Source organism: Chiloscyllium plagiosum, unplaced genomic scaffold, assembly GCF_037043375.1.
Source record: "Chiloscyllium plagiosum isolate Xiang-an unplaced genomic scaffold, Cpla_swu_hap1 HiC_scaffold_46, whole genome shotgun sequence".
Taxonomy (NCBI): Eukaryota; Metazoa; Chordata; class Chondrichthyes; order Orectolobiformes; family Hemiscylliidae; genus Chiloscyllium; species Chiloscyllium plagiosum.
Window position 1 is genome coordinate 59972885 of NW_028270184.1, and position 144179 is coordinate 60117063.

A 144179-nucleotide genomic window follows, 5' to 3' on the forward strand; every position below is an offset into this window, starting at 1 on the left:
CGCTCACTCTCCTACACACTCCCACACCGTCTCGCTCACTTTCCTACCCGCTCTCCCACTGTCACCCTCACTCTCCCACACCCTCGCAAACCGTTACGAACGCTCTCCTATACTTCCACACCATCACACTCACTCTGCTACACACGCTCACACTGTCAAACTCTCTACTCAACACACTCCTCCACTGACACAATCACCCTCATACACACACCCAAACCGTCACACTCTCACTCTCCTACACAGTCCCATACAGTCACACTCACTCTCCTAACCAACTCCACACCGTCGCCATCACTCTCCTACAAATCACCCACGATCACACTCACTCTCCTCAACACTCCCAAACCGTTACACTCCTTCTCCAACACACTCTCTTACTTTCACATTTTGTCTCCTACACATTCCCAAACTGTCACGCTCACTCTCCAACAAACTCACAAAACATCACGCTCACTTTCCTACACACTCCCAAACCTTTACACTCCTTCTCCTACATACCCTCTTACCGTCACATTCTCTCTCCTACACATTCACAAACTGCCACGCTCACTCTCCTACATACTCCCGAACCGTCAGCCTCACTCTCCTACACCCTCCCAAACCGTCGCGCTCACTCTGCTACACACTCTCAAACCGACACGCTCACTCTCCTACAGACTCCCTAACCATCACGCTCACTCTCCTACATACACCAACACCGTCACACTCACTCTCATACACAGTCCGACACCATCAAGAATACTCTCCGACGCTCTCGCAACGAGTCACACTCACTCTACTATATACTCCCCCACCATCACACTCACGCTCACACGCACTCCCATACAGTCACACTCATTCTTCTACACAATTCCCCACTGTCACATTCACTCTCGTACACGACTCCACACCATCACACTCACTCTACGAAACACTTCCACAACGTCACACCCACTCTCTCTCCTACACACAACCCCACCGTCACACTCACTCTCCCAAACACTCCCATACAGTCAGGCTCACTCTCCAACTCACTCCCACACCATCATCCTCACTCTACTATACACTCCCACACCGTCACCCATACGCTCCTACACGCTCCCCCACCGTCACACTCACTGTCCTACGCACTCCCACACAGTCACTCGCAGTTGCCTACACACTCAACACCGTCACACTCACTCTGATACGCACTCCCACACCGTCACGCTCATTCTCCTACAGACTCTCCCAGACTCACGCTGTCTACTACACACTCCCCTACCCACATGCGCACTCTCCGACACACTCCCGCTTTTCAATCCCACTCTCCAACACAGTCTCACACCGGCACACTCACTCGTCTACACACTCCCCCACCATCACACTCACGCTCACACACACTCCCCTACCATTACACTCACTCTCCTACATAACCGCACACCTTCACATTCACTCTACGACATACATCGACAAAGTCACACTCACTCTCCATCCTACACACTACCCCACCGTCATGCTCACTCTTCTACACACTCTCCCAAGCTCATGCTCTCTCTCTCCTACACACTCCCACACCGTCACACTCACTCTCCTACACACTCCCAAACCGTCACACTCACTGTCCTACACACACCACCAACGTCAAACTCTCACTCCGACACACTCCCCCACCGTCGCACTCACTCTTCTACTCACTCCCAAACCGTCACGATCACTCTCGTACACACTCGCACAGCGTCACACTCACTCTCCTACACATTCCCTTACCGTAACGCTCACTGTCCTACACGCTCCCACACCGACACACTCACTCTCCTATATATCCCCCATCATCATGCAAATACTCCTATATACACACCACCGTCACTGTCAATCTCCTACACTCTTCCACAATGTCACACTTACTCTCCTACACACTCCCTTACCGTAACACTCACTCTCCTACACATTCCTCCACCGTCAAGCAAACACTCCTACTTACTCCCCCACCGTCACTCTCACTCTCCAATACACTCGCCCACTGTCCTGCTCACTCTCCTATGCACTCACACACCGTCACACTCATCTCCTACACACACCCCCACCATCACTTGCACTGTCCTATACACTCCCACAAAGTCACCCTCACTCTGCTACACACTCACACACCGTCACTTACTCTCCTACACACTCACCCACTGACTCTCACTCGCCTACACACTCCTACACCGTCACATTCACTGTCCTACACACTCCCACTCTGTCCCACTCACTATCCAACACACATACATAGCGTCACGCTCACTCTCCTACACATTCCTAAACAGTCACACTCACTCACCTACACACTTCCTTGACGTCACGCTCACACTCCCACACACTCCCACACCATTACACTCACTCTCCTACACTCCCACACCATCACGCTCACTCTCCTACACACTTCCACACCGACACACTTACTTTCCTACACAGTCCCCGATTATCACTCTGCTACACACCCGGACACCGTCACGCTCACTCCCACACATTCCCTTACTGTAACGCTCACTATCCTACACACTCCCTCACCGTCACACCCACTCTACTACTCACTCACCCAATGTCACACGCACTCTCATGCACACTCACACACCGTCACACTCTCTCTGCGATACACTCGCCCACTGTCAAGCTCACTCTCCTACTCACTACCACAATGTCACACTCACTCTCCTACGCACTCCCTCACCGTCACTCTGCTATAAATGTCACAATGTCACCGCTCACTCTCCTATAAAACCCCTCCCTCACGCTCACTCTGCGTCACACTCACACACGCTCCCGCTCACTCTCCTAATCAGTCTCCCACTGTCACACTCACTCTCCTACACACTCCCCCACCGTCTCGCCCACTCTACTACACGACCCCACACAATCACACTCACTCCACTACCCACTCCCTTACCGTAACGTCCACTCTCCTACACGCTCCCACACCATCACACTCACTGTACTACACACCCCCTCACCATCACGCCCATTCTACTATACACTCCCACACAGTAACACTCACTATCCTACGCACTCCCACACCATCACACTCATTCTGCTACACACGCCCAAACCATCAATCGCACGCCCCTACACACTCCTCCACTGACACATTCACTCTCATACACACACCCAAACCGTCAGACTCTCACTCTCGTACACAACTCCACACCGTTGCACTCAGTCTCTTACAAATTCCTCCAGCATCACACTCACTCTCCTAAACATTCCCAAACAGTTACTCGCCTTCTCCTATACACTCGCTCACCGTCGTATTCTCTCTCCTACACACTTCCACACCGTTACACTCACTCGCCTACACACTCCCACACCGTCACACTCACGCTCCTACACACTCCCACACCGTCACACTCACTCTCTACACATTCCCACATCGTCGCACTCACGCTCCTACACACTCCCACACCGTCACACTCACTCTCATAAACACTCTCACGTCATGCACACTCTCTGACACACTCCCAAACCGTCACAAACTCTCTCCTACACTCTCTCATGACGCACAGCCCCGCCTTTACACTCACTCTCCTACACATACACACCGTCACACTCACTCTGCTACACACACACACACACCATCGCATTTATTTACCTACACTCTCTCACACCATCACACTCACTCTCAGATACACTCCCACACCGTCACCCCCACTCTCCTGCACGCCCTCACCGTCACACTCACTCACCTACACACTCCCACATCGTCACGCACTCTCACTCACACTCCCCATCAACATCCTCACTCTACTACACACTCCTCCACCGTAACGCTCACTCTCATACAGACACCCACACCATCACACTCACTCTTCTTCTCACATCCAAACTGTCACACCCACTTCCTACACACTCCCAAATCTTCACCCTCACACTCCCATACCGTCACACCCACTCTCCTTAACACTCCCACACCGTCACACCCACGCTCCTACACACTCTCACACCGGGACACACACTCTCGTACACACTCCCACACCGTCACACTCACTCTCTACACATTCCCACATCGTCGCACTCACGCTCCTACACACTCCCACACCGTCACACTAACTCTCATAAACACTCTCACGTCATGCGCACTCTCTGACACACTCCCAAACCGTCACAAACTCTCTCCTTCACTCTCTCTTGACGCACAGCCCCGCCTTTACACTCACTCTCCTACACATACACACCGTCACACTCACTCTGCTACACACACACACACCATCGCATTTATTTACCTACACTCTCTCACACCATCACACTCACTCTCAGATACACTCCCACACCGTCACCCCCACTCTCCTGCACACCCTCACCGTCACACTCACTCACCTACACACTCCCACATCGTCACGCACTCTCACTCACACTCCCCATCAACACCCTCACTCTCCTACACACTCCTCCACCGTAACGCTCACTCTCATACAGACACCCACACCATCACACTCACTCTTCTTCTCACATCCAAACTGTCACACCCACTTCCTACACACTCCCAAATCTTCACCCTCACACTCCCATACCGTCACACCCACTCTCCTTAACACTCCCACACCGTCACACTCACGCTTCTACACACTCCCACACCGTCACACTCACGCTCCTACACACTCCTCCACCGTCACACTCACGCTCCTACACACTCTTACACCGGCACACTCACTTCCTACACAATCTCCCACCATCACAATCACTCTCCTACACACTTCCCCACCATCAAACTCTCTCCTAAACACTCACCCGCCGTCACACTCGCTCTCTTACACACTCCCACACTGTCACACTCAATATCCAACACACTATCTCATCATTACGCTCACTCTCCTATACACTCCCACAACGTCCTTCTCACTCTCCGTCACGCTCACGCTCGTACACACGCCCATAGTCTCACACTCTCCTACCCACTCCTTCACCATCATGCTCACTCTCCTACACACTTCCACAATTTCACACTCACTCTACTACACATGCCCACACTATCACACTCACTCTCCTGCACACTCCCACACCATCACACTCCCTTTCCTACACACTGCTTCACCGTCACACTCACTCTCCTACCCACTCCCTCAACGTCACGCTCACTCTCCTGCACACTCCCACACCATCACACTCACTATCCTACACACTCCCCCACCGTCACACTCACTCTCCTACACACTCTCTCTCCAGCACGCTCACTATCCTAAACACTTCCACACTGTCACACTCACTCCCCTACACACTCCACCATTGTCACGCCTACTCTCCTCCACACTCTCCAACCGTCACACCCTCTGTCCTACACACTCCCCCACCGTCACCCTCACTGTCCTACACATTTTAACACCGTCACACTCATTCTCCTACACACACCCCCACCGACACACTCACTGTCTTGCACACTCCCCGATTTTCATGCTCACTCTCCTACACACTTCCACAACGTCACGCTCACTCTCCTACACACTCCCATAACGTCATACTCACTCTCCCGCACACTCCCACACGTCACACTCACTCTCCTACACGCTCCACGATTGCCACGCTTACTCTCCTCCACATTCCCCCTCCGTCACCATCACTCTCCTACACATTTCCACACCGTCACATTCATTCTCCTACACACACTCCCACCATCACATTCAGTCCCCTACACACTCCCACACCGTCACACTCACTCTCTTGCTCAGTTCCTGATTTTCACGCTCACTCTCCTACACACTTGCACACCGTCACTCTCACTCTCCTGCACACTCCCACACCTACACACTCCCTTTCCTCCACACTGCTTCACCGTCACACTCACTCTCCTACCCACTCCCTCAACATCACGCTCACTCTCCTGCACACTCCCACACCATCACACTCACTATCCTACACACTCCCCCACCGTCACACTCACTCTCCTAAACACTCTCTCACCAGCACGCTCACTATCCTAAACACTTCCACACTGTCACACTCACTCCCCTACACACTCCACGATTGTCACGCCTACTCTCCTCCACAGTCTCCAACCGTCACACCCTCTGTCCTACACACTCCCCCACCGTCACCCTCACTGTCCTACACATTTTAACACCGTCACACTCAGTCTCCTACACACACCCCCACTCACACACTCACTGTCTTGCACACTCCCCGATTTTCATGCTCACTCTCCTACACACTTCCACAACGTCACGCCCACTCTCCTACACACTCCCATAACGTCATACTCACTCTCCTGCACACTCCCACACGTCACACTCACTCTCCTACACGCTCCCCCACCGTCACGCTTACCCTGCTCCACACACCCTCACTGTCACACTCACTCTCCTACACACTCCACGATTGCTACGCTCACTCTCCTCCACACTCCCCCTCCGTCACCATCACTCTCCTACACATTTCCACATCGTCACATTCATTCTCCTACACACACTCCCACCATCACATTCAGTCCCCTACACACTCCCACACCGTCACACTCACTCTCTTGCTCACTTCCTGATTTTCATGCTCACTCTCCGACACACTTGCACACCGTCACGCTCACTCTCGTACACATTCCCTCATCGTCTCACTCACTTTTCTACCCACTCCCACACCGTCACGCGCTCCGTCCTGCACAGACCCACACTGTCATGCTCTCCCTCCTACGCACTTTCACACCGTCACTCTCGCTCTCCTTCAAACTCCACGATTGTCACGCTCACTCTCCTACACACTACCCCACCGTCAGGCTCACTCTCCTACATACTCCCACACTGTCAATCTCACTCTCCTGCTCACTCCCACACCGTCACACTGATTCCCCTACATACTCCCACACCGTCACACTCACTCTTCTGCACTCCCACATCATCACACTCACTCACCTACACACTCCCACATCGTCACGCACTCTCGCCCGCACACTCACCGTCAATACCCTCACTCTCCTACACACTCCCACACCGTCATGCTCAGTCTCATACACACTTCTCCACCATATCGCTCACTCTCATACTGACACCCATACCGTCACACTGAATTTCATCTTCATTCCTAAACTGTCACACCCACTTCCTACACACTCCCAAACCTTTACCCTCACCCGCCGTCACACCTAATCTTCTTAACACTCCCCCGCCGTCACACTCAACCTCCTTCACACTCCTCCACCGTCACAGTCACGTTCATACACACTCCCACGCCGCCACACTGACGCTCCTACACACTCCCACACCGTCACGCTCAATATCCAACACACTCAAACACCATTACTCTCACTCTCCTGCACACTCCCTCACCGTCACGCTCACGCTCCTACACACTCCCACAACATCCTGCTCACTCTCCTACACACTCCCACAAAGTCATACTCACTTTCCTACATACTCCCACACTGTCACACTCATTCTCCTACATACTCCCACACCGTCACACTTACCCTCCTCCACACACCCTCACCGTCACACTCACTCTCCGACACCCTCACACACCATCACACTCACTCTACTATGCACTCACCCACCATCACGCTTACTTTCCTACACACTCCCATTTCGTCATACTCACTCTCCTACACACTCCCACACCGTCACACTCACTCTCCTACACATTTCCTCACCGTCACGCTCACTCTCCTACACACTCCCACACCATCACACTCACTCTCATACGCACTCTCCACGTCATACGCACTCTCTGACACACTCCCAAACCGTCACACACTCTCTCCTACATTCTCTCACACCGTCACACCCACTCTCCTGCACTCTCTCCCCACCGTCACGATCACTCTCCTACACATTCGCACACCATCTCAAAATCTCCTACATAGTCCTTCACTGTCACGCTCCCTCTCCTACACACTCCCCTTCTGTCACGCACCATCGCCTACACACTCCCTCAACGTCAAACCCACTCTCCTATACACTTCCACGTCACACTCACTCCCCTACATACTCCCACACCATCATACTCTCTCTCCAACACACTTCCCCATGGTTTCGCTCACTCTACTACACGACCCCACACCATCACACTGACTTTCCTACCCATTCCCTCTCCGTCACGCTCACTTTCCTACACTCTCCCACACCGTCGCACTCACACTCCTACACACTCCCTCACTTTCACACTCTAACTCCCACACTCACCCACACCGTCACCCTCACGTTCCTACACAATCTCCCACCGTTACACTCACTCACCTACACACGTGCACACCGTCATGCTTACTATCCTACACACTCCCTCACCATCTCGTTCACCCTCATACTCACTCCCACAGTCACATTCACTCACCTACCCTCTCCCTCACTGTCACGCTCACTCTCCTACACTCTCCACCACCTTCACACTCTCCCTCCAACACATAACTGCTCCGTTACACGCACTCTCCTACTCACTCCCTCACCATCACACTCACTCTCCTACACACTCCCCCACCATCACGCTCACCCTTGTACACACTCCCACAGTCACACCCACTCTCCTACACACTCCCTCACCTTCACACTCTTCCTCCTACACACAACCCAACGTCATACTCCGTCTCCTGCACTCTCCCCTCACCGTCACGCTCACTCTCCTACGTACTCCCACAACTTCACGCTCACTCTAATACACACGCCCACAGCGTCACACTCCCGCTCCTGCACACTGCTTCACCGTCACACTCCCTCTCCTACACACTCCCACACCGTCACACTCACTCTCCTACACACTCCCACACCGTCGCACTCGCTGTCCACACTCCCAGACAGTTACACTTACTCTCCTACACATTCCCTCACCATTACGTTCACTCACCTACACATTCCCTCACTTTTACACTTTCTCTCCTACACCTTCCCTCACCATCATGCTCACTCTCCTACATACTCCCTCACCTTCACACACACTCTACTACGTATCCTCACACCGTCACCCCCCTTTCCTACGCACTCCCCCATCATCACGCTCATTCTCCTACACACGTATAAATAATCACGCGCACTCTACTACGCACTCATCCACCCTCACTCTCACTCTCCTACACACTCCTAGACCACCATTCCCACAAAGTCATACTCACTCTCTTACACAACCCACACCGTCGCACTCACTCGCGTACACACTCCCCCACCGTCACACTCACTCTCCTACGTATCCTCACACCGTCACCCCCTCTCTCCTACACCCTCCCCCACGGTCACACTCACCTGAATACACACTCCCACATTGACACCACCCTCTCCCAAACACACCCCCACCGTCACACTTACTCTCCTGCACACTCCCTCCCCGTCACGCTCCCTTTCCTAACCACTCCCTCAGCGTCACGCTCACTCTGCTACACACTCCCACACCGTCACCCGCACTCTCCTCTACATTCCTGCACCCGTGACCCTCTCACTCTTGCACACTCCTTCACTGTCATACTCACAGTCCTACACACTCCCACACCTTCACACTCGCTCTCCTACAATCTCTCACACCGTCACGCTCCCTCTCCATTACACTCCCACACCGTCAGTCTCACTGTACTACACATGCCCCCACCATCACCCTCACTCTCTGATACCCTCTCACACCGTCACGCTCACTCTCCCACTCACTCCTCCACCATTACACTCACTATCCTACACACTCACTCACCGACACACTCTCACTCTCCAACAGAATCCCTCACCGTCACGATCACTCTCCTGCAAACTCACACACTGTCACGCTGACTTTGCGGCACCCCCCCACACCGTCACACTCTCTCCTACACACTCACACACCGCCACTCTCACTTTGCTACACACTGCCACGACGTGACACTCACTCTCTTACGCACGCCCACACCGTCACACTCACTTTCCTGCACACTCCCACACCGTCACACTCACTCTCGTACTCGCTCCCTCACCATCACATTCACTCTCCTACACACTCCGACACTGTCACACTCGATCACCCCACTCCCACACAGTCACACTCACTCTCCTACACATTTCCTCACCGTCACGCTCACAATCCTACACACTTCCTCACCTGCACACTCAGTCGCCTACACACGCTCCCACCGTCATACTCACTCTCTTAGACACTCCCTCACCGTCACACTCACATCAATACACTTTCCAACATGTCACATTCCCTCTCCTACACACTCACTCACCTACTCAAGCCCACACCGTCAACCTCACTCTCCTATTCTCCCACACCGTCACACTCAATCGCCTACACACTCCCACACCGTCACCCTCACTCTCCTACACACGCCTACACACTCTAACTCACTGTCCTGCACACTCGCCCACCGTCATACTCACTTTCCTACACACTCCCTAATCGTGATCCTCGCGCTTTTGCACACTCCTACAGTGTCCTAAATCTCTCTCCTACACATTCCCCCACCGTCAGACACACTCTCCTACACACGCTACCCAACTATCGCACTCACCCTCCAACACAATCCCACACCATCACGCTCACTCTCCTACATACTCCCATGCCATCACACTCACTTACCTACACACTCCCACACCGTGACCCCAACGCTCTTGCACACTCCTACACTGTCACACCGACTCTCCTGCACTCTCCCACAACCTCACACTCACTCTTCTACAAACTCACACATCATCATGCTCCCACTCCGTTACACTCCCACACCGTCACTCTCACTGTCATACACCTTCCCCACCATCACCCTCACTCTCAGATACACTCCCACACCGTCAAACTCACTCTCCTACACAATCCCACACCGTCACGCTGATTGTACTACACCCGCCCACACCATCACCCTCACTCTCCGATACACTCACACACCATCTCGCTCACTCTCCTACACACACCTCCACCGTCACACTCACTCTCCTACACATTCCCACACCATCACGATCACTCTCCTACACACTCCCATACCATCACCCTCACTCCCCCGCACCCTCCCCCACCATCACTTTCTGAATAGACTGCGCAAATGGCGGGATCACAGAGAGAGAGAAGCAGAGGGCCGCAGAGATCGTGGGCAGGATGCATGGAGGTGGCGGGACAAAGGCAGTGCGATGAATTCAGCCGAAGTGAACATTAGAATGGCTGATGGTGGTGGTGGCGGGGGGAGGGGGGCGGTGTGGTGGTGTACATAGACATCAAACCAGTAACAGTGTGAATTAAAGCCAGCCCGCTGCCCTTCCCCTCCCTGAGGACCAGGACTTGGTTATGAGTCTGTCTCTCTCCAGCTCAGCTTCTCCAACACAAAGACACACAACAACATCGGTCACTCTGCTGCTCGGCACGCTTTAATCAACATTTTTATTGTTTACAAATGGAAGTGATGGATACAGTCAGTGGGATGGTGCCTTTTCGCACTGGCCCCTGAGTTGTGAGAAACATTGAAATGTGTCCCTGGAACACCCTGAGGGATAAGGATGGACAAACCAGCGCTACCCTCAGTCTGTTACCATAGCGACAGGCTGCTCCATCGCTGAAACATTGAACTTAAATGAGAAAATCCAGGATGGATTGATTAATGAGAGAATTTGATGGATGGATGGATTTGGGTGAAGGGATATTTCAGCACATTCTTCAGCTGCTCCCTGAACTTTGTCTGGGTCACGGCATAAATCGCGGTGTTTGTGCAACAACTGAGGAGCTGCAGCATGAAGCCCAATTCCTGCACAAAGTCATCGAGATACACAGAGTAATACCCAATCCAATACATCCGTCTCCATATAGAATACACCATTATCGTTGACCATAACAAGATGAAATTGGCTGAAATCATAAACAGTAAAATGATGGATTTTTTTCGGTTTCTCATTTCAGTGTCAGACTGAGCATCCCCATTGGTGTGAGCGCGGAGTCTCCTGCGGGCTCTGCTGGTCATTAAAATGTGTCTGACGGTGAGAACATTGAGCAGCAGAATCAGGGGAAATGGGACACACGGGGTTAGGATGTAGTGCAGGGACCCGATTGTGATCCAGACTCTGGAGAATTGAACAGCGCCTGTTACAACACAAAACCAGGGGCGGTTCACCAGCCAATACCGAGCCGTGAACATAAAATACCAGGAAATGTTCTTTAAACAGCTCAGCACAGTCACTGCTCCCAGAAACACAGCCGCCGTTTTCTCACTGCAATATTTACTTTTCAGCTTCTGGCAACAAATGGCCACAAACCGATCAAAGGTGAAAGTGACAGTGAACCAGACAGAGCAGTCAGTGGCTGCATAAAGCAGAACAGCGTGGATATTACACACGCGGACGGAGTGCCTCAGGAAATAAAACTGTTCCTTGTAAACAATGGGAATGTGTCTCAGGATCAGGTCGAGAATAATGACCAGGAGATCCGCCGCTGCCATGGCCCCCAGGTAACGTCTGACACATGGAGACAATCCGCAATCTTTATAAAGCAGGACGTAGATGGTCACTACGTTAACTGTGAGGAAGGAAAACAAAACCATTATCCATCAGCCTGGAGGCAAAGGGATCCGTTTGATCAGGGACCCAGTGAGATTTTCAAATGTGTCCCTGTATTCAGGGATTTATTAAAATAATTGGAGCTGGAATAACAAATGGGAATTTCGGAATTACTGACAAAAATGTGACATAAACCAAAAGAAACTCTCCCTCCTCAAACACACAGAGACACATCCATAAGGACAGATGGTTTCTAGAACATTCCCACACACTTGATCACTCGAGAGCAGACACAGGTCACTCCTTCCCAGTTCCTAATACGGAGGGTGGAAACGTTGCCGTCCTGAAGGATTCTCTCCCAATTTCCTGAAGACAAACGGAGTTTGGGAATTTCTGTATTTTGGTCTAAATTGTGGTCAATCCTGTGTCGGGAAGAAATGTAAACGCAGGGAAAACGTATTCACCCCTTTAACTGCCTGAGGGGCCTTCTGAACAGTGTCTCCTTCTCCCTGAAACGGGATCTCTTCCCTCGGGATCTTATCGTTTGTGCAATTCACTGACGTCCGGCCGTTCACAAACAATGTCAGGGATAGAACGTTCCGGGGAATGTCAGTTGTAGAATATCGGGGACAGAACGTTCTGGGGAATGTCGGTAAAAGAATGTCGGGGACAGAACGTTCCAGGGAATGGCAGTTATAGAATGTCAGGGACAGAACGTTCCGGGGAATGTCAGTTATAGAATGTCGGGGACAGAACATTCCGGGGAACCTCTTGACCTGTCCATCACCTTTCACCCCGACCCACCCCACCAACATGATGTACTGTGCCTGGACACACTGTAACATTAATGGGGTGAGAGACGGAGGGTCCAATCACAGGAATGAGAACTAAAGGCATTGCCAGTTCAGCTGAAATGGTTAGATATACCACATTCTCAATCCATCTCACAGAACCAGTCCAGACACCATCAACCCAGAGGAGATATCTGTTCACCGGGGAACACTGTGCAGACCAGGCCAATGCACTGCTCAGTACAGTCCAGAAATCTGTCCAGATTCATCCAATGCACTGGTCAATACAAACTGGCAATCTGTCCAGAGTGGAGCACTGTGCAGACCACAGCAGTGCCTTGAACTATAAACCCAGACTAGATATCTGTCCAGCACGGGGAGCTGTGCAGACCACAACAGTGCATTGATCTATAACCCCGGATTAGATATCTGTCCAGCATGGGGAGCTGTGCAGACCACAGCAGTGCATTGATCTATAACCCCGGACTAGATATCGGTCCAGCACGGGGAGCTGTGCAGACCACAGCAGGGCAGTAATGTGTGAACCTGAAACAATTATCCATCCAGCACGGGGAGCTGCACAGACCACATCATTGTATTATCTATAAACCTCAACCAGATAGTCTGACCAGCACAGCAGCCTGTGCAGTGATCACCCGTGAATAAATCTGTAACCAAGGAGCAGTCACCTTCCAAGTGAGTAGGACTGTGTACACCATCCCAGTGCATTGATCTGCAACCCAGAAGCACTTACCCTCCCAGCATGTAGGACTGTATACACCACCCCCGTGCATTGATCTGTAAACCGGGAGCAGTTACCCTCCCAGAATGTAGGACTGTGTACCCCACCCCAGAGCATTAGTCTGTAAACCCGGAGCAGTTACCCTCCCAGCATGTAGGACTGTTGACACGACCCCAGTGCATTGATCTGTAACCCAGGAGCAGTTACCTTCCCAGCATGTATTACTGTGTACCACACCCAAGTGCATCGATCTGTAAACCAGTAGCAGTTAACCTCCCAGCGTATAGGACTGCGTACACCACCCCAATGCATTGATCTGAAACCAAGGAGAGATAACCCCCCCCCCCCCCCCAGTGCATTAGTCTGTAAACCAGGAGCAGTTACCCTCCCAGCATGTAGGACTGTATACCCCACCCCAGCGCATTGATCTGTATACCAGGAGCAGTTCCACTCCCAGAATGTAGGACTGTGTACCCCACCCCAGAACATTAGTCTGTAAACCAGGAGATGTTACGCACCCAGTATGTAGGATTGTGTACCACCCCCAGTGCATTAGTCTGTAAACCAAGAGCAGTCACCCTCTCAGCATGTATGACTATGTACTCCACCCCAGTGCCTTGATCTGTAAACCAGGAGCAGTTAACCTCCCAGCGTATAGGACTAGATCAATATATATAGGATCAATGCAATGAACTGTAACCAACGAGCAGATACCCCCCCAACATTTAGGACTGTGTACCCCACCCCAGTACATTAGTCTGTAAACCAGGAGTAGTTACGCACTCAGAATGTAGGACTGTGTACCCCACCCCAGTGCATTAGTCTGTAAACCAAGAGCAGTCACCTTCTCACCATGTAGGACTGTGTACCCCACCCCAGAGTATTGATCTGTAACCTAGGAGCAGTTACCCTCCCAGCATGTAGTTCTGTGTACCCCACCCCAGAGTATTGATCTGTAACCTAGGAGCAGTTACCCTCCCAGCATGTAGGACTGTGTACAACTCCCCATTTCATTGATCTGTAACCTAGGAGCAGTTACCCTCCCAGCATATAGGACTGTGTACCCCACCCCAGTGCAATGCTCAGTAACAGTGTGTTAGATCACTGCCCATAGTGAGGAAACTTGCAGCCCATGCTGGAAGTGACAGGATGTACAGCTCCCATCCATTTACAGCTCCATGCCTCCATTGTTCCCCTGAAAAGGGGGTGCTGTGGGTGTGAACATCACTGCCAGAGAGAGATGGCAGGAGAATCAGTTTAAATATCACCACATGGGAGGGGTTTGAGAAACAGACAGAGAGGGGGGAGACTGAGAGACAGTATCATGGAAGGATGTGTTCCCAGGTTGCAGAATGCTGAAATGAAGACACTTCGATAACATCCTTTAACATGAACCTGTCTTCCCAGGAAAGATGGGAAAAAGGGATATTGGTGTGAGGTCAGATGATGGAGAGTTTTGGATGAGCATTTATTCACAGCTTTGTAAATTGAGTCCTTCATGGCTGGAGGTACACACCATCACCCAGATGCCCCTGGATATTCCGTGATCCCTGACACTGATGTCATCTTTAAAAGCCCAATGGGCACACGATTGAGTTTTCTCAGCTTGGAGCTGCCCTGCATAGTTTACCCCGAGCATGGCAGATAAGGGACAATTACACCCCGGTTTGTCAACAGGGGCACGGAGGTCCTGGTGGATGGGCTAGTACAGAGGGGGACCATTCACTTCCCAGAGAGGGCGACACCACCAGACCCACCGAGCATGGTCTGAGCTCACCACCCAGCTCCGTGCAGTATCTGCAGTCTGAAGAAATGTCCTGCAATACAGGACAAGCATCAATCACCTTCCCCGCTCTGTCAGGATAAGGGTCACCATATTCTCTTTGCTCCCTCACACTCACTGTTTATCTATTATAACAGCGACCCCGAACAGGGCTCATGGTCCACCACTCTCACTGCCGCATGCTGCACCTTCTCTCTCTGACTCTATCTCTCTGTCTCTGTCTCTCTCTTTCTCCCTCTCTCGCCCCTCTTCCCTCCATTACACACCCACACTAATAACACTGTATGGATACAACACTGTGGACTGACTCCCTCCGGACACCTCACCATGACCCCCTCCCCACCTACACTAACACTAACAGCAGGACAACCCCTCCCACTCTCCCCCTCTCCCTTCCTTTCTCCCATTCCAGGAGAAACAGCCTGGAATAGGACAAGAAGGGCCTAACCGGGTGGTAGAGTTCCCGATATCCGTTCACTCACTCCCCTCCCTCTGCCATGTGGGGAGGACCCTGGTACGAGCCGGAGAGGACCGGGACGCCTCGTGTGGAGATTCTGAAACATCCAGGTCCCAACGACCGAGTAAGGTGCAATGTTCAGTGAAGGGCAATTCTCACTTTAAACCCATTGGCAGTTCCGTTTCCTCTCGGCACAACTTAGAAGCCGTGGCCCCGTGGACATCTCCCTTTTACGTTGAGCTGGTACAAATGGAATCCCCACGGTCTCAGTGGGCAGGAGGGTGGGCTCACAACACATCGTCTCCCCCACCTCCCAGGAAGGTTTACAGGGGGGAGACGATGTAACCAGCTCAGGTACTGAAACTAATCTGTGATAGTTACTGCTCTCCCCACCTATCCTGATATCTTCAACAATCTGTGCGCATATACAAGCAGCGCTCTCTGTTCCTGCACCCGCTTTATAATGGCACAGTATGTTTTAAACTGTCTTTCATTGTCTTTCCTACCAAAGTGTATCACCTCACACTGCTCTGCATTGATTCCCATCTGCATTACACCTGAACACTATAACAACGTGTGATTGTCCTGTTAGAGTTCCACACTGACCTCCATAGACTTTACAATTCTTCCAGGTTTGGTCTTATCTACAAACAATGAGATTGTCATAGCATCACAGGCCCCATGAAACAACTGAAATCCTGCCCCACTCACGAGTGTGAGCCAGTGAAGTACTGCTATATTCCCAATACGGCAATGTTTAATTTAAATTACCAGATGAGCTTCACGCCGCGCCCTGACATTTCCCGTGTGTGTATCTGTGTATCACTGTGTGGGGATGGTCTGGCAGTCTCTGTGGTGCTTAAAGTGATGCAATGGCACCCTCTGCTGGCCGCTACACGCCACTGCACAGGCATTTTCAGAGGGTGAAAACCAACAGGGATTCATTCAGAGAGGGGGAGGGAGAGGGCAGCTGCTCACAGCACGATCCAAACTGATGTCTTATCCATGTACTGATCTGAATGTCCTTTAAACGTTGTAGCTGTCCCTGCTTTCACCACTTCCTCTGGAAGTTCATTCCACACCCAAGCCAGCTTCTGTCTAAAATAATTACCTCTCGTGACTTTTGTAAATCTTTTTCCTCGCAACTTAAAATATCCCTCAGTTTTGAATCCCCAACTCTAGGGAAAAGACATCAGCCCTTCAGCTTATCTGTACCCCTCATTATTTTGTAAACTTCCTTGAAGTTTCCCCTTAATCCCATCCTCTCCAGTGAAAAAAGTCCCAGCCTAACCAGTCTCTCCTTAACGATCACTCTCTCTCTTCCCAGCAACATCCAGATTAATCTCTTCTGAACCCTCTCCAGCTGAATAATATCAAGGTCAATAACATTAAAGAGAAAAGTGAATGTTTTTTATAAGTGTAGGGGAGACCAAAATTAGAGGGCATAGTTTTAAGATGAGAGGGAAACATTTAAAAGTGACCTAAGGGGCAGCTTTTTCACCCAGAGGGTGGTATGCCTATGGAATGAGCGGGCAGGGAGACCAGACTGGACACAGTATTGCAGAAGAAGTCTCGCCAATATCCTGTACAACCACAACATGACGTCCCAATTCCGATACTCAGAGGTCTGACCAATGAAGAGAAGTGTGCTAAACACCTTCTTAGCCAGACTATCTGTATGAGTTGCAAATTTTAAAGGACTATACCTGACGGCCGAGGTCTCTGTTCTACAACACTACCAAAGGCCCTACTTTTAATTGTATAGGTCCTGCTCTTGTTTGATTTACCAATTCAATACTTCGCAATATCCAGACTAAACTCCACTTGCCACTCTTCAACCCAGTGAGTGATATTACCACCTACTCACCTTCCCCGTTTAATTTTAAAATTCCTTCCCCTCTGCAGGATGCCTTGATTCCGGCCTTGATTTTCACAAAGACACTGAGCTAGGGTTGCCTTGTGTTGTGAGGGGGATGAGGGACTGATTGCAGACATAGTCAGTGGGGAGGTGAGGCTGGACGGTAATCAGCTGCCTTCTATCATTTCATGGTTTGAGGAAGAGGGCAGTCACACATGAGAGGTGGATAATACTGATCCGTATTTTGGGGGCAGAAATTATGGTCTTTCTCTTTCTCTGTCTATTCAAGACCCTTCATTGTGCAGAGTGTGTATGAAGGATTTCATTCCCTAATATTGCAGACTATAGATAATAGCGATTAACGATGGTCATAGTTAATTTCGATGGCACAACAAAAAGCCGGGGAACAATAGACCCGTGAGCCTGATGTCAGTGGTGGGTAAGTTGTTAAAGGTGATTCTGAGGGATAGGATTTACATGCATTTGGGAAGGCAAGGGCTGATAGGGGTAGGCAACGTGTCTTTCTGCATGGGAAATCATGTCTAATTAATTTGATTGAGTTTTATGAAGAGATGACAAAGAAGATTGATGAAGGCAGTTTGGTAGATATTGTCCACATGGACCTCAACAAGATGTTCATAACATTCCGATTGGTAGGCAGATGAGTAAGGTTCGGTCACATGGGATACAGAGGAAGCTCGTCATAATTGGCTTGAAGGTAGAGGCGTATTTTTCAGACTGGAGGCTTGTGAGCAGCACTGTGCTGTAAGGATCAGTACTTAGTTCACTACATTTCATAAATTATGTCAGGGATCTGGATGTGAATATCGGGGCCATAGTTCGTAAGGTTACAGATGACATCAGAAAGGTGGTGAAGTAGATTATTTCAGAGTACAACGAGACCACAATTAGATGGGACAATGGTGCAAGGAATGACAGATGGCGTTTAATTTAGATAAACACGAGGTTTTGCATTTTGGGAAGACAAATCAGAGCAGAAATTATGCACTTAATGGTAAGGTCCTGGGGAGTGTTGTCGATCAAAGGGTCTGAGTGCTGCAGGTACATTATTCCTTGAAGGTGGAGTTGCAGGTAGACAGTATGGCGCAGAACACGTTTGGCATTTTTGCCTCCATCAGTCAGAGCATTGAATATAGGAGATGCATCTGTACAGGATGTTGGTGCGGCCACTTTAAGAATACTGCATACAACTTGTTAGTCTGCAGAAAAGATTGACACGTGTGTTCCAGGACTGGAGGGTTTGAGCTTTAGGGAGAAGTTGATTAGGATGAGGTGTTTCTCCCTGGAGTGTCAGAGGCAGAAGGGTGACATTATAGTGGTATATAAAACAATCAAAGGCATGTACATTCCGAACAGGCACTTTCGGTTTCCCAGGGTCGGAGAGCCCAGAACAAGAGGGCATAGGTTGAAGGCGAGAGGGCGAATGATTTAGAGTGGAGTTAGAGTAAATGTTTCACACAGAGAGTGGTGTGTGTACAGAAAGTGCTGACAGAGGAAGTGGTGAAGTTGGTTACAATCGCACATTTAAAGATTATCTGAGAGGAGGGATATTGGCCAAATGCTGGCAAATGGGACTTGATCAGATTTGATATAACGGGTCTAACGGTTGGACTAACGGGTCTGCTTCCGTTCTGCATGACTCTCTGATTCTATAAGAGGGATGACGAATAATTCTGAAAGAACCTTTCAAGTCAGAATTCTCTTCACTGCAAGTTTATCGTGCCTCTATGTTCACATTGATTGAAAGCTGCGTTAGTTAAATATTTGACAGGGAAGTGAATCACGGATAATGGGATACAGACAGGAAAGTGGGGCTGAGTCCACAACCTGATCAGCCACAATCTTAGTGCCTGGTGGAGAAGGCTCAAAGTATCTAATGACCCACTCCTGCTCCTCAGTCCCATGTTCCTGTGTTCCATTCTGCACACCAAACCTGTTAGACAGGAACAGTGGGAGGCTACTTACTGCTATAAACTGGTGCACAGAAACAGAGGAGACCATTCGGCCCTTCAAGACTATCACACACGCTTTGAGGCGATTTGGGAAATGTAATTGGAAAGCCCAGGCTGGGTATGAAATAGGCCCCTCATCTCTCTTTACAGAGCTTCTCCTGTCTGCAACTTGTGCTTTATTTGTTGGTCATGTTGTCGACCCAAATTCACTGTAAATACAGCTCACATACCTCACCCAGAGATGGCTCACAAAATCCTCTGGTCTCCCTGACTGCAACATTCAATAACAGAACATTCTTGAAAATAACACCCACTAACTTTTCAATAACTGAAAGTGTGAATATTAGAAACAGGGGCAGGTCATTCACTCCCCAAGCCTGCTTTGCCCTTCACTAAGATCATGACTGATCTGTTCTTTGTCTCAAATCCTCTTTTATACCCAATTCTTCAAAGCCCTCAACTCTGTGACAGGTTAATATCCATCGACCTCCTCTTCAAATACTTTCAGTCATCTAACTCCCCGAACATTCTTGAGAAGAGAAATCCTGACATTCAATACCACCTGTTTGAAGAAAGCACTCGCTGCTCCAATATCATGGCTTATTGGTGTGAACAAAAGAAGTTGACACAAGGGTTCAGGTAAAAATGACTGGGCCTGATATGAAGGCAGTGGTTGACTTCTTCTGGCATCAAGGAGCTTAACAAAACTGGACTTAATGGGAATCAGAGAAAACTCTCCAGTATTTGGAGTCAAACATGGTACAACAGAAGATGTTCATCATCTCTTTCCTGGGTCATCTCTCTGGGAGATCCTCAGGGTAGCTTCCACTTCACAAACATCTTCAGCTGCTTTATCAATGTCTCCCCGCCCCACCTTCCCCACCATGAGATCAGAAGTGGGGATGGTCACTGACGATTCCACAATGTTCAGAATGTTTTGTCCCCCATCAGCTCCTGAACTGGTCTGTGTCCATGTGCAGCAAGACCCAGACTCCATTGGGGCTTGTGCTGTTAAAGTGTCCGTAAGATTCATGTAACAGCACTGCCTGACACTGCACATTGCCACAGTAAAATAAGAGTTCATTCAGCACCTCACGCTAGTTTCACAGGAATATGAGGAAGTCATTCAGCCCATTGACATTATTGGAGATGAACAGGGACAGCCCATTCAGTGTCTCTAGCCTATTACTCAGGAAAAGAAGGAGTCTAGTGTGATGGACCACATCGGAGCCCTCGAAAATATTTGAAGGCGGTAACCTAGACTCTAATGCTTTCATATTTTAAAAGAAATGTCAAACGTCTGTTCCAGATGCAATGTGACTGGTCAAACCACTCGGTTTGAAGAAAACAACATTTATTTAAACATGAAAGATACGATGAAACCAAAGAAAGAGGAATCTAGAATAACTTAAATCTATTGGACAAGTTAACAGAATAATGGATCTTTGAACTATTACTAATGAACTTTTCTTATATACGAAAAACCCATAAACACAGCCCCTGGCGAAAAGAAATATTCAGACACAGATTGTCACAAACACTTCTCCAATCCAGGACTTAAAAACAGCATCAAGAGAAAATTCAGAAAGAGTAGCAGCCAGGAAACATTCACTGAAGCTTCCAACTCTGTGGAGACCCCAATAGTTTCTGAAATTACTGAGAAACCAAAACCCAGAGATCCTAATCTGTGAGAGCTGGCCACACCCATTCAGGCTGCATTAAAATAAACACAAGGCCTCCCTAGCTGTTATTCAAGTGGTCTTAACTCGCCCAGCTTGGTAACGATCGTTCAATTTCTCTCTTAAAAGAAACCAGGACAAAATAACCTCTTAAAGCTGCAGCATTGTCACACTAGTCAGTACACTGAGCTGTCAAACAGGAACCAGGGGTAACCAGTCAGGCCCTTGGCCCCGTCAAATCAGACGAGTTTGAAGCCAATCACTCTCTTGAGTCACTTACACATGAACAGAAGGAGACCATTCCCACCTCAATGCACTTACACGGGGGCAGAATGAGGTAATTTTTCCTGATTCCTGATGAATGTCTTATGCCCAAAACATCGATGCTCCTGGTCCTCGGATGCTGCCTGACCCACCGTGCTTTTCCAGCAAATGATGCTCTACTATGATCTCCAGCATTGGCAATCTTAAGTGTCTCCTAATTGATGCTCTAACATGATGAACAAGTGGAGCAGAGGCTGCACAGACAGACTGTTCCACGTTGTTCCTCCTGGCTCCGTTTCTTATGATACACATGTGGGACTTTAACGTGGATTTCTAGTGGTGAGCAGGGAAGCCATATGTCTTGGGTGAAGTCTCAAGAAGGCATGTTCCATCTCCGAGAAGACAGCCTGGTGATCTCTATGTAGGGTGGAAGCTTTTGGGAAAAGCTACCTGTTTCAGATGGAAGGTATTGTGGCTGCTGTTGGGGATTGTGAGCAACCTGACGTTCAGTACAGGATCCACTCGCCTGGGGATAACATGGGGATAGCTAATTTAGGCATATGAACTATTAGGAAAGTCACGTTAGAGTGATGAATGGACTCTCTAAGTACAAATAATGGTGATCTTGTTCATGTTGACCTTGTCTAGTGCATGTCCTGTGCAGTGTAACCTGTATGCCTTACTCTGTCCAAGTCTATTTCCACCCTATGATCTGTCTGGCCATGCTTACTATGATCTGCATCCACTGCTCATAAACAAAGTGTTTCCCTGTACTGAGATACACGTGACAATAAATCAAACCAATCAATCCTGGGTAAATTATGGAATTTCTCTCCCTGTCAATGTCTGTTTTGGAAATAAGAGATCGCTGCCACTCATCGTGTTTCAGCATCACAATTTCGTCATCTCTCACAGCTCTACAGATTAAACACTCAGCTTATTCACTCTATCCTCATGTTACCATCACCGGTGCCTGTGGTAAGGGAATCATTCCTTACAAAGGACATCGAATCTGTACAGGGTGCCCCAAATACTCTCTCAGAAAGGCTCTGCAACAGCAGGAAGATGGCTTTACTTATGTACTCGAATCATCTTACAATGAAGCACAGCATACCATTGACTGCACCCATTACTTACACATGGATTGATTCGGAGCAGTCAGCATAGACTTGTGAGTGGGAAATCATGCTTCCCAAATTTCTTAGAGTCCTTTGATGAAGTTACCAGGACGTTTGATGAGGGCAGAGTGATAGACGTAGTCTCTATGGATTTCAGTAAGGCCTTTGATAAATTTCCAAATGGCAGGCTGCTCAGGGAGGTTACATCTCGTAGAATGCGGGGGGGGGGACCTGGCCAATTGGATACACAGTTGGCTTGATGGTAGGAATCAGAGGGTTGAGTGGAAGGATGTTTGTCAGACTGGAGGCTTGGTCCATTGCTGTTTGTTATCGATGATTTGGTTGAGAATGTACAAGGTATGATTAGTAAGTTTGCACATGACACGAAAGTAATTGGGAGCATGATCAGTGAAGAAGTTTATCAGAAATTCCAGCAGACCTTAATCAGGTGGGAAATGGGCCGAGAAATGGCAAATGGAATTTAATATAGAAGCGTGCTGTCTTGCATTTTGGAAACTCAAATCAATGTAGGAGTTTCATGGTGAATGGGAGGTTCTTAAGGGGTGCAGTGGGCAGAGGGACCTTGGCGTTCAGGTGCACGGTTCTCTAAGAGTGGAGTCACAGGTAGACAGGGCAGTGAAGAAGTCTTTTGGCACATTGGCCTTCATCAAGCAGAATATTGAGTATAGAATTTGGGACCTTATGTTGCAGTTACACAGGACTTTGGTAAGGCCGCACTTGGAGTATTGTGTTCAGTTTTGTCACCTTGTTATGGGGAGGATGTTATTAAATTAGAAAGAGTGCAGAAGAAATTTACAAAGACATTGCCAGGACTCAATGGTCTGAGTTATAGGGAGAGGTTGCGTAAGCTAGGATCTTTTCTTTAGCGTGTAAGAGACTAAGGGAGTCCTTATAGAGCTGTATAAAATCACAAGGGGTATGATAGGGTTAATGCTCTCAGTCTTTTTCCAAGGTGTAGAGAATCGAGGATTAGAGGGGATCAGTTTAAGGTTAAAGGGGGAGGAATTAAAGGGAACCTGAGGGGCCACTTTTTTATACAGAGGGCTGGTACGTGGATGAGTTGCCAGCAGATATGGTTGAGGGGGGTATATTAACAACATTTCAAAAACATTTGGTTAAATATGTGGATAGGAAAGGACTGGAAGCATATGGACCAACTGCAGGGAAATGGGGTTAGCATGAATGGACATTTACAAGGTGGACTCGAACCCCTCTGTTAATTAAACCCAAACACCCAGAAAAGCTCGCCTCACTTTGTCATCTGTTAAAATATGAGCGACACCGATCTCCTTCGTTCCAGTATTCAAGCAAAAATTATCAAGTTAGTTTCTTAACTTTAATAGTGAACACGAAACAACAACTATTCACAAATACAAGCCCCTCTTTTCTTAGCTACTTACTATCTGACTCCAACTCTGTAAAAATATGCTGTTCCAACAACCCACATATGAAAATTAAAACCTCAAGACCATTCAGTCTCTATCTTCCCCGCTGTGTTCACTCGTTCAGCTGATGATCTCCCTGGGTCATTTTTTTATTGCAAGTAGGTTTACATGAACATGTGTCTTTGATAGAGAGTCTTTGAGATAGCCGTTAGAACTCCGGCTCTACAACAGTTGCTGTACTGTTGGATGGCAGCAGCTCTCCCTCCAGTGTTCAAAATGCTGCGTTTATATAGTCCACGTGATATAATAATTCTCATAATTTGATTACTGTCCAGGTGTCCAAACAATAATATTCAAATTCTGTTGGTTTCTGATATTCTGAGCATTATTTAAACTCTTTGATTGCATTTGAATGGCTGTCAAAACAGCAAGCAAAACTCAGGTATCCATTTCTCAGCTAATGGTGACATGTGGAACAGCGTGACCTTTAGCTGGCAACTGTGGCTTTAATTTCTATTCAACAAAACCCGATCTTTCTTAAAGTGCCCATATATGTTTTTGGCTTCATAACATCTTCCCGCTTCAGAAAATAAAATGAACCAGCAGAATGAAAAGATGGCTACATTTCTTTTCCTTTAATTCTTAATCCCAATTATATGAAATACAAAAGTATTAATCTCAGTTAAATCATTCATATTAATTCTGCACACCAATATAACACTGGAATAAGTCAAACCTTATCTACACTGCTTTCCTTTAAATCCGCGAAAACACATCTGCTATCACATTGTAGGAGCCACAGCATGTACATTTTGTGAGTTTAAAGTCAGTAAGGTAAGACTCCAATTAAATAGTCTCATATTCTGGTCTTTAAATATTCCAAAATCTCCGACAATTTGTTTGTCATATACACATTAAAATATTGTCAGGCCAGTGTGAAACTTAATCATTCTTGTTCAATAATGGAGATTTTGTATTTTTTTTTTCTGGTGGATATTGAGTTTTTTCGACAAGTTGCCAATTATCCATTCAATTCCATCATCCTCTTTCTGTATCAATACATCTCTGACCCCGATATCCCGAGCATCAAACACAATTTTCAAAGGGTTTCAGAATATTTGGTGTAGCTAAAGCTGGTGTGATGATTAATCCTGCTTTAAAATTCTCAAATGCGTCCTGGCATTGTTCTGTCCACCACAATTCTGTTTTCTTCTTTAATAAATCCATCAGTGGTGCCAATACGCTGTTGAAGTTTGGAACAAACTTCCGATAGAATCCACTCAGTTCCAAAAATCGAAGCACCTCTTTCTTCGAGCATGGTCGTGGAAATTCCTCAAAGCCCTTCATCTTTGTGTTCCATGGGGTCAACCTCCCATGTCCAATGTAATGTCCCAAGAACGTCACCTCTGCCTTCGCGAATTCTGTTTTCTTTAAGTTTATGACCAAGTTTGCTTCTTGTAATCGTTCAACATGCTCTGCCAACTGTAACATAGGAGCTTTGAATCACTTGCTAAAGATCACTACATCATACAGATAAAATGCACCATTTGTTCATATGGCCACAACTCTGTTTCTGAGTCTTAAATGTGGCTGGTACATTATTCATCCATATGGATAATGGATGAACAACTCGATAAAGTTTTTTTGTCATCTTAGGTATCTTTACGAGATAGTTTAACTGACTCCAAAGTTTTTTTTTAATTTGAAAGGGGCCACTAAACCTGGCTTTGAAGAGATTTCTTACCACTGGTGGCAATATTAATACGTCATCCCCAAGGGAAATCTTTAAAGTTTCAGTGTTTTTATCTGCCACCTGCTCCACTCTAACTTTCCAAGGCTCCCTGGGATTCAGGATGGGACGCCCTTGATTTGAAGTGCTATATGCCTAAACTACCCATGACTTCCTTAAACAGCTGAGTGGTAAAATGAGACCCTTGGTCTGACTGAATCTCTCTGGGTAGTCCACAGCGAGTCAAGAAAGTTACCAACTCCTCCACCTCCCTTTTTGCCTTGACAGTCCAATAATGGAATTGACTCTGGAAATCTGGGAGACACATCCATTATGGTCAGCAAGTATTGGTTTCCACTTTTACTTTAGAAAGGGGAGTGACACAATTAATCATAACCCACGGGCAAGGTTGTTCCAATGCAGGAATTGGCAAGAAAGGTGCTGGTTTTATTACTGCCTGTTACTTACCGACCATTTGGTATGTATGTCACGTACAACAAAAAATAACAGTGTCCTTGTGCATTCCAGGCCACTAGAAATGCTTCTGTACATTAGCCTGAGTATTCTTTTCACCTACGTGACCGCCTGCAGTTAGTTTATGAGCTACCCGTAACTCTGTAGTTGCTGCTAACACAATCTGGTGCACTTCGGCACATTTCCCTTCTGCAGTAACCTATCCGGGTCTCAATTTTAATTTTATCATTCCATCTTTAAGTTAATAACGTTCAACAATATATATTATGATTCCTTTTCTCTGTGTGTGCATGTGTATGTGTGTGTGAATGTGTGTGTATATATCTGTTGTAAGTTCATTCGCCTTTCTGGACTAAACACCTCTGCCTGATCCTCTGCCTCTTCAGGTTTTGTCCTACACCATTACATCAAACAGGGTGTCAGTTCATTGAGCATCAACCCATTTGTCTTTTTCGTTCGTTTTTCCTTCCTGAGGTAACTTATGACAGTGGGATCTTGTTACTGCACAGTCTGGAAAAATTCCTGTGTAAATTTCTTTTAACTCACCAATTCCCTAGTCTTCCTTTGGCTTCTCCACCACAAGGTGTGCCTATCCCACCTCGCCTCCTGCTAAATCGTTCCCAAGAACAAACTGTATTCCTGGAACTGACACTCTGTTACTCACTGTCACTGTTACTTCCCTAATCTTGATTTGGCATTCCATCCTTATGTTACACAAGGGAATGCTTAATTTCTGTCCCCATTCCACAAATTAACACGCTCTTGATTAACATTCCAGAAAGAGTGAAGTAATATTTTCATCTCCTACTATTAGAGGGTGAGAGAAAGTGAGGGCTGCAGATGCTGAAGATGAGAGTTGAAAAGTGTGGGGCTGGAAAAGCACAACACGTCGGCAGCATCCGAGAGGCAGGAACGTTGACGTTTCAGGCATAAATCCTTCATCAGGAAAGTGGGAGGTAAGGGAGTGGCAAGGAGGTTGAGAAATTAATGGGAGGGTGGGGGTGGAGCTGAGTGGAAGGGAGCTTGGAAGGCGATTGGTAGATGCAGGTGGGGTGTGATCGTGGTAGGTCGGAGAGGAGGGTGATAGGACTCCAATTGGTGATAGGACAGCTGGAACCCTCAAACTGTACAGCATCAACATTGACTTCACCAAATTCCAAATCTCCCCTCCACCAACCTCTCCCAGATCCAACAGTTCAACCTAGCACTGCCCTCTTAAACTGCCCTAACTAGCCATTTTCCTTTCCATCTATCGACTCCACCCTACCCTCCGACATATCACTATCACTCCCACCTACATCTTCTTATTGCCTTCCCAGTGACCCTCCCACCAGCTCAGCTACTACCCTCGTATTTATCTTTGAGCTCCCTTGTCCCCCACCATGTTCCTGACGATGGGTTTCTGCCTGATATTCGATTGTCCTGCTGTTCGGATGCTGCCTGATCTGTTGTGCTTTTCCGGCACCTCACTTCACAACTATTAGAGACTGAGCAGATCCCGTATCTCACAAAATGATAACTTCATGTCCTTCTCCCCCTGTTCTTTCTGAGTAAACTTTATCTACAGAGGTGTATTCTTTAGAGAGATCAGGCACTGCCTCCATACCCAGCTTTTGCCTAGGCTGTGCAATTTCCTGCAGCTCCTCAGCTCCACTTGGGGTCTCCTTTACCAGTTTCACTAATGCCACTGGGCTTAGCCTCTTCTACCACATCTTTCCCCAAAGTGTCTTCCTTTAACGCCCAGCACGGTGTGTTCCAGCTTACTGCAGTGAAAACAACTTTATCCCTGTCCCCTTCTTAAACCACCAGCACTGTAAGTTTATGTGTTCCACTCCCCTATTGTGAGAGCACCGGAAGCCTTTCACCACCTTTCAACCCCCTTGGGCGTCTTTCGTCACCTGTGGTAAACTATTGTGAGCTACTGTTCGCTTTGCAATGTGTGATCGTCTCTTCTCCCAATTTCTATCCCTCACAGGGTAAAATTCCTGCCAGAAGCTAAATTTCATCACATGCCACAATGCATATGTACCTGCCATTTCTGCCGTGCTTCTCACTTCTTGAACTTTCTATTCATTCACATGAATTCTTACTATCTCTAGAAGTAATTCTTTTAACTTCTCCAGCAGATTAATCTCCCTTCAAGCCTCGCAGCCATTTTTAAGGCCAGCACCCACCTGTCAAAATGACTGTGGTTAATTCTTTCAAACTCAATGTAAGCCTGACCTGATTCCGTCTCTACTTTTCTGAACTTCTGTCTATATGCTTCTAGTACGAATTCATAACAAATCAAAATAGCCAATTTGACATATTGATAATCTCTTGGTCCCACATCTGACAGCGCTGCACATACCTCACCAGCTGTGCCCACCAGCTTAGACTAAACTAGCATTACCCACAAGTTCACTGGACATGTCATCTGCCGAGCCATTTTTTCAAATGGAATAAAAAAGGTTTTGACATTTTTCTCACCGAAATATGGAAAGTTACTGACCTAGTTGTATACACCCCTACATTCTCCCTTCATCTCCATCCTGTTAATTTAACTTTCTTGTCTAATTCCCAAGTTCTGAATTTCAAATCCCCTCTCTCTTTCTTTTTCCTCTCTTTCTCTTTCGTCTCTCTCTGTTTCTGAGCCTTTATTTATCTTCTAACTCCAGTTGCCACATTTGCAATTTAAGCTTTTATAACTCTACTGCAGTTGCTTATTTTTCTGATACATCAAAGTGCTTAACCAACTCCATTACAATTTCAACTTCTCTTTTCTCCCTGGTTAAATGCAATTCCAACCTATTTCCTAATTCTAAAAAAATGTCCTCCTTCTGTCTTTCTAAACTTCCTTGGAAAATTTGGGAACCTCTTTAGTAATGTTAAAAGCCATTTCCCTCACTTTTCATTTAACCAACCACAAGTAACAAAATTAAACGAATTTTCCCACTGGTTTTATTTGAAGATCAAAGTCACTAATTGCAATGAGTTGGAATTTGCTGGGACCTGTTGTATCTCAAATCTGTTCAAGTCAGTCCAAGTGCCACACGGCAAGGCCCCAAACTGTTATGACATCAATGTCGAACACCTCTGTTAATTAAAACCACACACCTCGAAAAGCTCACCTCACGTCATAATCTGTAAAAACTTGAGCGACAGAGATCTCCTAAATTCCACTAATAAACAAAAAATAACAATTTATATGTGTGTAGGTTAGCTCGCTGAGCTTGAAGGTATGTTTTCAGAAATTTCGTCACCATGACTAGGTGACATCATCAGTGAGAGTCTCTGCTGAAGTGCTGGTGGTATGTCCCGCCTCTCTATTTATAGGTCTTGGTTTCTTAAAGTGGGTGATGTCATTTCCGGTTATTTTAACAAGGGAATGTAGACAGGATCTAAATTGATGCATTTATTGATGGACTTCTGGTTAGAATACCATTCCTCTAAGAAGGTCCTTGCGTGTCTCAGTTTGCGTGTGAGCTTTGCCCCAGTCAAAGTGGTGCCCTTCTTTGTCTGTATGTATGGAACATAGTGATAGTGCTTCATGTCTTTTGGTGGCTAGTTGGTGTTCATGTATCCTCGTAACACGACAACAGGACACTTTCAATGGTGGAAAAATGATTTTATACACACTGTTTAATCAATGTGTGTGTGCAGATAAGTCGCATTTTTCATATGTGCACAACACATTGTAAATAAACAACAGAGACACAGTTAACGAAAAATGATGCATATGATGTATAAAATTGATAAAACATTAAAGCATGATTTGATCCTCTCAATGTTCTCTCCTTTTCTGGGATTCCCAACTCTAATATCTCATTCTTACCAGGATATGTGCTCCAAATTCTTGATTCTGGTGTTCCAACTTATTTCAGTTAATCCCCTTTCTACCGGGACTTCAATATGTTGGCCTGCTGGGTTCTTTCCAAAGCTAGTGTCTGTCATATTATTGGAGATAAATATTCTGGCATCAGACTCAGCATTTGAACATATTACTCTGTTGTACATGCACTGTACAAAGGACCACAGCACACAGACATTGCCAAAACATTGGGGGATGTTCATCTCCTTCTTTCGATAATGTAGTTTTCTCATTTTCCACATCTCCATATCTATATCCTCTCTCTCGTTCTCCCTTTGTATCGAGTTAAAAAATCCACCAATTTTTCTTCGTGTACATTTCCCAAAATTCATTCTTTCAGTTTATATCTAATGCTCTCTTCAAGATGTAATGTGGTTATAATTAAGCAAGTAACTACAAAGACATGCGGGCATAGCTGGCCAGAGTTAATTGGTAGGGGATCTGAGCAGGAAAGACCATGGAGCAGCAATGGGAGGAGGTTTGGGGGATAATTCAGTAGATAATACCAGAAATGAAACCCCAAGAACTTGAAACATATTCATGGGAGAACAAGGCAGCCATGAGTGATAAGGCATCAAACCAAAAGAGAAAATATACAATGTGGTGAAGATGTTTGGGAATCCAGAGAATTCATTGGCTCTGCAATTACATAACGCTGGCATCACTGATACTACAGAGCTCTAAATCATGGTCAAGGAAAGAAGCACAGGAAAATCATTCACTTTAAACACAGAAGATGGTATTTCTCAAGAAAAATGATTCAGGTGAATTAAACATTTGAATTAAGATCTGTGAAATGCTTTTGCGGAATGTGTCCGATTGGAAGCAAACCAGGGGAGAGAGACCCCCAGCAGAATGAGAGTACGAAAATGGAAGTATTTCCACATTAGAAACCAGGTTAGGTCACTGAGTGCAGGGCTGATGGGTGAATGGGTCTCAGTGAGAATTGGGGAACAGACAACAGAATTGCATTGCAGGTATTGCAGCTCGAAACTGCGTATTCATGTAGTGCTGTAGACCACAGCAGCAGGAGAAGCAGAACAGCAATCAACCACAACCTGTAACAGTTTGCCAGGATAACACCTCAGTCTGTCATTACCATCGACACCATCTATGGCTCAGTGACGAGTGTGGGTGAACATGTCAGAGTCAGAATCACATGAACTTTAACCTGATGCTAACTCATTAAAGCTACCGACTTGACCAACAGATCTGATCGAAGCCCTGCAGTCCTGTCACATTCAGTCATAAATGATGATGGACGATTAAACAAATGACTGGAGGAGAGGGCTCCACAAACATTCCCATCCTAAATAATGGAACAGACCAGCACATCAGTGTAAAAGAGAAGGATGTTTATCTGCACTATCTTCTGCCAGAAGTGTGGAGACGATGATACACGTCACCGTCATCATGATGCCCACAAAATCACAGATGCCAGTTTCAACTAATTTGATTCGCTGCACGTGACATGAAGGAACAGGTGAACAATAGATATGACACAGACAATGGGTCCTGACTCCATTCCTGCAAAAGGACTGAAGACTTGTGCTGCACAACAAGCTGTGTCCCTGGGGAAGCTGTTTCATTCCAGCTCCAAACCTGACATCTCCCTGGCAATGTGGAAAATTATTCAGCTGTGTCCCGTCCACTAAGGAGGGAAATATTACAAACTGACCAATTACTATCACCTCAGTCCCATCATGACAGCCAAATTGGTGGGAGTTCTTTTTGACAGAGATGTCAAGCAGCACAGAAATAACCTGTTCAATGTGGTTTCCGATAGATCCCCATGTGGAGATGGTGCTGTGGAAATGTCACTGAATTACTAATCTAGACCAGGCTAATACTCTGGCAGCGGGTGGAAGTTAAAAGCAATTAATAAAATATCGAGATCTAAAATCTGGGGTCAGTAACAGTGACCTTGAAGCCAATATGGATTGTAAACAGAATTTCCTTTGCCAATGTACTTTTAGGAAGTGAACCTCCCATGATTTCCTGGGCTGGCCTAAAACTGACTCCAAAGACCCTGACATGTGATAAACATTTCAATGGTCTCTGAAACGGTCAATCAAGGCACTCATTTGTATCTAACTACTCGGAGGTCTGAAAGGATGAAACCGGACAGAACATCTGGCCTCAGCATCAATGTCGGAAAAGGGTATGTGAACACAGTCCTGTCGACACTGCAGAGACCTCCTTCCTGACATCTGAGAGCTTGTGACAGCATTTACCGAGCTTTCCCAGAGACTGCACAGAAACAGTGGGAAAGGAGTAGGTCATACAACACATTGAGCCTCCCCTATTCTAGTTCATGGAAAAAAATCTCCTCAATGCACTTAACTCACACGATATACATATCCGTTAATATGAGTAACCTTGGGAAGCTATAAAATAGGCGGTGCAGTAGTACGTTTTGTCTATCGAGTTTGCTACCCAACTCAATGTAATGATGGTTGGCCCTTCATTTCCACACCGTGCTCCTGCTCTCCCATCATCCCGTTACTGTCTCTCAATCTTTATTTATAATCAGTGTCTTGGTTTCCAGGTGCGAAAGAATTCCCCATGTTCACCAGTCAGTGAGTGCAGACATTTATTCTCATCTCAGTGCAGAGTAACCTGCCTGTACCTAATACTGTTGCTCCTTGTTCTAGACGTCCCAGCCAGGGGAATTATCATCCCTGCTTCCAATCTGTCTCACCCTGTCAGACTTTTGTACATTTCACTGATTTCTCCACTCATTTTCCTAAACGCCATGGAATACGGGCCCGGTCACCACAAAGTCTGCTCTGACAACAAGCTCGCCATCCCAGATATCAGTCTGCTCATCCTTCACTGCTCTCTCTCAATGTCAGTTTGTCCTTTATTAGGTATGGAGATGAGAACTGTCCACAATACTGCACAATGTTTGAGATGATGTCTCACTAAGGCCCTGTACACCTGCAGTAAGACACCATTTCTCTTGGACTCACATCCCCCTGAAATGAAGGTCAGCACACCATTTATCTTCTTTATTGCTTTCTTCCCTGCAATATTGCTTTCAGTGACTGGTGTACAAGGAGATCCAGATCCTTTTCAATGTAGTAGCTCCCCACTTGCTTGTTCTAGGTACACTGGTCAGCGTGGCAATGCCATGCCTAGTATTGACTTCTGGTTACAGAACTCACTGTGCTGCAGGGACCTCAGGGGTTTATGCAGAAGGAAACAACAAAAAGGAGCATACGTCCCTTTGTAAATCAACATGTTTCAACCAATCTTTTTCAAATGGTAGGCTGCCAATTTATCGTTTCCACCAAAGGGCACACCGTCGCCTCTATCCACATTGTTTTCCCTCTGTCACGTATTTACCCTTTCACTCCACTTGTCTTCGTCTTCTCGGTGCTTTTTTACATCCTCCTCACCCACTCACAATCCCACATCCGTTAGTGCTGTCAGCAGGCTGGGATATATTGTATCTGATTCCAGCAACCCAATGTTTAAAGGCATTGTGAACACCTGGGCCCCAAGCACCGATCCCTGCGACACCTCAGCAACCATCCCATCCTCTGTTAATTTCTATTTATTTATTTCGTGAATCTGGTGTCACTGGCTGGGCCAGCATTTATTACCTCACCCTAGCTGCCCTTGAGAAGGTGGTGGTGAGCTGCCTTGTTGAACGCTGCAGTCCACCTGCTGTGGTTGACCTCCAATGCCATTAGGGAGGGAATTCCAGGATTCTGACCCAGCGACTATGAAGGAGCGGTGATATATTTCCAAGTCAGGATAGTGAATGGCTTGGAGGGAACTGAAAGATGATGGTATTTCCATACATATGCAGCTCTTGTCCTTCTAGATAGACGTGGTCGTGTGTTGGGAAGATGGTCTCTGAGGATCTTTGGTGAATCATTTCACAGCAGCGTGTAGATAGTAAAACACTGCTGCTGAGCGTTGATGGTGGAGCATTGTGGATGTAGGGACAATCAAACTGGTTGCTTTATCCTGGATGGTATAAAGCTTCTTGAGTGTTGTTGGGGCCGCACTCATCCTGGCAAATTGGGAGTCTTCTATCACACTTCTGATTTATGCATTGTAGATGATGGACAGACTTTTGGAAATCAGGATGTGAGTTACTCGCCACACTATTCCTAGCTCCTGACCTGCTCTTGTAGTTACTGTGTTTATGTGGCGATACCAGTGAGTTTCTGAGCAATGATTACCCACAAGGACTTTGATGCTGGGGGATTCAGTGATAGTAACACCATTGAATACAAAGGGACAGGTTAGATTGTATTTTATTGGTGATGGTCATGGTCTAGCATTTGTGTGGCCTGAATATTACTTGCCATTTGTCAGCCTGGATACTGTCCAGATCTTGTCACATTTGAACATGGACTGCTTCAGTATCTGAGGAGCCACAAATGTTGCAGAACCTTGTGCAATCATTGGCGAACATCCCCACTTCTGACCTTAAAATGGAGGGAAGGTCATTGATGAAGCAACACTGATGAAGTTTTTGTTCACTGCTCGTGGGACTCCTACAGACTTGGAGCTGAGTTGACTGAACTTCATCAACCGCGACCATCTTCCTACGTGTTAGGTATGAATCGAACCAGCGAGGGTTTGCTTCTGATACCCATTGATTCCAGTTTTGTTTAGGCCCCTTGATACCATACAGGGTCGAATGCAGCCTTGCCAAAAAGCGCTGTCACTGTCACCCCACCTCTGTAATTCAGCTCTGTTGTCCATGTTTGAACAACGGTATTGAGGTCAAGAGCTGAGTGGCCCTGGTGAAGCCCAAACTGGTCGTCATTGACCAGGTTATCGCTGAGCATGTGCTGCTTAAAAGCACTGACACCTTCCACCACTTTACTGATGATCGACAGTAGACTGATGAAGTGGTAATTGGCCGGATTGGATTTGTTTTGCTTTTTATATACAGGAGATACTTGAGAAATTTTCTACATAATCGGGGAAAGCCATTGTTGTAACTGTATTGAAACAGTTTGGCTAGGCGAGTGGCAGGTTATGGAGCACAAGTATTCAGTACTATTGCCAGAATGTTGTCAGATTATGGACCCTATGGAGTATCCAGTATCTCCAATCATTTCTGGATATCACATGGACTGAATCGAATTGGTTGATGACTGGAAACTGAATTGCTGACGACCACTGGAGGAGGTTGAAATGGATCATCCACTCAGCATTTCTGACTGAAGATTGTTGCAAATGCATCAGCCTTACCTTATACACTGAAGTGCTGGGCTCTTTCATCATGGAGGAAGGGATTATTTGTGGAATCTCTTCCTCCAGTGAATTGTTTAATTGTCCCCAATGTTTCTCGACTAGATGTGGAAGGACTGCAGAGCTTAGATCTGAACTATTGCTTGTGGGATCACTTCGCTCTGTCTATCACTTACTGCTTATGCTGTTTGGCGCACAAGTAGTCCTGTTTGGTGGCATCACCAGGCTGACACCTCATTGTAAGGTATGCCTGCTGCTGCTCCTGCCATCCTGCACACTCCATTGAACCAATGTTGATCCTCTGGATTGATGGCAATTGTTGGGAGGGGGATATGCCAGGCCATCAGGTTATGCGGGAGTACAGTTCCCCTGCTATTGATGACCCACAACACCTTATGGTCACCCAGATTTGAGCTGCTAGATCTGTTCGAGGTCTGCCCTATTAGTCACCGTGATCGTACCACCAAAATGGTGGAGGTTATTCTCAATATGCAGGTGTGACTTTGTCTCCACAATGACTATGCGGTGGTCACTCTTACCGATACTAGTCATGGACAGATACTTCTGCAATTGGCAGATTGGTAAGGCTATGGTCAAGTATGTATTTTCCTCTTGTTGGTTCATTCACCACCTGCTGACATTTATGTCCTTTACGACCCGGCCAGCTAGATCAGTAATGCTGTAGCTGAGATACTGTTGGTGGTGAACATTGAAATCCGCTACCCGGAGTACATCTTCCGTATGTGCTACCCTCAGTGCTTCCTCCAAGTGTTGGTCAGCATGGAGGAGTACTGATTCATCAGTTGAGAGAGGCTGGTACATGGTAATCAGCAGGAGATTTCCTTTCCCATGTGCAAACTAATACCATGAGACTTCATGGGATGCTGAGTCACTGTTGAGGACTCCAAGAGCAATTCCCTTCCAACTGCATCCCACTGTACCGCCACGTCTGCTGTGTCCCTCCTGCTGATGAGACAGGAGATATCTGGGGAAGGTAATGGGGAGTCTGGGACATAGTCATGCTCACAGAATCATACCTTACAGACAATGTCAGGCTATTACTTGACGAGTCTGTTTATTTCTATTCACTGTTTCCTGCCAGCCCACCCATTCTAGAAACATGTCCATATATTAGCCCCAATCCACTCAGATTTGATTTTGCAAATTGGGCTTGGAGCTTTACCAACATTTTTCTAAAAATCAAAATGTTTTACATCCATTGCTTCTCTTTCATTTGTCTCCCAGTTTGTTTCTCAAACATAATTCCCATTTCATAAATCTATGTTAGTGTTGTCTATGACCATTACTTTCAGACACAATAATTTCTGCTAAACCATTTACTTACTATGTTTATTGTTCCATGTACTCTACCATTTTCCCTCACCAGACACGGTTTTCCTTTTATTGTTAGAAAGTTCTACGAAGACAGAACTGAAGTAATAGCTTCATATTTCTGCCATTTCCCTGTTCCCCATTCTCCATTCTCTGGTTTCAAACTGTAAGGAGACTGCACTTGTTTTCTCATATTTCTCACATTGACATAATTTAACAAGCTAATAAAGTTCACTCTTATAACCCTTATGAATATAACTCTTCAGAAATCCATCAATTCCTGCCTTAAACTGCTCAATAGTTGACCTTCCACACCATATACCTCACAGGGGCATAGACTCTGTGCCAACAGAAATACAGCAAGATCTATACTAGTCCCACTTTCCAACAGCAGGCCCAAAGCCTGGAATGTTATGACACGTCCAATTGCTCGTCCAAGTACTTTTTAACGATTGTGAGGTGATCATTCCCCTCTCAGGAAGTAATCCCAGAACCCCACACCTCGAGGTGAAGAAATGTTTAAATCATCTCTGAACCTCAAACTCTTCACTTTAAAAGTGTGCTCCTTTGTACTTGACCCTCTCACTAAAAGGAACAGCTGCTGCCTATCCACCCTGTCCGTGCCGCTTATAATCATATCCTTCTGAATCACTGACTCCTCAGCTTTCTCTGCTCCAAAGTAAACAACCCGAGCTTATCCAGCCTCTCTCCATAGCTGATATGCTCCATTCCAGGAACATCCTGGTGAATCACCTCTGCACCCTCTCCAGTACTATCACATCCTTCCTGGAATGTGGTTCCCGGAGCTACATACAGTACTCCATTTTTGCCGAACCAAAGCCTTGTATTACTCTTATAATCTACAGCCTGATTAGGAAACGCTACACCCAAGGGCCAATTTTTAACTCGTCCATTAACCTGTCCAGGAGAAAGTGAGTAATGCAGATGCTGGAGATCAGAGCTTAAAAAATGTGTTGCTGGAAAAGCGAGCAGGTCAGGCAGCATCAAAGGAGCAGCAGAATGGACGTTTCGGGCATAAGCCTTCTTCAGGAATCTGCCCGAAATATCGATTTTGCTGCTTCTTTGATGCTGCCTGACCTGCTGCGCTTTTCCAGCAACACATTTTTAAGGATTAACCTGTCCAGTCACATTCAGGGATGTGTGGAGAAGCACAATCTGAGCTTCCCAATGTGCTGCCATTCATTGATTCCTCCCCTGCTTGGTTCCATCTCCCAAAGTGTATCGCTTCATATTTATCAGGGTTACATTCCATCTGCTATTGATGTGCCCATCTGACCATTCCATCTGCATCTTCCTGTAAACTTAAGGCCTTCCCCCTCACTGCTAACCACCCAGCCAATCTTTATGTCAAACATACACTTATTTATCACACCTTCCCCACTCTCCACCTAGCCCCCTCCACATTCACATCTATATTTTGTTATGAATAACACAAACAATAAGGGACACAGCACTGATCCCTGTGGTACACCAGGGGACACTGGTCTCCAGTCACACAAACAGCCTTCTCCCACCACCCTCTGTCGCCTGCTACTAAGACAATTTTCGTTGTATCTTGCCAAGTTATCCATCATATTGTGAGGTTTTACTTTATTTTTCAGTTTCCTAGGTGGAAATGTGTCAAAGGCCTTCCTACAAAACTAAATAATCGACCTCCTCAAACTAATTCAATCAAATCCATTGGATGGGAATTCCTCCTGATAAAGTCATGATAATTATCCCTGATCAAACCTTGCAACTCTGATTGGAGTTCGATTTTCTCCCTCCCTATGTTATCCAGTAGTTTCCTTAACAGTGATCTAATACTCGCTCGTCTATAGTTCCCTGGTCCATCTCTCCCACCCTTACTGTGAAGTGGAATTGTATTAGCAGTTCTATAGTTCTCTGGTACCTCGCCTATGGTCAGATTCTAATTAAAATATTCAGTCAGTGTCTTTCCTCCTTTGACCCTGTTTTAAAAAAAAATTCTCAAGGTCAGGTTCGTAGGAGAGTAGTCTGACACAGAACAAACGACCAAGAGGCGAGTCTGCTAGAATATGGGCATTTTATTCCCCGCAGCGTCGCCACAACGGGTCTGGCTTATACTCACTCTACATGTTACCGGAACTGGGAGCCGTCAGTTCTCGTAGAGCGGTTGCCAACAACCCACGCTCGGCGGTTAAACGTAACCCCGGAGCAGACTCACCGAACTGGAGACTTTTCCAGCTGATATACTCTTTTCCAGATATAAACATTCATGTGAACAGCAGAGCAAGGCTAAAAAACACATTCCATTCTGGTTACATACAGATAAGAAGATTCACACGGGGAGGTGTGTAATAAGATTCACACGGGACTAAGCAACACCTCCATTCCGGTTAGATTCACACATGTATTGGGACATAATTTTTAACCGTTTCACCACATTCCACTGCTTGGCCCAATACATGTGTTACATTATGATTCACACATGTATTGGGACATAATTTTACACCACAGACCCCAACAGCCGCCTGTGATACAACTCATTCAGACATGGAGATTGGTCCAAATTTGTACAGAACAAACCTCAAATACCTGCTCGTATTTTACATCAATCTGTTCAAGAGCTTCCTAGTCCATCTTCTTGAATTCTGTACCTGCATCCTCCTTCTCCCAATTAAAATAGATGTGAAGGTCTCATGTAACAATCCATCAATGTTCTCCATGTTGACACACAGATTGCTCCTTTGGTTTCTAATGGACACTAGCTGTTTGTTGATTATTCTCTTCTACTTGTCCGTGTAGAATATCGTGGGATTCTCCCTTATCTCGCCTACTTGTACTTCTCCATGTTCCTCTGTTATTCAGTCCTTTCGATGTTTCTAAGATTCACTACAATCAACTCTCATGTTTTGAAACTCGAGATTACAGGCTGAGGTTCCCCATCAGACAACCTTGCCATTTTACGGATTAATCTGGATAATACCTTTTAAAGTTCCTCTGTAGTCAATATATTCTTTCTTAGATTGGGACTCCGAACGATACACAATATTCTACATTTAGTTTCACCAACACTCGATGCAACTGGTGCACGACATCCTCTATCTTCCAATTACATTCACATGAATGTAAACCTAATTTTTACTTTCACATTTGCATATGTTCTTCCCAATATCTCTCGCTTTATTTTTTATTATGAGCTTACTGTGTGAGTTCTTTAAAAAAAGCTCATGAATATCCAACTATATGCTATCCAATGGTTCTTCATTGCCTATGTCCACAAGAATCATCTTCAAACCATTCCAAAAAAATGTTTACCACTTCTGGTTTTCCTTTCATCGGTACATTCTCACACTCCCCAGTTATGTTATTACCTTCTATATATCTAGTAGCATGTTCTTTGTAATCGAGTCCAACACATACCTGACTGCGGATGACAAGATAACTGGTCTGCAGTTCACCATTCTCCAAATTCGTACTTTCTTCAACAATTGGATAATATTTATAACCTTTGCCTTATCCAGATTGGCTAAATGACTTTCGGGAATGTGTCGGAAAATAAAGTGAAAATCCTCGATGCAAAAAATATGTCTATTGCTGCTTCCTCTGAAATTCTTGTATGATGTGCATCTAGTCTGTCAGATTTATAAATATTCAATCCAGCTTTCTTTTCAAAGATAACCTCAACATTGATAAGAATGATCTTAGACATTAGTTATACAAGTCCCATGGTCACTTGGCATTTCTGGAAGAACTTCTGGACATTCTTCCATGAAGATAGACGCAAAGAAACAGCTTCTTTTCCCTGCAATTTCTCTGTTCTCTGCAATAAATTATCCTGAGCGACATGCACTGTTCCACATTTGTCCTTGTTTTTGTTTTTTTTCATACATTGATAGACGCTTTTTAGCAGTCTTTATGGTTTTCGTTCGTTTGCACGCTTTTTCTCATTTTGATTTTTTTCTCAGTTTCTTGATCATCTTTTGCTGCGTCCTACATTTCTCTGAATCCACTGGCTCACTGCAACACTTGGCATTTTTCTAAGCTGCCTCCTTTTATCTAATAGGAAGATGAAGGTGGGGTTGAATGTTAAAGTCGGAGAGGAGGCTGGACCAGATTGATACCAAATCATCATGGCCAATTCACCTGACCTGCACATCTTTGGACTGTTGCAGGAAACCCACGCAGACACGGGGAGAACGCCACACAGTCAGTCGCCTGAGGCAGGAATTGAACCAGGGTCTCGGGCGCTGTGAGGCAGCAGTGCTAACCACTGTGCCACCGTGCTGCCCACAAGATACATTGGAATGTGAGCGACGTGGGCTCTGGGGAGATGAATGATAGAGATCATCTCACCACATAATTTTTGATCTTCTCAAACTTTAATTTCTACAGATCTCCCGTTATGCTGATGGAGTAGAGAAGGATAATGGTCTTCCAACAATGCTCTGTATTCCCCCAGAGAGCTGAGACAGCTCTAAGCTGGGTGGGAACCTTAAATCAGGCTGGTAAAGTGTTGCTGCTGCTGTACAGGGTATTAGTGAGATTACATCTGGAGTAGTGTGTACAGATTTAATCTCTTCAATGAAGATTGGATGTTTTAAATTGGACGCAGCTCAGAGATGGTTCCCTCAACTCATTCCTGCAATGAAGGTGCTAACTTATAATAAAAGGATGATCAGGTTGACCCAGTAGCCATTGGAGTTTACAAAAATTGAAGATGATCTTATTTGAACATAGATGACCGAAGGATTCAACATGTGAAGTGAATTACACAAATAGTGGAGGAATCCATTCCATTCTCCAGCCTGTTACACAGGAACAACAGGTGGATATTCAGGCCTTCGAACCTGTTACACCAAAACAGGATGAGGCTATTCAGCCTGGAGCCTGATATACACTTACAGAAGGAGGCCAATCAGCCACTCGAGCCTATGCTGCACCAGTATTCTGTTAAACAGCAACAGGATCAGTCCATTCAGCCTCCTCATATCTGTAACATAGGAACTGGAAGAGGTCAAACATTGACTGGAGATTGTTACACTGGGATAACAGGAGGCCATTCAGACCCACCAAGCCTATTGCAAGGGAATTGGATAGGATAAAAACTGTCTGAGACTTCTTTCATGAGAAAGGAAGAGATAATTTAGACACGTGATTGCTGTATGGGAAGAAGAGAAGACCAATCAATCCCACGGTTCCATCTCCAGGATACATGAGGAGACCGTTCAGTATACCCACCTGTTATGGCGAAGTATGAGAAGACACATCAGCCCCTCAAAATGTTACACAACAACAGGAAGATTCCATAATCTCCCAACCCTCTAAAGCATCAACAGGATGAGGCTATTCTGGCCTTGGAGATGACAACATGGGAACACCAGAAAGACGTCAGCCCATGGATATTGTACACCAGCAGGATGATGACTCCATTCAGTGACACATGGCTCTTACACAGCAATTGGAGCAGATCTCTTAAAGCCTTGTGCACATTAAACAGGAATTGAAAAAAAAACGTAAAGGTTTTCGAAAGGGAAGAACTTGTAATAATGGCATAAATTAGGGACTAAAGTGCAACAATAAACTATTGTAATTTAAGGCAAATTATTAGAATCCATTGTTCAGGACATTTGCAAACTTAAACCACAATTCGTCAGAGTCAACATGGTTTTATGAAGGCTAAATCGTGTTTCAATTATTTGCTTGAGTTATTTGAAGATGTCACAAACAAGGTGGATCGTGGGAATCCTGGAGCTAGAACATATCTGGTCTTCCTGAAGGCATCTGATATGTCGCTTCTCCAAAGAGTAAGTGGTAAGATGAGACAACGTGGGTCTAGGAGTAATTAGTTCGCTTGGATGGAGGATTGGTTATCCAACAAAATGTAGTCAAATGGAATACATGCGTCATTTTCTTTTGGTAAATGCAATTTGTGGGGTGCCATTGATTTCAGTTCTCATGCCTCAACCATTTGCGATCGATGTTATTACTGTACTCGGTTGACAGGATAGAAAATACGATGCCACATTTTCAGATGACACTAACATTGGTGGGAAATTACTTCGGAATGATGATGCAAGAGATTTTAAAACTATATGAATAGGTTGGGTGAACGGGCCAACATTTGGCAAGGAAAATTAAAGTGAATAAATATGGAGCTATTCAAGTTGGCCAGTGTAATAGAAAGACAAATTATTATCTAAATGGAGAGAAAGTTCAAAGTGTTTAGGTGCAGAGGGATCTGGGTGTCTGCTTGCATATCATAGAAAACCTGCCTGCGGGTACTGCTAGTAATGAGAAATGCAAGCATAATTTCAGTGGTTATTTATAAAAGGATAGAGTAGAAAGGTAGGGAGTGTTGGTGTAGCTATGCAAGGCATTAGTGAGGCTGCAACTGGCGTACAGTTTGGGTGTCCTGCAGAATGAGGTATTTCCATTGGAGGCAATTCAGAAGAGCTTCATTAGATTGATTCTATACTTGAAGTGTTTGTCTTATGAAGAGAAATTGAACAGATATACAGATGCTGAGTTTGGTGATGTCGCTGTGGTAAGCAAGAGATTAAATTACCAAGAGAGGGTGGAAAGTCTGCAAATAGATTCAGAGGGGTAACGATAATAGATAATAGTTTGGCAGGTGGAATTTAACATGATATAACCTGTCATTTCATTTACAGGAATAATGGAAAGTAATATGTTTCTAAAATGGAGAGAGATTACAGGACTTAATGATAATGTGTACTGGGGGGTTCACTCAGATCCGTTCAGACATGGGAGGTTTTGCTCCATCACTGATCGTCAGCTCCCAGACACTCCAAGTGACCCCATTGCTCTCCGAACATATGGTACACTTTGATGTGGTTGATTGGTGGTGGGGACGGTGTTTTGAAACGTGCATCAAGGAGACGGCCTTTATCCAAGATATATTCATTTCTTTCTACGTGGAGACCTGATGACGATGGGAATGGCTGACTGCTTCTGAATGAAGAGGCCATGACTGCTGCCAGGACAGTGGGTATGCACCAACATGATGCACTGTGATGGGCACACTGTAACATTAATAGAGAGAGAACACCATCAGTTCCTCTACCTCTCCCCATTGACATGGATACCCTGCAGATGCCATGTCTGTTGAGGGAGAAACAATCTATATACCTCATCCACCATATATATCCTCCTTCACCGAATGGTGACATTGATGTTGAGATACTGGGAAATGATGGATATGTCACCTAGCCCTGCCAGGAAAGTTATGGATCATAGAAGCTGAATGAAACAGTGACCCTCACAGCCACTGGCAGCATCATCCTCCCTCTGGTGTGAAGCTGCAGGTCGTGTTGGAGGAGGTGACACCATTCTATGACCAGCTCCTTGTTCAGTCAGGGCCCCTCACACTCTGCGCCTTCGTTAAGTGGAGCTTGGGAAGCTGTTCCTGGAAAACCCGGGATGGATATAGTAGATCCCTTTCCCCGCACACACACTCACTTCGTGGATTCAGAGCTTCCCCTCTCTTCTGCCTCTGCTCCATTTGCTGTTCGTGTTGCAGACCCACATGCTGTAACTATAGTCCCCATGCACCATCCGGAGCTGGGTCACCAAATCCTCAGGTCTCCCTGAATGTCTGAAGAAGCTCACAGCACAACTTCCAGCAAACCATCCCCAGCCCCTCCACTAACTTTTCAATTACAGGAGCCAGTCAGAAACCCCTCGGTCCAAGTGTTGTGGACCAGTCCAGATCCCCCCAAAATATTTTAAGAATGCCGTTTAGATCCAAACCTTTCCTTATTTTGAATAAAGATGTGAAGTGTGCCTTACAGATATGTTACGTCTGGTCAGACCACTCGACATTAAGCAAAATATAATCTTTTCAAATGCTTTAGTTAAAATACAATCAAAGAAAAGAAGATTTTGGGATAGCTTATATGTTGGAACACTTACACAAACAATAGATACCATACCTTCTTGGTTTACACCGCTTGGCACAAAGATATACTCAAATACAGATCCTTACAGCAGTTTTCCAATTCAGGAGGGAACAACATCAGCAGAGATCTCAGAGAGAAAAGCAGCTGGGGATCATGTATTGAAACTTCCAACCTTTCTGGGATCCCCAGCAGCTTCTGAATGCTGCAGCTAAAAACAAAATGAGGAAACCTGGTCTGGGAAAGCTGGCTACTGCCCTTCCATTGTTACCACCACTTTAATGAAACCTGAAGGCTTTCTCAGTTATTTGCTTTAACTGTTTTCAGACAACAGGGTTCTGCACCTCTGCATTTAAAACCTCTATTTAAAAAATCCAAGAGAAAATAACCTTTTTACAGTGATAGTATCCTCACGACTCCACATTTAAGAAAATAATCGATCAATATACAACCGTAGATTCATTTTAGATCTCCTAGACTTCCTCTGTTGGTAGTCTGCAATGCATGTATATATATTACATTGACTCTGAGCATGCAAATTTTCACAACTAGATTCGATTTCAATCATTTTACTCCTGCCACAGAATGCCTTTGTCTTTCTTCATCCAAGTCTCCACAACGTGTCAAAATTTCGGTTTTCTCACCCTGTCACCTGTATAATTTGAAATTGAATGGCAGCAATAATAAGCTCAATCGAAACAGACTGGTCTTTCCTTCCCTAAACTTCTCCAAAATTATAAGGGTTCATGATCAGTGATAAAGATTTGGCTCATGTATGTTATTCGCAACTTAAATGCTGAAACGTTGTAATGCCAACACGAAGCTCAAAACCTCCTTCCCATTGTGGAATAAATCTATTGATGTTTCCAACGGACACTCCAACCACATGTTACATTATGGAGCACTTCTCATCTCTCCAACAGTCCTTCTGAATAACATAGCTCCTCATGTCTCAGCATAAAAGAATTACATGCTTCTGTACCTCTTAATGCTGTAACCTCTTTCCCTGCTACTCCTGGCCTATGCCAGTAAAGCTTACGTTCTCAGATATATATTTTAAGATCTCGCGCATTCTTCTCCATGCCTCACAGAAACCAAACATTGATTTTTGTACCAAATCATCATCATCTGCCATTTCAGCTTCTAATCTTTGCCGTTGTAACTGCTCTTCCACACGTGTTCTCACGACTGCAGGAAGTGAATTGTTGAACTTCTCCAAAATAAGAATCTCTCTAACAGTGTCATAGCTTTTCTCTGTTTTAATACCCTTACCCATTATCCAAAATTGCTTTGTTTTATCCTTTCAAACTCAATGTGAGTTTAACCAGGGACCCTTTTTTAGATTCATGAAACGCTGTCTGTCGGCTTCTGTGCACTTCGGATGGCTTTCTTAACAACCCCATACTGGCCAGATACCTCCTCCGATAGGGATGCAAATACCTATCAGCTTTGTTTGGATCAACTAAATCCACATGGTCACTGGCCCCTGCATTAGTTTAGCCACTTTCTCAAATGAAATTCAAAAGGCTTCCCCATCCTTCTCATCAAATTTAGATAATCCCTGGGTGGATTTAAACAGCACCTCATCAGGCCATTGGCTACTACAGGGTTGCTCAACCTCACAATCCTCCTCATCCAGCCTACCATCTACCTTGATCTCCGCCTTCTATGTCAACTTTCCTCTCTAATTGCTAACTGTTTAAGTTGGAACTCTTTGCTTTTCTTCACTCCTTTCCTCTCTTTCTTCTTCATTTCCTTTTCTTTTATTTCTACTTTTCATCATAATTCAAACTGTTTCAATTCCTTCTCATGTTCAAAGTGACTCATTTGAAATTGAATTCTAGCCATTTCGAAAGCGTCTGATGACGGTTCCGTCCAATGTAATTCCGGAACTATAGCTGTAATTATCTCTCATTTTCTCACAGACAAAAGCAAACCCAACTCCAGCTTGTCTGTCAATTCATACAGCTTTGCCTTCATTACCTTTTGTAAAACCGCCAAGTTTACTTCTTCCACACCCAGAGAACTCTTAGTGGCTGAAAGAATCTTTATACACAAAGCACTGTTTAAACCAGCCGAATTCAACATCCGGAACAAAAGACACTAACAACTACCATATGCGACCTTTGAACCGAATAGTCTCCCGGTGCATAATCTCCAGTGTCTGCATGAGCTTATGCTGGATTCTCTAGTTTCCTCACACAATCCAAAGATGTGCATGTCAGATGAATAGGCCATGCTAAATTGTTCATAGTTTTCAGGGATGTATGTGGGTTAGGATCCTTTTCGGGGTAAATATTAGGGTAGAGGAATGGGTCTGGGTAGGTTACTCCTCGGAGGGTCGGTGTGGACTTGTTGGGTCGAATGGCCTGTTTGCAGACTGTAGGGATTGTAATTCTAAACCCAATTTGGTGTTATCGATTTAGAACCAGACAAGATTCCCCAGTTTGCTATCGACCAACTAGACTGCCTCAAATTATTTTAAGAGGGTAACTTGGATGCCACCCTTTTCTTATTTTAAAGGTAGATGTGAATTGGGTGTTCCAGATGTGATGCTTCTAGTCAAACCCACCCACCATTAAGCAAAACACAATATATTTAAACACTCTAATGAAAATCCATACACAATGAAGAGGAATTTAGAATAATTAAACTATTGGAAACCTTAACGGAATAATGGATATAATACCTTCTACAAATGAACTGTTCCAATATACTAACATTCCATAAACACACCCCTTGGTAAAAAGGAACATTCAGACATACATACTTCATACAGTTCTCCAATCCAGGAGGAAACAGCATCAAGTCAGTTTTCAGAGAGAGTAGCAGCTGGGGATAAGTTACGAGGCCGTTGTTACTGCTATTTATTATAAACCCTAAAAGCGTCGTAAGTTATTTACTTGAACCGTTTTCAGTAGGCAGTTTGGCGTTTAAGATCTCTTATTTTAAAAAGGAGAAAATAATATTTAAAAAAACAGTGACAGCATTGTCACACAATTCAGATGCCTGGTCCTTTACTTAAGTGACTTCCTCGTGTTACTGATCGCAAGGTCACCGGAGAGGGACAAATTCAGGTACAGACCAAATTACAAGGATGTGTCTCATATCTTCTAAAACATCCCGGTATGTCCCATGTGATGGTCCATGGACCATCACATGGGACATACCGGGAAGTGAACAACAGCCTGAAACACATCATTTCACTCTTTCTGAACTACACAATGCCAGCACTTGATACACTAGGGAGCCAAAAGCTAAGCCCAGGGAAAGACACAGAGGGACAGAAAGATTCACATAAAAGACAGAAACAGACAGTTAATAAATGGAAAAAGTGCTGTGGAAATATGGGGAATCAGACAGGGCAGTGGGACGAACTGGAGAAGTGAGATCTTCGAGAGTAAAATTACAAGAATGAGAACATTGAATAAAGACATTGCCAGATCAGCTGGAATGGTTTGTTACATCAAATTCTCAATCTGCTTCACAGAACACCACAAACAACATAAACTGGGACAAGATGACAGCCCAGCATGGAGAGCTGTGCAAACCATGCTAGTGTGTTGCTCAGTAAACTGCACTATCTGCCCAGCATAGAGAGTATTACAAACTTTACTATCATATGCTAACCATACTCGCATCAGGTTACTGCCTATAATGGGAAGGTTTGCTGCATGTGTGTGTGCTCATCAGAAACTGAAAGAGAGTGCGTGTGCGCGCGTGCACGATTGGCGTGTTTGAATGCGAAACTCATTGTTTGAGAAGGAACGCACATGGAGGAAACTATTTTAAATGCGAACAACTGGCAGGCTTTTTGTTAATCAACAGAGAGGGAACGAGAGAAGTTTCATCGACAGATGAGGTAAAATGTTTGAGAATGTTAAAATAAAGGCATTGCCAGACACAGTAGCAATATACATCGGCATGTACATGAATGACAGATGGATGGGAGTTTGGCGTGAGTTCGAAGCAGATTTGCTTTGTCAGGTTTGATGCTGGGAGCGGCAGCAGCAGATTATTGGCTTCATTAAGACTGTATTTCATAGCTCAAGATTCAAACAGCAGATGGAATAAACCAGTGCGATTTATTCTGGAGTGGTGAGTATTTCCAGTTAGAAAAGGCCATGGAATGGCTTGAAGAATGAGCTCATAGTCAAAGGGATCACACACAGTTGTGACTAGTCTGCTTCAGCTGCAGATATTGGCCAGGGATGGGGTGGAAACAGTGGAAGGAAGTGAAGTTTGTAACCAGAACTGTACAGAGTGACCTCCATGCTGTTAATATTTAAATAACAAAGGCCATGATACAATAAGTTGTAGTTCTACGCTGGAGCTGAGTAGGTCAACATAGAGACCCGTGAGTAACAATGCCAGAGCAGAGAGGGAGACAGTAATTGAACACGTTCATTGATGTAGTTAGTAGTATTCTGTCGAGTGAATATCTGGATTGAGAGTTTCAACAGGAACAATAATAGCGACAAGAAGTGTAGACTATATGAAAGACCAGTAATATAGTCATAACTAGTTTATAGAGAAAACAAACTTGACAGTGACACTTACCAGGAACGCCAAACATAACTAGGAAAGGATAATAAAAATATTGAACAATCAGAATAGCGTAATAGATCCGCAATGATAATGACCACCAATAAAATGCAGAAAGATACCAAACATAATTCGGTAAACTCCTGTCTATTGTTGGAACATGCCAGTCCAATGATTCATCCATTGATTCATTCATCTGATCCATTTTTGGAACATTCCAGTCTAATGTTTTCAGATTCTGATCTCTCCTCCCCCTCTCTCTGGATCTGCTGAACCCTATCAGTGCTGTCGGTGATGCTCCCGCTCATGTTATGGGATAACACATTGAACGGCGCCCATTTATCCTTAAAACCCTCCACTGGGATAATTAGAATCAATGGAGATTGGCATTAATCACAGTCACTGAACAAACACTGGGAAACCGAGCAAAGGCTACAACAACGGATGAATGGGCACCACACAACAATCAACAGACAGGAGTGTTCCCTCCCAGTTGAAGACCTCTGACTTCCTGGTGACCATCCTCCAAGGCGGACTTCAGGACAGGCAGCAGCGAAAAGTGGCCGAGCAGAGGCTGACAGCTAATTTCGGTACCCATAGGGAGGGCCTCAACCGGGATCTTGGGGTCATATCACATTACAGGTGACCACCATTGCACTATACACACACAGACACAGACACCACTACACGCACGCATACACAGGCACTCCTATACACACACATACACACGGGCACACATGTACACAGACACGCACACAGACACTCCCACACACCCTTACAGACACCCACACTCACACAGGTATCCGCTCAGAGACTTAGACCACGCTGCACTCATGCACACACATATACACTCTCTCTTAAAGACACTCACAGCCCCCACCCAGACACGCACACAGACTGCCACACTCACATATGCACCCCCTCACAGACTTAAGACACTCTACATCACTACACATACATATACACTCCCTCTCACACTCACGACCCTCAACCCAGAAAAAACACACATACACAAACACACAAACAGACGAACCTTCATGCACACATATGTTTTCTGGGGTGTATTTGTACTTGCAGAGTTACATTGTACTTTGCTCAAAAACTGCAGGAATTCATGTAAAACTGTATTCTCAATTTTCAGATTAGAATCAGTCTAAACATCATGGCATAGACAAGAGAACACAGAGGGCTAACACTTTCAACATATTATCTAGGTAACAGTCAATGTTTCAGTTAACCTGAAAATGCAACTTTTTTTAAAAAAAGGATTTTGTGATTTACACAAGAAATAAGTGAAACGATTATGGTATTTGAACAGATGAAAGACTGAACAGACAATCAAGGTAGTTTTCAATGGATAATTTCAGTTACATCACACTGTAAATTTTTGCGATAAATTCTGTGCCTTAGAATTGTGTCCTCCACTATCACCTGATGAAGGAGCGGCACTCCGAAAGCTCGTGTGCTTCCAATTAAACCTGTTGGACTATAACCTGGTGTTGTGAGATTTTTAACTTTGTACACCCCCAGTCCAACACTGGCATCTCCAAATCACGACTGAACAAACAGCTCAGTTAACCAGTTCCACACATTACTTTTCATATCAGTATAAAAGGGAACATTTACTGGGTTTGGATGGAATGGGTGAGGGTTGCTGAGGGATAGACCATAAATCTTTATAATCTTTTTGTAACTTGTATATGAGAGTATTAACAGAACACTGCAGGGGTCTATGTATATTCCACTCTGTTTATGAAAGGAGGCAGTTATAAAACAACAGATCGGCTGCAAAAAAAAATGTCGAGTGGGCAAGTTTCTAGATACCTTAACACAAAGTATGATATTATTGACCAGTGTGAGGCTACTCATGGTTTTAAGTGCCCTGCTACCAAATCCTTTCATAACCTTGAGACAGCGCATTGAGATTGCTGCTCAGCAACAGGCCGAAGCAATTCTGTCCCTATGGGCCTCTTACAGAGGGATAATAAAAGACCATTTAGCCCATATTAGCCTGTTGCTACTTGAAAAGGTGGAAATCTAGAATATTGGTACATTTTGCCAACAGAATCATTCAAAACAAAGAGATGCGTCGCTGTAGCTGTATGAAGTGTTACTGAGAAGGCACCTGGAGTACATTGTGTTGTTTGTGTTTCTGTAACTGAGAATGGATGGACCTCCATCAGATACACTTTAACGGCTGCTCGTAATCCACGGGTTGCTGTGTCATTTAATGTCTCGGATCTGTTACATAAGGATAGGAGGAGGCCATTCTGCCTTTCCAGTCTATTGCAGAGGGCCACGAGGAGCCCATTCAGCCTCTCGAGACTGTTACAGAGGGGCAGGAAGTGTTTATTTAACTTTCAAGTCTGTTACACATATACATTAGTTTTAAATTAGTTTTGGAATAGGAAAGACCTGATGTAAACATTAAAGTTCTAACTGTGATTAAGGCCAATTTTGAGTGTTTTAGGCGAGCCCTGTGAAAGGCTGATTGAGATACCCTATTCGCAGGTAAAGAGATGGTTGGAAAATGCAAGGCCATGAAAACTTGGTTTCAGAGAGTCCAGAGCCAACGTGTTCCTATTAGTGACAGGGGCAAGTCTGGTGGGTGCAGGGAGTGCTGGATGGCTAGATATATTGATCCTCTGGTCAAGGCAAGGAAGGAGGCATACGTAAGGTAAACAGAGTTGTTATCAAATTAGTCCCCAGAGGTGTATAAGGGCAATAAGTTTATAGTCAACAGGGAAATCGGGCCAGAAAAATGTGGACATGAGATGGCTTTGGAAATAGGGTTAACAAGGCATTGAAGAAACTCTACAAATCCTTTAATGGCAACAGATTAACTAGGGAGAGAATAGGGCTCCTTAAAGATCAGTAAGGCTACTTTATGTGTAGAACCACAGGAGATTGGAGGGATGCAAAACAAGTTTTTCTCCTCAGTATTTAATGTGGAGGAGGTTACAAGAGCGAGAGAATGAAGAAATATGTAGTGATGTCTTGAAAAGTGTCAATATTACAAGGAGGTGTTTGACATTTTAAAACATATAAAGGTGAATAAATCCCTGGGACCTGATCAGTTGTATCCCAGATGTTTGTGGGAAGCTAGGAAGAGATTGTTCTGCATTTTGCTTATATATTTGTACCATTGATTTTAACAGGTGAGGTGTCAAAAGACTAGAGGGCTGCTAACATAGGGTCATTATAAGAAAGTAATGAAAAACCAGGTAACTATGGATTGGTGAGTCTGAAGTCATTGGTGTCTCAATTGTTGGAGGTGATTTTGAGGGAAACGATGTATATGCATTTGGAACGACAAGGACTGAAGAGGGTTTTGTACATTGGAGATCACATCCTACTGACTCGGTGGAATTTTTTGAGGAAGTGATGAAGATGATTGATGAAGGCAGGACAGTGGATGTTGTCTTTATGGAATTCAGTAAGAAAACCAAAATGTTCTACATGGTAGACTGGTTAGCAACGTCAGACTGCCTGGAATCCAGGGAGAGTTCGCCATTTAGATCCCAAATTTTCTTGGATATTGGAGACAGAGCGTGTCAGTGGACATTTGTTCATTAAACTTGGAGACATGTGACAAGTGGCGTGCCGCAAAGATCAATAGTGGGTCCACTGCTTTTAGTCACTTATACAAATCATTTGCATTTGAGTATATGAAGTACAGTCAGTAAGTTTGCAGATAATACCAAATTTGTTGGTGTAGTCGTCAGTGAAGAATGATCTCTCAAACTATAATGGGACCTTGCTTAGGTGAACCGAGGAGTGGCACTTGGCATTTATTTTAATTAAATGTGAGGTGTTGGATTTTGGCAAGACAAATCAAGGCAAGACATATAGGTAGGGTCCTGTCGAAAGCTGCCAATCAAGGATAACTCCATCGAAATTATCGAATCCCTACAGTGAGGAAACAGGCTATTCGGCCCATCGTGGCCACACCGTCCCTCTAAACAGTATCCCATTGGATAAACTCCTACCCTATCCCTCTGAGCCTGCGTTTCCCATGGCTAATCCACCTCGCCTACACATCCCTGGGTACTATACACAATTGAGCATGGCCAATCTGCCCTTACCTGTATATCTTTATACTGTCAGAGGAAAACATAACATCCGGAGGAAAATCACACAGACACGGGGAGAATGTGCAAACACCACACAGGTAGTCGTTCAAGGATGGAATTAAACCCAGATCGCTGCGCTTTGAAGCAGCAGTACTAGTCACTGAGCTACTGTGTCACCATGTGGTGCAGGTTCTCCGTTCGTTTAAAGTGTCATCAAAGGTAGACAGCGCAGTGAAGAAGGCACTTGGTGATCTTTCCTTTTTTGGTGAGTGCTTTGAGTCTAAACATTTGCATGACATGTTGCATCTGTACAGGACATTGGTTTGGCTACGTTTGTAATATTGCCTTTAATTCCGGTCACCCTGCTGTCGGAGAGGTGTTGTCAAACTTGAAAGGGTGCAGAAGAGGTTTGAAAGAATGTTGCAGGTGTTGGAGGGTTAGAGTTACAGGGAGAATTTGAATCGGCTGGGACAATTTTCAAGTGTTGAGGCTGAGGGGGGAACTTAAAGCGTATTATAAAATCATGAGGGGCATAGTCAATGTCTTTTCCCCAGGATTGGCATGTCCAAAATTAGAAGACAAAGATTTAAGATGAGAGGGGAAAGATTTAAATAGGGACACACAGAGACTGCTGCGTGTATGGATTGAACAGCCAAAAGAGGTATTGGAGGCAGGTACAGTTACACCATGTAAAAGGAATTAGGACGGATACATGCATGGGAAGTGTTTATAGGGAAATGGGCCAAGTGCTATCAAGGGGGACGAGATTTATTTAGGATATTTGGTCGATATGGACGATCAGACTGAAAGGTCTTTTTCCGTGCTGTACTTCTCTGAAACTCTATTGCCTCTTGAGTGTATAACACAGGAACAGGATGAGGCTATTCAGCTTCTGAATTCTGTCAGTCAGCTTGTTTGCTCAATTGCTGAGAGTAAAATACAAAAGTACATCATTCAGATTTTGATAGTGTTTTACAGAAACAGGAGAAAGGCTTTTAGTCTACAGAAGCTGTAAGGAATGTGAAGAGGCTATTCAGGTCCTCAATTCCATTCCACAGGAGCAGCAGGTGAGCACAGAGCTATTGGAGCCTGTTAGCCTGTTAGCAGGAGCAAGACATCTAATTTCGCAAACCTTGGATCAGGAGGCAGTCACTCAGTTGTTCACGATTGGGACACAGGGACAGGAGGGAGTCACTCAGTGCTCGAAACTGGGGCACATGGAAATCTGGAGGTTAGTGAGGCCCCAGGATCCTGTTACACAAGGACAGCAGGAGGTGACACACTCCCCACCAGTATGGGACACTAGGAGAGAAGGGAAGTTTGCTTGGAACAAACAGGAATTTGTTAATGAATAAATTGCATTAGTGGTCCATTCAATCCTTCCACAACATTCATTAAGACTACGGCTGATCTGATGGTGATTCCATCATTCTATTTTGTGGAGACTGTCCTCCATGCAGCCTCTGCACCATTTGTTGGTCATGTTGCAGACCCAGATGCTGCAACAACAGTTGCCATGACCCATCCAGAGGGATGGGTCTAACCGGATGAGTCAAGATTTGAAGAGTCCAATCACAAGAAGTAAAACGCAAAATAAAGGCATTGCCAGATGTCTAGTACTCTCACATTCGCAATCCAACTCACATAACCAGCCCATCAATTACATATTCAGGATGGAGCACTGTGTAGATCCGGCTCGTGTACAGCTGTATGCAAGCCAGCAATGTCCAGAGTGAAACATTGTGCAGCCCACACCAATGCTGGATCTACAATCCTGGGCTAAATGTCCAGCATGTAGAGCTGTGCAGTCCGCACTGGTTTATTCATATATAAACCCAGGCTGTTGCATTGTTCGGTAACACTGTGTTAGATCACTGCCCAGTGTGGAGGAACATGTAACCAATGCTGGAAGTGACAGCATGTGCAGCTCCCATCCAATTACTGCTCTATATCTCCACTGTGCCTTGACAAGGGATGCTGCAAATGTGAAAGTCACTGCGAGGAAGAGATGTAAATGGAAACAATTTAAATACCAATAGTTCTGATTAAGGCACGTATCACTCTCGTATTTAAAGAAGAAATAACTGAGATAATATCCAATGAGGTTTTGTGAATGGTGCAAAGACGTAAGGGGGGGGGGGGGGGGGGTAATGTTATAGTGGTTGCACTATAAGTCTTCAAATAATCAATGGGAATTAGACAAACAAATATTCAGGGAGACTGGCGAGACTTACAGGAGCAACAGGGTTGTCATAATAGGTGATTTTAATTATCCTAACATAAATTGGAACTTCCAGAGGGTTAAGAACTTAGATAGAATGTAATTTGTTAAGCGTGTTCAGGAAAGCTTCCACATGCAGCATGTAGAGGATCCTACTCGGGATTGGAAATACTCGATCTACTGTTGGGAAATAGGGTAGGATAGGTGATGGAGGTAAAGTGGGGGAGATTTTGGGAAAAGTGACTAGACCTGTATTAATTTTATAATAGTTATGGTAGGGACAAAAGTGGTCCACAGATTCAAGTTCTAAATTGGGGCAAGGCGTATTTTATTGGACTTAGTCAGGGGATTGCAGGAGTTGATGGAGTAGTTTGTTTCCAGGTAGAAGGATCCCGGGCAAGTGGGAGGGCTTCAAAAGTGACAGAGCTCGAGTTCAAGGTCTATATGTTCCTGTGAGGGTGAAGGGAAAGTGAGGCTGGAAGAGAGAACCCTGGATGACAAGAGATATTGAGGTTCTGACCAACAAAAAAAGGAGACGTCACTCAGGTACATGTAGCTGGGATCAAGGGAATCCCTGGAGTAACACAGGGGATACAGGAGTTTACTGAAGAAGGGAATCAGCAGGGCGAAAGTGGGATATGAGATAGCCTTGGCTGAGCAGATTAGGGTGAATCCAAATTCAGTATAGTAAAGAAAAAGAACAACTAGAGAGAGAAAATAGGACGTCTTAAAATCCAAAATAGGCACGCATGTTTAAAACCTCAAGAGATCGTTGAGGTCCTCAATTTCTCTTCTGTATTTCCCATGAAGAAAGACACGAAGACCTATGACCTTTGGGAAGTTAATTGTCATATCCTGGCACACCTCACAGTAGAGGTGCTGTTGGACACATTAGAATGCACAAAGTCAGATAAATCTCTTGGTCCTGACCAGATATATCTTCGAGCACTGCACGAGGCGAGATAAGACAGTTCAGGGGCCAATGACCCGGAAGACTGGGCAGTAGCAAATGTTGTGCACTTATTCAGAAGGGCTGCAAAGAAAAGCCTAGGAAATATAGACCAGTCAGCTTCACATCTGTTTCCGGAAACCACTTGAGAATGTTTGGAGATATAAGATATGCATGCATTTAGAAAGACAGAGGTTGATTTGGAATAGTCAGCATAGCTTTGTGCGTGGAGATCATGTCTTACAAATTTTGATAGAGTGTTTTGAGGAAGTGACCAGGAGGTTTGACGAGGGCAGGGTGGTGGACATAATCTATATGGATTTCAGTAAGGCGTTTGATAAGATTCCACATGGTGGGCTGCTCTAGAAGGTTAGATCGTATGGACTCCAAGGTAAACTGGCAAATTGGCGACACAATTGGCTTGACATTATGAAGGAAATGGCTATGGTGTAGGTATGCTTGTTGGACTGGAGGCCTGTGACTAGTGGAGTGCCTCAGGGGTCGGTGTTGTGCCCATTGCTGTTTGCCATCTATATCAATGATTTGGACCAGGGTGAACAACGCAAAGTTCGTAAGTTTGCAGGTGACACTAAAATAGGAGGCATCGTTTACAGTGAGGAACATTATCAGAAATTGCAGCAGTACCTTGATCAGCTGGGAAAGTGGGCTGAGAAATAGCAAATGGAATTTAATATAGATAAGTGCAACATCTTGCATTTTGGAAAATCAAATCTAGGTAGGAGTTTAATCAAGAATGAGAGGGCCTTAAGGAGTGTAGTGGAACAAAAGGACGTTGGCGATCAGGTGCACGGTTGTCTGAAATTTGATTCACAGATACACAGGACAGTGAAGAAGGCTGTTGGCACACTGGCCTGGACTCCCTGGGGTCGGGGAGTCCAGAACGAGACAGCATCGATTTAGGGTGAGAGGGGAAAGATATAAAAGAGGCCTACGGGGTAACTATTTCACACAAAGGGTGGTACGTGCATGGAATGAGCTGCCAGGTGAAGTGGGGGAGGCTGATACAAGTGCAACATTTAAGAGGCATTTGGATGTGTAAATGAATAGGTAGGGTTTGGAAGGTTATGGGCCAGGTGCTGGCAGGTAGGACGTGATTGGTTTGGGACATGTGGTCGGCAAGGATGGATTGGAGCGAAGGGTCTGTTTCCATGCTTTACATCTCCATGACTCTATGACTTATACTAATCTCTGTTTTTTGGTGCACCATAATGGTGAGAAAGTCCAAAGGGATATTTTCCATGAGGAGCTTACAAAGACCCAAAAACACCCGAGGAGTTTTCAGACATCCAACGCAACATATTTCCTAGCACAGAAAGTAAGGATTTTTTCCCCATGTGCATCTGTGTAAGATACTCTGTGCAGGCCCAGTAAAAGAAAAACCGGGTCCATCTCCAATTCTGTCCCCAAGACCCACTCTACTACACCTAACACAGTGCTCCAATATATACGAAACTTGCAGCAGGACCACATGCAATGAGCAAGAGTTCCTGTAGTCACTCGGCACTTAGTCCATGCTGAAGATAATCCCACTTTGAATTTTGAGAGAAGATCTGGTGTCAGACAGACCCTATGAAGATTTTTCAACTGCATGGAATATGTCCTATTACATATCAAAATCCTTCGAGCATTTTCACAAATATCCTCCCATGTCTCCGAAGAGATCTAAACCCCCAACTCTCTCGCACAGACGTCACGAAGCTGCACAGTCTTGTCTGAGGGGACACTACCACCTCATGATAAAGGGTGCTGACGGAGAGGGTATTCGTAGCAAAAAGAACCCACTTCTCTGTATCGGATCTATAAGTGTCTGTTAAAAGTCTTTTTTAATCAAATCTCTAATCTGGAAAAAAAAACAGAAGAAGTCTCTGCTAAGTAGTTCATACGTACGAGTTATTTGACCAAATGATATCATTGTTTCTCCCTCAAGTAAGACATGGTGGCTCAGTGGTTTGTACTGCTAACTCACAGCACCAGGGTCACGGGTTTGGTTCCAGCCTTGGGTGACTGGCTGTGTGGAGTTAGTATATTCTCAACTGTGTCTGCGTTGGTTTCCTTCCCCAGTCACAAAGATGTGCAGGTTAGATGAATTGGCCATTGCTAAATCGCTCATAGTGTTCAAAAATCTGTAAGTTGGGGCATTAGTCAGGGTAAATATAGGATGGTAGGGGAATGGGTCTGGGTGGGTAACTCTTTAGAGAGTCAAAGTGGATTTGCTGGGCCCAAGGACCTGTATCCACACTGTAGGGATTCTACTAATTCTAAATCACCCAAGCAAGGTACCCCCCTCGCTGGCGACAGTTTAAATCTGGAAACCATCATCCCGGTTAACAACACGGTATACCAATTATAGGGGTAAGCAATATGGTTATGGGTGTGTTGCTCTCGATCTGACGCATTGTCCTTCAAGTTTTGACAGTATTGATCATCATTAGATTATGACAATACTCCATAAATGTTGTCATTTTATGTAAGAATAACAGACTAAGAAGGGTTCACTTTGTCTGAGAGGGCTCGATGCCATATTGATACCGAGACATCAGCGGCCCAGGCACTCACATACGATGAAAAAAAACTGTATTGATTGTTTTTAATCGGGGAAATCAACTCCCCACAATCTGTGTGGCAGTTGCAATTTTGTTAGCTTGATAAAGAATCGCTTATGGTGCCAAATAAACGAGCTAAATCAGCCATTATGTTTCTTAGAAACATCTTAGATTAGCTTCCTTACAGTGTGGAAACAGGTCCTTCAGCCCACAAGTCCACACCGACCCACCACCCACTCCCGTATATTTACCCCTACACCTAACATTACAGGCAATTTAGCATGGCCCATTCACATAACCTGCACATTTTTGGACTGTGGGAGGAAAGCGGGGCACCCGGAGAATGTGCAAACTCCACGCAGTCAATCGCCTGAGGTGGGAAGTGAACCCGGGTCACTGGCGATGTGAGGCAGCAGTGCTAACCACTGTGCCGCCCACATGTCTCTGCTGTCACTGAAACATCAAAGAAAGCATTCACACAAGGTGTAGGAAATGAGGAAGGACATTCATTTTAATAACAGCTATCCGAATTGTGTAATTTTGTCAAACAAATGGATATTATCCACGTTAAATAAATGATCAAAGACAAATGCAATGAATATACTGAAATAGGGAAACCACCCCGTGGCCATTTAAAAGGAAACCAGGATTTGCCCTCAGTATGAGGTATTTCCCTAAGACCTCCCAGAGGCATGGCCTCCAACTTTGTAAAATTAATCTTATCGTCCAGAAAGGCAACAAGCGAATTAATGCATTGCATCACATCATCTACCGAAATTGCGGAATTTGACCAAAAAAAAAAAATACCCTCATCTGCATACAATATAATCTTACGTGACTTCTATCCCACTTCTGGGGCAGATATGTTGGTACCCTACAGATGGCCTCCGCCAGTGGCTCAATCACCAACGTAAACAACAATGGTGAAAGGTGTCAACCTGGTCGGCAGCCTGGAGAAATATTAATATTACTGGTTGGCACAACATTAGTGAGAACTGCAGCCAGAGGATCACGGTAAAGGACCCTCAACCACTTGATAAAAACTTTGCATAGACCAAACCGTTCTAATGGACAGAAGAGATCCAGCCACTCAACCCAATCAAATACCTTCTCTCATCTAAAGAGATCAGTAATCCCTGGACAGATTGTTGTTGACACTCTTGGATCATATTGAGTAACCTCTTTACATTGTAGGAAGATCTGCGTCCCTTTATAATGCCTGTTTGGTCCTCTTTGGCAACGGAAGGCAGCAAAGTTTCCAGCCTTCATGCACGGGTCTCAGACAGGATTTTGAAACCAACATTTAAATGTGAGATTTGCGTGTAAGAAGCACAATCCTTCAGGGTCTTCCTCCCTTCAGCCTCAGAGAGATATGAGCCTATCTTAAGGATGGAGGGAGGGCTTCGTGACTGTATGAGTGACGGAACGTGCTAAACATCAGCCCTGACAATAGGTTTATAAATTATGTATAAAATTCACGAGGAAATCCATCAGAAACATGCGCCTTTACATCTGAAGCTGCTTCACACCTTCCCGTGCTGACAATGGTGCATTAAGGCACAACACATATTCAGGGGTTACTCCTTGAAGACCCAGGTTCTTGAAAAATGACTCCATCTTAATCCATCTCTCCTCACAATGTTCAGTCTGAAATCATTCGGTGAAAAATCTGGGACAGGAGACATTAATCTTTTTGGAATTGAAGGTAAGGATGCCAGTACCTTCCCTAATTGAGGTAATGGCTTAAGAGGGGACGATCGTTTTCCTGGCAAGATAGAATACCTGCCTGGCTTATCACCATGTTCAAATAGCCTTTGTTTTGCAAAACTAAGTTCCTTCCTGGCTGTCTGTGTGAGCGTGGAATTCACTGTGGACCGAAGCGTTGTACTCCTCTGCAGCTGAGCCACTGAGGGACAATCACAGTATGCACTGTCGGCTGCCCTCAGCTTTGCCTCAAATCAGCGTTCCTGCTCCCCCTTCTGCGACATCATAAGGAATAATTATTCCCTTGGCATAAGCCTTCGCAATTTCCCATAAAGTGGATGAGTTACTGGTTGAATCTGAATTAATTGCTAACAAAGATCAGCATTCATTGCAGTGGTCAGCACATTGGCACAATCGTTAGCACTGCTGCCTCCCAGGGCCAGAGACCGCGGTTCAATTCCTGCCTCAGGTGACTGTCTGTGTGGAGTTTACACATTCTCCTGGGTCTGCATGGATTTTCTCCCACAGTCCAAAAGTGTGCAGGTTGGGTAAATTGGCTGTGCTAAATTGCCTGTAGTGTTAGGTGAAGGGGTCAATGTCAGCGGGTGGGTTGGTGTGGACGTTTTGGGTTGAAGGGCCTGTTTCTACACTGTAAGTAATCTAATCTAACTACTCAATTAACCAACTAGTCTTAAGAATAAAGGGATACATTCGCTAGTGTCTCGAATCTATTATATTGCGCTTAATCTTAAGCAATAAGTATACTGCTTCATGGTCAGAAATGGTAATATTCCCAATTGTGCAGGATGCCACCGAATCTAAGATTGTTGCAGGAATGGGGAAGATATCAACCCTCGTGTGGCAATTATGCCGGTTAAAGAAGAAAATAAAATCCCTACTTGTGATGTGGATCTGCCACCAGACATCCACCAGCTCTCGTTCTGCACACATATCCACTAATTGCTTACATTATAACGAGGGTATTGGGGCACCTTTGGACATTCTGTCCACCGTGGAGTCCATAAGACTTGAAAACTTACACAATAATGTGCCACGATGCAGGATAACTGAATTTGGAAAATGCATCTGCCAGGAATGTAAGAGGGTACGCTGGGAGTTGGGGGGGGGGGGGGGGGCAGCAATAAACATTCACAATACTATATTCTTTACTGTAGTTCAAGGCTTTGGGTATTATGAGCCTCCCGTGAGTGTCAAATACAATCTAGTAGGTTTAATGGAAGATTCTTTTTATCCATTATGGCTACTCCGCTCCACATAATAATAAAAGACGAGAAATAAACCCGACCAAGCCCGACCTGCTGTAATGTCAAATGTTCCTTGTCCTCAAGGTGCATCTCCTGCAATAGGACAACATCCACCCTCTCTTTTTAAGACTAGAAAGTAAAATTTTCCTCTTTTCTGGCAAATGGCTCACCTTAATGCTCCAGGTAGACCATTTAAGCACATCATTACCCAGAACACACTGTAGCAACATTTGAACTCGAGAGAGGAAGAACTCGAATTACTGATCATTAATAAACAAAGTCTCATAGAGCTTAAAAACTACACAAACTGAGGCTACTACAACTGCCAACTCTCAAAACATTCATAAACTAAGCATTTTAAATAAATGGCTGGGATGGAGTGGGTTAGGGAACCACTTTGCCCGTTCTGTGATGCAGAGCCCAACAAAGCAGACCTTCCAGATCGCCACCCTCTTGGATTTCCCCTTAACATTTTATTGATATTATCATTTCATTTTGCTTTATATTCCTGGATGTGCTGGAGCAGTGTGATTTTTTTTACCACTGTCAGCATTTCCCCAACACTGCTCATTCCTGCAATTCCCCGATAATCCTTGACTCCGTTATTCTTTATGAACCTTCTGTCTGTGCCTCAAACATATTCAATATCTCTACCTCCAATGCTCTGCAGGGAAGAGAGTTCCAAATACTCTCACCATTGTCAAAACAAAAAATAACTTCATCTGTGTGAGAGGTTATTTTTGTCTCCTTACCTGAGAAAGGATATAATTAAATTGGAAGCAGTTCGGAGATGTTTCACTTCATGTATTCCAGGAATGATGGTCTTATATTATGGAGGCTTTAACGGGTTACTCTTGGAATGAGAGGGGATCTTATTGAAACATACAAAACCTAGAGGAGAATGATCACTGGGTGTTTGTATCGTCCAAACTTCTTGTTGTTTTTATAGAATCTCTACAGTGTGGAATCAGGACATTCCGTCCATCAAGTCCACATTGACCCTCGGAACAGTATACCCCCCCCCCCCCCTGGACCTGCCCCCCACTCTATCCATGTAACCCTGCCTTTCCCATGATTAACCTATCCAACCTGCACATCCCTGGGCACTATGGGCAATTTAGCATGGCCAATCCGCTCTAAGCTGCATATCTATGGACGATGGGAGGAAACTATAACACTGGGAGGAAATCCACATAGACATGGGGAGAATGTTCAAAATCCACATAGAGGGTTGCCCGAGGTTGGAACTGAACGCAGCTACTTGGTGACGGGAGGTATCAGTGCTAACCACAGATCCACCATGTACATCCGTTAGTTTTATTAGTTACTTGTGGCTAACTAAAGAAATCTGCCTGACTTGTTCCAGTCACTGAACCTGACTCAGTCTGAGAACTTTATCATCGGCCATATCACCAACCTGGTTACATTTAAAATTTGGTGTCAGCAGTGGAGGAATGGGATGAGAAAAGGAAACAGTCATACCGTCCAACATCCGTCAGAGCAGGAATTAGGATCAATCCACAAAGTGGGATTTCAGTCAAGTGGGAATTCTCTTTTGCAGAAGTTTGGGGTGGCTGGACCTTTATATTACATCGAAGCAGGCTTTGTCTGATTTTCCATGGACAGGTGAATCAGTGATAATGGTGCATGGAAAGAAAAGTGCAGCTGGGACCACAATGAGATGAGCCATGACCTTATTTACTGGTGGAGTAGTGTGAAAGGGCCGAATGACCCACTTGTGTCCCTCAGCCCTATGTTCTGATGTTCCATTCAGCCCTCGGACATCCTAAACAGGGGCAGATCGAGGTCGCTCCGATGGTTAGCTGTAGTTTTTGAAATGTACTTGGAAAATCCAGGCTGGATCAAGAAGTGTCCACAACCCCCACCCCCCAGTCCCTGTTTCCAGGCTTACTCTCTCTGTAACTTCTGCTCCAGATGTGGGTCATGTTGCAGACTCAGATACGCTGGGAATACAGCCACATACCCCACCCAGGGTTAAAACAACAAATCCTCTGCTCTCCCTGAATGCAACATTGCACAACACGATTTCCAGCAAAATAACCCGTTACTTTCCAAAAGCATAACATGTGAAATTAATAAATAGGAACAGGAGTAGGTCAATCGGCCCCTCAAGCTAACGCTGTCATTTAATAAGAACATGGCTGATCTACTACAGGGCTCAACTCCACTCTCTTGCCGACTCCTTGTATCCCTCCACACCTCTCTGAGTTAGGGAATTCCAGACATTCACTACTTTCGGAGAGAAGACATTACTCCGCAACTCAGATTGAAATCGATGTACCTTATTCGGTATCTATATCATCGAGTTCGATACTTTGCACAAGAATGGAAAAAACTTCTCAACATCTACCTTCTCCAACTCCTTCTGTGTCTTGTAGGTTTCGGCATTATCACTCCTCATTCGTTTAAACCCCAATGAATTATTGCCTCACCATCTCAGAGATTCTCAATAATACAACCCTTTCTTCCCAAGAAACCGCCTAATGTACCAACCAAGTTACTTGCTGCATCAGCATGCTGACTTTATGTTTCATACACAGGAAGACTCCAATGCCCTTACTGTTCCTTTTCTGGAAGTCCTCTCCATTCAGTAACAGCCTACCTTTTGATTCTCAGTGTCATCCTCAAACTCGGATGTATATTGCACTCAACTCCCTCCTTCAGGCCGTCAGCATAGATTGCAAATAACTGATGCCGTCAGGCTGATATTTGTGGTACTCCAGCAGATAAACCTTTACTATAAAGATCCATTAATCCCGACTCTCCGATTTCTGTGTTAACTAATCATCATCCCATGTTAATAGGGTATCCGACGACCTGGAGCTTCTGTTATGTGTAAGAACTTTTGTTTTGTAATACCTTGTGGAAAATCTCTGGAAAGCCTCGTGTCCACCAGATCCCCTTTATCAAGTCCGTTGTTACATTTTCAGGCATCTCCCGAAATACTTTGCATTATTTTACAGGGCAAAATATAATTTCCCTTTCACAAAACCACCCTGACTCTGCGTGAATCTTTTCTTAATGTCCATGCTTGCCAGGTTTTCCAAACTATACTTGTCCTATCTGTTTTCATTAGGTCCATGTGCTTCTAAATGTTACCCATTCATATGTTTGTCCAAATGAGTTTTAAATGTTGTAGCTCTCCTTGCATCTCCCACTCTTTCTCTGGAAGCTCTTTCCATCGACACACCGCCCTCTGTGTAAAAACGCTGCCCCTTAGTCCCTTTTAAATCTACCTCTTTCACCTTAAACCTATTCCCTCTATGTTTGGATTCCCCTATCCAGTGGAAAAGACCTTGGCTATTCACCCTATCCATACCTCTCATGGTTTTATAAGTTTCTATAATGTCACTCCTCAACATCCTACACTCCATTTGATGCTAACTTCAAGAACAAGGGTTTAAAGATAAGCACTGCAAATTTGAAACTATAGTAAACATGACAGGTAAACAATACTCAGCCCAAACTTCATACTGTGATTTGTTTTTTCTCTCTATTACAATACTAAGGCAGCAAGAATACTATGCCAATAAGAAGTCAAGCATCTGAATTCCTTTATCTAAAGGGGGTAATGATCACGACAGTGAAAACGTATCTGTGGCCAGATCTATATAATACCAGATGATCAACATTCTCGCTCCTGGCCTGCGTATAACTTTTTGTGGTTGTGTCTTTTTTATCTTGCATTCAATAGAGAGAACCACTTTCACCCATTCACACCTTAAATTCGACCCGTTATACAGAATATTCTCATTCACCACTAGTAAAAGCCCATTGTTCTTTTGCCACACCCTCTTTCCCTGCCACCCATCCTCCACATCTACCAAGTGATTAAAAGGCCATTTTGCAATTGTATTCAGTTTTGAAGAATTGTCACACTGGACTGGGCCGTGTTTCTCTGTTTCTCTTTCTCTGCAGATGTTGAAAGACCTGCTGAGTTTCTCCAGAAATGTATAGGCGCAGAACAAGTTTTCAATTAAATCAATAATTATGGATACTGGAAATAAAAATAAAAAACCTTTATGGAAGGTTCACTGGACCTGAAAGTTTAACTTTGCATTTACTCAAGAAAATTCTGCAACATCTTTAGCAATTTCTTCAGCAATTTCTGTTTATGAACAACGACATATTGTCAAAGATGCCCAAACATCCTGTCCAACATGGAGCGTCGTACACTGGGAACTGAACAGTAACGCATGGTGACAAGTTCCTTGAGTCTGAAACTGCATAAGGCTGGCACCACTGATGGTGCAAAACTCTGAATCATGGTCAGGGAGAAAAACAGAAGGAAACACATTCACTTCAAATACAGAAGATGACATTACTGAAAGGAAAAGATTCAGATTAGTACCTTAAATGGATATTGTTTATGTAACAAATTGGAGGCGTGACACCAAGGAAAGACTTCCAGCAGAATGAGAATATGAAAATGGAAGTATTTCCGCTTCAGAAACCAGAGTAGGTCACTGAATACAGGGCTGATGGGTGAATGGGTCTCGGTGTGAACTTGGTGGGGGGGGGGGGGGGGGCAGTCAGTAGAATTGAATAGTAGATATTGCAGCTAAAACTGGGTTATCATCTGATGCTGTAAATTTCAATGACAATCTGTAACTTTTCCCCCAGGATAGTCCATCCATCTACCATTTCCATGAAGCCGATCCATGGGTCAGTGACGAGTGTGGGTGAACATGGTCGGGTCGGAATCACGTGTACCTAAACCTGATGACAATCCATTAAAGCTACCGCACTTGACTGGTTGCACTACGAACAGCAGGACTAACATCTGATAAAGAGAGAGATGATCCTAAGACTAACAAATCAGATATAAGCTCTCTCGTCCTGTTAAATCCATGCGTAAAAATCGATGGACCATTAAACAACTTACTGGAGGAGAGGACTCCACAAATATCCGCATTCTAAATAATGGAACAGCCCTGTACATCCATGCAAAAGATACAGTATCTGCACCATCCTCAGCCAGAAGTGTTGAGTTGATTACCCACCTCACCCTCACTATGATACCTGCAGAATCACAGATGTCCTTCTTCAACCAATTCAATTCACTATGTGACATGAAGCAACAGCTGGACACTGTAGATACGACAAAGGCATTTGGCCCTGACACCATTCCTGCAATAGGACTGAGGACTTTTGCTACAAAACAAGCCGTGTACCTGAGGAAGCTGTTTCTTTCCAGCTCCAACTCTGACAACTCCCTGGCAATGTGGGTAATTAGCAACTGCAGTTCTCACTTTCTCCTAATGTGGGTAATTACTCAACTATGTCCCATCCCCTAAGAAGGGAATAATTACAATCAGAACAATTACCACACCCTCAGTCCCATCACGATAGTCATATTGGTTGGGGTTATTTTTGATAGAGCTGTCAAACAGCACAGAAATAATCGGTTCAGTGTGGTTTCCGATAGGCCCGCATGTGGAGATGGTGCTGTTGTGGAATTGTCATTGGATTGCTATTCCAGACCAGGATAATTCTCTGGAAACTGGTGCAAGTTAAAAACAATTATAAAAATATCTAGATCTAATACCTGGTGTCAGTAAGACTGATCGTGTGTTCAATGTCGACTATAGACGTCGATATCCTTCCCCAGTGTACTTTCAGGAAGTGCTTTCCTGGTCTGGCCTAAAAGTGACTCCAGACACGCAGACATGTGATACACTCTTCAATGGTCTCTGAAACGGGCAAGCAAAGCACTCAATTGTATCAAACTGCTCCGAGGTCTTAAAGGATAAACCCGGAGAGAAAACCCGTCACCAGCCTCGTTATCAGAAAAGGGAATGGGAAACACAATCCTGTCGAACCTGCAGAGACCTCCCTCCTAACAGCTGAGAGCTTGTGCCAACATCTAAAGAGCTTTCCCGCACACTGCACAGAAACATCGGGAAATGAATACGTCATACAACTCATTGAGCTTTCCTTATTCTAGTTAATGGCCGAACATCTCCTCAACGCAGTTTTCCCCATACAATATTCATATCCCTTGATATGTTTAAATATTGTGAAACATGAAATGAGAACTGCTGTAGTCCATTCAGTCCATCAGTTTTGCGCCTCCATTCAATGTACAGGCAGTTCACCGATAACGCGTATTGATTAAATACAATTTGGCTGCAATGCAATTCATGAACCATTTTCTATAAAGTGAACTGGCGTTCACTGTGACGTGATTCCTTGCCTGGCACCAGCTGAAGAGCAAATCCTGCCTCAAAAACCCTCTCTCTACAAAAGGTACAATCAATGTGTTCAGCAAAAACAGGAATGCAATCGGCTCTGCAGGCCTTGAAATTGAGCCTGAAACTGGGAATTGTAGTCTATATTTAGAAAGCACTTTATTTCAAACTGTGGGGAGAATCTTGGGGAGAACTGGAATTCGGCATCGGCATCACATGGTCAGTCAGCACCCGCGCGCTTTCTGGTGAAGATTGTGGTGAAAGAAACAGTGCTCCAGTGAGGGACTGTAGTGTGAAAGCGTTACATTTACAGCACTGTTCCATTACAACATGTAATTTAAAGATTTATTTCGACTGTCCTATTGTGTGTTAGATCAAATTTAATTTTTGGTTTTTACTGATATTTTTGGGGGTTCGCCACTTACCCTCTTTTTTTCCATAGACCTCATTATTAATATTGCACGATTTTGTACAACACAGTCTTGCACAGGAACACAGTTATTGCGATATTGGAGAACAACCTGGAATGATAGCTGATTTTCTATCTTCACACCATACTCCTGCTCTCTCCCTATTCCCTTAGTTTCCAGAAATCCTTATTTATAATCAGCCCCTTGACTTCCACAGCCTGATCTGGGAGAGAGTACCACTCGTTTGCCAGTCTCCGAGTGCAGGCATTTATTCTCATCTCAATGCAAAGTGGCCTGTCTGTATCTAATATTGTGGCCCCTTGTTTTAGACGTCCCAGCCTGGGGAATTACCATCCCTGCTTCTAATCTGCCTCGCCCTGTCAGAGTGTTATATATTTCACTGAGATTTCCATTCATTTTCCTAAACCCCATTGAATACAGGTCCAGTTGCCCCAAACTCTGCTCCCACAAAAAAGTCTGTCATCCCAGAAATCAGTCTAATGATCCTTTGCTGCTCTCCCACAATGTCAGGTTGGTCGTCTGTTAGGAAAAGAGACCAAAACTGCACACAATACTGCACAATGTTCGAGATGGGGTCTCACCAAGGCCCTGTACAGCTGCAGTAAGATACATTTACTCCTGTACTCAAATCCCCCTGAAATAAAGGTGAATAGAGCATTTATCTTCCTTCCTGCTTTCTGCTCCTGCAATATTGCTTTAAGTGATTGGTACACATGGCGATCCAGATTCCTTTCAAAGTTACAGTTCCCCACGTGCTGGGCCTACATACAATGGTCAGCGTGCCAATGCCATTCCCAGTATTGACTTCTGGCTTCAGAACCCACTGCCACACATGGACTCGGAGGGCTACGCAGAAATAAACAAAAATGCAGCTTAAGTTCATTTATAGTGCAACATTTTTCAACCACTCCTTTTTCAAATGAGAGGCTGCCAGTGCATTGTTCACATCAAAGTACACATCATCTCATCTCCCCATTACTCTCCACCTCCCACATATTTGCCCAGTCACTCCACTTGTCTCAATCACCTTGGAATATTTTCGCATCCTCATCATCCACTCACAGGCTGACATCGTTTGTGTTGTCAGTAGAATTAGGAATATTGCATTTGCGCCCCTCACCCAAATATATGATGTCTATTGGGAATAGCTGGAGCCCAAGACATGATCCTTGCAATATCCTCCAAGCCTTCCATTTAAAATAAAACATTGTTTTATTCCTACTCACTGTTTCCTGCCAGCTCTCCCATTCTAAATCTATGACCATATATTAGCCCGAGTCCCATTGGATTCGAATTTGCACAATACGCTTGGGGCTTTATCAAAAATCTTTCTGATAGTCCACTCGCATGGCATTGATACCTCCTACATAATTTTATTAAAAGCCACTTTCTAAAATATGATTCGCATTTCATAATTCTCTGTTGACTTTGTCTATGCCCATTAATTTCAGTCCAATACTTTCTCTAAACTGTTTAGTTGCTATTTTCATTCTATTCCTTTTTCCTCACAAGACTAAAATTCCCTGGTATTGCTAGGAAGCTTTCTTTTTTTTGTTTTGTTTTCTTCTGTGAAGGCATAATTAAACTATTTGCTCCATAGTTCAGCTATTTCCCGGTCCTCAATTATTTGGTATCAGACTGTAAGAAATCTGCAACTTTTTTCTCTTAATTTTGCCATTGACACATTTCCAGAAAATATTACAAGTTCTCTCTTATCAACTTTGTTAAGGTAATCTTCAGAAACCCATCAATTCCTACGTTAAGCTACTCAATGATTGACCTTCCACAGCCATACAATCACAGAAGCACAGACTCTGTCCTACCAGAAATACAGCACAGTCTACATTCGGCCCACTTTCTGACACAAGACCTTAGCCGTGAATCTTAAAGCATTTGAAGTGCACAACCATGTCGTTTCTAATGGTTTGAGGTTAGCATGACAACTCCACTCTCAAGAAGTGCATTCCAGACCCCAACACGCTCTGGTTGAAAAACAATTCTCAGATCTTCACTAAACCGCAAATCCTTCACTTTTAAAGTGTGGCCCTTTGAGTAACAGCAACAACTGCTGTTTATCCTCCCTGTCCATGTACCTCGTAATCCTATCCTTCTGCATCACAGACCTCGCAGCCTTCTCTCCTCCAAACTAAACAATTTGAGGTTATCCAGCCTCTCTCCATAGCTGATATGCTCCATCGCTGGGAACATCTCTGCACCCCCTCCACTACAATCACATCCTTCCTGTAATGTTGTTCCCAGAACTACACACAGTATTCCATCTTGCCCTCACCAAAGTTCTGCATAGTCCTTATAATCTATACCTCGATTAATAAAGGCTATGTTTACATTCTCCTCGCCTTTCCAAGATTGTGTATTAATCTGTGCAGTCACATTCAGCGATGTGTGGAGAAGCACCCTCTGAGCTTTCCAGTGTGCTGCCATTCATTGAGTACTCCCCTGACTGGTTCCTTCTTCCAAAGTGCATTACATCATAGTTATCAGGGTTACATTCCATCTGCCATTGATCCACTCATTTGACCATTCCATCAGTATCTACCTGTAACATAAGGCCTTCATCCTCACTGCCAACCACCCGGCAAATCTTTGTATCAAATACAAACTTATTTATTACACACCCACCCCTCGTCCATATTCACAGCTGCATCATTTATGAATACCACAAATAATAATGTTAAAGATCTCTCAACATCAGTTACATCACGTGTTTGTGAACTTTGATGAAGAAGCAGCGTTTCGAAAGCTAGTGCTGCTGAATAAACCTGATAGACTATTGTCTGGTTTATGCTATTTTTAGATTTGTCCACGCCAGCCCAACACTAGCACCTCCGAATCACAAATAATAAGGGTCCCAGCACTGATGCCCGCGGTACACTAGCCTCCAATCACAAAAACAACCTTCTACCACTCCCTTCTTTCTCCTGCTACTAAAGTTGATTTAGATGCAACTTGGCAAGTCGCTAATGAGTCTTACGTGTTCACTGGTTATTCTGTTCCGCTTGACACACTTGTAGGTTATCTGGGGATTCTCTGTAATCTTGCTCTGCCTTGCCCCTGTGTTAGTCAGTCCCCTCCACGCGCAGAATTTTCTCTTTATTGCAGTCTTAAATGGTCTGTCCCTTATCCTGCCATTATTTGCTTTGAAGGTGGATTAGACAGCCTAATAAATTTCCTGTTAATTTCCAACTTGTCGTATGTTTGTGAGTTTTATAAAGTTCACAGTGACCCACCGCTGATTCTTTGAAACTTGACAGAACAAAGGCCGAGTTTCCTCATCACGCAATCTCGCCATCTGCGGGATTTATCTGGATAATGTCCATTACACTTCCTCTGTGTTCAGTATATTCTTTCTTAGACTTGGTCACCAAAACTGTTCTCAATACTCCAGGTACAGTGTCACCAACACTCTGTGAAACTGCTTCAACATGCCTTTACTCTATATTCTGAGTCCCTTAAAGGAAGGCAAACCAAACTTTAAGTTTCCACTTACATATATTCCTCCAAATACCCTTCACATCATTGCATTTTCGAACTCACTGTGTGAGTTCTTATAGAAAGCCTTCTGATAATTTAAAATATGCCAATTTTTATGGATCCCCTTTATCTATGCTGTAAGAATCGAAATCAAACAATTCCAAAGTTTGTCAAGTATGATTCCCCTTTCAGAAATGCGTACTGAGTCTCTCAAAGTTTGCTGTTGATGTCTAAATATCCAATATCACATCCTATATAATAGATTCCAACAGTTTCCCGGCAAATGTCAAATTAATTTGTCAGCAATTCTCCACACTATCTCTTTTTCCCTTTGTAGATGCTTGGATCCCTACCATGCGTCTATAGTGCTTGGATCACGTTTACTAATGTACATTTATCTACACCAGCTTCCAGACTCTGCAGAATGTACAGGAAAATAGAACGCAATCATCGACAATGCAATCAATACTTCTGTTTGTGATTTATTTCTGAAGAGTTTGGTACGAAGTACATCTGGTTTGTCAAGCTTAGCAATGCTCAATCCAGCTGCATGTTCAATATTGCCTTGTTACTGATATGAATTGACTTTATGTCTTTACTTCCACAAGTCCTATACGATCACTTCGTATTTCTGGGTGATTTTCTGGATCTTACTCCATTAAGACCAACGTAAAGTAACTGGTCATTTGCTTTGCCATTTTCCTGTTATCCACCATAAGCTCGTTTCTCCCGATTGCAAATTTCCACATTTGACTATGTTTTTTTTTTCTTTTGAAATATAGATAATATATTTTTGCAGTCTTTGTGTTGCTGTTTGCTTGCATGAATGTTCGCTTTTTGATTTCCCGATCAGTTTCATGGACTTCCCTTTTCTGGATTGCAATATTTTGAGAATTCTTAGGATTCCACAATGTCTGGAATTCTTCTGAAGTCACGTCCTGTGATTAATATATTCTTTAATTTGTTATGTTAATCATCATTAGGTCACTTACCCACTCTTTGGTGTTTTCACCTGAAATAAGTAGAATTATCTTTCGGACTATGCAGTAATTCTATCAATCTCCTGGTCCTGACCAGATATATTCAGGAACACTTCAGGAGGACAGAGAAGTAATAGTGGGGGCCCTGGTTGGTACTTTTGTCTCATCAGTAGCCAAAGGGTGAGGTCCCGGAGGACTGGAAGGTAGTGAATGCTGTGCCCTTATTCAAGAAGAGCTACAACTAAAAACCTGGGACCTATAGACCAGTAAACCTGACATCTCTCGTGGACAGGTTTCTTGAGAAGATTCTGAGAGAGACGATATACATGCATTTGGAAAGGCTGGGTGTGATTATGAGCAGTCAGCACGTCCTTGTGCATGGTGAATCATGGCTCAAAGATTTGTGAGAGTGCTATGGTGAAATGACCAGTAACTTTGACAAGGGCATGGTGGTATACGTAGAGTATATGGATTTCAGTAAGGCCTTCGGTAAGATTCCACATGGTAGGCTGCTCTGGAAGCTTAGATCATATGGAATTGAGGGGGAGCTTGCAAATCAGATCCAAAATTTGCTTGATGGTAGGAAACATAGAGTTATAGTGGAAGCATGCTTGTCGGACTGGAGGCCTGTGATGAGTGGAATGCCTCAGGGATCGATTCTGGGACGATTACTTTTTGTTTTATACATGTATATTGTATATATATTTACATATTGCACACACCTATGATTTAGATGAGAATGTACAGGCATGAATTATAAGTTTCAAGGTGGCACTAAAATAGGCAGTATTGTGGACAGTGAGGAAGATTATCAGAAATTTCAGAAATTACAGCAGTGCCTTAATCAGGTGAGGAAGTTTGCCGAGAAATAGCAAGTGGAGTTCAATACAGATACAGATAGGTGTCAGTTCTTGCATTTTAGAAAGTCAAATCAAGGTAGGAGTTTCATGGTGAATGGCAGGGTCTTAAGGAGTGTATTGAGACAAGGTGACCTTGGAATTCTGGTTCAAGGTTCTCTGAAGGTGGAGTCGCAGGGAGATAGGGCAGTAAAAAATGGCATTTGGCACGCTGGCCTTCATCAGTCAGAGTAATGAGTATCGAAATTCGGGAGTTATGTTGCAGTTATACAGGATGCTGGTGAGGCAATACTGGTAGTGTTATGTTCAGTGTTGTTCAAAATTTAAAATGCATTTGGACAAATACACGGATAGGAAAGATGAAGAAGGACATGGGGCAAGGGCAGGGAAATGGGGTTAATGTGCATGGACATTATGTTTGGAATGGAACAGTCTGGGCTGAAGGGCCTTTCTCCGTGCTGTCGGACTCTATGACTCTCACAATCATTGCTTCTCCCATTGAATGTTATATTATACTTCCCCAATTTAGTGGAGTGTACTTGACCCTCTGGACTCCGGGCTTCCATGATGTTTGACCAGAATGCTCAGACATTCGATATTGTATTCAGACGCCGTGTAAAAATGCAACATATTGATGTCACTATTCCTCAGAGCAAGGTTATTAGTTAGTCCTCCTGACAAAGCAACACCAAATCTGAAATACCCTGCTCTCCAGTTTGGTTCACAACGTACTGTTCAACCTACCTAATACACACTTACGGAAGTTTTTTCTTCACAGTATTAGTAGTCACTGCAGTTTCAGTGCAATTTGAGACCACCTATTGTTACTGCAGCACCACGATTATTTGTTACTCATTCACAGGATGAGGGCGTCGCTGGATTACCAGCATTTATTGCCCATGCTAGAAGGCAGTTAAGAGTCAGCAGCGTTGTCTTGAGTCTGGAGTCACATGCAGGTCACACCAGGTAAGGACAGCAGTATCCTTCACTCAAGGACATCAGTGAACCAGATGAGTTTTTCCAACAATCGACAATGGAAACGCTTGCTTCCAGATACATATTGAATTCAAATTCCACCATCTGCCATGGCAGGATTTGAATTCATGTCCCCAGAATATTACCTGGGTCTCTGGATTAAGAGCCCAGCGATAATATCACTGTGTCATTGATCCCCCTTGCATACATTAGAACATAGAACATAGAACATAGAAGAATACAGCGCAGTACAGGCCCTTCGGCCCTCGATGTTGCGCCGATCCAAGCCCACCTAACCTACACTAGCCCACTATCCTCCATATGCCTATCCAATGCCCGCTTAAATGCCCATAATGAGGGAGAGTCCACCACTGCTTCTGGCAGGGCATTCCATGAACTCACGACTCGCTGAGTAAAGAACCTACCCGAACATCTGTCCTATACCTACCCCCCCTTAATTTAAAGCTATGCCCCCTTGTAATAGCTGACTCAATACGTGGAAAAAGATTCTCACTGTCGACCCTATCTAAACCCCTAATCATCTTGTACACCTCTATCAAGTCACCCCTAAACCTTCTCTTCTCCAATGAAAACAGCCCCAAGTGCCTCAGCCTTTCCTCAAACGATCTTCCTACCATACCAGGCAACATCCTGGTAAATCTCCTCTGCACCCGTTCCAGTGCCTCCACATCCTTCCTATAGTATGGCGACCAAAAATGCACACAATACTCCAGATGCGGCCGCACCAGAGTCTTATACAACTGCAACATGACCTCAGTACTCCGGAACTCAATTCCTCTACCAATAAAAGCCAGTACGCCATATGCCTTCTTCACCGCACTATTTACCTGGGTGGCAACTTTCAAAGATTTGTGTACATGGACACCAAGATCCCTCTGCTCATCCACACTACCAAGTATCCGACCGTTAGCCCAGTACCCCATCTTTTTATTATTCTTACCAAAGTGAATCACCTCACACTTAGCTACATTGAACTCCATTTGCCACCTTTCTGCCCAATTCTGCAGCTTATCAATATCCCGCTGTAACTTGCCACATCCTTCCTCACTGTCTATAACTCCTCCGACTTTCGTATCATCCGCAAACTTGCTCACCCAACCTTCTAACCCCTCCTCCAGGTCATTTATAAAAATGACAAACAGCAATGGTCCCAAAACAGATCCTTGCGGAACACCGCTAGTGACGGCACTCCAAGATGAACCTTTGCCATCAACTACTACCCTCTGTCTTCTTCCAGCCAGCCAACTCCTAATCCAAACCTCCAACTCACCCTCAATGCCATTCCTCCGTATTTTTTGCAGTAGTCTACCATGGGGAACCTTATCAAACCCCTTACTAAAATCCATATACACCACATCTACTGCTTTCCCCTCGTCCACCTCCTTAGTCACCTTCTCAAAGAATTCAATAAGGTTTGTGAGGCACGACCTGCCCTTCACAAAACCATGCTGACTATCCTTGATCACATTATTCCTATCCAGATGTTCATAAATACTATCCCTTACAATTCTCTCTAAGATTTTGCCCACAACAGAAGTGAAACTCACCGGCCTATAGTTACTAGGGTTATCCCTACTCCCACATTTGCTAGCCTCCAATCTTCTGGCACTACTCCTGTAGACAACGAGGACATAAAAATCAAGGCCAATGGCTCTGCAATCTCCTCCCTTGCTTCCCAGAGAATCCTAGGATAAATGCCATCAGGCCCAGGGGACTTATCTATTTTCACCCTTTCCAGGATTTCCAACACCTCTTCTCTACATACCTCAAAGCCATCCATTCTACTTAATTGTGACTCGGTACTCACATTGACAACAATGTCCTGTTCCTGATTGAATACTGACGAAAAGTATTCATTCAGTGTCTCCCCAATCTCTTCAGCCTCCACACGCAACTTCCCACTACTATCCTTGACTGGACCTATTCCTACCCTAGTCATTCTTTTATTCCTGACATACCTATAGAAAGCCTTAGGGTTTTCCCTAATCCTACCAACTAAGGACCTTTTATATCCTCTCCTTGCTGCTCTTAGCTCTCTCTTCAGGTCCTTCCTGGCTACCTTATAACTCTCAATCGCCCCAATTGAAACTTCACGCCTCATCTTTACATCGGCCGCCCTCTTCCATTTAACAAGGGATTCCAATTCCTTATTAAACCACGGCTCCCTCACACGACCCTTTCCTCCCTGCCTGACGGGTACATACTTATCAAGGACACTCAATAGTTGCTCCTTGAACAAGCTCCACATATCAATTACACACTTGCCTTGAAGCTTACTTTTCCAGGCCACACATCCTAAGTCATGCCTCACAGCATCATAATTTCCCTGTCCCCAGCTATAACTCTTGCCCTGTAGTGCACACTTATCCCTCTCCATCACTAGAGTAAAAGTCACCGAATTGTGGTCACTGTCCCCAAAGTGCTCACCTACCTCTAATTCTAACACCTGGCCTGGTTCATTACCCAGAACCAAATCCAGTATGGCCTCACCTCTTGTTGGCCTATCTACATATTGTGTCAGGAAACCCTCCTGCACACATTGGACAAACACTGACTCATCTAACGAACTTGAGCTATAGCTTTCACTCTTCTCTTGAATCATCCTCGCAATCCTTTCTTCTACGTTTCTAGGACTATTAGGAGGCCTGTAAAAAACTCCTAACAGGGTGAGCTCACCTTTCCTATTCCTAACCTCAACCCAAACTACCTCAGATGGCGAGTCTTCATCCATCGTCCTTTCCACAGCTGTAATACTATCTTTGACAAGCAATGCCACACCACCCCCTCTTTTACCCCCACCTCTGACCCTACTAAAACATTTAAACCCTGGAACCTGCAACAGCCAATCCCATCCCTGTTCTACCCATGTCTCCGTAATAGCCACAACATCGAAATCCCAGGTACCAACCCAGGCTGCATGTTCACCTACCTTATTTCGTATACTTCTTGCATTAAAGTATACACACTTCAAACCACTTTCCTGTTTACAGGCACCCTCCTTTGAAATTGATACCATGTCCCTAACCTCCCTACACTCTAGGTCCTGCACCCTAAAGCTACAGTCTGGGTTCCCATGCCCCTGCAGAGTTAGTTTAAACCCTCCCAAGAGCACTAGCAAACCTCCCACCAAGGATACTGGTGCCCCTCAGGTTCAGGTGCAGACCATCCTGTTTATAGAGGTCGCACCTTCCCCAGAAAGAACCCCAGTTATCCAAATACCGGAATCCCTCCCTCCTGCACCTTCCCTGTAGCCACGCATTTAACTGTTCTCTCTCCCAATTCCTCGACTCTCTGTCACGTGGCACGGGTAACAAACCAGAGACAACAACTCTGTTCGCTCTAACTCTGAGCTTCCAACCTAGCTCCCTGAAAGCCTGTCTAACAACCTCAGCGCTCCTCCTACCTATGTCATTGGTGCCAATGTGGACCACGACTTCGGGCTGCTCCCCCTCCCCCTTAAGGACCCGGAAAACACGATCAGAGACATCACGTACCCTTGCACCTGGGAGGCAACATACCAAACGTGAGTCTCTCTCGTTCCCACAAAACCGCCTATCTGTGCCCCGAACTATCGAGTCCCCAATTACTATTGCTCTGCTCTTCTCCACCCTTCCCTTCTGAGTAACGGGGACAGGCTCCGTGCCAGAGGCCTGAGCCCCGTTACTTACCCCCGGTAAGTCGTCCCCCCCACAAGTATCCAAAACGGTATACTTGTTCTTGAGGGGAACGGCCGCAGGGGGTCCCTGCACTGGCTGCTTCCTCCCAGTCCCCCTCACTGTCACCCATCTATCTGCCATCTTTGGAGTTACTACTTCCCTAAAGCTCCGATCTATGACTCCCTCTGCCTCCCGAATGATCCTAAGTTCATCCAACTACAGCTCCAGTTCCCTAACGCGGTCTTGGAGGAGCTGGAGATGGGTGCACTTCCTGCAAGTGTAATCAGCAGGGACGTCCATGGCATCCCTCACCTCAAACATGTTGCAAGAGGAACATTGCACTGCCTTCACTGCCATCCCTCTGAAAGTAATCTTTTATAAAAAAAAACAAACTGGGTCTAAAGAATAAAACAAGCAAAATGCAGCACTTACCTACTTACCACAACGGGTCTTTTATTTAGGTTAGAGGAGGAGGGCGGGTGGGAGACACTACCTCTGTAGTGCCTCGGGTTCTTCTCCTGCGCGCTTTTATAGGAAAGAAAACCTACCCGGCTGCCCCTCCGGTCTTCGTCACTTCCCCCTGCTGCTCCTGCTCTTTCTGTAAAGAGAGAAAAAAAACACCGCTGCCCGCTACCGGTAAGTAATTTTAAAACAAACTGTCTTACCTTAGCTGCTGCTCGCACTCAAAGTGATACCACTGCAAGGCTCAAGCACGACCACACTTGCATACCTAATTTCCATAGCATATGTTGTAAAGTATTTACGTGACAGATTTAGTTTTGATATATAACACACTAATGTTTGCTTCATCTTGCTATTTGTAAGATCCACCCAAACTGATTCTGTGGGAAGTGAGGGAAAGGGTCTGTGGCGTTATTAGCGATAGACTTGGACAAGACATTCCGGGAGACTCACCTCAACGCTGAGATGATCTGAAGAATTGGTCAGCAATACAGGTCAAGATCAATATTCTTTCCTCCCACTTTGCCAGGATAAGCGTCACCATATTCTTCTGCTCCCTCGCACTCGCTGTATATCTGTTTTAACACATACCTCCGACAAGGCTCACACTCTATCTTCAAATAAGGCTCAAGCACGACCACACTCACTGTTGACTTCAGCACCTTTCTTCCCCCACTTTTTCGGTCACTGAAGCAATAGCGCCCCACACTAATACCACTGCATGGATACAACACTCTGGTCAGACTCCCTCCGGACATCTCACCCTTTCCCTCTCCCCCTATACCAGCATTGACAGCAGGGACACCCACCCCCACCCTCACTTCGTCCCTTCTCTCTCCCATTCCAGGAGAAACATCCTGGAATATGACATAAAGGACCAAGCCGTGTTTTAGAGTGCCCGATATCCGTTCCCTCACCCTCTACCTCGAGATGTGGGGAGGATCCTGGAAAGAGCCAGAGAGGACCAGGACACCTTGTGTGGAGATTTTGAAACATCGACGTCCCACCAACCAAGTAAGCAGGAATGTTCAGTAAAGAGCAATTCTCAATTTAAACTCGCTGGCATTTCCAATCTCATCTCTCTCACTTTTCAGGCTTAGTTAAAAGCATTAATGAAAGACTAAAAATAAAAATAATGTTTATTCTCTTCAGTAAAAATGTTAAAAAGAAAAAAATAAACGATATAAGTTCATTACGAAATATCTAAAACATGACTTTCATTCAAAATTATGGGCAATCCCTCGTAAATACTCGACATCATTCGTCTCACTAAATCTTCTTACGAGTGTTTGTATTCTAGCATCTGCTTCTTTAATTTCAACGGAATATCGTTCCCTGCTATCAAATGCTCAAAGCAAATGTCCCTTCCTCTCTGAACTTTTCGTAAACTGTCAATATATTTCCAAATAACTAATTGTTCCACATCAAGTTCGCATTGTCATCTCCTGTGGGCAGCTTCTGCATTATTGTTTATTTTGTCCTCATTGTTTAAAGTTCTTTCATATAAATTCCTCATTCCAAATGGTAAAAGCAGTGAACGCCAACCATTTCCTCGCGTAATCTTCTACCTGCATTGTTATCCTCGAACCAGTCCAGCAGCGGTTGCAATTATTCTGGAAGCGCATCAGACAAATGTTGAATAGCTGCATGAATTTTTTCAATCGGAATAAATGCAAGACCAATTATCATTTTAGCTCTGAAGTCAATGTTGTACTTACTCAAGTGTCTTTTTAAATATTTTTACTGAAGGGAAAAAAACATTATTTTTATTTTTATTGCTTTGATTAATGTTGTTATCGAAGCCTGAAAAGGAATAAATATGAGCTACGCTGAAATAGTTCTGCCCTAAATGTGTCTGCGGCAAAATGAGCTGCACCAAACAGGCCGCACCAAACACAATGAAGTACTCAGTAAATTACAAAGCACAGGGGGACGACATATAACCATCCCAGGTTGTTATGCAGAAGCAGGGATGTCCTGGGTAGCTGACAGGAAATGCAGAGTAGAGATCATTTCTCATTTTGTGTTTGGAAAGCTGCAACGAGTGGAGTTCTGCAGGGACCTGTATGAGGTCATCAACAAGTTGCAATCTATTCTAATGAACAGGATGAAGGAGATGGAGCTCAGTTTGATCATGCACCAGGATAGTCATTCAATAAGATGTCAAATGGAGACAGAGCGTCTGCAATGGGATACAGACAGGGGACGGCAGAGCGTCTGCAATGGAATAATACAGGGGGGAGCGCAGAGCATTTGCAATGGGATACAGACAGTGGAGTGAATACTGTCTGCAGTGGGATACATACAGGGGAGAGCAGAGCGTCTGCAATGGTACAAACGGGGATGGCAGGGCATCTGCAATGGGATACAGACGGGGGAGGACATAGCGTCTGCAATGGGATAGGGACAGGAGGAGGGCAGAGTGTCTGCAATGGGATACAGACAGGGGAGGGCAGAGCGCCTGCAATGAGATACAGAGAGGGAGAGGGCATAGGTTCTGCAATGGGATAGGGACAGGAGGAGGGCAGAGCGTCTTGAATGGGATACATACAGGGGGAGGGCAGAGCGTCTGCAATGAGATATAGACAGGGGGAGAACGGAGCGTCTGCAATGGGATACAGACAGGGGGCGGACAGAAGGTCTGCAATGGGACGCAGACTGGGAGAGGACAGATCATCTGCAATGGGATACAGGCGAAGGATAGTAGAGCGTCTGCAATAGGATATGGACGCGGAAGGGCAGAGCATCTGCAATGGGATACAGAGAGTGGAGGGAAAACTGTCTGCAGTGGGATACAGATAGGTGAGGGCAAAGCGTCTGCAATGGGATACAGACAGGGGAGGGCAAGGCGAGGGCAATGCATCTACAATGGGATACAGACAGGGGAAGGGCAGAGCCTGTGAAAGGGAGATAGACTGGGGAAGGGACGCATGCCTGCAATGGGATACAGGCAAGCGGAGGGAAGAGTGTCTGCAATGGGATACTGATGGGTGAGGGCCGAGCGTCTGCAGTGGGATTCAGATGGGGAGGGCAGAACGTCTGCAATAGGATACAGACAAGGGAGGGGAGAGCATCTACAATGGGATATAAACGGCTGAGGGACGTGCGTCTGCAATTGAATACAGACAGGGGAGGCGTAGCGTCTGCAGAGGGATACAGACGGGGAGGGCAGAGCATCTGCAATGGGATCCAGACAGAGGAAGGGCAGAGTGTCTGCAATGGGATATTGCGAGGGGAAGGAAAAGCATCTGCAATTGGATACAAACGGGGGGGCGGGGCAGAGCGTCTGCAGTGGGATACAGACGGGCAGGGCAGAGCGTCTGCAATGGGATACAGACAAGGGAGGGAAGAGCATCTACAATGTGGTACAGACGGCTGAAGACAGTGCGTCTGTAATGGAGTACAGACGGGGGGAGGGCACAGCGTCTGCAATGGGATACTGACAGGAGGAGGGCAGAGCGTCTGCAATGGGATACAGACAGGGGGAGGGCAGAGCGTCTGTAATGTGATACAGATTGGGGAGGGCAGAGCGTCTGCAATGGGATACAGACAGAGGATGGCTGTGAGCAAGGCTTCAGCAGATAAAAAAGCAGGACGATATATATGGGATGGAAATTTTCTGTTTTGGGGAAAAGACGAAACAGTAAAATTTTATTTAAATGCAAGGAGAATGCAGAACTCAGTGTTACAGAGGGATTTGTGTGTCATGGTACATGAATCACATCAAATTAACCTGAATATGTAACAAGTGATTTGGAAGGTAAATGTGATTCTGTTTCGTGCAAGGGATGTTGGGTATGATCTTAGCGATGTTTTCTGCATCAGTACAGGGCATTGCTGAGATTACATCTGTTGTATTATGTGTAGTTATAACTGTCTAAACTGAAAATAAAAAAAAAAACAAAATTGGTTTCGAAACGTTTCAAAGATGTTTCTCTTTACTCATTCTTGGGATGAAGGCATTACGTTATGAAAAATTAACAGTTCGGCCTGAGAATGAGGGATGTTTTATTGACCATATAAGATCTTGAGAAGAGTGGAGTTGGTGAATACCGGATGGATATTTCTTCTTGTGTGGGAGAATAAAACTGGGGAAATACTTTAAGAATAAGTCAGTTTCAAATGAAAGGTCAATGGACAGAAACATTGAACTGCGAATTCTCTTCCTACTTGCTGACAGACAGGCGGAGCTTTTCCAGCAATTACTGTATATGTTTAAGAATATTCATTTTAACACAGATATTGTGACGACATGGAACGCTTATTTTTACATTATGCAAGCACATATTAACACATCTTCAAAACAAGTATGACCATTTATTATTAATAAATTGATTCTACAATAACGCACTGACCTGGAGTCGAGAATGCGATGGAGTCATACAGTTCAGACAATGTTCAAGAAGAGCTCACAGAGTCCAGTGTGGGACTGATAACGTTACTGATTTAACTTACAGATGGAAAATGTAGCCTATCTGTGAAGGAACAGTCTATTACTCCCTTTCTGTTACCCTATTGCTCATCACAGAAATGAGTGGGAGTGAAAAAAGCCCAGTCGTCTTTCCCACTAATGGAAGATTCCTGATGAGGATTCATTGGAATCTCCCCATTGCCTGAAGCAAAACAATTCAGCCAAATTCATATGTTCCATGAAGAAATCCCATTGCCAGAAGGCTATGCAAGCAGAATAACTACAGAAGTAATTATCTGACTCGATAGTGAGGGGAACAGACAGGAGATTCTGTGGTTGCAAATGGGAATCCGGAATGGTGTGTAGCCTTCCACATGCCAGGGTCCTGGATGTTTGAGAGCGGCGGCAGAACGTTCTCACCAGTGGTGCGGGTGGGGGTGGGGGGCGCGGCAGGAAGCAGCCAGAAGTCATTTTGCACATTGGTACAAAGAACAGAGTGACACAGGTAGAAATCATGATGACATTCGACATAGTGATTGTAGAGAGTTAGGGAAAAGGATAAAATAAAGGACCAAGACACTGGTAATATTCAGTTCACTTCCACTGCTCCGTGCTAGTGAGGGTAAGAACAGGAGAATGTGGCAAATGAAGGGGTGGCTAAAGAATTGGTGCAGGGGGCAGAGATTTTTGGATCACTGGGATGTTTTGTGGGGCAAGGTGCCGTGTTCAGGAAGGACGGTTGTACCTGAACTGGAATGGGACCAATATCCTAGCAGGCGGATTTGCAACTGCTGCAAGGGGGTTTAAACTAGATTGGCTGGGGTTGGGGAGGGGTGGGATGCTCAACAGCAGGGAGGCAGGTGCGAGGCTAGAAGGAGATGCAGTAATTAGAAACAGTAAAATGAAGAGACAAGTCAGGCTAGACAACGACAGGGATCAAAGAATGCCTGTTGGATTAAATTGCAACTATTTCAATGCAAGATGGCTGACAGGTAAGGTCGATGAACTCAGAGCATGGATCGGTGCGTGGGACTGGGATATTATAGCCATTACTGAAACATGGCTAAGGGAGGAACAGCACTGGAGCTTAATGCACCAGCGTAGAGGTGCTTTATGCGGGACAGAGATGGTGGAAAGAGGGGAACAGGAGTTTCATTTTTGATTAAGGCGAATATCATAGCAGTAATCAGAGATAAAATAACTGATGGATCATCCTGTGAGGATTTGTCTGGGGAGCTAAGAAAGAAGACGGGAATGGCGATAGTAGTTGGATTGTACTAGATGCCCCGAAAGAATAAATGAGGAATTAGGGGAACAAAAATATGTAGACAGACTGGGGAGACTTGCAGGGCCAATAGGATTGCATTAGTAGGAGATTTTAATTTTCCTAACATGTCATAGAATTAAGGACGGAGATGGGGTGTATTTATTAAGTGTTTTCAGAATAGCTTCCTCAAACAGTAAGTAGAGGGTGCAACTCGGGACGGGACGAAACTTGACCTACTCTAAGATCTAGAGCAGGACAGGTGACTGAGGTGACAGTGAGAGAGCACTCTGGGACCAGTGACTATAGCTCTGTTAATTTTTAAATAGTTATGGAGAAGGGCAAAACTGCACCACATGTTCAAGTTCAAACTTGGGGCAAGGTGAATTTTGTTGGAATTAGACAGGAGCTTGGAGGAGTTGGTTGGAGGCGTTTGTTTGGAGGCGAAGGGACCTCCTGCAAGTGGGAGGCCTTTAAATGTGGCATGTCTACAGTTCAAGGTCTATATGTTTCTGTGAGGGTAAAATGCAAGGTTGGTAGGAAGAGGGAACCTCCGATGTCAGGAGATATTGAAGCTTTGACCAGCAAAAAGGAGGTGTGACTCAGGTCCAGGCAGCTGGAATCGAGGAAATACCTGGAGGTATACAGGGGATACAGTACTTCACTAAAGGAGGAAATCAGGAGGGCGAGAGGGGTGCACAAGATTGTTTTGGCTGAGAAGATTAGGGTGAATTCAAAGAGTTTATTTAAGTATATTAAAGTAAAAAGAATAACTAAATAAGAATATGACCCCTCAAAGTCCAAAGTGGACATGCATGCCGAGAACCGTAGGAGATTTGCGAGATTCTCAATGAATATTTCTCGTCTGCCTTTACCGTGGAGAAAAACATGAAGATCAGGGAGGTTAACAAAGGTAGTAGCGTTATCTTGGGGTGAGTCAATATCACAGGAGGAGACGTGTTGGATGCATTAGAATGTATAAAGGTGAATAAATCTCCTGGTCCTAAACAGGTGCATCCAAGAACACTGCAAGAGACTACAGAAGAAACTACGGGGACCCTGGCTGATATTTTTGCATTATCGTTAGCTACTGTTTAAGTTCCAGAATATTAGAGATTAGCAAATGTTGTGCCATTATTCAAGAAGGGAATCAAAGAAAAATCTGGAATCTATAGACTAGGAAACCTAACATCTGTGGTCGGTAGGTTACTTGAGAAGTCTCTGAGGGATGTGATACACATGCATTTGGAAAGATAAGGTTTGTTTAGAAATTTTTTTTTTGACAAGATTCAGTATGGAAACAGGCTATTTGGCTCAACAAGACCACACCTGTATTTACCCCTGACGAATGCACATAACACTATGGGTAAATTAGCATGGCCAATTCACCTGACCTATACATGTTTGAATTGTGGAAATAAATTGGTGCACCCAGAGGACACCCACGCAAACACAGTGAGAATGTGCAAACTCCACACAGAGAGCCACCCGAAGTTGGAAACAAATCCGGATCCATGGCACTATGAGACAGCAGTACTAGCCACTGAACCACCATGCCACCCTTGCTTTTTTCAACACAGTTCAATGACACAGGGACAAAATCTATTTTGCCCTTCACCCATGATGCACGTTCCAATATCCATTGAAAATGTCATCTTTTTTTTTATTAGTTTGTTATTATTCATATAGGACAAACAGGAAGACAGCTAACAATCCGCATCCATGAACATCAACTAGCCACGAAACGACATGACCAGCTATCCTTAGTAGCCACACACGCAGACAACAAGCAACATGAATTCGACTGGGACAACACTACTATCATAGGGCAAGCAAGACAGAGAACATTCAGGGAATTCCTAGAGGCATGACATTCATCCACAAACTCCATCAACAAACACATCGACCTGGACCCAATATACCAACCACTACAGCGGACAGCTGAAACTGACAACCGGAAGTGGCAGGGACAGACCACTATAAACACCGGAGGAAACATCAAAGAAGCGCTTCACAGGAGGCTCCCAAGCACTGATGATGTCGCCTAGCCAGGGGACGAAACGTTTGCAACAAAAACTTCCAGCTTGGCGAACAGAACCACAACAACGAGCACCCGAGCTACAAATCTTCACCCAAACTTTGAATTATTATTAATCGTTGTTTTTAGACTGTAAAGATTGCATGGCTTTGTGAGTGGGAGATCATGCCTCTCAAATTTGTTTGAATTCATTGACAAAATGACTAGGAATGTTGATAAGGGGAGGGCGGTAGATGTAGCCTGTATAGTTTTCATAAAGGCCTTTGACAAGGTTACCATTGATAGGCTGGTCTGGAAGGTTAGAATCGCATAGAATCCAGAGAGAGCTGGCAAATTGGACACACAATTGCCTTCATGGTCGTAAGCAATGGGTACTAGTGGAAGGATGCTCTCGGACTGGAGGCCTGTGACACCTGATGTGCCTCAGGGGTCGCTGCTGGGCCCATTGCTGTTTGTTATCTGTAAGAATGAAATTCTGGCGAATGTACAAGGCATGATTAGGAAACTTGAAGATGACACTAAAATAGGTGGTATCACGGACAGTGAGGAAGTATATCAGAAATTGCAGCAGGGCTTCGATCAAACTGGAGAAGTGGGACGAGGAATATTTTGGCAACGTTAGATCAAGGTAGGAGATTCATGGTGATTGGTAGGACTTTAAGGAGTGTAGTTGAGCAGAGGGACCATGGAGTTTCGGTCCACCGTTCTCTGAAAGTGGGGTCATATTTAGACATGGTAGTGAAGAAGATTTTTGCCACACTAGCAAGCATCGGTCAGGAAATGGAGGCAAGCAGTTGGGAAGTTATGTTGAAGTTATTCAGGAAGTTAGTGAGGCTGCACTTGTAGTGTTGTGTTCAGTTTTAGTCACATTGCGATCGGAAGGATATTTTTAATTTGGAATGTGTGCAGAGCGAATTTACAAAAATATTGCCAGAACTCAACAGTATGAATTATAGGGAGAGGTTGGACAAGGGAGGACTTTTTTCTTTAGAGAATAGAAGACTGAGAGGGATCTTATAGAAGTTTACATGGATAGGGAAAATGGATCCAGTTTTTGTTTCCTAGAGTTCGGGAATCGAGGAGGAGAGGGCATTAGTTTAAGGTGAGAGGGGAAAGAATAAAAGGGAAACTGGTGGAAACTGCTTGACACAGAGAGTAGTACACAAAGGGAATGAGCTGCCAACGGAAGTGGTTGAAGCATTTGTATTAACGATATTTAATGGGCATTTGGGCAAGTACATGGACAGGAAAGGACGAGAATGCTATGGGCCAAGTGCTGGGAAATGAGGTTAGTGTGGTTGGATATTTGGGTCAGCATGGACGAGTTTGGGCCAAAGGGCCTCTCTGCCTCACTCCATGCTGTAGGACTTGATGACTACAAATAGAACAGCATTTGGGTCAAACTCTCATTTTTCATTTGGTCATGAATTCGAATTATATTTGGACAATGTTCTTTCAAGTTAACTTTGCAGATATTTTGCTTTTCAGTTTGTTATCGACAATACGTGTGTGTGTCTGTGTGTGTGTGTGTGTGTGTGTGTTTGTGTGTGTGTGCATGTGTGTGTGTGTGTGTGTGTGCATTTCTTTGTATTTTTCAAAGGGAAATATCAATGTACGTATTTGCAATATCTTCTCGTCATTCCACTTTCCATCATAGTTTGAGCAACTTTGTTTTGTCATAAACGTGTTGGTTTAGTAGATAAAGAAACGTGCCTGACTTGTTCCTAATACTGACCCTGACACACCCAGAGAACTATATCATTTCGCCACATCACCAACCTAGTTGTATTTTTTTTGTGGCCACTGGAAGCTTGGGGCTCGAAAAGGGAGCAATAAGCCATAAAAACACAGGGAATTATCGACTCAATCAGCCAACGTCAGTGTCGAGGAGTTCGTTGAATGGGATTCTGAGGGATTGGATTTACAAATATCTAGAAAGACAAGGAGTGATTAGGGGTAGTCAATATGGATTTGTGTGGTGGAAATCATGTCTAATTAATGCGATTGAGTATTAGGAAGAGGTGGCAAAGAAGATTGAAGAAGACACTGTGGTGTACATTGTTTACACAAACTTGAGCAAGGCATTTAATAAGGGTTCCCCATCGTAGACAGATTACTAAAATTAGGTTATATGTAATCTAGGAAAAGCTAACCAATTGGATACAGAATTGGATTGAACGTAATCGAATGTTTTCCAGACTGAAAACCTGTGACCAGCGGTGTGCTGAAATAATCAGTGCTGAGCTCACTGCTTTTCATCATGGCTATAAACAACTTTGATGTGAATATCGGATGCATGGTTAGTAAGTTTAGAGATAACATCACCAAATTGGTGCAGTGGACAGTGAAGAAGATTATCTCAGAATATAAAGGGATCCTTGACCAGCAATAAACCAAGGACTGGCAGATGGAGTTTAATTATATATTTGTGAGGTTTTGCATTTTGGTAAGTTAAAGCGGGGTAGTGCCCTGGGGAATGTTGCTGAACAAAGAGAACTACGGGCGAAGATTCATAGTTCCTTGAAAGTGGAGGTTAGGTCGGTAGAGTGCTGAGGAACGTGGTTGGCATGCTTGCCTTAATCGGTCAGAACATTGAGTACAGGAGTTGGGATAGCGTGTTGCGCTTGTACAGGACGTATGTGAGGCCACTTTAAGAATACTGCATACATGTCAGTTGACTCTGCTAAAGGATGGATGTTGTTAAGCTTGAAAGGCTTCATAAAAGGTTTACGAGATTTTCTGGAACCTGAGGGTTTGAGCTACAGGGAGGTGATGCACAGGATGGGGCTTTTTCCCCTGGCCTGTCAGAGGCTGAATGGTGACATGATAGAGGTTTAGAAAAGTCCTGAGTGGCATGGATAGTCTGAATGGGCAAGATCTTTTTCCCAGAACTAGATGGCATAGGGTAAAGGTGACAGGGCAAAGACTTGGAAGGGACCTGAGGTGAAACTTTTTTATACAGAGGCTGGTGGGTGTACTGTCAGAGGAAGTGGTGAAAGTGGGTACAATTACACGTTTAAACTATATCTGGTACATCTGGTATCTGTAAAAGGTACATAAGTAGGAATGGGTCAGAGGGATGTGGCAAGTGGGCCGAGATCTGATTAAGATGCTTGATTGGCGTGGACAATTTGGACAAAAGGATCTGTTTCCACTCTATATGACTCTCTTATTCTCACAGCGATATGAGGAAAAATTCTAAAATGGCCATTCGAATGGGAATTCTCTTCGCCAAGTTTGTGGTGCTTCTCTGATTACAAGTATTCACAGCTGAGTCAGTTAAAGATTTGACAGAGAACTGAGTCACGGATAATGGGACACAGAGAGGAAGATGAGGCTGAGACCACAATCTGATCAGCCACAATCTTAATGCCTGGTAGAGAAGGCTCAAATTCTGTAATGACCCACTCCTGCTCCTCAGCCCCATGTTTCTGTGTTCCATTCAACCCCTCTATCCTGCTAGACAGGAGCAGTTGGAGTCCACTTACTGTTATAGCATGGTGCACAGAAACAGAGGAGACGATTTCGTCCCTCAAAACTGTCCCACACGGTTTGGGACATTTGGAAAATGTAATTGGAAGTCCCAGGTTGGGTATGAAAGAGGTCGCTCATCTCTTTTTACAGAGCTCCCCCTCTCTGTAACTTGTGCTTCATTTGTTGATCATGTTTGAGACCCAGATTCACTGTGAATATCAAATCTCATCCAGCAATGGCTCATAAAATCCGCTGGTCTCCCTGATTGCAACATTACATAAAAGACCTTCCAGGAAAATAACACCTACTAACTTTCCAGTAACAGAATGGGAGAACATCAGGAACAGGGGCAGGTCATTCCCATCCCAAGCCTGCCTTGCCCTTCACTAAGATCAAGGCTGACCTGCTCCAAGTCTCACATCCTCCTCAATGTCCAAGTCTTCTTGTGCACTTCCATAGAACACAGAACAAAGAACAGGACTGATTTGGAGATGTTGGTGTTGGCCTGGGGTGTACAAAGTTAAAAACCACACAGTACCAGGTTATAGTCCAACAAGTTTAATTGGAAGCACACTAGCTTTCGGAGCGTCGGTCCTTTATCAGGTGGTAGTGAAGGGCTTAATCCTAACACAGAATTTATAGCAGAAATTTGCAGTGAGATGTAACTGAAATTATACAATGAAAAATTGATTGTCTGTTAAGCCTTTCATCTGTTAGAATACCATGATAGTTTCACTTCTTTCATATGTAAATCACAAAACCTTTTTTTTTTTAAGTTGCATTCCCAGGTTAGCTGTTTACAATTGTGATAGCCAGACAATATGTTGAAGGTATTGGCCCCCATGTTCTCTGTCTATGCCATGCTGTTTAGCTTGATTCTAATCTAAAAAGCGAGATAACCGATTTTTACATGAATTAATGCAGTTTTTGAGCTCAGAGTTCTGCATGAATGCATGCAGTTAGGACCTTCAGCCCTCGACGTTGTGCCGTTCATCCTACTCTAAGATCAGACTAACCTACATGCTTCTGTTCACTTTGTTCTATGTGTCTATCCAAGAGTCTCTAAAGTTTCCCTCACGTATTTGACTCCACTACCACCGCTGGCAATGCATTCGACACACCTACCATTCTCTGAGTAAAGAATCTACCTCTGATATCTCCCCTAAACTTCCTCCAATTACCTTAAAACTATGTCACCTAGTGACAGACATTTCTGCCCTGGGAAAATGCTTCTGGCTATTCACTTTCTATGCCTCTCATCATCTTGTACACCTCCAGTGAGAAAAGCCCTCGCTCCCTCATGGTTTCTCCATAAGACCTGCCCTCCAGTCCAGGCAGCATCCTGGTAAATCTCCTCTTTACCCTCTCTGAAGCTTCCTTGTCCTTCCTATAATGAGGGTCCAGAACCGAACACACTATTCCCTGTCCGGTCTGAGCAGGGCTCTATCGAGCTGCAGCATAACCTCGCAGCTCTTAAACTCAAACCCCTGCAACTGATAACCAACACACCATACGCCTTCTTAACCACCCGATCAACTTGGGTAGCAACTTTGAGGGATTTGTGGACACGGCCCCCAAGATCCCTCTGTTCCTCCACACTGCCAAGAATCCTGCCTTTAACCATGTATTCAGCATTCACACTCGAGCTTGCAAGGTGAATCACTTCAGTTTAAACTCCATCTGCCACTTCTCAGCCCAGCTCTGCGTCCTGTCAATGTCCCGTTGCAACCTACAATAGCCCTCCAGATTCTGTACCACTCCAACCACCTTTGTATCATCGGCAGACTTACTAGCCCACTCTTCAACACCCATATCCAAGTCATTTATAAAAGTAACAAAGAGCAGAGGTTCCAGGACTGATCCCTGCGGGACACCACTGGTCCTTCTCAGTGATCTAGCTTCCCTAACTCTCTGCGTAAGAGAATTCCTGACAATTACTACCCTCTGTTTGAGGAAAGCCTTCTGTGCTTCTGCACCAAGACTTATTGATATGAACAAAAGAGGGAACACAGGGGTTCAGGTAAGAGAAACTGACCCTGAACTCAAGGCAGTATTTGACTGAGGATAACATCTAGGAGCCTGAACAAAATCACACTTTATGAGAATTAATTGTGACCGGTCCAGTGTTTGGAGTCATTCATGACACAAGGGAAGATGATTATTATCGGAGGGCATCAATCATTTCAGCCGTGGGTCACATCTGCAGGAGATCTTCAGCGTAGCTTCCTCAGCCCAGGCATCTCCAGTTTGTCATCATAGAATCTCTACAATGCGGAAGGAGGCTATTCAGCCCATTGAGTCCTAACTGAAGAGATTGGATTCCCTACAGTGTGGAAACAGGCCCTTCGGCCCAACCAGTCCATACCGACTCTCCGAAGAGTAACCCATACAGACAAATTTCTCTCTGACTAATTCACCTAACATAATGGACACTTTAGCATGGCCAATTCACCTGACCTGCACATCACTCATGGCAACAATAAACCATCAGGATTTCTTATTTCATTGATAACCTTTGGTAAAGAAACCTAACATTTTTGCCCTGTCTGAACTAAGTATCACCTCAGATCCACAACAATGTGGTTGGCTCCATATTGCCTTGACAAATGGCCGCATGGTCAAGGGCAGTTAGGATGGACAACAAATGCTGCCCTTGCCAGTGATGCTGGCATCCCGCGAAACAACAACATTAAAGGTGAAATAACCAAGGAAATGTGGATGCTGGCGATCTGAAATAAAATTCTCTACTGTCTGAAAGAATGTTAGAGAATCTCAGCAGGTGTGGCAGTCTGTCGGAAGAAACACAAATAGCGTTTCGAATTCAGTGAGCCTATCAAAACTGAATGCAACTGAGAAATAATATTATTATATCAGGGATGGTTGGAAGGGTGAGCAGAAGGAAACCGGAGCACCCGGAGGAAACTCATGCAGACAAGTATCTAGTTGCCACGTTCCTTATAAAAGGTTCCAATTTTTTTTTTTCACAGCTGACATCAAGCTATTTAGTTTTCTGTTTTCCCTCTCCATCGTGTTTTTAATATTTAAGTTTACAATAGTTGTTTTCCAGTCTGCAGCGTCCTTTCCATAATCTAACTTGCTTTGAAGAATAATCAGTAATTCTTTCATTAGCTCTGTTCCCATCTCAATCACTCTGGGATGTAGCTCATTAGATGCAGAAACTTATGAAACTTCAACTCAATTAGATTTTCAATAACATAAGCTTCATTAATTCTGATTTACAGCAGTTTCCCATTTTTACCAGTCACTCTGTTCCCTAATATTTCTGGAAATTATTTTCTGTACCTTCCTCTGTGGAGATGGAACCAATGCATTCATCTCAGCAGACAGATGATTTCAGTCAGCTCGTGAATACAGTGGAGGATTGCACTTCAGAGATGGTGGATATATTACCCACTGCTGCCTGCAAAGTCCCAGAATTAATACAGTTTAATTCATCGTGAGTGTCAGCACAATCCTGTCCCCGGTGTGAGACTGCAGATTATAATGAAGGAGGGGATACAGCTCAGTGACCACCTCAATTTTGAGACAAGCTGATTTTACACTTTACACCTGAATGGGTGCAGCTTAGACAAATATTCCTGGAAATCCCAGAGAGTATAGTACAGTGCCCTGCTCCTCCCTGTTTACACAGCTTCCCTTCTTTGGATTCTCAGCTCCATTTGTTTCCCATGGTACTAGACACACTGTAAATGCAGTATTCAGAGTGGGGCCCCAGATCCTCGGGGCTCCCTGAATGAACTCAGTAGCTGACATCGCAATCCTGAGAACACCATCCACAGAGCCTCCACTGACTTTCTAGATGACAGCAGCAAGTCATTTTCCCCACACCCATAGTGCATCCATTCAGTGTTGAAAATACCTTGGTCTCCTCAGTTTCTCTTCCTGGCTGAGAAAGCTGTTACATCTCCATAAAGTCACACAGTAACAGTTTCTCTCTCCAAGAAGCAGTTGACAATGTAACATTATGTTTCTCTATATCTCAGCGACTACAACTATTGCTGATGGAGTTGATCACCACACTCAGAGACGAGAAATAGAAGAACATGACTCACAGTAAGCAGTGACATCCCATAATAAATAATTTATTCAGGAATATGTGAAAAGGGGAAATGTTAGAATAAATTCCCATTCCATTTTCCTTCTAGTCCATCATCAGCAATCCTTTTTCTTGCTTTTATTTTCTCTCCCTCTCTCTCTTTCTCTCTCTCTTGCTGCACATGATCCACTCACCACAAACCTCCCGCTCTCCCTTCCAACCGTCCCTGATATAATAATATTATTTCCCAGTTGCATTCAGTTTTGATAGGTTCACTGAACTCGAAACGTTCAGTCCCGACAGACTGCCATACCTGCTGAGATTCTCCAACATTCTTTCAGACGGTGGATCATTTTATTCGGATATCCAGCATCCACATTTCCTTGGTTATTTCACCTTAAATGTTGTTGTTTCCCTGGACGCCAGCATCACTGGCAAGGGCAGCATTTGTTGTCCATCCTAACTGCCCTTGACCATGCGGCCATTTGTCAAGGAAATATGGAGCCAACCACATTGTTGTGGGTCGGACGGGACTCTTAGTCCAAATAGGGCAAAAATGTTAGGTTTCTTTACCAAAGGTTATCTATAAAATAATAAAAGAAATCCTGATGGTTTATGGTTGCTTTGAGTGTAATTAGGGTTCATTCTAATTTTTGTCACTGAAATTTAAATTTAGCCATCGACATTGGTAAGATTTCAAACAATTCTTTTAGAGTCATAACCTGTGCCTCTGAGTTACACGGTCAGTGACGTTATTACTCTTGATACAGAGTTCCTATTGTGAAGTAACGAGAGAGAAAGTTTGTGGTCAAACTATTTGTAACTGGAAGAGAAGTCAGATGAGAACTGGAGCCACATAATTTCTCGTTAATTAAGGGGTAGATGATGGCGAAGTCAGCAACAGAACTCAGGCAGAGTTGGAAACTGGCCATATTATGTCGGTGGGTGTCGGTATGTTTGATGACAGATAGAATACGGAGACATAAAACAGCTCACGGTAAAAAGGAGACTCAAGGTTCCGAACAGTCTTTTTCCTTCTCAGATGTTTACAAGTAAGTAGGTTTGGAAATACATGAAAAGGAAGTGATGTTTGTGACTGAAAGTTTATGTATTTGTTAAATGTAATTAACCAGAATAACAATAACATTCAGCATCATTTATAGAATTGACAGAGATAAGCTTACCAGGAACACCAACAATAGCGAGAATGGGATAGTACCCAGCTTGAATAATCATCATTCCGGCTCGTATCCGCCATTCTAACCATGCCCAATCCCGAGAAATCCAGTAAAGACCCCAAGATAAACTCCTGTCCATTGTTGTAACATTCCAGTCTAATGTTCTCAGATTCTGATCCATTGCTGGAATATTCCAGTCTAATGTTCTCAGAATCTGATCCATTGTTGGAACATTCTAACGTTCTCACATTCAGGTCTCTTTCTCTTTCTCTTTAGCTGCTGATCCCAGTTTTGGTGATGATGATGCTGCCTCTGATACATGGCATAACAAGTTGAAAGAAGCCCCTGATAATGGAAGAGGGAAACCCTCCAGTGACCCAGTTAGATCTACGGAGACTGGTATTAATCACAGTCACTGAACAAAAAGTTCCAATTAACCCCTTTCACGGGAACTCTGACATATCACAATAATACTTGGTGTGGGTGGGATTTTGACATTATTGATTATTGGGCTAATGGCATATCTCCATCTGTAAATGTAGAGGTGAAGGAGAGAGATAATGCTTTTCTTCAGAAGTTCGAAGATTCTACTGTGTTTTGGCAGGGGAGAAATTGCTGAGCTCCCTAGGCCATTTGTGTCTGATCACCAGGCCTGCTACATCTTTTCCTTTTATTTATTTATGTTTAACTTTGACATTTATCTGTCGAGCATTAAAAGGCTGAGGTGGGTTGAGGCATTTTTCAGAGACACTTACAGTGCCATAGACGGTGTAGATACAGTCATTTCCTTGTGGTACTTGAAGCTGCGGACTGATCCTGTGGAGTAATGGTCAAACTCTCACAGAACCAGGATTCATAGTTTTTCCTTTTGCCAGTTATTGCTCGGGTTTCAGCAAGGTTGGAAGGCAGGAAAACTATCGCAGGTGCTACACACTCTCTCTGTGATTTCTCTCGGTACTGTCTTTTGATGTTCTTTCCTCCTGGATTGGAGAACTGCATGTCAGACAATCTGTTTCCTGAATTTGTTTATTGACATTTGTGTGCTTATTGTATGATACCATATTGAAATAGTTATTGTATAGTAGTTAAATAAACTATTGTTCTGCTAGGTTTTCCAACAGAATTACGTTATTGCAAGTTCCTCTTCCTTTTGTTGTCTTTTGTGTTTGAATAAATTGTGTTTTGCTTAATGTCGAATATTTTGACCAAGTAAATTCGATCTGAAACACAACTCCTCCTATTTACCAGCGGAATGGACTGAGATGGAAGAGTGATAATTATGTCAGGAATTATATCGGATACTCAGTCCACCTCACAGACCTAGCCCAGACACATATATGCCCAGATGAGATACCTGCTCAGCATGAAGCACTGCGTAGACCAGACTAGTGTACTGCTCAGCAATCCGTTTAGGATAGAACACAGTTTAAAGCTCACCAGTGCACTACTTATCTGTCCAACAGTGCACTATTTCAAGGAATGATGGATGAACAGGATATTGGTCTAAGTTAAGATGATGGAGAGGTTTGAATAAGGATTTGTCCTGCAGATTTGTAAATGGGAGAAGAGTCAGCAGAGTCTTCGCCTCATTGGGCTGAACCTAACAATAATTTGTCACAGTGCCATTTTCATTGAGTGTGACAGAGGTAATGTCTGCACGAGGCAGAGCTAGTTTCCTAGTGCTATCTTATCGAACTCATCTCATTAACTACCCACCCCACTCCATGGTGTCACTCTCATTCAATGCCAGCCCTATTCTCTCACCTATCATGGATAGAGGTTCTCGCCATCGTCCGTATGCCCATGGATAGTCCGTGATCCCTGGCACTGCTGCCATCTTGAAAAGGCCAATGGATATACGGTTGAGCTTTCTTAGCTTGGAGCTGCCCTGCACAGTTTACCCGAGCATGGCAGATAAGGGGAAATTACGCCACATCTTGTCGACAGGGGCATGGAGATCCTGGTGAATGAGCTAGTACAGAGCAGAAGCATTCTCTTCCCAGAAGGGCCGCACCACCAGTCCCACCGAGCAAGGTCTGAGCTCACCATCCAGCTTACTGCAGTATCTGCGGTCTGAAGAAATTTCCAGCAATATAGGACAAGCATCAATAACCTTCCATGCTATCTGTCAAGATAATGGTCGCTGTATTCTCTCTGCTCCCTCACGCTCACCGTATATCTGTAATAGTATCTACCCACCAAATAAGGCTCCATCACTCTCACTGCTGCATGCAGCGCACCTTCTCTCACTGTCACCTGTGCAATACCCCCACATGGTGATGAAATGTTCTCAGGAGTGCTGTTTCCAGAATTCTCTGGATGATGTCATTTGTACAATGTTCCAGATAATTTTCAAAATAATTCCCAACTTTGGCAAAGTGTTCATATCCCAGTATGTTCGGCATCAGAGGAAGGAGCAGAGTTTTACTTTGTTTAAATCACTCAGGATGAAAGTGCATCAAGAGGCCATTAATCCTCTCAAATATGCTCCATTGTTCAGACAAAGGGAGCACCGAAACACTTGAAGACTCATTATGTTCTTGAAGATAGGTGCCATATTTGTGGGTCTCCAGTTTCGCTAGAACACTCCTGTAATCCAGAGAGTTATCGAATATTTCACACAGTGCCACCAAAACACTCTGTAACCACTTCTATTAAGACCAGCTATGAATTGCTGATGACCTGTTTACCCTTGGTCTTTTCTGTTTGAGGAAATCTTTGTTCGTTTTGTTAGAGACAGTGCAAGAACTTTCATCCGACTACAATTTTGTTTGTATTATTGTACGATTTTGCGCCTTCCCCTGTGAGGAACAATGTAAAATACTGTATTAAATTCTTTGCCTGTTCCCTGAAACCAAATCCCCAGTCACATCCTCCAGGTGTCTCACATATACACTCCTGCCTTTCTTCCAAGGGTCACACACACATCATAAAAGTTTTTTATTCGATAGGAGAAAACTCTTGCGGTTAGTTATTTTTTTATATTTCTTGCCGGTTTTGGAATATTTTTCTTTGTATTTTGTTTTATACAATCTGCTTCTGGTTCCAAAAATAAACTTCCCAAATGTGGCCGACGCTAGTGTTCGCCAATCTGAATTCTTCAGTTGGTGAGTGATTAGTATCCTTCACAGCCTTTGTGCATCATGGGTGGTTCATCTTCACATCTTCACATCAGCTTCTTGTTGACTAGAGACCATCATTGCTGAGCGTTATTAAGCAGTATATGCTTAAATGTCTCCCCGACACATCTACTGACCTTCACCTGAGTCTAGTTTCACATTCTGTTTTAGACCAAATATAAGACATAAATCGGCAATTGAAATACCTGTCTCTTTTCAACCATTTGGGGGAACCTCCGTATGTGGATGCGCACATAATCAGCTGAGAGTGACTCCATACTCCCAGTTTCTCTGGCCCTGTGATTTCTGTTTCATGATGCCACATTCCAGTGGGAAGCTTCCTACGTGACCACCTTTTCTCTCAAACAAGAAATCCTCTAACTCTGATGGACTGATCTTTCAGCTGTGACTGTCTCATCTCCCTCACTTCTGCCCTCACTCTGTCCCCTCCTTCCCAGAACAATGATATATCTCCCCTTGCCCTCACTTCTCACTGCACTAGAATCCACATTCACAGAATAATCCTCCGCCAATCCCACCACCTCCAGCAGGACAACACCATCAAACACATCTTCCCCTCCAGTTCACTGTCAGTATTTCACAGGGACCATTCCCTCTGTGACAACCTCCACCGTTCGGGACACTTCCACACTGACCCCCATGGCCCATTCCCATGTAATTACAGAAGCTACAACACTTGCCCATTGACCTCATCCTTCTTCACAGTCCAAGTCCCCAATCACAACTTCCAAGTGAAGCAGCATTTCACTTGTACTCTTTCAATCCAGTCTCCTGTCTTTGCTGCTCACAATGCAGACTCGTTCACATTAGCAGACCAATCAGAAACTGCTTTGAGGAACATCTCCACTCTGTCTGTATGAATGACCCCAACCTTCTGATTGTTCGCCATTACAATAATCTACCTTGCTCTGAAGCTAATGAGAATTATTTGAAGAGGTAACAAGCCGGTTAGATAAAGGAGAGCCAATGGGAGTTAACTATGTGGACTTTCAGAAGGCATCTGATAATGTACCACACAGGAGGCTGCAGAGTTAGACAAAGGCCAGTGGTGTAATTGGCCAGGTATTAACATAGATAAAAAGTTGGCTGTCTGGCAGGAGGCACAGTGGAGATAAAATGGTCCTTCTCAACGTAGCAGCCGGTGACTAGTAGTGTTCCACAAGGGTCAGTGTTAGGTCCACAACATTTCACTTTAGAGGTTAATGATGTGGATGGCAGAACTGAGGGCATTCTGGCTACATTTGCAGATGATGCAAAGATAGTGGAAGACCGTGTATTATTCAGGAGGCAGGGAGCCTGCAGAAATATTTCGAAAGTTCAGGTGAGTGTGAAAAGGTGTGGCAGATGAAATACAATGTGGGAGAGTGTGAGGTCATGCATTTTGTTATGAAGAATGCAGGCATGGGATATTTGCTAAATGGGAAGAAAATTCAGAAATCTGAAGTGTAAAGGGACTTGTGATTCCAAGTCCAGGATTCGCTTAAGAGAAACTTGCAGGTTGAGTCAGTCGTTAAGAAGGCTAATATGAAGTTCTCATCCATCTCAAGAGTACTATAGTATAAAGGTAAGGATTCTGACGCTTTCTACGTCTCTGGCCAGACAACATCGCCAGCATTTTGTATCTTATACCTTAGGAAGGATGTATTAAACTTGGTGCTTTTCGAGAGAAGGTTCACCAGAAATGAAAAGCTTAACACATGAGGAACCTTTGCGGACTCTAGTTTATATTCGATGGAGAATAGAAGGATGGGGGGAGGGATCTGATTGAAACTCACAGAATACTGAATGGCATGGACAGAGAGGACATTGGGATGACGTTTGCATTGGTACGAGAGACAAGGACCTGAGGGCACAAGCTTAGAGCAAAGGGAAGACCCTTTCATACGGAGACAAGATGAAACTTCTTTAAGCAGAGAGTGGTGAAATTGCAATTCCTTACCACCGAAGGCTGTGGAAACCAGATCGTTTAAAATAGAGACGGATAAGTTCTTAATTGACAATGGGATCAAAGGTTACGGAGAGATCGCAGGGAAATGGGGTTGAAAATCTGTCAGTCATAATTGAATGGTGGAGCAGACTCGATGGACCGAATGTTTTCTTTTCTGCTCCTATAGTCTTGTGGCCTTATACAATTTCAGTCCTGGAAGGTGCGCTGTCTCAGTGGTTTGCAGTGCTGCTTCACAGCAACAAGGACATGAGTTCCATTACAGCCTCGGGTGACTGCCTGTGAGGGGATTGCACATTGTCTGCGTGGATTTCCTCTGGGTGCACCGGTTTCCCCCACAGTTCGAAGATGTGCAGGTTAGGCGAATTGGCCATGCTAAATTGCCCATACTGTTCACGAATGTGAGGTTAGGTGCAATAGTCATGGGCCAATGTATAATAATAGGGTAGAGAATGGGTTTAGTTCGGATACAATTTAGATGGTCCGCATGGACACGTTGGGCCGAAGGGCCTGTTTCCACACTGTAGGGATGTTAAGAAAGTACAGACTGCTGCAAATTTCCAATGAAGTTCAACCCAAGCTCGAGTAACACCTCACTTTACACTTTTGTACGTTCCAGCTTGTAGGGGTTAATATTCAGTTCCATAAATTCACAGCTTGACCCCATTATGGCTGTTCTTCATTTATCATAAACTCTCCCTCCTGGCTCTCTACGATTGTGTCTTGTTTATCTCGCACTCAACAGAAAAAAAATCCATGTCTAATATTTGCACATTAATTTGCACCCATTTTACATCTGTGTCTCTTTCACCACAATTTAAAGCCCGTTTGTCTTTTGCACTGGGCCTCCAAACACTCTTTCCCACCTCTACCAAGGTGGTAAAACACTCACTTTCCAACCATTTCTGAAGCAATTTTACACTGGACAAAAAAGTTTAACATTGTTTCGTTGTCTCTGCAGACGTTGCCAGAGCAACTGAGTTCGTTCAAAAGCGAAAGGTGGCAGAACTTATTTTCAATATAGCAAACACCATTGGATACGGGAAATACGAAACAAAAACAAAAATTGTTGCAGACAACAAGAGCTTTGAAGAACAGTCACAGGACCCGAAAGATTATCTCTGCTTTCACTTCACAGATGCTGCCAGACCTGTTTTGTGTTCTTGAACAAGTTTCAAACACGTGTGTCAAAAGTACTCAAACACCCGGTCCAACATGCAGTTCCATGCAGTGGGAAGTGAACAATAACGCAAAGTACACAAATTCATTTGTTTTAAAACTACATAAGGCTGAGTTCTGAATCATGGTGAGGGAGAGAAACACATTCACTTTCAACAGATGATGGCACTACTGGAAGGGAAATGATACAGATTCAGATGAAAATGTTAAATGCGTTTGAGGAACGCAAAATTGGAGGCATGACATCATGAAGGGACCCTAACAGGACGAGAATTTTAAAAAAGCGTTCCCACATCAGGAATCAAGATTGGTCATGGAGTAAAGGGGTGATGGGTGAATGGGTCCCGGTGTGAACCGAGGACTGGCAGCAGAATTGTATTGCAGATATTGCAGCTCAGACTGGGAATTCCTGTGATGCTGCAAACCATAGCAGCAGCAGTAGCAGCAGCAGCAGCAACAGAACCAGAATTATATTCTAACACAATCTGTTACATTTTCCCCGGGATAATCCCTCAGTCTAACATTACCATGAAGCTGATCTATGGTACAGTGATGTGTGTGGGAGAAGATGCCAGGGTCAGAAACCTATGTACCTGAACCTGATGACAATGCATTAAAGCTACTGCACTTACTGCTTACATTAACAAACAACAGAAATAATGTCTGATAGAGAAGGTGCAATGATCCCAAGACTATTACCACTTCTTTTCAAACCAACTAAGAATTGTTGCTGATCTGTCTACCTTTGTTCTTATCTGATTGTTAGAAACCTTGTTCCTTCTGTTCGAGATGGTTCATGAACTTCCCTCCTATTACAGTTTTGTTTGTATCATTGATATACTTACAGTGCCTTTCCCTGTGAGGTATGATGTAAAATACTGGTGTAAATTATCTGCCTGTTTCCTATAGCCAGTTCCTCAGTCACACTCTCCAAATGGACTCAGTTTGCGTTCCTGACATCATTTCTACCTAAGGTCACACAGTCATCTTGAACATTGTTTATGTACACCGAAAAGTTTGTGATGCTTGTTTTTATATTTCTTACTAATTTGCTTACATCATATCTTTTCCTCCCATACCTCACTTTCTCGATTCATACGGTCATATCGCGCACAACCAGACCCTTTGGTCCAACCTGACCATGCTGGCCAGCTTTTGCAAAGTAAACTAGTCCCATCTGATTGCATTTTGTCCATGTGTCTCTAAACGTTTCCTATTCCGATGTTTGTACAAACAACTTTTAAATGTTGTAGCTGTACTTGGATTTACCATTCTTCCTCTGACAGCTCTTTCCATACACACATCCCCTCTGATGAATACGTGTGAAAACGTAGCCGCTTCGTCCCATTTTAATCTTCCGCCTTTCACCTTAAAGCAATATCCTATATGTTTGGACTCCCCTATCCTGTGCAAAACACCTTGGCTATTCACCCTGTCCATGCCTCTCATTATTTTATAAACTTCTATAATGCCACCCCTCAACCTCCTACACTCCATCTGATAATAAATTCAAGAACAAGCATTTAAAGATAAGCACTGCAAAGTTGAAACAATATTCAAAATGACAGGTAAACAACACTCAGAGCAAAACTTCATAGTGTGATTTGTTTTTCTCCATGTTACAATACTAAGGCAGCATGAAACTCTTGCTAGTATCAATAGGAAGTCAAACACCTGAATTTATTTGTCTAAAGGGGGTGATGATCACTCCAGTGAAAACGTATCTCTGATCAGATCTATGTAAGAAAGGGAATTCTTAGACCACACGGACAGCGTGCGTTTGCCTTTAGCAGGGTGAGATGAAGTCTGAGTATACCTTTTGAAATTTGGATCACAGTGTGAATTCAGTGCAAAGGGGGAGAGGTGTTTTCAATAAGGTTTACTCCAAGAAGGAAACTTTCCAGAATGAGATGTGAGTGGGAGGTGTAAAGCAGCATGAATGGTGAGGCCGAGCCACACTGAGACCAGAGGCAAAATGGCAGCACAAAACACAGCTTGATGCCAGTGCAGGGAAAGTAGACTCAGTCAAAGGGCTTCAAGTGAAGTGGGGAGGCATCATAATGTAAGAGAATGTACTCAGTAATTTGAGAGAGAGAACCTGGAATCAGGAAGGGGAGAGGAGCTGCGAAGAGGATGGAGCAGCAATGGGATTTCTGGGGATAATTCAGTATTCTAGCCAACCTTTATCAACCATGGGTACTTCATCTTCTTATGGAGTCCTTCTTTTTGAAAGAAACAATAATTGCTGAGCATTATGGGATATCTGCTTGACTGTCTGCCTACATATAAGCACGGACCTTCCCCTCAGTCTATATCCACATCTCACTTCAAACCAGATGTGAGACAGAAATCCTCAATTTAAATATATGGTTCTTTTAAATAATTCAGGGGGATGTTCTGCATGTAGATAAACACATGATCAGTGTAAGCTTGTGCATTCTCCCAGTTTCTCCATCTCTGTTGTTTCTGTTTGATGATGCCACATTCCAATGAGCTTCCTCTGATGTGACCTCATTTGCCTTCAAACCAGAAATCCCCTAACGACGGTGGACAGAGCCTTCATGTGACTGCCATATCTCCCACGCTTCTGCCCTCACTCCATTCCCTCCTTGCCAGAACAATGATAGACCTCCCCTTGTCGTCGTTTCCTACTGCATTAGAATCCATATTCACTGACTCATCTTCCGCCACTTCCACCACCTCCAGCAGGACAGCAACATCAAACACATATTCCACTCGCGTCCACTGTCAGCATTTCACAGAGACCATTCCCTCTGTGATACCGTCCATCAACCCAAACACTTCCCCACTTCCCTATGACACCTTCCCATGCAATTACAGAAGCTACAACACTAGCCCATTCACCTCTTCCCTCCTCACTGTCCAAGGTCCCAATCACACCTCCCAAGTGAAGTAGTATTTTATTTTTACTCTTTCAATCCGGTCTCCTGTCATGATGCAGTCTCCTTTACATTGGGGAGACCAAACAGAGACTGCTTTGACGAACACTTTCACTCTGTCTGTAGGAATAACCCTGACCCTCTCATTGCTTCCCATTACAATAATCTGCCTTGTTCCCATCCTAGCATTTCGGTCCTGAGCTGCTGCAATGTTCCAATAAAGCAATACTCAAGTTCGAGTAACATCTCACATTACACTTTGATGTGTTACAGCCTGTAGTTGTTAATATACAATTCCAAATTTACAGGCTGACCCCATTATGGCTGTTCTCCAATTTTCATGCATTCTGCTTCCTGGCCTAACAATGATCTTGGCCTCCCATTGATCTCGTCTGTATCTTGTTTATTCTGCACTCAATAGAGGCAAACCATTTCTCCCATGTACTCTTTAATTTACACCAATTTCACATCTGTTCCTCTTTCACCACAATTAAAAGCCCATTCCTCTGTGCCATTGCACTTCCACATGCTCTGTTTCCCATCATCCCTCGTCCACTTTTGCCAAGGCAATAAGGAGCCCTTTTCAGTTCTGAACAAGGGCCACGCTGGACTTGAAACGCTATCTTTGTTTCGCTGTCTCCACAGCTGCCAGACCTGCTGAGTTTCTCCAGAAATTTCTGGTTTTGAAAATGTTCAAAGATGTGTGTCAAAGCTGCTCAAATGTCCTGACCCACATGGAGTGCCATACACTTGGAAGTGAAAAATAACACAAGGTGCACAAATACCTTGGTTCTGAAACTACATAAGACTGGAATTATTGACACTTCAGAGTTCTTAATGAAAGCCTTGGAAAGAAACAGAGGGAAGCACATTCAATTTAAACACCCGAAAGTGGTACGACCGGAAGGGAAAACATTCAGATGAATGTTAGAATTAGAATTGTTGCAGTGTGGAAACAGGCCCTTCAGCCCAACAAGTCCACACCAATCCTCTGAAGAGTAAACTAACCAGACCCATTCTCCTATTTTATATTTACCCCTGGCTAATGAACCTAACCAAAATATCCCTGAACATTACAATTCACCTAAACTGCACATTTTTACTTTGTGGGAGGGAACCAAAGCACCCAGAAGAAACCCACAGGGAGAATGTGCAAGTTCCACATAGAGAGTCGCCAGAGGAAGGACTCGAACTTGGGTCCTTAGCACTGTGAGGCAGCAGCACTAACCACTGAGCCACGGTGCTGCTTCAGGGAATATGTTTAGGAGTTTTGAAAAAAAATTACAAGAGGTGTGACACCATGGACAGACACTCAGAGGAATGAGAATATTAAAATGGAAGTGTTACTACATCAGAAACCAGAGTAGGTCAGGGGGTGATGGGTTAATGGGTCTCGGTGTGAACTGGGGACAGACAGAAGAAATGCATTGCAGAAATCGCAGCTGAAAACTGGGAATTCATGTGGTACTGTAGATCACAGCTGGACAGAAGGAGCATTGTATTGAATCACAATCTGTAACTGTTTGCCCAGTTTAGTCCCTCAGTTTATCATCCCCGTTTTTAAATAGATATTTTTATGAGAAACTTAACAGTTTTACAAGTTTACAAAAATAAACAAAACTCTTAAGTACAAACATTGATATACAATGATATCTTAAATAAATAATAACCAAAATTCAACAAAAGAAAAATACCGAGAAAAAAAAACTACTAATCTAACCTACAACTAACCCGAGTGTATAATTAAGTCTCTTACATTATTCAAATAAGAAAAAGGAAAAAAAAAAGGATAACACAGAAATTGGGTCGCGAGATATATGCTCGGAATGTGTTAACATCAAATGTTACAAAACCTATATTCGTGCGGGATTCCTCTCCCAAGGGGCCCCGGACCAGCCAGGTTATTAATCTCAATTAAATAAAAGTCCTTGTTCGGATAGCCGAAATATCTGTATTTGTGTAAAACAAGAATGGCTGCCATATTTTATGAAATAATTCGGTCTTTCGGTGCACCATGTTTGTAAGGATGTCAAGGGCAATACGTTCCATAATTAATCTATGCCAATATGAAATGTCCAGGGGGCCCTCAGCCACCCAGTTTACCAAAATATTTTTCCTTGCACAGAAAGAGAGAATAGAAAATAATCTCTTCCCGTGCATATCCAGGGAGGGTAAGTTTGAAAAGCCCAAAAGGAGAGATACAGGGTCCAGTTTAATTTCCGTTCCTAAACTTTCTCTCAGGGTACTTGCTATTTTAGTCCAGTATCTACGGATCTTATGACAGCTCCATAGGCAATATACAAGAGTGCCCACCTCTATTTTACATTTGAGACACATTGGAGATGCTCCTGCCTTAAATTTTGCCAATCAATCCGGTGCTATATGGGCCCTATGAAGTATCTTCAGCTGGGTAGCCTGAGTTCTGTTGCAGATGGTGATTCATCTGGCGTTTTCCGAAATGTCATTCCACATTTCTATAGAGATCTCTAGTCCCAAATCCTGATCCGATGTCTTAAGCAGATTGTCCATATCTCCCGATACTTCATCATGTAGTAAATGATGAATAGTACTGACGGAAGATACCCCCATGTTTCGTAGGACACTCCATTCTCGATCTGAATTATAAAGACTATCTAATAACATAGTATTCTTCTGTATATAATCTCGAATTTGGAAGTATCAAAAGAGGTCTCCATTCGGTAATCCTAAATTCTGACACAGCTGTTCAAAAGACATCAGGACCCCATCTTTAAATAAGTCCCCTAGACATGAGATACCCCTACATCTCCAGAGTTTAAAAGTGGCATCTGTAAACCCCGGTTGAATTCCCCATGCTCCCACGATCGGAGCATCGGGGGATGTCTTATCTGAGTTGCCCTCATTTTGCCGGATTATATTCCAAGCTTTAATTGTGTTTAGTATTATAGGGTTTTTACAGTGATCTGTAATGATTTTCGTCTTGTCTGAAAATAAAAGGTTAATAAGTGGGCATTTTACTTGAGAAGCCTCGATGTCCAGCCAGATTGATTGCGGGTCAGACAAGACCCAATCAGCTATGTAGCTTAATAGGGAACTTAACTGATATTTCCTAAAATCTGGGAAGACCAATCCTCCCCTTGCCTGTAGAAGCTATAGCTTCTTGAGCTTAATGAGGGGCCGTCTATGATTCCGGCAGCATCACCGGAAGCATTTTCAAAGGGTATAGGAGACCGGGCAGGACATTAATTTTAATTAGTGCTAATCTACCTAGCCAAGAAATTGGAAGGTCTCCCCGTCGCTGGAGGTCCCGCCTTATCCTTTCCAGTAAATGCACAAAGTTAGCCTTGTATAACTGGGGTAATAAAAATGCCTAAATATAAGAAACCCTCCAGGGACCAACGAAAGGGAAAGTGGGATCAGTCCACTAAGTGGGGTATCTTAGCTAGGCCTCCCATTGGTTTCACCTCCGATTTTGAGAAATTAATTTTATAGCCTGAGAATGCGCTAAATGTATTAATAACTTGGATTTGGCGAGGTACGGACATCAGAGGGTTACTGAGGAATAGAAGAACATCATCTGCATAAAGGGTAATTTTATGTTTACCTGTAGCAATCCTCGGGGCCGTTATATTAGGACCATCCCGTATAGATTCTGCTAGTGGTTCAATTATTAGCATAAATAACAATGGCAAGAGAGGACATCCCTGACGGCAGCCCCTATCCACACTTAAGCTATCCGAATCTAATCCATTGGGAACCACAACTGCTTTGGGATCACTATACAATGTTGAGACCCATTTGGTAAACACCTGTCCAACGCCAAACCTTTCCAATGTGTAAACCAAATAGGACCATTCAACCCTATCGAATGCCTTTTCCGCGTCTAATGAGACTACTACTCCTGGTATCTTTCCCTGATATCAGGCTTGAATCATATTCAAAACCCTTCTAATATTATTGGATGATCTACGGCCCTTAATAAACCATGTCTGATCCTCCTTTATTATATGTGGCAGTACCCTTTCTAGTCTCAATGCTAACGTCTTAGAAAGGATTTTAAAATCTACATTTAGCAAAGATATTGGTCTGCATGACGTACAATCTTGTGGATCCTTTCCTTTTTCAAGGATAAGAGAGTATTTGCCTCTTTCAACGAAGGTGGGAGACAGCCCTGACTATATGCACAGTTATACATTTCCAAAAGTGGACCCGCCAATATTCCTGTAAATTCTTTATAGAATTCAGCTTGAAAACCATCTGGGCCAGGTGCCTTACCGCTCTGAAGTTGCCTGATTGCGTCAAGTATTTCTTGGACTGTTAGGGGAGCATTTAAGACCGACACCTGTTCCGGAGTTAGGCCCGGAAAGGTCAAATTTTTAAAAAATGATTGCATCCTCCTAGTCCTGTCTTCACAATCCTGCGATTTGTATAAATCAGAATAAAATTTTCTAAAGATTGCATTAATCCTTTTATGATCATGAGTCAAAATACCCGTACTTTGCTTGATAGATGTAATAGTTTCAGGGGCCATTTTTTTTCTTTGCAAGAAATGCTAAGTATCTACCCGGTTTGTCGCCAAATTCATATAACCTTTGTTTTGCAAATACTATTTCTCTCTTAGCCATTTGGGTAAGCGTGGTGTTTAGAGCAGTCCTAAAGGCCGGAATCCTTTGCAATTTGATAATAGAAGGTCTATCAGCGTATGCTGTTTCAACTGCTTTTAAGCGAGTTTCGAGCAGATGCTGTTGTTCTCCCTTTAATTTTTTCTGTGTCGCTGAGTAGGAGATGATCAAAACTCATGCGTAAGCTTTGATGGTCTCCCACATCATTAATGGGTTGCTAGTCGCACCTAAGTTAATTTCTAAAAAAGTTTTAAATTCTTGAGAGAAGTACTTTACAAATTTACTATCTTTCATCAGGAAGGGGTCCATACGCCAATGCGGAGGGGATGTCCCGTTGTTCCTCGCCGTGATTTCCATATATACAGCAGCGTGGTCGGAAATTGCTATACTACCTATTTTACAGGATGATATGGAATTTAAAAAAAAAAACGAGGGGACAAAAAACATATCAATTCTGGGATGACATTTATGTGGATTGGAGTAAAAAGAAAAATCTCCGCCCTGTGGATGAAGACATCTCCATACATCTTCTAATCCTAATTCTTTGTTCAGATCCACCAATTCTCCAGATCTGGGAGATATTCCTGCAGAACTCTTGGGAATCCTATCTATTTCCGGATCCATCATACAATTAAAGTCTCCCCCTATAATTGTATGACGGGCACCAAGAGCCATCAATTTTGAAAAGGCTTCCTTTATAAATTTAATGGGGTGTGCCGGGGGGCAGTACAAATTTAAAATCCCATATTCCTCTCCATTTATAAGGGCTTTAATCAAAATATATCGTCCAGATTCGTATTTTATCTGCTTTAGGATATTGAAAGGGAAATTCTTCCGACCAAGAATAACAGCTCCCCTGCTTTTTGAGCTAAAAGAAGAAAAAAAGGCCTGATAAAATCCACCCTGTTCTTTATCCAACAGGTGTGTCTCCTGTAGGAGAGCTATATCAACTCTTTCTTTCTTAGGATTTGATAATATTTTCTTCCTTTTGACTGGGGAATTACTTCGCTTGACATTCCAGGTGCACCACTTAACCAACTGATCAACCATAATCATCCGGGCAAATCCGAGACCCCTCGGGAGGGGAAACCCTATCCAGAACATCCCGAGCATAGAGAATACAAAGTTCACAGGAATAAAGGCTCTCTGCTACACTCACAACAATATAATAAAAACTATTTCTAAATAATAAAAAAAACCGTATTTAAATGAAGATTTTCCCCCTTGTTCCCAGGGGGTGTCACTTCATCTCCAAAGGTCCATCGTATCCTCTCCCAACCAAGGCCCACCCTTGACCCAGGCGCTCCTCAATAGGATGAGGAGAATTCAGATATAACACAAAGCTAGAGTTAACAGTGAGTACTCTACCCCCTCCCCCCCACACACACAGACCAACACCTGAATATATTTGGTAATGTTAATAACATGTATAAACATATATAACTATAAAATTACAACCTCAACAAATAATAATTAAATAGAATAATACAAAATAACAAGGGAAAACAACCCCGCTCCTAGAGACAGAGGTAAAATAGAATAAGGTAAACATCTCCCCCCACCAACATTAACTAAACATATACACACACACATGCATACCCACATACATACATAGAATAATTAAAAAAAAATCCCGGGGGAGAAAAAATCGTTAAATAGAGAACAAATAAATAAATCCCTCTCCCCACCCCAAGATAATATTAAACAATAATGTAAGAAATAAGAAAAAAAAATGGGTGGGATATAAACCGGAGTGGGGGAAAGGCAAACCAACATCCATTATCTCTTACAATTTATCTAAGAGAGTCCAAGAATTCCTTAGCCTTTTCTGGCGATCTGAAGTTATACACGGATCCTTCATGTTTAAAGCGTAGCGTTGCTGGGTAGTGTCAGGAGTACTGAATAGTTAAGTCTCTTAAACAGTTCTTCGCCTCATCGAATGCTTTCCAATTTCGGACCAGAGCTCAGGAAACGTCCTGGAATAACATGATCTTGGATCCTTTATAGATCATGGCTTGGGAATGTTTTCCAAGATTTCTAGAAGCTTCTAGGAGTATCTGCCTCTGCCTATAGCTCTGCGGCCGGAACAGGACCGGGCGTGGGCGCTGGTTCGAGCTGGGCTCACATATTGCGACCCGGTAGGCCCATTCTACCCTTACCTGGCCTGATCCAGCTTCCAGATTTAAAAGCTGTGGCAGCCACTGCTCCAGAAACGCTATAAGCTGGCCTTCCTCTTCCCGTTCGGGAAGACCCAGCAAACGAATATTTCTTCAATGTGATTCTCTAAGGTCCGGACTCGCTGTTCGAGAGTGCGGACCTGTTCCACGGCCGATTGCGCTGTATTTTCGGAGGTCGCGGCCTTTAGCTCCGCCCCTCCGACTCGGCGCTCGATTTCTTTAATGTCTAGCTCGTGCTTTTTCAGTGCGGCCGAGAGTGAGTCCCATCGACTTCGGAATTCTTCAATGAAAGCGTCGATCTTCGCATCGAGTTTAGAGATGATTTCCACAAGGCTTGTCACCGTAGGTAAGTTCCCCCGGGGCGGCTGTGGACGCCTCTGCTGCAGCTGGAGAGGGTAGGGGAGGGGGTCCTGCTTGCTGAGAGCTGCGGGCTCCCTTCCCTTTGGTCATTTTTACTGAAGATTAGATTGTTTAAATTTAATATTAAGCAACTAATTAAATTAAACAGTTAATTTAAATGATTTGGTGAGTGTGGTGGGGGTGGGTGACCCACTTTACCCAAGTCTTGGGAGGAGCACTTTCGACTCAGACTTGCTGGGTCGCCGCCATCTTGGATCCCCGTGTTGTATTAATTCTGAAGTTCTCTGACCCACAGTAACAAGTTTTGGTGCCTGGAGAGACAAGCTGGTCCAGTGAAGGACACAGTGGACAATTAACCATTATCTCTTCCTATTTTCTGACATGCAGCGACATAGAAATATCTGTTCAAACAAACAGATTTCTCATATTAAAATCAGCACACTTCAGACAGCCAGGCCACTGTGTTCAGTGCCCTCTTTTTTTTGGTTGGTCTTAGCTGTCCTGGGATCAGTCTCCAATTCCCCCTCAGTCACTGGACCTGTGGACCTACTGCTGTGGTTCCATACACCCCTCCCCCACCGCCGCCACACGATAGTTTAAACCCTCGTTAAGGACACTAGCAAACCTGCCTGCCAGGAGATTGCTGCCTGTTCAAGTCCATCCCGTCCATCTTGTGTATATCCTACCAACCCGGGAATCCCAATGATCCACATATCGGAGATTGTTATCAGTTCATGTTCATCCCTTCCTTCTTGTGTGTATCCTACTGACCCGTGAATCCCAATAATCCACATGTATCGTAAATTGCTGCCAGTTCAGGTTCATTCTGTCCTTTTTGTGTAATTCCTACCGCCTCGGGAATCCCAATGTTCCACATATCGGAAGTGCTGCCTCCCCGACCAGCATTTTAATCGTGCATTTAACTGTGCTACCTTACGATTCCTAACTTCACTCGCAAATGACATATTCTAATGTCTCCAAAATTCAAATATCCTTTCAGCACAACTCCAGCAAGGCCTTTTCTTTAAACTAGATAGACTTGATAATAAAAACTTAAGTGTGACGTCAGGAAAGTGAGACCACTGAATCAGTCCAATGACCACCGGATCTGATATCTATCCCCGCCACCAAACCTGTTTGACAAGGCATACATATGGACCATCTATTTGCAGATGGACGAGGATAAACAGAAGATTAGAAAATGTCAGAGCAGATGGATGTAATTCAGGCTGTTTACTCAGCTTTGCTATACAACTGGATTCTAGTTATTCTATTCTTTTCATTGGCAGAATGGTTACCCAGCATCCCCAGCGGGTCAGAAAGTTCCCAGTATCGTTGCGTCCATAGTCCTGTGAAGGGAGTATCCAGTGCCAGGCAATGGTGTAGGGGGAGTCCCAGGGGTGGCACAAGGAAAAGTTGCATGTCGTGATGATGGACTGAGGGAACTGAGAGAGATGGAATGGGCATCCTGGGACACTGCACTCAGACAAGTGGTCGGGCAAGATTCCTAAACACCAGAGGAACCCGCGAACCACGGCTGATTTTACAAAAACCTGTCACATTTGCTGCATTTCTCCATCGAACAAAAGCAAAAATACTGTAGATGGTAGAAATCTGAAGTAAACACAGAGACGTACTGTGGAGAGAGAAAAGAGTTAATGTTCCCAATCCAGACACAGGAAGAATGTAGAAAGTCCACACAGACAGGGCCCAGAGATTGGAAATGAACCCAAGTCCCTCGCACTGTGAGGCAGCATTGCTGTGTCACCATGCTGCCCAATGATCGATAATTTGGGATAGTATAGTTAAAAAACATAGATACTGCTCTCCGTGATCGGGATTAAGAGTCCTGAAGGTTGTGTTGCCTACATGGTGCTTGGGTTTGGGATATATCATTTGGGTTGCAGAACTTGGAGCGGGAGGGGAATGATCTAGTGGTCAGGGTCCGTGTAGGTACCAACGGCTGGACAAACAAATGACAATGAGAAGAACGACGGGTAATACAGGACTGAACTATTATATCGGAATGCATTCAGTATATGGAATAAGGTAAATGAGCTTGTGACTCATCCATAGTGGGCATTATTTGACATCGCTGCAAGAGGATCAGGATTGGGAGCTGAATATTCAAGGATATTCATCCTGTCGAAAAGATAGGCAGTTGGGCAGAGAGATAGAGTTGTCTCAGTATTAGGAATGGAATTGAATCAATAATCAATAATGAGAAATGAAATAAGTTAGAATCTGTGTCGGTAGAATTGAGGAATCAAAAAGGTGAAAAAATGCAGTTGGTGTTATATACAGGGAGCTGGGGTGTAAGATACACCAGGATCTAGAAAGAACTGTAGGAAAGGCAAAGTTACAGTGGTCATGTGGGATTTTACTTTTCAGATGGACTGGGAATTCAGATTGATAGTGGTTGGCAAGAAAGGAAATTTGTGGAATGTTTACGAGATGGCTTTTTGGAGCAGCTTGTGCAGGCAGACTAGATGAGGGGAGCTTAACCTGACTGTGATCATAATATGATTGAATTTACTCTGCAATTTCAGATGGAGAAGTTCGAATCAGAAGTAATGGTATTACAGCTGAATAAAGGCAATTAGACAGACAAGAGTGAGGAGCTGTGTAGAATTGACTGGGAGACGGGCCCAGCAGGAAAGTCAGTACAACGGCAATGGCAAGAGATTTTTGGAGTAATTCAGGATACAGCAGAGATTTGTCCTAAGGAAAAAGAGGCTTGTATAGGGAGGACGGGAGAACCATAGCTGACTAGGGAAGTCAGGTATAGCATAAAAGCAAAAGAGAAATGATATAATGGGACAAAGCGCAATGAGAAACCTGAGGATTGGAAAGATTACAAAGACAAAACAGAGGGCAAACAAAATAAAATAAGGAGGGAAATTATTAAATATGGGGGTAAGCTAGCCAGTAATGTAAAGGAAGACGATAACAGTTTCTTTCGATATGAAAAGTGCAAAAGAGCGGCAAAAGTGAACATTGGACTGCTGGGAAAGGATACTGGAGAGATAGCAGTGGGGAACGAGAAAATGGCCAAGGAACTGAATAATTACTTTGCATCAACTTTCATGGTGGAAGGCACAAGTAATACCTTAAACATTCAAGAGACTGAGGGGCCAGAGCTGAGTATGATGACCCCCACCATGGAGAACATGTTAGAAAAAAAATGTAATGGACCGAAGATGTTAAATAACCTTGATCAGATGGACTACATCTCAGTATTATACGGGAGATAGTTGAAGAGGGAGTGGAGGCAATCGTGGAGATCTTTCAGCAATCACTCGAGTACAGAACGATCCTAGAGCACTGGAAACCCACTAACGTGACACCCCTTTTTAACAAGGGAATAAGGAAAAAGACAAAAAATAAACCCATCATGAATAGGTTAACCTCTGTCGTGGGTAAGATCCTGAATCCATTAAGAAAGATGAGATTTCTGAATACGTGAAAGTGTTTGGTAAAATAGGGCAAAGTCGGCATGATTTCATCAAGGGAAGTTAATGCCTGACAAATCTATTGGAGTTCTTTGAAGAGGAAATGAGCAGGCTCGAACAAGCACAGCCAATGGATGTTATCCACCTGGAATTCAAGAAGGCCTTTGACAAGGTGTCACACAGGAGATTACTGAGTATGATATGGGTCCGTGGTGTTAGAGGCAAGGTGGTGGCATGGATAGAAGCTTGTCTGTCTAGCAGAAAGCAGAGAGTGGGGATAAAAGAGTACTTCTCAGGATGGCAGCCGGGGACAAGTGGTGATCCAGAATGGTTGGTGAGTGAATCATAGCTTTTTACTTGTTACATTAACAATCGAGATGAGGGAATTGAGGGCACTCTGGCTAGGTTTGCAGACGATACAAAGACAGGCAGATGGGCAGGTCGTATTGACGCAGCGGAGAGGCTGAACAAGGATTTGGACAGGTAAAGAGATAGTCAGATGCATTCCAAGTTGGAAAGTGTGAGGTCATGAACTTTGACACGAAGAATATAGGCATGGTCTATTTTCTAAATGGCGAGAAAATTCAGAAATCTGAAGTGCAAAGGGACTTGGGAGTTCTAGTGCACCATTCTCTCAAGGTCAGCTTGCAGGTTGAGGCAGTAGTTAGGAGGGCAATTGCAATTATGATTGGGAGCATTTACTACGAGAAGAATTGAATATAAGAACTGACTGTATACGGCTCTGGTCAAACCACATTTGGACTATTGTGCTCATTTTTGAGCTCCATACCTCAGGAAGGATATACTGGTCCTGGAGCGTGTTCAGAATATTTTCACGAGAATGGTCATAGGAATGAAAAGCTTATTGCATGAGGAATATTTGAGTACTCTTGGTCTATACTTGATAAAGTTTGAAAGGATGAGAGGGAATGTATTTGTAATAGACAGAATACTGAACGACCTGGAGAGAGTGGATGTTGATAATATGTTCCCTTTGGATTAGAATCTGAGGTCACAGCCCTAGATGAAAGGGAACACTTTTTAGAACAGTGATAAGAGAAAGTTATTTAACCATAGAATGGTGAATTGCCACAGAAGGCTGTGGGGGAAGGTCATTGAGTATATTTGAGACGGAGATAGATAGTTTTTGATTATCCAGGGGATGAAGGGTTATGGGGAGAAGGTCGGAGAATGGGTTTGAGAAATCTATCAAAGATGACTGAATGACGGAGCAGACCCCATGGACTAACTGTCCTAATTTATGCTCCAATGTCTTATAGGCTTTTGGTCTAAATCTTAAGGAAGTACCTTGCATCTCCGAGAAGAGAGATTCATGTTCTTCATGAAGGTAAGAAGCTGTTGGGAATGGTTAACTGTTTTAGAATGAAGGTGTTGTGTCTGCTGTCAGGCTGGTGGATAATATGACATTCAGTGCAGGATCACACACCAACTGCACTGTATTAATGTGGGGAGAGTTTATTAAAAACTTGGAACTCTCCGTCTCTCTCAATAGGGAGTAGGGGTTGGGGTGGGTGGGCGTAACGTCTGCCCAGGCACTTAAACTATCCAGAATCATGCACCTGAGTGAAATAGCAGTCATGAAATTTATCTCCTTCCCATTGTCTGTTTCGAATATAAGGAGTGATTGTCCATCCCTCTCAGGGTTCAATGCAATCATGTCTTATTCTCTCACAGCGCTACAGATTAACCTTCATTCACTCCTCATGGTGCCATCATCCCAGGGATTAATCTGGTGGAACTCCTCTTCACTCTCTCTATGGTAAGGAGAGCACTCCATGTAAAGGAAAGAAAATCTGTCCACAATACCCCAAATACTGCCTCAACAACACTCTCAGGTTTGATCACAATAATTCCTTTCCCTCACTTAGCTGGCTCCATTTCTTTCGTGTGACACAGGAAACAATTCATTTACAATGCACTGCCACTGATGTAGAATTTAAAAACATCCTTATATCTGTAGGTCAGCATCAATAAAGCCAGCACGAGAGGTGCCCATGGAGATGGACATCACTCAGTCTTGGAAGAGACTCAATCAGAAAGAATACATCTAAAACAGTGAATGGCTATCTACCTGAATGGAAATGAGCCGGAAGAATATGGGATTCAGGCAGAGGAAGGGAGCTACCTTTCCTTTTGTTCTGCCTTCACGGGATGTGTGCAGCCATGGTCAGGCCAGCATGTTATGCCGATCTTGAACTGAGTGGCTATTTCAGCTGTTCCACAGGACAATAAATAGTAAAACAAATTGCCGTGGTTTGCAGTTAACCAGAGACTTGACCAGAGAAGGATGACAGACTGCCTTCTCTAATGGGCTTAAGGCTAGCCGATATTAACAGATTTTCATTCTGTGGTTCTAGAATACGAGCCAATGGCGTGACCACCATACACTGTCTGCCCATCTTTCAGATTTTGTGCAGAGAACAAGTTAAACCTCTCAAGTGCAATTATTTTGTAATGGACACGTGGTTAGAAGGGACTTGAAACAGATGTATCTGGAATTAACAGAGGAACAAACGATGGTTTATTCAGGAATTGAAATGAGGATGAGGAGGAGACTGGGATGTCGAAATGGTGGTACCGGACAGGTTTGGTATGTGGGGAGGATATGGAGATGTACACTTTGCAGGAGAAAACGAATCAAAGAGGTAGAGAACAGTGTGTTTTACCCTCGCGTGTTGGTGAATAATTTGTAAATAATAGTTTGCTAGTTATAATTTCTAAGGAATGAAAATTTGATTGGAGCTGAAAACGTCGGCTTGCATCTTTACACAATCTGCATATCATGAGCATCGAATCAGTTCAGACCATTTCACTAAACAGACAGAGTGACTTACCAGGAACACCAACTATAGCAAGGATAGGATAGTAACCAGCTTGAATAACCATCAGTACATCTTCAATCCGCGATGCCAATGAAATCCAAGGCTGGGAAAGCCAGTAAAGACCAGAGGATAAACTCCTATCCATTGTTGGAACATTGCAGTCTAATGTTCCCAGATTCTGATCCAGTGTTGGAATATTCCAGCCTAATGTTCCCAGTTTCTGATCCATTGTTGGAATATTCCAGTCTAATGTTCCCAGATTTCCATTTCTCGTGCCCTTCTCTCTGAAGCTGCTGATCCCTCTTATTGCTGTTGGACATGCTCCCGCTCGCTATGGGATAAAACACTGAAAGCATTCCCTTATTGATAGCAGAGAGAAACTCTCTAGGGACGCATACGATCCATGGAGACTGACATAATTACAAACGCTGAACAAATAGCTCCAGTTACCCCCTTTGAATTCAAACCTACTTTATGAACATTCAAAATAACGTTGAACATTTATGCATTCTGGGTTTGATATGCGAGTGTGACTGAAGGAAGGGATGTTGAAGATGGCAGATTGATTGTGTGTAATCATTCAGTCAGCCTTGGATATGGAAGTAATGCCAAAAGTTTAACGGAACATAAACATGCTTCTCTGTCCATAAATACGGAAATGAATCCTGTAACTACTGACCAGTCATTGCAGTATCTGTAAAACATTGAGAAAACATCTATCATCCATGATATGATAGCAAAATATGCCAAAAAACTTGGGCTTCAACAAACAAACGGCATGGTAACGTTAACAGAGAATTGCACATGACAAACACAGTTCAGTTGTTATTGCAGGTTCAGAGAGGGCAACTGTGGGTCATGGTGTTGATGTTATCGATAGTAGTCATGATTTGGAGATTCCGGTGTTGGACTGGCGTGTACAAAGTTAAATATCACACAACACCAGGTTATAGTCCAACAGGTTTAATTGGAAGCTCACTAGCTTTCGGAGCGACGCCCCTTCATCAGGTGTTGTGTGATTTTTAACGATGTTATCGATGTTAAGGAACTGTCATGAAGTGTCATTGAATGGTCTTCAATTACATTGTGATTCTGATATTGGGGAAAAGTCAAAAGACGGAGAAGACTGGAGGACATGGCTGATTAGGCTGGTTGGAGGGACAGTGATGTTCCCCAGTTATCAGAATTGGAATGTTACTCTTTGTAACTCCGATGAAGAACAGATTCAAGAACACATGTACAATGAGGAATTAGCAGACACAATATTAATGAAATGCGTTTATGCAATATCAAATACAGAAACAAAATGATTTTCTGCACCCACCAACATATGCAAAATACAAAGAGATAAGGTTGTTAAAATACACTCCTGATATTGAGCTATATAAATTGAAATGTGAATTACATAACTTGGAAAGTGGTATGCAAACTTTATCAATCATTATTTGACCCACAGCTAAGATCGTGATTTCACCTCTGTCAGTGAATCCTCTCACCGAGATTCTCTGGCCTAGTCTCTCATACAACATCGGTGTGGGCAGGGAGGGGGTGTGGGGGGGTCATGGAGGTGGGGTGGTGGTTATCGTTTCCTGCTGCTCTTAGCACAGTCTATTTAAAAACAACTTGCCTTCTCCATGGAACCAATCTGTTGACCTAATGGGTTCTGTTTAGCTGTCAGTAACCCAGCTCTGTGATATTGTGGGAAATAAATAATTTGGGATGACAGCCAGTATCAGCACAGTGCTCACAGTGTATGGTGTCCAGGCAAAGGGCTTCCGTCCAGGGGAATTTATAAATAAAGCTTCTAAGTTCTGTCTCTCCATAGTTATCTACCGTAATGCAGTCTTCTGATCTATCTAACTTCACTCTCATCTAACACCTCTTCCTCTTGTACTCAGTCAGTCGCTCCCCTTTCTATCCTCTCTCAGTTTATCTCCCTTCACTTGCTTTCTCTCTGTTTATTTCTCTTTCACACAATCTCTCTTCAAACACTCTCTCTCCGATTGTGCAGTTGGAGAGCTTGTGACTCCACGATGGGCTGTATGGCCTCCATACATGCCATAATAATTGAGGTTCTCTGACCCACAATAAATACTTTCTGGACAGACCTGCTGGTCCGGTGACAGGTACAGTGCACAACTACCCGTTATCTTTTCCTGCTCTTCTCTGGTGTACAGCTGCCTTGAAATGTCTGTTCAAACAAAACAGATTGAATGAAATCCGAGCAGTTGAGAAGGCGTTCATGAGTGTGTATTTCAATCTGAATTTAATGAAGGATGAGATTCCAGAATAACATAAGCAATGAATGAAAAGCAGGGTAACACAAGAAATGGCAGTTGAGGACAACATGTGGTTCCAAGTAGGTCTCATTGTATTACCAGAAAAGCGCAGCATATCAGGCAGGCATCCAAGGAACAGGGGAATCGACGTTTCTGGCATAAGCCCTTCTTCAGGAATCGTCAATTCTCCTGTTCCTTGGATGCTGCCTGACCTGCTGCACTTTTCCAGCAACACATTTTCAGCTCTGATCTCCAGCATCTGCAGTCCTCACTTTCTCCTCATTGTATTACCAATAGATTATCAATCCAGAAAAGTCAGCTCCTGTTCTGGGGATCCAGGTTGAATCCCGCCACTGCAGATGGTGGAAATTCAATTCAATAATGTAAAAATATCCATGCAATTAAGAATCTACTGATTGAAATCATTGCCGATTGTCAGAAAACTCCATCTGTTTCACCAATATCCTGCAACGAAGGAATCTTCCACCTCACCTGGCCTGGTTGACATGCAACTCTCGACCTAAAGCAATGTCATTGACTCCCAATCGCCCTCTGAAACGGTCTAATGAGTCATTCAGTTGTACCAATCGCTACAAAGTTTTTAACAAATGAAACCGGATGGACCACCTGGCATCGAAATGGGCATCGGAAAAGTCAACATTAGAAACATCACTGCAGAACCTGCAAAGTCTTCCTTACTAACATCTGAGGTCTGGCGCCAACATTGGAACAACTGCCTTACAGACTAGTTAAGCAACAGCCTGACATTGCCATACTCACGGAATCATACCTTACGGAAATAACAGAAATTAAACATGGACAAAGGAGTCTCTTACTGATTACCACGTAGCGTCGTTCCTCAGCTGAATCAGTCCTTCTCCACGTTAAACAACACTTGGAGAAAGCAATAACTGTGGCAAGGGCACAAAGTGTATTCTGGCTGGGGGATTTCAAAGCCGAATGTCAAGAGTGGTTTGGCAGCAGTACTACTGATCATGCTGGTCGGCTCCTCAGGACATAGCTACTAGATTGGATCTGCAGAAGGTGATGAGGGAATGAACGTGAGGGTAAAAAAAGACCTGACCTCATCCTTACCAATCTACCAACTGCAGATGTATCTGTCCATGACAGTATCGGTAAAAGTGACCACCGCGCTCTCCTTGTGGAGACAAAGTCTATTGTCTCCATAAACTCTATTGTGTTGTGTGGCACTATCACCATGCTAAATGGCACAGACTTTTAGCAGATCTAGATACTCAAGATTGAGCGTCCATAAGACACCGTGGACCATCAATAGCAGCAGAACTATACTCCAGCACAATCTGTAATGTCACGGCCCAGCATGTCCCCCACTCAACCATTAACATCAATCCAGAGGATTAACCCTGGTTCAATGGAGAATGCAGGAGGTCATGCTAGGAGCAGAACCAGGAATATATAAAGATAAAATGTTCATCTGCTGAACCTTCCAAACAGAAGTACGTGTGTGCCAGATAGCATAAACAGCAAGGGACAGACAGAGCTTAGCGATCACAGAACCAATGTATCAGAATTAATCCGTTCGTGAATGGTGGCGGACGATTAAACAATTCACCAGAGTAGGAGGCTCCACAAATATCCCCAACCTCAATGATGGAAGAGCCCAGCACATCAGTGCAAAATATAAGGGTGAAGCTTTCGTTGCAATCTTCAGTCAGAAGTTTTGAGTGGATGATCCATTTCGGCCTCCTTCCGTGGTCCACAGCATTACAGATAGCAGTCTTCAGCAAATTCGATTAACTGATATCGAGAAACAGTTGAAGGCACTGGATACTGCAAAGGCTATGGGCCCTGATAACATGCCGGCAATAGCCCTGAAGACTTGTACTCCAGAACATCCCGCTCCCCTAGCCAAGCTGTTCCAGTATGTTTAAAAAAACCGACAATGGGGAAAAACTGCTCAACTATGTTCTGTACATAAATCTCAGGACAAATTCGACCCGCCCAAATACTGCCTAATCAGTCTACTCTCCATCATCAGTAAAATGATGGAAGGTATCATCACCAGTGCTATCAAGCAGCACCTGCTCAAAACTAACCTGCTCAGTGATGCCCAGTTTGGGTTTTGCCAGGGTCACCCAGCTCCTGACCTCATCACAGCCTTGGTTCACACATAGAAAAAGGAACTGAATTGCAGCCCTTGACATCAAGGCTGCATTCTGCCAAATGTGACACCAATGACCCCAAGCACAAACGGTATCGCGGGCCAACACTCCATTATTGGAGTCATACCTGACAGATAGGAAGATGGTCATTGTTGTTGGAGGTCAGTCATCTCAGCTCTAGAACATCTCTGCAGTAGACGGTCATTGATGAAGCAGCTGAAGATGTTTGGACCTAGGGCATTATGCTTTGTTTAAATCAACAATACTGGCATAACAGGATCAATCCTTCGAAAGTACCAGACAGAAAATGACAATCATCGTGGAGAGAATATACACCCGCCAGATGAGACTCACTGATAGCAGCTCATATTCAAAATATTGATGGAACACTGGTTGACACTGAATCTTCCCACCGTCCATATCACACGGGTTACCATTGTCCAGAACGTGAAGTCAAATCAACATACAAATACAAGGGTTACAAGAGCAGGTCAGAGACTTACAAGTCTCTACTGAATAATAGACCCTATGACCTAAAGGGCATGAGATATAGCAATAGATTTAGGCCATTCAGCCCATTACTTCACTCTGATACTGTGCCATTTTGTCATTGTCTCTATGAAAAGTGGAAATATCTTCTACATACTGACTGTATCAATCTTTGCAGTAATCCATTAGTTTCAATCAGACCCCCCAAACCCCCACAATTCTTCTAAATTCCATGGAGTACACCCTGCCGCTCATATAACAAGCCGTCATACCCAGGATGGATCACCTCCAACACCAGCAGATCTTTCTCCAGAGATAGTATCCAAACAGCTCACAATTGGCCAAATGCCGTCTGTCCATAGCACATTACATTCTCAGCAGTATGTCTCCCGAATTGCATTCTTGCTCTCTTGAAACGAATGCGAACATTTCTTTTGCTTTCCTAACTGCCAAATGAACATACACGTTAACCATAAGAGAGGACGAGTTGCTTCAAAATACTTTTGTGCTTCAGATTTAATCGATCTTATTAGAACATAGTGTCTCCTCTATTCCGCCTACCAAAGTGCATATTCTCACACGTTCCCATATTGTGTTCCATCAGCCATGTGTTTTCCCACAGTCCTAAACTGTTCAAGCTTTTCTGCAGATTCCCCGCTTCCTCAATATCATCTGCAAACTTAGCAAAACTGCCCTCAAGTCCTTTGTTCAGATTGTTCATATGTAATACACTTCCTGGCTCCTTTGGGACCGTCCACCATCTACAAGGCACAACAGTCAAGGTGCTTGACTCCATTCAGGTTGAAGCAGTGGCTTGCCTTGAATTACACCTGTAAAGTCTTCAATCCCTGCACCACTGACTCTCAGTAGAAGCACACCCTACCCCCTTTTGTTGTGAGTTTACTTCATTATGGCGCACAATCCCAGTCTATTGAAGTCACTCCGTCTCAACACTAACTGAGTTGTGCTCACACCAACCAATGTCACTGTGTACTTATGACGATGGAGGGAGGTCGGCGAGGGGATTTCTATGATGCATAAATGTGTGACATCCAGGATGAAACCTGCCCTGTGCACGCTCTCACCGCTGCAGGCATGGTCAGTCTTCCTGCAGGTCAAATCAAGGAAAGCGCCGGGCCTGGATAGTGTTCCCGGCTGAGCACTCAGATCCTGTGTGGACCAACTGACAGAGGTATTCACATACAATTTCAGCCTTTCCCTCCCACAAGCTGAAGTCCCAACCTGCTTCAAGAACACCAACATCAACCTTGTAAGCGAGAAAGTTCATTTTTAAAAGATCACCGCCCAGTGGCTCTAACCTCAATAAACATGGAGTGATTTGAAAGGCTGGTTATGGCCCACATCACCTCCACTCTCCCAGCCTAACTTGGTCCCCTATAATATGCCGACTGATGTAACGGGTCCACAACAGATGTCGTATCCCGAGCCCTGCACTCATCCCGAGGACATCTGGACAACAAAGACACCAACACCAGACTCCTGCTCATTGAACTCTTAAACATCATTGTCTCCTCCAGACTGATCTCAAAATTCTGTGACCTTAGTCGCAGCTCCACCCTCTGCAACTAGATCCCACGGTTTCTGACCAACAGACCGCAATTAGTGAAGATAGGTATCTGCACCTCCGCCACAATAACACTCAACACTGGAGCTCCTGAAGGATGTGCCCTCAGCCTCTTACTGCACTCCCTGTACACACACGGCTGTGTCCTCAGGCCCCAACTGTACTCCCTGTACTCACACGGCTGTGTCCCTTAGCACCCTACTGTACTCCCTGTACACCGACGACTGTGCCCTCAGCCTCCTACTGTATTCCCTGTACACACAAGACGGTGTCCCCACCCCCGACTGTACTCCCTGTGCACCAAGAGATGTGCCCTCAGCCCCCACTGTACACTCTGTACACACACAGCTGTGTCCCCAGCTCTCGACTATACTCCCTGTATACACACGGCTGTGTCCCTCAGCTCGATACTGTACTCCCTGTACACATATGGCTGTGCCCTCAGCCCCCTACTGTACTCCTGTACACACATGGCTGTGTCCCTCAGCCCTCTACTTCACTCCCTGTACATCCACGGCTGTGCCATCAACACTCTACTGTACTCCGTGTACATCCACCGCTGTGTCTTCAGCCCTCTACTGTCCTCCCTGTACACACAATGCTGTGTCCTCAGCCCCCTACTCTACTCCCTCTACACACACGGCTTTGGCCTCAGCCCCCTACTGTACTCTGGTACACACGTGGCTGTGTTGCGAAATTCCAAACAATGCCAACAGTAAGTTTGCTGATGACATCACAAAAGCAGGAGGGATATCAAACAACGATGAGTCTGAACACAGAAAGGAGATAGTAGGTTTGGTGGAATGGTGGAATGATAATAACCTCCCCCTCAAATTCGGCAAAAGTAATGAACTGATCATTGACTTTAGAACGAAAGGAGGGGAACAAGCCCCTATCTACATCAACGGTCGAGACAGTGCAGAGCGTCAAGTCCCTGGGAGTGATGATAACTGGCAACCTACCCTGGACAGGATTGGCTGTCAGGGACAGGATTGGCTGTCAGGGACAGGATTGGCTGTTGCAGGTTCCAGGATTTAAATGTTTTAGTAGGGTCAGAGGTGGGGGTAAAAGAGGGGGAGGTGTGGCATTGCTTGTCAAAGATAGTATTACAGTGGTGGAAAGGACGATGGATGAGGACTTGCCATCTGAGGTAGTTTGGGCTGAGGTTAGGAATAGGAAAGGTGAGGTCACCCTGTTAGGAGTCTTTTACAAGCCTCCTAATAGTCCTAGAATCATTGAAGAAAGGATAGGGAAGGTGATTCAGGAGATGAGTGACAGTAATAGGGTGGTTGTTATGGGGGACTTTAACTTTCCTGATATTGATTGGGAAAGCTATAGCTCAAGTTCGTTAGATGGGTCAGTGTTTGTTCAATGTGTGCAGGAGAGTTTCCTGACACAATATGTAGATAGGCCAACAAGAGGTGAGGCCATACTGGATTTGGTTCTGGGTAACGAACCAGGCCAGGTGTTAGAATTAGAGGTAGGTGAGCACTTTGGGGATAGTGACCATAATTCGGTGATTTTTACTCTCGTGATGGAGAGGGATAAGTGTGTACTACAGGGCAAGAGTTATAGCTGGGGTCAGGGAAATTATGATGCGGTGAGGCATGACTTAGGATGTGTGGCTTGTAAAAGTAGACTCCAAGGCAAGAGTGTAAATGATATGTGGAGCTTGTTCAAGGAGCAACTATTGAGTGTCCTTGATAATTATGTACCTGTCAGGCAGGGAGGAAAGGGTCGTGCGAGGGAGCCATGGTTTAATAAGGAATTGGAATCCCTTGTTAAATGTAAGAGGGCGGCCTATCTCAATATGAGACGTGAAGGTTCAATTGGGGCGATTGAGAGTTATAGGGTAGCCAGGAAGGACCTGAAGAGAGAGCTAAGAGCAGCAAGGAGGGGACATGAAAGGTCCTTAGTCGGTAGGATGAGGGAAAACCCTAAGGCTTTCTATAGGTATGTTAGGAATAAAAGAATGACTAGGGTAGGAATAGGTCCAGTCAAGGATAGTAGTGGGAAGTTGCGTGTGGAGGCGGAAGAGATTGGGGAGACACTGAATGAATACTTTTCTTCAGTATTTACTCAGGAACAGGGCATTGTCGTCGATGTGAATACTGAGTCACAAATAAGTAGAATGGATGGCTTTGAGGTATGTAGAGAAGAGGTGTTGGAAATCCTGGAAAAGGTGAAAATAGATAAGTCCCCTGGGCCTGATGGCATTTATCCTAGGATTCTCTGGGAAGCAAGGGAGGAGATTGCAGAGCCATTGGCCTTGATTTTTATGTCCTCTTTGTCTACAGGAGTAGTGCCAGAAGACTGGGGGATAGCAAATGTGGTTCCCTTGTTCAAAAAGGGGAGTAGGGATAACCCTAGTAACTATAGGCCGGTGAGTCTCACTTCTGTTGTGGGCAAAGTCTTAGAGAGAATTGTAAGGGATAGGATTTATGCACATCTGGATAGGAATAATGTGATCAAGGATAGTCAGCATGGTTTTGTGAAGGGCAGGTCGTGCCTCACAAACCTTATTGAATTCTTTGAAAAGGTGACGAAGGAGGTTGATGAGGGGAAAGCGGTAGATGTGGTATATATGGATTTTAGTAAGGCGTTTGATAAGGTTCCCCATGGTAGGCTACTGCAGAAAATACGGAGATATGGCATTGAGGATGAGTTGGAGGTTTGGATTAGGAATTGGCTGGATGGAAGAAGACAGAGGGTAGTAGTTGATGGCAAAGTTTCTTCATGGAGTGCCGTCACGAGCGGTGTTCCGCAAGGATCTGTTTTGGGACCATTGCTGTTTGTCATTTTTATAAATGACCTGGAAGAGGGGTTAGAAGGTTGGGTGAGCAAGTTTGCGGATGATACGAAAGTCGGAGGAGTTGTTGACAGTGAGGAAGGATGTGGCAGGTTACAGCAGGATATAGAGAAGCTGCAGAGCTGGGCAGAAAGGTGGCAAATGGAATTCAATGTAGCTAAGTGTGAGGTGATTCACTTTGGGAAGAATAACAAAAAGATGGGGTACTGGGCTAATGGTCGGATACTTGGTAGTGTGGATGAGCAGAGGGATCTTGGTGTCCATGTACACAGATCTCTGAAAGTTGCCACCCAGGTAAATAGTGCGGTGAGGAAGGCATATGGCGTACTGGCTTTTATTGGTAGAGGAATTGAGTTCCGGAGTCCTGAGGTCATGATGCAGTTGTATAAGTCTCTGGTGCGACCGCATCTGGAATATTGTGTGCAGTTTTGGTCGCCATACTATAGGAAGGATGTGGAGGCACTGGAACGGGTGCAGAGGAGGTTTACCAGGATGTTGCCTGGTATGGAAGGAAGATCGTACGAGGAAAGACTGAGACACTTGGGGCTGTTTTCATTAGAGAAAAGAAGGTTTAGGGGTGTCTTGATTGAGGTGTACAAGATGATTAGGGGGTTAGATAGGGTTGACAGTGTGAATCTTTTCCCGCGTATGGAGTCGGGTATTACAAGGGGGCATAGCTTTAAATTAAGGGGGGTAGATATAGGACTGAAGTTAGGGGTAGGTTCTTCACTCAGCGAGTCGTAAGTTCATGGAATGCCCTGCCAGTAGCAGTGGTGGACTCTCCCTCTTTATGGGCATTTAAGCGGGCATTGGATAGGTATATGGAGGATAGTGGGTTAGTATAGGTTAGGTGGGCTTGGATCGGCGCAACATCGAGGGCCAAAGGGCCTGTACTGCGCTGTATTCTTCTATGACTTCTCACATAGGTGTGACAGTCAAGATGCTTCAAAAACGTCTCTCCTTCCTCACTTGGCTCAGGATATTTAGCATGCACTATTTCTACAGATGCACTATTGTGAACGTACTGTCCGGGTGCATAATGGCCTGGTATGGCAACACTCTGCCCAGGATCATCAGAAACTACAGAAGATTGTGTTCACAGCCCAGACTATGACGGACTCCAATCTCCTAACAATTGACTCTATTTACACGGTCCGTTGCCGCAGAAAGGCTGCCAACATCTATCCCAGGTTACTGAGGGAAGGGAGAGAGAAAATAGCTAGGGCCTTAACAGATATCTTTGTAACATCCTTGAACACAACTGAGATCCTGGAGGACGGGAAAGTTTCTAATCCCCTTATTTAAGAAGAGTAGGGAATTATAGACCGGTGAGCCTGACGTCTGGGGTAGGGAAGCTGCGAGAGGATCTTTTCTCATTTGGATGAAAATGGTCTTATCAGTGATAGGCAACATGGTTTAGTGCAGGGAAGGTCATGTCTTACCAACTTCATAGAATTATTTGAGGAAGTGACAAAGTTGATTGATGAGGGAGAGGTGGGAGATGTCATGTACATGGACTTCAGGAAGACATTTGATAAGATTTCCCATGGTCGTGATATGGAGAAAATGAAGTCACATGGTGTCCAGGGCGTGCTAGCTACATGGATAAAGAACTGGTTTGGCAGCCGGGGACAGAGCGCTGTAGGGGAATGGAGTTTCTCAAAACGGAGAACTGTGACCAATGGTGCTCCGTTTAAGATATTTCCGGAAAGATACATGAATGGGCAGGGAGCATATGGATACAGACCTTTAGAAAATAGGAGACAGGTTGAGATCGAGAATTTGCATCGGCGCAAGCTTGGACTGCCGAATGGCTTGTTCCTGTAATGGAATGTTCTTTGTTCTAACATTACCAAAGACCCATCTCATGCTTGTAAAGATCTCCCACTATCATCAGGCTAAAAAATACAGACGCTTGAACACACAGAGCAGCAAGTTCAGGAACAGCTTCTTCCTAGCTGTTATTAGACTGATAAATGGACTCTCATCTCAGATAATGCTGATTTTGTTCATAGTGATCTCGCCTAGCGCACGCCCTGTGCAACCTAACCTATATGCCTCTCAGACATGTTTTACACAATCGTTCAGTATATCCATGCTTACCATGATCTGCCTGGACATCTTGGCACAGGACAAAATAAATCCTCACCTCCCTACCCTCAGCTCCCTCCAGTGCTCACGCCCAGGTCTCACCGGTCCTCACCCCCAGTTCCTCCCAGCTCTCCTTGACACTTTCCCCAGCTCCCACTGTCTCTCACACTGTCTACTTCCCTATGTTTTCATTTTCCCTTTCTTCTGTTTCTTTCCCTGAACCTATTACCTTCCCTTCTCCCTGCACATGCGACTGTTTGTTTCCTTGTTTTGTTTCATTTCTCTCTTTGACTGACTGTCCATCTGTTTCTCTCGCTGTGTTCTCTCTCTCCTTCCCTTTGATTCTGTCGCTTTCTCCCTCGTTGTGATGGTGATGGCTTCTCTATTCGTTTAAAGCAGGTGATGGCTCATTGGTTTGATGTTGGCAATACAATACATTCAACAAGGTATTGGTATAGAGGATATAATTTAAAATTATCAGTTACATTTCAATTGTTTTCAAAACAGCAACCAGAACGTGGGTATCCATTTAACAGCCAATTGCTACATCTAACTATTTTGAAACCGCCCGTCTCCCAGTGCTCTGTATACTGGCAACTCAAAGCATTCTATTCGGATGCATAATGACGTCACACGGTAACTGCTCTGCCTCGGACCATAAGAAACTACAGACCGTTGTGTGCACAGTCCAGACCGTCATGGAAGACACCTTCCATCCATTCGTACTTGTCATTGTCGCAGAAAGGCTGGCAACATCAAAGATCTCCCTCCCAATCTGGTAATGATCTCCTACAACCTCTTCCAACAGAGAGGAGACACAGAGGCTTGAAAACCTGGAACACTTCCTTCCCTACCATTATTAGACTGACAAATTGACATCTCTCACTTTTCAAATAATATTAATCTTGCTAATGATCTTACTTTACACACCTCCTGTGAAGCTCTAACATTGTAAGCCTCACTCTGTCCAAGGACCCTGTGATCTCTTTTTCTTGTTTAGGGTCATGTGCCTGCACTACAATAAAAACAAACCTTTCCATTGTACATTTGACGAAAATAAACGAAACCAAACCAGATCAAACACGTGGACTGCCGTGGCTCAAGGTCTTCTCAAGGGGAACTGGAAAAAAGAACGAATGCTGCCCCAGTCAGAGATACCCAGATCTAATTAATGAATATAAGAAGATGACCACACTTAGGGAGGACAGACAGAGGGAATCGAATCGCTTTAAACATGATCTTAGATATATACAGTTTTCCCTCACTATTTGTAAGTAGAGTGTTCCTACAAAACCGTTCACAAGCGGATATGGTGTAAAGTGCAGTAGCACTGATTTATATGGGAAAAGTTTCGGCTTTCTTCGTAAAAGTGAAAATCCTGTTCGGGTTTCTTTTGGTTAGCGAAGTAATTCATTAGGAAAGGGAAGTGGCGAAAAGCGAACTTTTGAAAAGCGGGGATACCTGTATTTACAAGGGCACGATATTCAGGAAGATGGGAAAGGCGAAAAATAAATGAGGTGAATCTCACATTTTATTTCCAGCCCAGCTGATCATCATTCTCTTTGTTTGCTCTTTTTTATTCTATGTCTCTCTTTCTCTATTGATTCCACCTCCCCTTCAAAGCAGACTTCCCTGTCAAGGGTATTATCCACACTCCTTGACAGCTGCTTTCAGTTCAGGAAAGTTCCCCAGCACTTTCTGTTCGATTCTTTGCATTTCTTTCTATAATTTCAGATTTTCAGCTACTTCCTTTATTTGATTTCACCTTCAATTTTGTTAATTCGTGAGATATTGGCAACTCTGCCAAGGGCAGCATTTGGTTACCATCACTAATTGACCTGATTCTGAGACCATTCCACAAGCCAACATAAAGTAAAGCATATTGTCATGGGTCTCAAGTCACAATTAACCCAGACCGGGTAATGACATTAGATTTCTTTACCGAAGGTGATCAGTGAAAGATGAATGTTTTCAGACAAATGTTGCTTTTATGTTTGTTTTTTGTGCAATTCACTTTTATTCCAATTCTTATCATTTTTATTTAAGTTCTGTCATCAGCTGTGGTGGACTTGAAACAAATCACTTGAAACAATACCTTTCGTTTAATAAGCTTTGCTCCTGAATTGCATCCAGCGACATTCCTACATTCATACAAATGTCCTAATCATGAAGTAACGTCCGATACAAGAGCAATTTTGTGATTGAAATATTTGTAATTGGAAAAGTGGTCAGAAGAGAGCTTGAAACATTAAGTCTGAATTTTACCAACGTGCAGCCAATGGCTTTTTCAGCAACAATACTAACACAGAGATTGGGGATATTAGGAGCTGGGAGTGGACAGGTTTAGTGACAGAGAGAACAGGAGATATAAATAAGTTCAGGGCAAAAAGGGATGTCAAGGTTGTGCACAGTTTTGTTCGCAGATGTTTGTGAGGGAGTGATCTGCAATTCATGGGTAATGAATGGAGACTGCAATTGAAACTTAAAGCAATAGTTTCTTTCTCTGACAAATATAGATAACAAAAATTGCAACGAAGTTCAAACTTGGTTATGGGATTAATGAATGGACAGAGGTAGAGAACACCAACAATAGCGAGAATAGGTTAGTAGCACACCCTCCACTCCGCCCAAAATAATCATCAGCACTTCATATCCGAAATGGTAGAAATTCCCAAGAGGGTGAAATCTTGAAGAGACTCAAGGAAAACCTCCTCTCCGTTGTTGTAATGTTCCAGTCCGCTATTCTCAGATTCCGATCTTTGCAGCTGTTGATCTCTGTTACTGTTGGAGCTGATGCATCTGTTACTACAGAGGCATAGCGCACTGAATGAAGCCTCTCCAGCAACTGTGTCACTGGAAAACCCTCCAGTGACACAGTTGCATTGCATGGAGACTGACATCAACAACAGTCAGAGCAATACAGCTTTCAATACAGCACATTCAGTTCACAATATATCTGGACTGGACAACATGTTGACATTGCTGGCTATTGGTCACATCTCCCATCTCCAATTGCTCCAGTGAAGTCAATTGTGAGGGAGAATAAGAATATTTTCTTTTCGTAGGCTACATGATTCTGCTCTGTCGTCCGTTTAGTATGCTGTAACCATCTCTCCAAAAATCCCTCTACCCCCCAAAAGAATCACAATCAGGATGTTGTTACTGTGCTGATCTCTCCTCCACGGGAACAGATGCTAGCGAACAGACTGTCATTGGGCACAGTTGCCCTGAACATAGACAGGAAGTGTGGACTTCTCTGAATGTTCCTCTCACTGCTCTAATAAGGCAACTGTGGAACTTCCATAGGGAATATGCTTCAGTAATTTATTTATATAAATTGAAGACTTCTAAATGCAGTACTTTAATGCATACTTTTTACGCATTTTGGCTTCAGTCCAATACTAAAAGTGATAATTACAATGAACGTATATATTTAGACTTATGAATTAATGAGTCAGGTTCGAATGATCATGATATTGGCTGGGAGATAGTGCGGAATGGGGGCAGTGGCTGTGGAGACTGCACGGGGAGTACAATGATATTCCCCAGTCATCATCACTCTTTCTGACAGACAGAATTAAATGTAATGCATAACAAGGAAACAACCAACATTTGGGAGGTGCAATGCTGAATGACAATGTGAACTCAAAGGATTAAATGTGATAAAGTGAACTATATTTTATATACATACCATTTAATCATTGGGAATACAGATTGAGTAGGGGCACCAGACCTGAAACATTAACTTTGATTTCTCTTCACAGAAACTGCCAGATCTACTGAGCTTGTCCTCTAAGTTCTGTTTATGTTTTTGCTTGAGATTGATCATATTGTTCATATCTGGCAGAATACTTACAATTAAAAGCAGACACTCGTAACAAGATGTGAAGGGCAATGGGGATAATACAGGAGACTAACAGTAGAGATATAGTCATTCCAAGCTGGAAGAGACAATGGGCTGAGTTTCCCCCACTTTTGCTGTAAATAATTCTGTGATATGTAATCAAAGCCTTTGCAGAGGGGGTAGACAAGCCGGGAAAACAAAGGTCACAGAGTGCTCCACCATCAAAAATCTATTCCTATTATCTCATGAAATTTCAGCTGCCTCTGAAATGTCTTTTCAAACAAAGTGGAGTTCCTGAGATGTACAGGATAATCAGAAAAATATTATATTTTTTCCTTTGAATCTTAAAGAAGACACAGATTTCGGCCGTAACACAGGTGTCACAGACACACCTACTATAATAGGAACATATACCATATGTAACCAAATTTAGCATGTAGCCCTGTCAAGAAACATGAAATATAGTGATAAGGAAACATGAAATACAAACAGAAATTGATGGTAGAAGCGCAACAGATGAGGAAGTATCTGCAGAGAGAAACAAAGTTAACATATCGAATATGATGTGACACTGTTCTGAAAAAATCTTATTGAAATCAAAGGTTAAATCTGTGTATCTCTGCTCAGAGGGTGCCAGACCTGCTGAGTTTCCCTCTATCGATTTCTTTTTCTTTCTGAACTGTGACAAATTGACTGATCTGAACGATATAAGCAAAGCTGCTGTCTCAGTTGAATCTCGAATATTTGTTTATGGACATTAAGTGAGAAATTACAATGTTCCTATGTTTGACAGAGCTCCAAATATCCATGACGTATTGCATTGTGATACAAAATTATTGTGAGACATTGTTGAAACAAAAACCGAATTTGCTGCAAAAGGTCTGCAGCATCTGTGCAGAGACATCAGAATTAACGTTTCTGATTCAGTGGCCCTTCCTCAGAACGGATGGTAGCCCTGAAAATGTTGATTAATATACTGCAGAGGATGAATAGCTGTTAATGGAGACTGTTAGTAGCTAACAATAGGGTGTGAGTAATGGAAGGCCACGTGAGAACTAGGCCTGATGCATGGGTATGGGTCATTGAGGAGTTCAGTCCTTAAAATCATTGAATATTATTTTGAGTCTGAAGGGCTGCAGGGTCCACCCGCGGAAAATGAGGTGTTGTTCTTCCAGCTTGCGTTGAAATGTCCTGGAACACTGCAGCAAGCCTGACACAGGGATATTGGCCAAGGAACAGGATGGGGTATTAAACTGGCAGGCAACTGGAAACTCAGGGTCTTTTGAAAGGTACAGCTTGGATATTCTGTGAAGTAGTCACCCAGTCTACCTTTAGTTTCCCCAATGTAGAGCAGACCACAATGTGAGCAGCGAATGTAGTCGACCGGATTGTGGGAAATGTTGGTAGGATGCTCCTTCATCTGTGAGGTATGCTTGGCCCTTGGATAGTGACAAGCGAGGAGGTAAGTGGGAAAGTGTAACACCTCCAGCAGGGGAAAGCGAAGTGTACCTGTGGTGGGGGTTGGGAGAGGTGGGGGGGAGGTTTGGGCAGTGAATAACGAGCGGACCAGGGTGTCCTGGAGGAAATGGTCACTTCTGAAGGAGGAAAAGGGAGAGGAGGCAAATATGTGTCTGGTGGTGGCATCTCGCTGGAGGTGGGGGAATGCAGACTGATGATCTTATGCATGTGAATGTTAGTGAGATGGTAGGTAAGGACAGGGAGAACTCGAACACTGTTGCAGGAGGGAGCAGAGAGGGTGAGGGTGGAAGTGCAGGAGGTGGGTCACAACTGGTTGAGTGCCCTGTTGTGAACAGTGCTGGGGAATTCTCGGTTGAGGAAGAAGGTGGACATTTCAGAGGCCACATTTGTGAAATTGTCATCATCAGAACCAATGCAGTGGAAACGGAGGAACTGGGGAAATGGAATTGAGTCTTTACAGGAAACAGGGTGTGAAGATGTGTACTATCGGTATCTGTGGGAGTCGGTGGGTTAATACTGGATATCAGTGACCGGTCTATCCCCAGAAATAGAAGCAGAGATTTCGAGAAAAGGAAGGAACGAGTCAGAGGTAGACCAGGTGAAAGTGAGAGAGGGGTGCAAATTGGAAACAATGAACTTTTCCAATTCTGGACGAGAGAGGATCAGCAACGATGATATCATCTACGTATCGGAGAAAGAGTTGTGAATGGGGGCTGGAATAGAACTGGAACAAGGAATCGTCTATGTACCACATGAAGGAACAGGTATAACTTGGGCCCACGTATGTATCCATGCACCCCTCTGTAAGGCAGGAGCAGGCTGAAGCAATGGGTCTGCCCAGGCAGTTCTGTTTGTGGATTTTCAGGAGGCGATGAAAGCGAACTCTGCTATCAGAGGGCCATCAGCTTCGGGACTGTTAGGTGGGGGTGAGTGGCGGGGGGAGGGGGAGTGGGTGGGAATCTCCAGATAAAATGTGGTTAGATTTAGTTAATAAATAACCTGATGTGCCACAGTAGGATTATAGAACAGCAGGTGACATGTGGAGGTATCTGAAAGCTGGCACTCAGCCTGTGAAATGTAGAGGTGAGTCCACCCTTAGCGGCAGCATCACCCTTATCGGCACAGGCTGAATAACACAGACAGGGTTGGATCGAAGCATACAGCCTCCAGTCTGTTCAGAGGGTGATAGGTTTGATCGGGTGAGGGGGATACAGAGAATTTAAGACAACCAAACTCCCATAGAGCGTTCTCAAGGAACAGATTTATGTCAAATAAACGCCAGAGGAATGGGTCCAGGGGGAGGGAGAGTGTTGGAGCTGGGGGAAGGGTCTATGGGATGGGGGGTGGACTCTTGCGCAAAGAAATGGACACCGAGGAGAAGACGATGGAAGAAAAGTTCAGCATTATGCCGTTCCTGAAATTCATTAAAGTGGGGCACAGAGGGATAAAGCTGAGACCTTTGCTGAGTACAGAACATGCAGCATTAGAGCGTGGAAGGTTAGGAGGGATGGTGAATACACGATAGGAGGTTGGCTTGGGGGAGGGAATGGACTCAGATTGCAGGGCATGGGTGGTGTGGCAGGTTCCAGAGGCTCATAGGCATCTCTGAGTTATTGTGTCTTGTGGGCCTCATGTATCTGACGAGCATGGCAAATGGGCTGGAGGATGAAGTATAATTTGGGAATGGTGCAGCCTTGAGCCAATGTGATGTGATGCTGTTGGACAGAGTAAATGTTGATCTCAGTGGCACTGACATCGCACGATGAGTCCTCAGAATGTAACTGATTGAAAATAATCGGAATCATTATCTTATTGTAATGGTCTGATTTCATTGGGGTGACGTTCAGCTAGCAAGGTCTTACTTTTCTGAGACTTTAGTCCAAACTGTGAAAACAGATGTATTTTGATGTTATTAATAAGACAAATCCATCCATAGTTTTGGAAGCCACTAGCAAGGCCAGAGTTTATTTGTCATTCCCAATAGCTATGGGGAAGGTGTCATTGTTCATTGAGGAAATTACCAGCACAGAATTTACTCTGATTTCCATTAACCACAGTTTGCTGAGGGTGGATGATGCTACATGAGTCAAATATTACTTTGAAACAAGGGAAGTTAATCTGATATCACCTCAAATGAAATTGGAAAATCAGTTAAAATGGTAAAGAGCAAAATGATATTACACGGGTTGTTTGAACAATGTGGTCAATGTCCTCACAACGATTAAGGAAAAACTGATGCATGAACTTCTGATTCTGAGGAGAGGTTCATCCTATTTGTGATGAGGCTGTTTGGTTACGCACTGTGACACAGAGACAGAAGAAAAATGTTCCACTCTGTATGTGGAACAACACCACCTTGTTCACGGTGCATTGGACAGTGACAGACACATACTATTGTCTATCCTATTGGACATTGATCATCCAATTCTCATCATTCACTGATGACCAATAGCAGCACAGAAGGCAGCAGTTCCCATCACCCCAGTTGAAAAGCAAAAAAGAAAGGAATGGCCAGTGGAAGTAACTAGGGAACTGGTGTAACTTACAGTGGGAGTGGCAGAAGAAAGATGTGAAGAGATATCATTAGTGGAAGAGTACGTAGCAGCAGAAGGGATAATGCAAGGGAAGTAGGAGTGTAAAAACGAGTAGGAAGGCGGAGGAAGAATGGCTAATGAAGTTTTAGTGACTGGGAAAAACTTGCTTCTGCAAAAGTGAGATTGAGTGAAAAGCATGACTGTTTCGGAAAATTGGGATCTGGTTCCATTGAAAATTAAGATTTGATGTACTTCTTTTTCTTTTCACTCTATATTTCTGTATCTCCATCAAATGCAGATGATATGTTATTTTCTCCCCTGGTATGGCGTCTGAACATTTTTGGTTTTTTTAACAGTATGCATTTGCTTCCACTTCAAGGTAGACATGAGAATATGATTTGATCTCCTGTAGTTTGTCCATAACGTAGAATTTAACTGAGTATTTATCCTCATCACATTAGCTGATTCAAGCAATGAGTCTGTGTCCATCCTGCAGATGAAAAATTTCTTCAGTTCTGACTATTGTTGCAAAGAACAATACCACACAAAAGGCTAAATTTCCAGTGGAAGGTGCCAAACCCTTGAGCAGGTAATCTCACAAACTGTCTAAAAAGCCTTTGGATATGCACTTGGTCGTGCAGGCTCGCAGTTTCATTCAATGATACTATGTGGTTGCAGCCATGAACACTCTGATATATTCTGAAGCAAGAGGGAATGGCAGTTGCTGGTTTGTTCCATTTACTGTACTCGGTAAGCGAGCCTCCAGTGAAGTGCTGGTGTTATCTTCCACTTTCTCTTTCAGTGTTTCGGTTTCCTTGAGTTGGTACTGCAATTTCCTGTGTCGATGATTTCATTTCCGGCTCTTTTTCTCAGAGAGTGGTAGATGGAGTCAAGATTCATGTGTTAGTTGATGTAGTTCCGGTTGGAATGCCATGTTTCTAGGAATTCTTATTCTTGTCTCTGTTTGGCATGTCTTAGGTTGGATATGCAGACCTAGTCAAAGTGTCGTACTTCCTCATCAGTTCGTAAGAAATTAAGGTTAGGGTCATGTGGCTAGTTGATGTTCATATATCCTGGTGACTAGTTTTCTGCTTGTTTTCCGTTGTAGGGTTTGTTACAGTTCTTGCAAGGCTTGTTGCTCCTGGAGCAGAACAGACAAAGATGTGAATTTATTGCGGTGCTCGAAAGTATGAAAAAAGTTGCTCAGTAAAAAAAAAACTCTGTTAGTTGGCATTACAGCATCAAGGAATTCTAATTTCAAGGTTGTCAGCAAAAGAGCTAGGAGTCAAATAAGGAAAAACGTATTTATTTAGAGAGTTGTTACGAATTGGAATTGACTGGCAGGGAAATTTGTGGATGAAGATTCAAAAGAGAACTGGATATATATTTGGAAATTATGAATTTAACGGGCAACAGAGAGAGGGCTGGCAAATGGGAGGCGCTTGGGAGACATTTTTGGAGCTGATGTATACATAATTGCTAATGGCCTCCTCCTGTACTTTAAAGTTCTGTACTTTATCAAGTGTCAGCTGTGAATAAAAGTCAGTATCCAATTATTTCACAGTGTAAATGCTCGCAAATATCTGATTATTTGGTGCAGCATAAGCATTTAAGATGCAAGTATTGAAATATCAGCTTCATTATGAAGTCTAATTATTACTCAGAACATAAATATTTTACACGTTGTATTCCAATTACTTAAACAAATGTATCATTGCTTTGGCACAAAACACTTTGGAAAGCTCTGACTTTTCCCTGACACGATATTATCTTCGTTGTTTTTGTTTTCACTCTCCACATTTCATATTAAACATTATTCATTCTAAAAATTGAAAGTTTTCAAATTATTGATCACTAAAATTTGATAACAAATAATTTATTTAGTTTAAGATTCAGTCTATGTTGAATTGTTGACATTTTTAAATTGCTGGTAAATAGTTGAAGATCGTACATTTCAGTGAGACATTAAACTGATTGATTATATATAAATGAATAAGAACGCTAATTCTAATTGTATATTCAATCTACTACTCACTCTGAACATGGAATTATCCAGAAACCAACCACCTTAAAAATATTGGAGTGGCAATACATTGTTTTGAATCCTGACATTAAATATCTAATTCTAATCACCAGAAGAGTTATGTTCTTTCTTCGCTAAAGTAAAATATACGTGTTTTATTTCTGTGTTATAAAATCTTGACAGGATTTTATATTTTAGTTCCATAAATATAGAACCAATATAATTGATTTAAGAGATTATAGTTCAGTTGAATGATTATCGTTCACATCTTAGTTTTGCCCAATTCATGAAATATAGCAAACATCCGATTCTTTTCCTGTCAGTAAACCCAACACCTTGCAACGAGCTACGCTTTAAATTGCTTCCAATAGATATGAAATCATTTACAGTGTTATTGGACCTCACAGCTGCCCGTGATACAGAGAGACGCAGTGGCCTGTTCCAAAATCTGTGCATAGAGTCTCTAACCTGGTCCAGGGCAGTCAGTCAAACATTACTTCAAAACAAATAATTTGGAATCCACCTTGGGTAGTGGAAGAACCCGTCAACAGACTCTGACTCGTCTCAGTGTAGGTACAAATATTGTCCAGGTTAAATACTAATGGTTGACCAGCAACAGTTTTGAAATTCATCTTCAGTCAGAGCCTGGCCCAGAGAACAGACTTGTTGACGTGGAGAGCCAGAATCACACAATACAAGTTACCGACGGTGATGAAACCTGATCTGCCTCCCAGACTCCATACATCTGCACCCCGGACCAGACATGGGTGAAAACGTTAACAAATTTACAATCTATTGCAGTGCCTTGTGTCTAAAGCCATATGCAATAAGATTAGATTACTTACAGTGTGGAAACAGGCCCTTCGGCCCAACAAGTCCACACCGACCCGCCGAAGCGCAACCCACCCATACCCCTACATTTACCCCAACACTATGGGCAATTTAGCATGGCCAATTCACCTGACCCGCACATCTTTGTGACTGTGGGAGGAAACCGGAGCACCCGGAGGAAACCCACGCAGACACGGGGAGAATGTGCAAACTCCACACAGTCAGTCGCCTGAGTCGGGAATTGAACCCGGGTCTCTGGCACTGTGAGGCAGCAGTGCTAACCGCCGTGCCGCCGTGCCGCCGCAATAAATGTCACCTTCACATTCTCCAGTATCAAAATAAAATGGTACATCTCTATGAATGGTCAGAGATTACTATATGAGTCACACAGTAGAATGTATGTGAGGTAACCAGCAGCAAACGGCAATCCACAAATCACATTAATAACTGAACTTGGCGGATTCTGTCTGGGCTAAGTAACCACACAGATTATACTGACTTTCAGGTAACTGTAACAAAATACACCATAACTGGAGGTTTGGCCTTACACCCCTCTAAAGTTTCCTGCTCTCACACACATCACTCCCTCACACATTCAACAATTGATGAGAATCCACAAGCGGGATGAAACTGGAAACATAGAACAGTGTAGCACAGTGCTGGGCCTTCGGCCCTTGAAGTTCCGTCGACCTTTTATCCGAGTCTAATTTCAGAGTAAGTTACATACTTCTCATTATACTATCATTCATATGCCTATCCAATTAAATATCCCTAATATAGCTGACTTTACTAGAACTGCTGGCTGTTCATTGCACACACACACCACTCTCTGTGTAAAGGACGTACCTTTGACATCTCCCCTAAACCTTCCTCCAATTACTTGAAAATCATGCCCACTCGAGATAGTCATATCCACCCTGGGAGAAAGTCTCTGGCTATCCACTCTATCTATGCCTCTCATCATCTCGTACACCCCTGTCAAGTCACGTTCCATTCTTCTTCGTTCCAATGAAGAAAACACCTTAGCTCCCTCAAATTTTCTTTGTAAGACATGCCCGCTAGTCCAGGCAGCATTTTGATAAATCTCCTCAGCAATCTCACTAAAACTTGCACATCTTTCCGACAACGAGGCAACCAGAACTGATCACAATATTCGAAGTGTGGACTCACCAGGGCTCCATAGAGTAGCAGCATAACCTTGCAGCTTTTAAACTCAATCGCTCGGCTAATGAACACATAAAACGCCTTCTTAACAACCGTACAAACCTGGGTAGCAACTTCGTGGGAGCTATGCCATGGACCATATGATTCCCCCTGATCCTCCATAATGTAAGAACCCTTATTTTAACCCTGTATTCTGCATTCGAATTCTAAAATGAATCGTACTCCACTTTTCAATATTGAACACCATCTGCCAATTAGCAGCCGTGTCCTGCATCCAGACAACGTCCTGTTGCAAACTACAACAGCTCTTACCACTATCCACAGTTCCACCAACCTGTGTTACATCATCAAACTTACGAACCTACCATTCCACTTCGTCATCCAAGTCATTTATCAAATTCACAAACAGCAGAGGTCCTAGAACCGATCCTTACGGAACACCAATGGTCACCTAGTTCCACATTCAATATTTCCCATTTATCACCACCCTCTGTATTCTATGGGCTAGCCAATTCTGTCGCCAGATTCTGGATTAGTGGTGCTGGAAGAGCACAGCAGTTCAGGCAGCATCCAAGGAGCTTTGAAATCGACGTTTCGGGCAAATACCTTTCATCAGGAATAAAATCCTGATTATTCCTGATGAAGGGTTTTTGCCCGAAACGTCGATTTTGAAGATCCTTGGAAGCTGCCTGAACTGCTGTGCTCTTCCAGCACCACTAATCCAGAATCTGGCTTCCAGCATCTGCAGTCATTGTTTTTACCTCCTCAATTCTGTAGCCAGACAGATAGGTCTCCCTGTATACCATGCCTCCTTACTTTCTAAATGAAACTACCACGGGGAAGCTTATCAAACACCTTGTTAAAATCCATGCACTCCGCATTCACTGCTCTACCTTCTGCAGTGTGCTTAATCCCATCCTCAAAGAGTCCAATCAGAGTTGTGAGGTATGACCTGCCCCTCACAAAGCCATGCTGACTATTTCTAATCAAACTATGATTTTTCAGAATCCTTTCCAATACTTTGCCCAATACTGATGTGAGACTGACTGGTCTGTCATTCTCAGGACAAGAGGAGAAAGTGAGGAATGCAGATGCTGGAGATCAGAGCTAAAAATGTGTTGCTTGAAAAGCGCAGCAGGTCAGGCAGCATACAAGGAGCAGGAGAATCGAAGTTTCGGGCATAAGCCCTTCTTCAGGAGCAGGTGAATCAACGTTTCGAGCCTAAGCCCTTCTTCAGGAATGCAGGAGAATCGACGTTTCGGGCATAAGCCATTCTTCAGGAATGCCTGAAGAAGGGCTTATGCCCGAAACGTCAAATCTCCTGCTCCTTGGATGCTGCCTGACCGGCTGCGCTTTTCCAACAACACATTTTCAGCTTATTCTCAGGACAATCCCTGTTTCCTTTCCTGACCAAGGGAGGAACATTTGCCACTCTCCAATCATCCGACGCTACTCCAATGGAGAGTGAAGACAGAAAGATCATCGCCAAATGCACAGAAATCTCTTGCCTCTCTTCCTGTAGTAACCTCGGGTGTTTACCTTCTGGTCAAGGGATTTTTCTATTCTTATGTTCAATCAGTCTGTATTTCACCTCAAATTGTTTACGCCCCGTCCAACCAACTGTTTGGCTGCTTTCCATTTCAGTGCTCTGTACAGTGCTGCTTTCCTGAGCATGCATGGTTCCTAATATCCTGTGTATTATGGAATGGAAAACATGGGAAGGGCAGATGCCCAAAGCTTTGACTCTGCGACCCCTCAGATGCTGCCTGACTGCCTGTGCTATTCCAGCCCCACACTTTTCGACTCTGATCTCCAGGATCTGCAGTCCTCACTTTCTCCATTACTGAGGGCTGTCCCATATGCACACTGAGCAGGGAACTAATCAACTGAAACCCGTTCAGTTCTGGAAAGTTGCATTTGATGAACACATTTAATAAAAACGAAATTATTATTCAACAAATATTCATTAAGTCACAGTGTTACAGTTTTTGTTCATGAATTGGACAGATTGATAACGAACAATTAATGGCTGATGACCTCCAAGATACAGAGTATGCCAGGTGATATATTCCAGGTTGGATGTGCTTTACGTTAATGCTGGTAATATTAACAGACAGAGAGACATGATAAAGAAACGAGGTGACATGGACAAGTGTGACATTTTTTGCCATTTCTGAGATATGTTTGGGGGAGGTCAGGGCTGACAACTCAATATTCTGTGGTACCAGAATTATAGTCAGGAAAGGAGAGAGGTTAAAAAAGGAGGTGGTGTTGCCTTATTAATTATGGAGTCAGTTACTGGCGTAAGAAGGGATGATATCTTGAAAGGATCTTCTAATGAGGCTTGGTGGCTAGAGCTCAGGATCAAAGTCATGACAGAAACACTGCTATGGATATATTATAGACCCCCAGATAATGAAAAGGAGGGGGCATATACCGAGCACGGTATTAACCAAGTTATTGAGGTGTGTTAAAACAATCATTTGATCATTATATTCAGGCATTTCAATTCCAAATATTCATTCGGGCAGTGATAACTTTTTTTAAGAGGGGGCAGGTGCTTTGAACT

At 44.1% G+C, this 144179-nt stretch overlaps 1 protein-coding gene across 1 annotated transcript; it reads right to left on the reverse strand.

The window, feature by feature from the left end:
* Positions 1 to 11443: 11443 nt before the first annotated feature.
* Positions 11444 to 95880, reverse strand: LOC148136356 (putative G protein-coupled receptor 139). The gene is made up of 2 exons (XM_087983708.1): positions 95748 to 95880; positions 11444 to 12354 (listed from the first exon to the last, which is right to left on the reverse strand). The coding sequence occupies exons 1-2, from the start codon at positions 95878 to 95880 to the stop codon at positions 11444 to 11446; spliced, it is 1044 nt and encodes a 347-aa protein (XP_087839834.1).
* Positions 95881 to 144179: the final 48299 nt, after the last annotated feature.

Excerpts from the sequence above, each read along its gene's own strand:
- LOC148136356 (XM_087983708.1), bottom strand. The coding sequence starts at position 95,880 with ATGGACAGGAGTTTATCTTGGGGTCTTTACTGGATTTCTCGGGATTGG. Across the intron at positions 12,355-95,747 it reads CGCTATTGTTGGTGTTCCTG|TTAACGTAGTGACCATCTAC; the intron begins GTAAGCTTATCT and ends CCTTCCTCACAG.